At 42.9% G+C, this 144,179-nt stretch overlaps 3 long non-coding RNA genes and 18 other non-coding genes across 21 annotated transcripts; 9 read left to right on the top strand and 12 right to left on the bottom strand.

Annotated features, from left to right (window-relative positions):
• Nucleotides 1-33,907: 33,907 nt before the first annotated feature.
• LOC131723413 (uncharacterized) lies at nucleotides 33,908-37,011 on the bottom strand. The gene is made up of 4 exons (XR_009320265.1): nucleotides 36,900-37,011; nucleotides 35,675-35,718; nucleotides 34,944-35,193; nucleotides 33,908-34,192 (listed from the first exon to the last, which is right to left on the bottom strand). It is a non-coding gene; the product is annotated as an uncharacterized LOC131723413 (long non-coding RNA).
• Nucleotides 37,012-40,415: 3,404 nt separating this feature from the next.
• On the top strand, nucleotides 40,416-40,487 carry trnad-guc (transfer RNA aspartic acid (anticodon GUC)). Its single transcript has one exon. It is a non-coding gene; the product is annotated as a tRNA-Asp (tRNA).
• A 182-nt stretch (nucleotides 40,488-40,669) lies between these two features.
• Nucleotides 40,670-40,740, bottom strand: trnag-gcc (transfer RNA glycine (anticodon GCC)). The gene has a single exon. It is a non-coding gene; the product is annotated as a tRNA-Gly (tRNA).
• Nucleotides 40,741-51,709: 10,969 nt separating this feature from the next.
• On the top strand, nucleotides 51,710-51,781 carry trnad-guc (transfer RNA aspartic acid (anticodon GUC)). Its single transcript has one exon. It is a non-coding gene; the product is annotated as a tRNA-Asp (tRNA).
• A 76-nt stretch (nucleotides 51,782-51,857) lies between these two features.
• Nucleotides 51,858-51,928, bottom strand: trnag-gcc (transfer RNA glycine (anticodon GCC)). Its single transcript has one exon. It is a non-coding gene; the product is annotated as a tRNA-Gly (tRNA).
• Nucleotides 51,929-52,514: 586 nt separating this feature from the next.
• On the bottom strand, nucleotides 52,515-52,586 carry trnae-uuc (transfer RNA glutamic acid (anticodon UUC)). The gene has a single exon. It is a non-coding gene; the product is annotated as a tRNA-Glu (tRNA).
• A 2,064-nt stretch (nucleotides 52,587-54,650) lies between these two features.
• Nucleotides 54,651-54,721, top strand: trnag-gcc (transfer RNA glycine (anticodon GCC)). Its single transcript has one exon. It is a non-coding gene; the product is annotated as a tRNA-Gly (tRNA).
• Nucleotides 54,722-54,796: 75 nt separating this feature from the next.
• trnad-guc (transfer RNA aspartic acid (anticodon GUC)) lies at nucleotides 54,797-54,868 on the bottom strand. Its single transcript has one exon. It is a non-coding gene; the product is annotated as a tRNA-Asp (tRNA).
• Nucleotides 54,869-55,973: 1,105 nt separating this feature from the next.
• Nucleotides 55,974-56,047, bottom strand: trnan-guu (transfer RNA asparagine (anticodon GUU)). The gene has a single exon. It is a non-coding gene; the product is annotated as a tRNA-Asn (tRNA).
• Nucleotides 56,048-66,417: 10,370 nt separating this feature from the next.
• On the top strand, nucleotides 66,418-66,489 carry trnae-uuc (transfer RNA glutamic acid (anticodon UUC)). Its single transcript has one exon. It is a non-coding gene; the product is annotated as a tRNA-Glu (tRNA).
• A 518-nt stretch (nucleotides 66,490-67,007) lies between these two features.
• On the top strand, nucleotides 67,008-67,078 carry trnag-gcc (transfer RNA glycine (anticodon GCC)). The gene has a single exon. It is a non-coding gene; the product is annotated as a tRNA-Gly (tRNA).
• A 74-nt stretch (nucleotides 67,079-67,152) lies between these two features.
• trnad-guc (transfer RNA aspartic acid (anticodon GUC)) lies at nucleotides 67,153-67,224 on the bottom strand. The gene has a single exon. It is a non-coding gene; the product is annotated as a tRNA-Asp (tRNA).
• Nucleotides 67,225-69,789: 2,565 nt separating this feature from the next.
• On the bottom strand, nucleotides 69,790-69,863 carry trnan-guu (transfer RNA asparagine (anticodon GUU)). The gene has a single exon. It is a non-coding gene; the product is annotated as a tRNA-Asn (tRNA).
• Nucleotides 69,864-78,457: 8,594 nt separating this feature from the next.
• Nucleotides 78,458-78,528, top strand: trnag-gcc (transfer RNA glycine (anticodon GCC)). Its single transcript has one exon. It is a non-coding gene; the product is annotated as a tRNA-Gly (tRNA).
• A 74-nt stretch (nucleotides 78,529-78,602) lies between these two features.
• On the bottom strand, nucleotides 78,603-78,674 carry trnad-guc (transfer RNA aspartic acid (anticodon GUC)). The gene has a single exon. It is a non-coding gene; the product is annotated as a tRNA-Asp (tRNA).
• A 2,575-nt stretch (nucleotides 78,675-81,249) lies between these two features.
• On the bottom strand, nucleotides 81,250-81,323 carry trnan-guu (transfer RNA asparagine (anticodon GUU)). The gene has a single exon. It is a non-coding gene; the product is annotated as a tRNA-Asn (tRNA).
• A 2,060-nt stretch (nucleotides 81,324-83,383) lies between these two features.
• On the top strand, nucleotides 83,384-83,455 carry trnae-uuc (transfer RNA glutamic acid (anticodon UUC)). The gene has a single exon. It is a non-coding gene; the product is annotated as a tRNA-Glu (tRNA).
• Nucleotides 83,456-83,882: 427 nt separating this feature from the next.
• On the top strand, nucleotides 83,883-83,953 carry trnag-gcc (transfer RNA glycine (anticodon GCC)). Its single transcript has one exon. It is a non-coding gene; the product is annotated as a tRNA-Gly (tRNA).
• Nucleotides 83,954-84,027: 74 nt separating this feature from the next.
• On the bottom strand, nucleotides 84,028-84,099 carry trnad-guc (transfer RNA aspartic acid (anticodon GUC)). The gene has a single exon. It is a non-coding gene; the product is annotated as a tRNA-Asp (tRNA).
• Nucleotides 84,100-87,366: 3,267 nt separating this feature from the next.
• On the top strand, nucleotides 87,367-98,252 carry LOC131723419 (uncharacterized). The gene is made up of 5 exons (XR_009320271.1): nucleotides 87,367-87,388; nucleotides 90,649-90,692; nucleotides 91,192-91,441; nucleotides 92,188-92,317; nucleotides 98,023-98,252. It is a non-coding gene; the product is annotated as an uncharacterized LOC131723419 (long non-coding RNA).
• On the bottom strand, nucleotides 96,739-98,071 carry LOC131723418 (uncharacterized). The gene is made up of 3 exons (XR_009320270.1): nucleotides 97,970-98,071; nucleotides 97,266-97,441; nucleotides 96,739-96,842 (listed from the first exon to the last, which is right to left on the bottom strand). It is a non-coding gene; the product is annotated as an uncharacterized LOC131723418 (long non-coding RNA).
• Nucleotides 98,253-144,179: the final 45,927 nt, after the last annotated feature.

Below are 144,179 nucleotides of genomic sequence, written 5' to 3'. Positions count from 1 at the left end.
TAGAGAACTGTTTTTTGCATCTTTTTGATGATGTCAGGGTCCGACATTGGACCGGAACGGGAAAAATGCGATGTCGCACCAGGTCCGACATAGGACCACAAAGGGTTAATGCATTTTTATTGTAAGGCTGCTGTTGTTGGTGCCAATTAGAGGATGTCTGGGGCCAAACGACCGACCTCTTTCACTGCGAAAAGGAGGTAGGGAAGAAGCGATGCCCAATGTTTCTGCTCTTGTGTTACAAACCATTTCAGCATCGAATTCAAGGTCTGATTAATGCGTTCCACCAAACTGTCCATCTGTGGATGATAAACAGACGTCCTGATGGGACTTTTTTTTATATTTTATATACCTGCTGTAGCGTGTTAGACAGAAAGTTGGTTCCATGATCAGTCAAGATCTTCAAACCAAGTGTGGCAAAGTGGTAAGTAGTACGTGCACGTGCAGGGGTGATGCAGTAATGAAACACAGAGAGTTGTAATCCAGTTTGGAACAGTTTTTATTTATATCCAGGTCTGGTGACCAAATAATAATCCCCGGCAATACACAGCAATGTATAGTGCAATGAATGAATAACAACAGGGTTGCAGTCCCAAATAATAAATACAAATATCCATCCCACAATATACTAACATGGTCACCAGTCCTGGGTGCGTGCAGTAGTGCTCGTGGTGGGTGATACAGGTTTATTTGTTTATGCAGTGTTGTCCGTTTTCGTGCTGGCCCCTGGCGACAGCTCCGGAACTGTGTTAACTGTCTGGTAATGTACAAGACAAGACAATTTCAAACAAACAAAAACACAACACTCACGATGACTTTAAATTGGTGTACCGTCTTTCTGGCTCTTTACTCATTAAAAACCAATTCAAAGGACCCGATTACGATTCTCCATCCCCTTTATGCTGTCACGCATGACCCCTCAGTAAACGAATGCAGCTGCCTTTACAATCTGCGGCTGCTACATTGTTTCCCTTCCGGATCAATACGTTCTTGCAACGGAGTCTCGCCTTCTTCCAGACTGACCGACTTCCCGACCCTGGGAAAGAACTGGCAGGCCAGCCCGTCCAAAGGTTGGGAGGGAGATTTACAACCAAGATTCATTATATTTCTGTCACAGGGCCCTAAGATTATTGTAAGTTGGCCTAGATAAGGACTTAATAATCATAATAATACTAACAGTAAAAATAGGAAATGGCACACTGGTGGTTACGAGTAATTTATTGGTGGGTAAATTAGGTTGATCAAAGTACTGTACACTGGGCAATGTTAGGTGTAAAGGTAAATGATGTGTCTTCAACTCAATGATACCTGCCTATGAATAAGTTGTTCACAGTGCTTAAGACTTATAATTGTATTACACACTGTGACAGAAATTGAATGATTCTTGGTGTTAGATCTCCCTCTCGACCTGTGAGGGCATTGTGTAAAAGGACCAGAGTACCCTTAACTAAATGGCACGACAATTTATTCCGTAGGGTAGGTGGAAGTTGGTCATTTAGGAAAGGGGCAGAACTATGGTATCCAAACTCAATGACCCAGATGGTAAACAGTGTGGTATCTGAGGATTGGAGGAATGGATGTGCTCGTTAACCTAGGGGTCATGAGCGAGGACATAAATAGGGGATATAGCGTAAGTGATCTGTTCCTTTGTAAATGGTTAGAACAACCTATAAGGAGACCGCTGTGATAAGTAACACGTGAGTGTTGTGCTTGTTTGTTTTGTCTTAGTAAAAACTGTTTATTTTGTTTCTAAAGACTACTAACACTATCCAGAGCTGCAGACGCAGTCCAGCAACAACCCCGGACACCAGGTCTTCCCTGTTTCCCTGTGGATTTTCACCATGAGCACTCGTTTCACGCACTAAAATAACACTGTGTCTTTGTGTTCTGTGTTACGTGTGGGTGAGGAAAGAACTGGACTTTCTGTTATTGGTTTCGGATCAAACCTGAGGATTACAAACTATGTGATACACGCCGCCTTATCACTTCCAACATTTATTATTTACAGGTGTTTGCCTCTGGACATTGTAAAACAATAAACACCCTTGAACCTGTTAATCATTATCTGTGTATTTTGTATCCGTTCTGCACTGCACACATCTGTAACCATTCACCACTTTGCCACACACACACATATATGTATACACTTTGTGTGTGTGTATGTAATACAATTCTAAGTCTTCAGCACTGTGAACAACTTAATGCAATCTGTTTTATAACAGAGTGGTTCTGAATCCTGGTCCTGGGGTCTCCCTGTGTCTGCTGGTTTTTGTTCCAAATAAGCTCTTAAATACCTAATTGAACCCTCAATTGAATTGTTAGTTCAATTAAGGGTTTAACTAAGTAAAAATACAGTCCCCCAAAGCCAAAATGTCCTATTTATGATTATGTCAGGCGACAATACTCTAATTGTCTTGCATTTCTCATAAGAAACAGTCCCTGAATGCCATTTTTTTACAGTCCCCAAATTCCAAAACATACTGGGGGGGGGCATATCTCTGATTTTGTGGGTCCCAGATTCTTGAAATTTGGACCAAGGCCCCTCCTTGGGGCCCCAATACAACCCTGAGGCCCCTGTCTCCAAATTTGGTCCAATTCACCCCTGAAGATGCATGAAAAGGCTAAGATCCCTCATACCTACCCGTTGTGAAAACTGAATATTTGGTCAAATTCTGGGATCCAGATTTTTTGGGGTCCCCTCGATAGAGGGACGACTGGAATCCTCATCTGCACAGCCGTCATCCCCGACCTCCTGCTGTTGCAGCTTTCCTCTACCCCTTCTCTTCCTACTCCTTCTCCCCACCTTCTTCTCTTGGGCCAGTTCCTCCCCCTCACCTTGGAAGGGGCAGATCACCACCGTGTGTCCATAGACCCCGCAGGCAAGGCATAAGCCTTGGTCCTCGAAGCCCCTGAGATGGTCCTCCAGGTCCCGGCAGCCGTCTCTCCAGCCTTTCATTTCCTTATTTATTTATTTATTTATTTATTTTTCCCCCAAAAACAATATTTGTAATCCTTTTTTTTTTGTTCCCAAAAGGACACTTAAATGAAAAAAAAAAATAAAATAACGCACTTTCCCTGGTCTGATGCTTGGGGCAGATGTCATCCCGTTCTGACACCATATGTGACAGTCTGGCTGAGTGGTGACGTCAGACCCAGGAAAGGAAACACACAGTAAGTACTGCAAGGTGATGTGATGAATTGAATGTGCTGCTGCGCGGTTTATTATAAAACAGACAGAAAATAAATTGCTGAACAATAACACATTCTGGCACTTGTGGCCAAAATAAATAGACAAACAAAACGAACAGACACTAACAAACAGGGACAAACACTAAACAAACACGTACTGTGCTGGTCCTCCAGCACCACGTAGCAATTGCATATTTATTATTAATTTTTCTCTCCTCACTCTCCCATTCCTTCGCCCTGAACACACAACCCCAAGTGAATGAAATGTGCATCAATATATACATATATTGTACTGAGATTCAATTACCAATTAATTATTCACTTGAATCCCAGCACGTGAACTAATCTGTGCAACCCCGTGCTCACATATTATTAAATACTTTAAATGCACTCGTGCTCATTACCAACATTATATCCCGTGTACCAACTACAATACACCAACAATTAACACACGCAACATACAACATACAATACCAAAATACACACAGGGGTGGGGCACATTGCGCCAGGAGGTTATAGGTCTTTCCATCCCAAAGTTATTCCTGCAAATGTGTCATTTTTACACATAAATGTAAATACGACCCGGAAGACTCGTCAGTAACTACAGATACACTGTCAGACATCTTTACCAGTTGTACAATTTCCATCTTGTGCAACTCAGCAATTTGGGGTAGATATTCCCTTCACCTGCTGTAGGAATTGCTCCCGCATCTATTACATGTTTGTTCAGAAATGCACGTAGTTTGGGATTATCAGTTTTTTCCAGGGGAATGTTAGCACAAACAAATGCCTTCCGTCAAATCGAAAATAACACCTCGTCGGCATTCATAATTTTCGTTCCCCTTCAGTTTTTTACTGGAGGACACCGTCTCATAGCTGTCACTCAGCCTTTCGTTTTCTGTGTTTTTCTGATGTCGGTCTGTTGTTGACTTTCGAGTGTGTTCCAAAGATAAATTGCAAATTGTGCAAAATAGATTATACTCATCGGTGTACAGAACACCAGGTGGATATTGTTCCGTGCTTTCACTCAATGAAATGCTTTCTGATTGCGATATCTTTGACTCCATGTTTAGGTCTCTCGATGGCTGAAACATGTTGGTATATTCAATAAAGCTGTTCTGGTTTTTAAATGACCTCCTGAGGCTTTTTTTTTTTTTTTTTTTTTTTTGTAAATTTAATTTTCTATAACCACAGTCAAACAACCACAAACAAGAAAACATGGGCAGGTGAATTTATAATTCTGCTTAGTTTGGGTGTAGGAATTCCAGGGGTTCCCAGCTGTCTCTCCACATCTTCCCACTGAAACAAACAAACCAACAATATATGACCAATAAACATCTGTAATAGATACATGTATACATACATATACACACATACATACACTATTGTGACAATATACAACATCAGTATCAAAAATACTCCATGTATCTTAATCTGATTTAGATTAGTTGAATCTATGAGAAATTGAGACATCATTTCTATAGCTATGTGTCTGGGGAAAAAAATGGGTACAAATGCATTAAGTAATGGAAAACAAAAAGGGAAAAAGCAGGAACTACTGTCATAAAGAATACATACCCCGAAGAGCAATCCATCTTACTAGGACCTCCTTATTCCCCTTATTAAAAAGAAAAAGCACATTAACTTCAGAACAAATTGTGTGCATACACATGGCAATCACTTTTAACTTATTTTTAAATTAATTAATAAGAAAAGCTAAAGCTGAGAAGAATCTGAATATAATTACATCTACAGCAGGTAATGTGTAATCCCATAGTAAATTAAAAAACTAAATACGCGTCCACATAATAAGACAGACAGTGACTGGCGTAGGCAGTCCAAGTAAGACATAATTAGTGGGGCTTGAGAAGCAAGAGTCCCCACTTTAAATCTTTGACATACTTCTTATTATTCTTTGGCACGCTACTCCTCTTACACCGTTTAAGCTAGAAACACCGTTCAAGCTTTAAAACTTGTAGACTGGTCTGGAATAGTGTGCTTGTATACAACTTTTTGATATCTTTTATACTTTCTTAAGCTATTAAGCTTTTGGTCCTTTTTTGTCCATCTTCATTCACTTTAATGGGAGTTTTTTCAACATCCTAAAACTCCCAGACTTCCAACATTATTTACTTTAAATGATTTAACTTTTGACACAAATCAGCTACTTTGACCACTTTCCCAACAAGCTAGACAAAAAGTTAGAGGGCATGACATCTTCATCTACTTCTCTGCTATTGAAATCTGAAATCAAAACAGAAATAATTTATACCAATCAAGAGGTACACCTGTTTTAGTAACCGCACCAACTACGTTTTCTGTGAACTTTTAGAAATAACTGCCATTTTGACCACTTTCCCAACAAGTTAGACAAATACTTAACCCTTTGCGGTCCATTTATTAATCGCGCGTCAGGCACGCCAGGTCTAATTAATTTTCACATGCGCAGTTAATTTTATACGCTCTGTTTAAAAGTATTTTTTTTCACAGTCAAACGGGTTTAAATGGCCCTGCATATCAACAAAGCACACACTAGGCATCTCCAGCCCCTCCCCAGCCTTTTGTTTGCTATAGCGTTCAGCTGTGTAAGAAATAAATAATAATAATAATAATAGTCGTACATACCGATCGATCATCTCCAGATCACTCGTTTTATCACCAAACTCCTCAATAATGTGATCCAAGTCATTATTTTATTACTATAACATCTGAAAAAAGCTCTGCAAATGTCCATGATAGTCTCAGTGCGCTGACGCACTCAGCCAGCTTGTTTATTATGGACGCCCATTATCTGATACCTGATACCATGTATGACTATTCATGAAATACGCCTTTTTTTTTTTTTTTTTTATTTTCCGACTTGTCTCGGCTCCTGTCGCTACCACTCGGCAATTGAATGGTTTTCTCGGCTTTTTCCGGAGAAAAAACGACTAAACACCCGTTTATTGCGTTGCTATAATGATGTCGGACCCAGTCCGACAAAGGACCTGTGAGGAATAATTGCAATGTCGGACCCAGTCCGACAATGGACCGCAAAGGGTTAATGCAAATGAAATCTTCCTCTACTTCTCAGCTATTCAAATCTGAAACCAGTTAAAAAAAAATCTTCTACCAATCAAACGGTACATGTCTGATGAAATGTGTGATCTAACTGCCCCACAGTCCAAAGTAATAAGGTTGATATAGGAGTCTATCAAAGTAATCAGACCCATTATTTTACTAAATTTAACTTTGACTGTATGTAACTGCTTTGCTTTAAAAAGTACAACTTTTTAAACTTCTTCCACTACCACAAAAATATTTTTATAGAACTAAAGCAAGCCCCACAACTTTACTTGTAAAGTTACCATCTAGTTAGTCATTGCAATTACAACAGTACATTGTATAATTTACTCCATAGTTTTATAACCTCAATTTGCTACTCTTAAGTGTGATGAAGTGTGTGTTAAAATGGCTGTCCGAGAGTAAAAAAAAAAAAAAAAAAAAAAAAAACTACATGTCCCAGGAGCCGCCGTGGCAGAGACAGGATGGGCGGGTACTCCTGGGTATATAAGGAGGCAAGCTGCGGGAGTCAGGGCAGTTCGTGGGAGGTTGCCGCAGGGAACAGACTCCAGACTCCAGTTTGCTTGGAATAAAACTGGAATACCACAGCCTGTTGCAAGCTTGAAAGGGGTATGTGATTCAGGACTGCTGCAGTTTATGCAATGTGTTTTTTTTAGTTAAATTGGTGGATGAATGAAATCGCCAATGTTAATTTGCTACAGTGTGGGAAAGTTAAACTAATATAGTCAGCCAAATAGGGATCCTGGGAGTGAGAGGTAAACCTGAAGGCATGTGACTTTGTGATTGAATATAAAAATAACCACACAGACATGTGAGAGACTTTAAAAAAGAAACTTTATTTTGTTGAACACTATTTCTGGAGGGGAAACCAGAAAGCCCGCCTTCTTCACATCTGGGAGGTCTGGAACGGTCATCTCGGCAACGCAGGAAGTGTTGGACCTTGTGGAGCAGTGTTTGTTGATTTCACTGTGTAGAGAGGGACAAAGAAGAAAGTCAGTTAGGCCCGAACAGGGCTAGGCATATTATTTTTTGTTTGTTTGTTTATTTTTGTGTAAATAATAAACTTACCTGGACCATACAGTCCATTCTTTGAGAAACTCCTGTCTGGATCTCCGGTTTTTGGGTCTCCCCCACTTACTTGTCTGTCACATATGGTGTCAGGGTGGGATATGGGATTTATCAGGAAACTCAACCCACCCACTTAAAACAAAAACAACAACAACATGGCAGACCTGAGTGAACTCTTGATGGCTCTGGTAACCGCCACCGCTGAACAGCGGGAGACCAACCGACTACAGGCACAGCAATTTGAGGCCGCAAGAGAAGAGCGGACCGCCATCTTTCAGCGTCTAGAGAAGATGGCCACCACCCCGACTCCCACCTACGCAATCAGGTCCACACATGTTCTCCAAAAAATTACAAAGGAGGACGACGTGGAAGCCTTTCTCCTGGCCTTTGAGCGAACCGCCACCCGGGAGGGCTGGCCCGCAGAGAAGTGGGCAGGAATGTTAGCGCCTTTCCTTCTAGGAGAAGCACAGAAGGCGTATCACGACCTGGCCGCTGACGTGGCAGATGACTATACCCACTTGAAAGCGGAAATTCTGGCCAGAGCTGGGGTAACAGCAGCTGTCCGGGCACAAAAGTACCAAGCTTGGGAGTACAAGGCTGGAACTCCACCTCGCTCCCAAATGTTTGACTTAATTCATCAGGCAACCTGGTGGTTGCGGCCCGATGTGAACCCTGCAGAGAAAGTAGTGGAGCTGTTGGTTATGGACCGGTATCTCCGGGCCCTACCAGCACCCCTGCGGAAGTGGGTGGGGCAAGGAAACCCCACCACAGTTAATGATTTCATAGACCTCGTGGAACGACAGCTGGCCGCGGAGGAACTAGCTCGTCCCACTCCCACCACAACAGCATCCTGGAGCCCCCCCCAGAATACGTGGAGACCACGACCGGCGCAACGAGTGGGTAAGAAACTGGCGATGCCGGGAGGGGGTGAAGAGCGGTCTCCGACCGTGAAGGGACAGTTTAAAGAATTTGTACCTAGTCCTGGGATTGGGGAACTAATAGGCTTTAGGTGTTATAAATGTAACAAAATAGGCCATATAGCCAAGTATTGTAAACAGCCCGAGGACATGGACTGTAGCCTGAGTGAAACATTTGTTGGCAGCATTATTGTTAAATAGTTGGGGAAGAATAAATACCCATACTTGATGCAGGTTAGGGTAAATGGGAAAAAATGCTGAGGCCCTTATGGATTCAGGTAGCGCATTAACACTGGTGACACCCAACTTTGTGCGGCCCAACCAATTGAACTATAGTCTCAAGACCGGGATTACCTGTATCCATGGGGATAATAAATATTACCCCACAGCGAGGGTTAAATTCACCCTTGATGCTCAGTCTATTACCCTCCGAGTAGGGGTGGTACCTAAACTACCCCATGAGGTAATCCAGGGTAGAGACTTCCCAGTGTTTAAAACCCTGGTACAAAACAAAACGGAGTTGAAAACCCCCGCAACAAAATTAAGGGCGAATATGGAGCCCACAGAGAGCCCAACCGAAGGTTTCCCATTCACTCATTTAGAGGCCTGTGAAACACCGTCTGAGAAAATACGGAAGTCAAGGAAACAAAAGAGGGTAGACAAACAGCGACGGGCTCCCATCCAGATAGCATTAAAAGGGGGATCGGCTAAACGACAAAGGAAAGGGGTTGCCACTCAGTGCTCAGAAGCATAAATGGGGAAACTGATGACACCCCCACCTCCATTGATCCTGTAGATAGATTGGAGGATTGGGCCACATCACTTAGTCCAGAGGGGACCCGATTTGCCACTGAACAGGCTAACGACCCCACCTTAGCTAATATCAAAACCCGAGTGACCGAGGTGAATGGGGTAGTGGTAGAAAATGTAGTAATAAAGCCCCTTGAACATTTTATAATAAAAAATGATTTGCTATACCGATGTGCACCGCTAGAGGGAACCCCAGTTGAACAACTTTTAGTACCCAGAGTATATCAAAATACGGTATTGCGACTGGCACATGCCCATCTGTTCGGAGCTCACCTAGGGGTAGAGAAAACCTTACAGAGAATATTAAGACGGTTTTATTGGGTAGGCATTCGAAAGGCTGTAGAGCGGTATTGCAGATCTTGTCCTGAGTGACAGCTTGCTAGCCCAAGGCCCTCCTTAAGAGCGCCCTTAATGCCCCTACCTATTATAGATATTCCATTTGAACGTATCGCCATGGATATAGTGGGGCCACTCACTAAGTCAGCGCAGGGTCATGAGTATATACTCGTAATTATGGACTACGCAACTAGGTACCCGGAAGCCATTCCCTTACGTAATATGGCCTCCAAAACCATAAGAAAAGAACTAATTCAGGTAATATCCCGAGTGGGTATCCCAAAAGAGGTCTTAACAGATCAAGGGACCCCGTTCGACAGCAAACTCATGAAAGACTTATGTAAAACTCAACGCATCACCGCATTACGCACCTCCATGTATCACCCTCAGACCGATGGACTAGTTGAGAGATTCAACAAAACCTTAAAGTCCATGTTGAGGAAGGTAGCTGACAAGGAAGGCAGGGATTGGGACCTGCCCTTTCTCATGTTTGCCATTCGTGAGGTCCCACAATCGTCTACGGGGTTCTCCCCGTTTGAATTATTATACGGGCGCCACCCCCGAGGCATTTTGGAACTCACGAAAGAAACGTGGGAAGACCAGGGACTTAGGGGCCATAATGTGGGCGAGCATATACTCCAGTTACAGGACCGAATCGATTCCGTCACGCCGATTGTCCGTGAGCATCTCGAACGTGCACAAGAGAACCAGGCATACCAATATAACAAAACCGCCAGGGTTAGAACCTTCAACCCAGGGGATCGCGTGATGGTCTTGGTCCCTACCCCAGAAAGTAAGGTTTTTGCCCATTGGCAGGGGCCGTATGAGATATTAGAACAGGTTGGGGAGGTTAATTATAAAGTACATCAGCCCAATCGGAGAAAGCCCGAGCAACTTTACCATATTAATTTATTAAAACCGTGGGTGGATCGGGAGGCTGAAAATGCTCTAGCAGAAATAGGGAGCGAGGTACATATGGTAAATATAGGACCTGAACTAAATGAACGTCAAGTTCAGGAAGTCTGTGATTTGGTCCATTCCAACCAAGACGTTTTTTCCGATGTGCCGGGGAGGACATCGGTCATTTGTCACGACATAATAACGGCCCCAGGGGAACGCGTTAGAGTACTACCGTATAGGATACCAGAAGCAAAAAAATCAGAGGTTCACAAAATGTTAAAATTAGGAGTAATAGAAGAGTCCAATAGTCCTTGGTGTAGCCCCATTGTTATGGTTACAAAACCGGACGGCACGTGGAGGTTTTGTAATGACTTCCGACAACTCAATAATATATCCAAGTTTGACGCCTACCCCATGCCCAGGGTAGATGAGTTAATTGAGCGGTTAGGACAGGCCAATTACATCACGACACTTGACCTCACAAAGGGATACTGGCAAATCCCTTTGACCAAAGAGGCTAAAGAAAAAACTGCGTTCTCCACCCCACGGGGCTTATTCCAATATAAGGTCATGCCGTTCGGGTTGCATGGTGCCCCGGCGACTTTCCAACATCTGATGGACCGGGTGTTGAAGCCACATGAAGCATACGCTGCCGCCTATATCGACGACATAGTGATTTTTACGCAAGGGTGGGAGAACCATTTACAAAAAGTTGAGGCGGTGGTACAAGCGTTGAGACAGGCGTCCCTCACAGCAAACCCTGATAAATGTTTTGTAGGCCTAAAAGAGGCTAAATATTTAGGGTTTATAGTAGGGGGGGAAGTAAAACCACAGATAGGCAAAGTAGAGGCCATTAACAATTGGCCAACCCCAAAGGAAAAAAAACAGGTACGATCTTTCTTGGGGTTGGCGGGATACTATAGGAGATTTGTTCCCGAGTTCTCAAGCATTACAGCCCTGCTTACAGACCTGTTAAAAAAGTCTGGTCCGAACAAAATAAAATGGACCGCAGAGTCTGAACTAGCTTTCCAAGGCATAAAGAACCTTCTTTGTAATGATCCTGTCCTAAGGGTTCTCTAGGCCATTTGTCCTGCAAACGGATGCATCAGAATTTGGCATAGGTGCAGTGTTATCTCAGGAAATAGAGGGAGAAGAACACCCCATAATGTACTTGAGCCGGAAATTAATGCCTCGGGAAAAAAATTATGCTGTAGTAGAAAAAGAATGCTTAGCCATAAAGTGGGCTATTGACACCCTAAAATACTACCTGTTAGGGAGAGAATTTGTCCTGGTTACTGACCATTCACCCTTGAGGTGGATGAAAGATAACAAGGAGACAAATGCACGGGTTACCAGGTGGTTCCTGACCTTACAACAATACAGCTTTAACATATAACACAGAAGCGGAGCTAAAAACGCAAACGCAGACGGCCTGTCAAGGGTACATGCGGGTTGTGAGTTGGCCGCTCCAAGCCGATGGCATTGAAGCTGGGGGGAAGGATATGTGATGAAGCTAGACTAGACTACCCCTTTGGTCCCATTGCCTATTATATCTACTCCCTTCGAAAGTGTTGCAATGGACATAGTTGGGCCAGTGCTGCCTTCTCATTCCGGGTACACGCACATATTAGTGATGGTGGATTATGCAACGCGGTACCCGGAAGCAGTTCTGTTGCGGTCCACTAGTACCACTGCGATTGCGAAAGAATTTAGTCAGATTATGACTAGAGTAGGGATTCCCAAAGAAATATTAACTGATCACGGAACAAACTTTTTGTCAAAAAAGCTATAGCAGGTGTACAAAATCCTAAAAATACGTCCCATCAGGACGTCTGTTTATCATCCCCAAACGGATGGATTGGTGGAACATTTTAACCAAACATTGAAGCAAATGTTGAGACGGTTTATGAGTCAGGAGCAGAAACATTGGGCTACTCTTCTTCCTTACCTTCTCTTCGCAGTGAGAGAGGTGCCTCAGAGTTCAACGGGATTTTCCCCCTTTGAGCTGTTGTATGGCCGGCAGCCACGGGGCATCCTCGACCTGTTGAGAGAGGGTTGGGAAGAACACAAAAGTTCCTCTAAAAATGTAGTGCAGCATGTGCTCCTACTGCGGGATCACCTTGATTTAATTGGTCGATTGGCTCAAGACAATCTTAGATCGGCTCAACATCGGCAACAGCAGCATTATAATACTAATGCGTGAATTCGAACCTTTCGGCCAGGAGATAAAGTAATGCTGCTTCTTCTGTCATTGGAGTCAAAACTGTGTGCTAAATGGCAGGGTCCATATGAAGTGATGTGGGCAGTAGGACTAGTAAATTATGAAATTAGACAGCCTGATCGCCGAAATAAAACAGAAATGTACCATGTCAATTTATTAAAGCCCTGGAAGGCAAGGGAGGTCTTATTCATAGCCCCAGGCGAGCTGGAGGATGACTTAGGACCCTGCATAGAGGCCCCTAGCCCCAGCCAGATTTCAATGGGGGAACAGTTGCTTCCGGATCAGCAGGTAGAATTGCGTGTGTTGATCGGGAAATTTGGGGATGTGTTTTCTGATGTGCCCGGCAAGACTAACCTTACATAATATGCTGTTATTACTCTGCCAGGGGTCACTGTTCGGGAGAGGTCCTACCGGATCCCAGAAAGCCGGCAGAGTGGTGTCCAGAACGAGGTGAGGGCGATGCTTGAACTTGGGATCATTGAGCCTTCCAGAAGCGAGTGGTGCAGTCCCATTGTTATCATGGCCAAGAAGGACGGCACTAATCGCTTCTGTGTCGACTTTCGAAAGGTCAATGCTATCGCCAAGTTCGACGCCTACCCCATGCCTCGGATCGACGAACTCCTCGACCGACTGGGGACGGCCAGGTTTATCTCAACTCTGGACCTGACGAAGGGATATTGGCAGATCCCTTTGACCCGCGATTCATGTGAAAAAACGGCATTTTCAACTCCGGATGGGCTGTTCCATTTTAAAACCATGCTGTTTGGGCTACATGGTGCGCCCGCCGCCTTTCAGAGACTGATGGACGAGGTGTTACATCCCCATCGTGAGTATGCAGCAGCGTATATTGACGATGTGGTTATATATAGCTCCACCTGGAGAGAGCATGTAAATCGACTTACAGCCGTCCTTCAGTCTCTAAGGGCTGCCCGGCTGACAGCCAACCTGAGGAAATTTGCAAAATTGCGTTTGCTAAATTAGAAACTCAGTACCTAGGATTTATCATGGGAAACAGACGGGTGAAACCTGTAGCCACCAAAGTCCAGGCTTTGGTGGACGCGGCTGTCCCCAAAACCATGTCCCAGGTGAGGTCACTATTGGGATTGGCTGGTTATTACTGCCGCTTTATCCCCGAGTATGCCACCGTGGTTGATCCCCTGGTAGACCTCACTAAGAAGTGTGCGCCAAATTTAGTCAAGTGGTCAGAAGAGTGTCAGGGGGCGTTTGAGACCATCAAGCAAAAACTGTGCCAGGCTCCTGCGTTAATATTACCAGACTTTAGCAAGAGATTCCTCCTCCATACCGACGCGTCAGAGGTTGGTTTGGGGACGGTCTTGTCCCAGAGGGTTAATGGGGTGGAGCACCCCATTCTCTACATTAGTAGAAAAATGCTTCCTCAGGAGCGCAATTACTCGGTTGTGGAGAAGGAGTGCCTGGCCATTAAATGGGTGACTCACTCCCTCAGGTATTACTTACTGGGACATTCATTTGATCTAGTCACGGACCACGCCCCACTCAGATGGTTAAGCACCATGAGGGATAGCAATGCCCGAATAACTCGGTGGTATTTGGCATTGCAACCTTACATGTATCGTATGGTACATCGTGCAGGGAAAGATCACCAAAATGCGGATTATTTTTCCCGGGAGGGGGGAGTAATGGGAATGGTAGATTTGGCCGAATGTTCCTTCGGCTCCACTCTGAGTGGTGGGATATGTTCCAAAGAGCGAGTGAACTCTTGTTTTAGATCTCCCTTCAGACAGGTGAGGACTCTGGGGAGGAGGAGCAGGTGGAGCCGCGATGCGCAACGTCACAGACCCGGACGGGAAGCGCGGTGGCAATCACGCATTGGTTGACGGTGGTTGCCCTCGCTGACCAATGGGGACAGGACGGGGCGTACAAAAGGGGGCGTGGTCTGGGGTTCTGTTCCTTCTGGCAAGGTACAGTGCGTGTGAGAGAGAGAGAGAGAAAAAACAAACAAACAGAGAAACAGAGGAAGGGTTTTTTGACGACGGGTTGTTTGGTTGTGTGGACTGTTGCTAACCCATCTGTTCTTTGTATTTTAGAGCACTAATGGGACGCTCCGGGATTACAACGGAGGAGCGACTACCCGGAAGTGCTGGTTCTGTTACTCCCCTGGGTTGCCCGTTCTTGGAAAACAGACTGTGTTTTTTTGTTGTTTGTTTATTTGGGATTGCAACCCCGTTTTCTCTTTATGTTGTGTCCCTATTGTTTATTTGCCCCTATTATTTTTGAGTGCGTTTGGTAACCGGAGTTCCAAAGGAAATAAAACCCAAGCGCTTGATTACAAAAGGACTGGAGTCTAGTTATTTTACACCACACTACGCCTATCCTGTCACAATCCTTTAATACCCTTTATCCTACATTATCAAAGACATTCATAATCTTTGTCTTTATAATCATATCATATAGCATACAAACAGTGGAAAACTACTGTTAGAATAAAGAGACATGATAAGTTGATATATTTTGCATAAAAATCAAATGCTATTTAGTGCAGTATTACATTAACTTGGTGTATGATTCGGAGCAGATCTAATACATCAAATATATAAGCTACAAAAAGAAGACTTAAAATATATTCACTATGGCAACATGAGTAATGCAATTTGGTTGTGGTTTCTATCATGCTATTTAAAGAAATATGTAGTTTTTTTCTTTTTTTCAGAAATGTGAATAGTATGCATCATATTACATCATATTACAAGTCACAACCAGAAATAGATGTCAAAGCCACCTATCAGCTCGTCTGCTCTGTAAGAAATCTTAACATCAGCTACACTATATTATTTGTAGACGACACTCCCAATCACACCAGGGATACTGCACTAGCTCATCTCCACTTCATGGCAGGTCAGTTAATTAGTCCTCACAAAAATCTTAACATGTACCTTATCATTTGCTATAACACCCACCCAGGGCATAACCCAGGAATCCAATAATACAGATGTCAATGTCATAGCATGTATGATACATGTTTATTACAATTTTTTAAACTTGATACATGCTCCACCTTCTCCCTATTGCGTCATTCTGCCCCCTCCGCTCCGCCCCAACCAGGAATGGTAGTGTTCAGGCCACCACGAGGGAAATGTCATTAATAAGTAAAAAGTAAAGGTGAGTTTAGATTTGTCAGATTGACTAAAATCCTGAGGCTGAATCTCATGCATTTCAACTGTATCTCACTCTCACGTTTAGTAAGACCCCCCAATCCCCCTCCCAATCCCACCTAGAAAGCAGACATGCAGAAACGTTCATCTGGTAAAGTTTCTCTCATGAGACTGAGTCTCTTGTGACTGGTTTGAATAAACACGTAAGCTAGACTTACCTCCCAAGTCGGACTTGAAATCCACCCCCAGGTCGGTCTTGAAATATAGCTCCGGTTGCAATGATTATATTTGCTTACTTTTCAAGCCTGGGTAGGGGGTGGCTTAACACTAGAAGGACCGGAGATATACTCATACCTAGAAGCCCCGCAGCAGTCTTTCTGACGACTGTATTCAAAACACTGTAAATAGTATAATGAAAGGAGAAACAGTCAGTTATTATTTTTACTGAGTGTCAAATAAACATCTGAACAATCGAATTATATGTATATCATATTTTAAAAGATTAAAAAAATATATTTTATTTTCAGGACATTTCGGGCAAAAGCCCATCTTCAGCTGTTTAAAAAGAAAAGTGTTTACTCAGGTTGTTTAAATCCTAAACATATTTAGAATTATAAATGCAGTGGCATGTTTGAAAAGTGTGACAAATTCATGTTTTAAAGTTAATGAAAGGCAGAATGTATGGAATAAAGAAAAAGGGGACGGATTTTTTTTATAAACGGGACAAAGTAAGGTTAGAATTAAGGATGGAATAGGAAAGAGAAGGTATATTTTCATGCCACCTTGAAAAGTCATTGGTATGGGATTGGAGATTAGCCTACTGTACTGACAAATACATTTCTCATTACTTTCTGGCGGTTTTTCGTTAAATTCCTGAAGGCGTCTATTTATTTATTTGTTTGTTATTATTGCTTAGTACAGATAGATACGTTTTATATTGACATTATTCTAAAACAAGAGATGGTCGCCTCTAACGCAGTATTACACAACTATCACTGCAGTAGAGTATTATTATTATTATTATTATTATTATTATTATTATTATTATTTATTTATTTATTTCTTAGCAGACACCCTTATCCAGGGTGACTTACAATTGTTACAAGATATCACATTATTTTTACAAAAGTTTTTTAGAGTTTAAACGTTATTTTTCAGGGGAAGCCTATAGGCTATGTTTTCTCGGCCGTTTCAAAACTCATCGGGACCGCATTTGAATTTGACACGCTTGGTATCAGTCTGACTTTGAAGAATGTGTTTTGTTAACTTTTGTCAACATTTATTCGGTAGTTAGAATAGAAGAAAAAAAATTAAGTGCCTTTGAACGGGGTATGGTAGTAGTTGCCAGGCGCACCGGTTTGAGTGTGTGAAGAACTGAAACGCTGCTGGGTTTTTCACGCTCAACAGTTTCCTGTGTGTATCAAGGATGGTCCACCACCCAAAGGACATCCAGCCAATGGCAGGCCAGTGGTCGAAAATGGCTCATTGATGAAAGAGGCCAAAGGAGGCTGACACGAACTGTGCAGAGCAACAGACGGGCTACAGTTAGTCAACTGACAGTCCAGTACAACATTGGTGCCGAAAGACCCATAAAAGAATGCACAACTCGTTGTACCTTGACACGAATGGTGTATGGCAGCCGACGACCTAACAGAGTTCCACTTCTTTCAGCAAAACACAAGAAACTGTGGTTGCAGTGGGGTAAGGAACAAAAACACTGACCACTGGAGGACTGGAAAAACATTGCCTGGTCTGATGAATCCCGGTTCCTGTTGTTTCACGCTGATGGGAGGACTAGGATATGGAGAAAACCACATGAATACATGCATCCATCATGCCGCGTGTCAACATTGCAGGCTGGTGGTGGTGGTGTGATGATGTGGGGTGTGATTTCATGGCACACATTGGGCCCCTTGATAAAAGTGGAGCAACGTTTGAATGTCACTGGATATCTGAACATCATTGCCAATCAGGTGCATCCCTGGCAGCAGTGTATCCATCTGCTAATGGATTTTTTCAGAAGGAATATGCCCCATGCCACAAGGCTAGGATTGTCCAAGAATGGTTCCACGAACATGACAGTGAATTCAGCTTACTGCAGTGGCCTGTCCAGTCACCAGATCTCAATCCAATTGAGCAACTGTGGGATGAGATGGAACGAGCTATTCGGAGTAGAGATCCACTACCAGCCAACTTGACACAACTGTGGGAAGCATTGGAGTCAACATGGGCCAGCATCCCTGTGGAACACTTTCGACACCTTGTAGAGTCCATGCCCCGATGAATTGAGGCTGTTCTGAGGGCAAAAGGGGGTGTAACTCAATATTAGGAAGGTGTTCCTAATGTTTTGTACAGTGTATATATATATACTGTGTGTGTATATTGTGAGACAGCAGGGAGAGGGTTAATCCTCCCTGCAGTAAAAAACATGTGAAAATGCACACTGGTTTTAATTTAATTGTATTTGTTAATTGTTCATTGATTGTTGTATTGTTTTGCTTATTGTTTAAATTGAATTGGTTAATTGTTCTATTGTTTAATTATCCCTTGCACCTGGTGGTTGCTATTAAATTAGGACCAGGTGCAGGGTATTTAAGGAGGGAAGCCAGTGTGCTCAAGGCTACTGAGTAGAAGGAAGCAGGAGAGGTGCTCTGCTTCCGAGCAGTCGGGAGAAAAAGAGGTACAGTTTAAACCTGTGTGGTTTTGAAAAGTTTTGGGGCAGGTAAATGGCTTGGCTGTCCTGTTAGTGAGTCAGGTTCCAGTGTGTATAGTAAGTGCTCCAAAAACGGAGTTAGGTGTTTGTTTGTGTTTTGTTTTGATTTCTGTGTTTATTATTAAAAAAAGCGAGAAAATAATCCATTTCTGTGTGCTGGGTCATAGTTTTTAAAGGGGCACGAACCCGAGTGAGATGCAACTCGTTCACAATATATATATATATATATATATATATTACAAACTATTCAAACATTTATTTGCTGGCTGCGTGTGTTCAAACAATATTTTGGCGGAGGGGAAGGGGGTGTGGGTGTGGGGCGGACAATAATAATAATAATAATAATAATAATGACTTCTCTGAGTAGTAAGGCCTTCCTCTCTCTGTATATACAAAACCTTATTTTATAGCTTTTATATGCTTGTAAGTAATATTTATGTTGTCGTTATTATTATTTATTTATTCATTATTTTTATTGAATAAATGCATGTGGCAGAGTGAGTGAGGCCCTGCCTATCAGTTTTGGTTTAGATCGGCAGGGACAGGGTTAAATCCCCTTTCATGCCTACAGATTGGTTTCCGGTCGCTGGGATTGAGCTCATTGCTACAATCAGTCCCAGCCACTGACATAAAAAAAGGCCTCAGCCTCCCATTAGGGGAAGAGTTCCAGAAGGAGAGGAAGGTTTGGGGTTTGCTGTTTGTTTTTATGTTTGAAGAGCCTTGGTGGCATTACTGTTTATTTGTAAGTTTGCTTTATCCATTTCTGTTTAAAACCCTTTGTTTGGCCCTCGTGCCGGTTTATTTTGTATTGTTTGTGTATTAAAAGCTTTATTTTGAACTCTTCACACTGTTTCTGAGCCTCAACCTCTGTCATCCTGCCACAATGTGGTGTGGTTTTGCAGAATAGTTTGCACACACTGTCTGTCTGTGTCTGAATCGGTAGGTACTCTCTCTGTATCTCTCTCCATGTCTGAAGTGTTTGTGTTTCTCTGTTCATCTCTTTGAAGAGAAGGAGCAGCAGCAGGATGGAGTTCAGGAGGAGGCGGGGCTTCCCTGTTGCCATGGTTACCGGGGTGCTGTCAGTCCTCATGCTGGTTGTCGTCAGTGAGTTTGTGAAAGTCCCGAGCTCTGTGAACTGCACTGTGGGGCAGGACTGCATCCTGAACTGCACTTTCAACGTCACAGCTGGAGGAGGCTGGGGTGAAAGGTCAGTTGTGATCTGGAGAAGAGTGGACACACAAGGAGGTCCACATCTATGCAAATGGTAAGCACTGGCTTGCCAATCAGCCCCCTCAGTATGTGAACAGGACCAGCCTGTCTGATTCTGAGCTGCAGCACGGGGATGCATCACTACTGCTGCTGAGGAGAGTCACAATGGAAGATGCCAGGATGTACTGCTGTGATGTTTATGCTCCTAAACAGCCTGGTTGGGGTCTGATTGAGTTAATCCTGGTTCCAGCTGAACCCATAACACCAGCACAACACCAACTCGTATGGCTTGTAGTTCTTCTACCTCTTCTTGGTGTGTTTGCAGGTCAGTGGCTGTGTAAGAAATATTCTGTTTGCTGGTAGAAGCCCAGCGATGGACTGACGGTAAAGGACAGTCCAGCACAGTTGCATGGGCCCTTCAAACAAATTTTTTCCAGTATGAAAATCTATTTTTATTATTATTATTATTTACCCCTTTAAAATACCTCTCTTGTTTTTGTGTTTTCCCGGATAACCTCCTTGGTTTGGATTGACATGGATTCCATGAATACACACACAGTACATTTGCAAGGCATAACCTGAAACCAGAAACGGCACTTAACTAAGATCAGTTGTGCAACTATATATGCTACCTCTATATAACCTGGCAAACCTCAGCGAGTCACTTATCTACCTCCAATTGCCTTGCTGCTGTGCATCATTTTTCTCTCCGACAGCCTTTGAAAGGCTTTTTTTCTCCTCCTAATGGGGCTTTTTTCTACCTATTTTGTCTTCACTTATTTTAATTATTTATTTTTAAGTTTTGAATCAGCAATTGTTTGTACCTCTGTTTTGGCCCAATTTGTAATATTTAAGACCTTGTCTCAGCGTTGCTGCAACTCCCCTATTGACTTGGGAGAAAAGAACACAAGCACACATGTTTCTTTTCATTGACTTTGATGAGATCACACTGTAACACACAGCTCAGCCACCAGACCTATCGTACTGGAGGACAACACAGATCAGGTGACAGGAGTCGCTGGTGCGCTGTCAGACCAGGACCAGCCAACTAGACTACTGGCCAATTGTGCACCGCCCCCTGAGAACTCCCATCCACAGCCAACAGTGGAATAGCCCAGATTCAAACCAGTAATAACTGGGCTACAGGGCGCATCCTGCACTTTTACTGGATGTGTCATTAGCCATCTGTCACTAACTTGTTTTATTTCTACGGAATAATAGCTTATCAGAGGTAACTAGTCAGAGTTGGGTGCGTCTGTGAATACGTTTTGTTAATGATTTCTTGGACAGTGAAAATATTCATTTGCAATCGCTGAAATACATGCACTTTTGTATTTCTTTTTTTTGCAATTTTTATTGGTTTACACAGAACAAAAAAAAAAAAATATTACATAACATATTACATTCTCCCTCCCTCCCTCCTCACTCCTTCCCCTAGCGGCTACCCTCATCCCCCCCCCCCCTCTGGACACAGAATTTAGCTGATGGATAATGCATCGCAACAGTCACATAGTTTATCCAATGCAATGACAATCTTCAGACAGTAGTTTAGTTTTTTGCTCTATTTATTCTGGCGGTAGATAGTTCTAACATGGCTGTCGGTATGACAACCATTGCCGAATAGGTAGTCTATGAGGAGGGAGCCAGCGCTGTACTATCAGTTTCTCTGCCGCTGTTAAACCAGCAAGCCAAATTTACCACTGGCGCTCCAGTAACTGAAGTTTTGTATCATCATTAGGTAATAGTACAACTGGATCTAATGGTATGTCTCTCTCAATTGTCCCAGACAGTATAGATATCACCTGGCTCCAAAAGGAGTTAACGTCTGGCCATTTCCAGATGCTGTGCATTAGAGTGCCAGGTGTGTTAAGAGTACAGAGTTTACATGGCGGGTCTGAGGGGATTGTCAGGTGTGTTAGCCTTTGTATTTCTAATGTAAATTACCTTCTCAACCTCTGCATCCGTTTTAATGGATATCACATTTTTTGTAGACAATAAATGAGTGACGCTTATCTCTAACCTCATGCAAGAGATAAAAATGAAAACTATACATTGGGATTAACCTACATAAAGGCTTATAAGATAATAGTGAGCATTCGTTGAATTGGATTTTAGAATGAAAATCACATAACAGGGTTTCGTATATAGTACTGTATACGAGTCAGCTTACCCATGAATTCAATTGTGGTATTTTTCAAATACAGCACAAACCAAGTCCCTCCAACAAGTTTCTGACATATCTAAAAAAAAAAAAATGTGTTAAAAATCCAGCCAAAAAATAAACTTGAAATTTCAGTACAAATGTAGTGAGAAAAACGTGTTGTGCTGTGCTTTATTTTTTAGATATCAGAAAGAATTGGAAAGAGTTCCTGAGTGGCACATCCAGCTAAGGCACTTAGCCAGGCTAAGCCAGGCTGTTTCTCTCTCATAGACCTCAATGTTAAAGCCAGGCTGTTTCTTTCCATAGACCTCAATGTTAAAGCCAGGCTGTTTCTTTCCCATAGACCTCAATGTTAAAGCCAGGCTGTTTCTTTCCCATAGACCTCATTGTTAAAGACAGGCTGTTTCTCTCCATAGACCCCAATGTTAAAGCAAGGCTGTTTCTCTCCATAGACCCCAATGTTAAAGCCAGGCTGTTTCTCTCTCATAGACCTCAATGTTAAAGCCAGGCTGTTTCTCTTTCATAGACCTCAATGTTAAAGTCAGGCTGTTTCTCTCTCATAAACTTCAATGTTAGAGAGGCTGTTTCTCTACATAGTCCTCAATGTTAAAGCCAGGCTGTTTCCCTCATATAGACCCCAATGTTAAAGCCAGACTGTTTCTCTCTCATAGTCCTCAATGTTAAAGCCAGGCTGTTTCTTTCTCATAGAAATCAAAGTTAAAGCCAGGCTGTTTCTCTCTTATAGACCTCAATGTTAAAGCCAGGCTGTTTCTCTATCATATACCCCAATGTTAAAGCCAGGCTGTTTCTCTCATAGACCCCAATGTTAAAGCCAGGCTGTTTCTCTCATAGACCCCAATGTTAAAGACAGGCTGTTTCTCTCCTTAGACCTCAAAGTTAAAGCCAATTAAAGCCAGGTTGTTTCTCTCTCATAGACCTCAATGTTAAAGACAGGCTGTTTCTCTCTCATAGACCCCAATGTTAAAGCCAGGCTGTTTCTCTCCCATAGACCTCAATGTTAAAGCCAGGCTGTTTCTCTCTCATAGACCTCAATGTTGAAACCAGACTGTTTCTCTCTTAGACCTCAATGTTAAAGCCAGGCTGTTTCTCTCCATAGACCTCAATGTTAAAACCACGCTGTTTCACCCTAATAGACCCAATGTTAAAGCCAGGCTCTTTCTCTCTCATAGACCTCAATGTTAAAGCCAGACTGTTTCTCTCCATAGATCTCAATGTTAAAACCACGCTGTTTCACCCTAATAGACCCCAATGTTAAAGCCAGGCTGTTTCTTTCCAATAGACTTCAATGTTGAAGCCAGGCTGTTTATCTCTCATAGACCTCAATGTTAAAGCCAGGCTGTTTCTCTCTCATACACCTCAATGTTAAAGCCAGGCTGTTTCTCTCTCATAGACCTCAATGTTAAAGCCAGGCTGTTTCTCTCTCATAGACCTCAATGTTAAAGACAGGCTGTTTCTCTCCTTAGACCTCAATGTTAAAGCCAGGCTGTTTCTCTCCATAGACCTCAATGTTAAAGCCAGGCTGTTTATCTCTCATAGACCTCAATGTTAAAGCCAAGGTGTTTCACCATCATACACTTTCAAGTCTCATACACTTTTTTTTTTTTCCAAACCACATAAGAACAAAAGCTGTTCATGAAGTGGTATAGGAGATTAGCCACCTCTTTGAAAATCAAAGGCATTGACAGCATTCGGATAAACCCGTCACTGAAACAGCTTGAAGAATCCTGCCTTTAAATAAAGGAGTGACGTTTCACAGAGCAGAGAGGTAAGGGAAGAGGTTACATTCATGTTGTTTGCATTTAATAACGTTTGTTAAGTTAAAGCAGTAAAAAATATCCCAAAATATAATTTTATAAACTGCTGCACATGTTACCATATTGATACACTGGTTTTAAAGTGAACCTGCATATCAGTCCAGTTATGATTCTTCTGCCATGTTGCTGATCTCTGCCAGTCCTACACGTATGGGTAACACCTGTGTCTGTTCATATGTAGGCCTAATTCATCATGAATTCCAGACACTTATTTTAAGTGTCCTTTTCTGAAACATCACTGACAGATCATGTATAAACTGAATTGTTTATTTTGTATTAAATTATGTAGAGCTTGTGGTGTTATGCTGCCATCTAGAGGTTGTGACTGGAATTGAAACTTTTGGCTTCAGTGAAGCAGGGTAGCATATATTTGGTTATTGCGATTAAAATCCTCGTCTATGAATAAAACATTTGCTTTAGAACAGTTAGTGATGATATAAGTAAGTTAACGTAGGTCTAGAAGAGGAGCCTGCAGTATTTAGATGTCACAATTCGGCGAGTTGAAGCTCTCATGTTGCAAAAGCGCAGCAGCCAGAAGATTGCAATAGTGAGGCACAGGCTCGCATTGCCTGTTAAAGCTGCCTGGTCGCCATGGCAACTTACCACTCCCAGGAGTCACTCGATGAGGCGTTGCCGTGGTAACCATGGTCTGTGAGGCGCCGGTGTGAAAGAGTTGCAGTGCAGCGGTGACGTCGGAACAGTCTTTCTGATGAAAACGCAGAGCAAGCTGAGAATGACGCTGCGCTTTGAACGGCGCTGACTGAGCAGGTAGGAAAACAGCAGATACCATCTTGCGAGCGCTGAGCAGAGAAACGACCTGCAGTGAAAGAAACGAACAACAAAAACAAAAACAGACAAGGAAGCGGAAACAGTGCTGGGGTAAAGTAGAAAAAGAGAGAGAGAGAGAGACAGGAGGGGCAGCCAATTACATACGTGGAGCAGCGCTGGCCATGCCCTAGTAAATGACGAGAGAGCGCTTGTATTGTGTGATTGGCTGGAAATACTAAATGAGGCTGAACTGAGATCCGCTTCCACCCAGAAGAGATTGGCGACGCTACCGGCACAGGGGAGAAGTTTGAACCTCGACTGGCAGGCAGGTCTGCCTATTAGGCAGGTAATAAAACACCTCTCTGCGAAAACCCGCCTCCTCATTTACATCACAAAGGAAACACGCCTTCTAAGGGCAAAAGCTGCCTGTTTCCACGCCCTCGCATTCAAACTGAAAACTGCGCGCCAAGGTTTTGCTGCAGAACAGATTTGGAATGAAAAAGGTAGGATGTTTTATTCATCTTCTCAAAATACACCGTTTTTAGCACAACGTATGCACACAAAGGCATTAAAATATGTTGAGTTATGCCTTAAATATGAATATCTTCTTCTGATAAGTTGTATTATATAAGGTTTTCTTTTTTAAGTGTAGCTATCATTTCAAATATTAGTGATGCTTAATCTCTACCTTTGTCTCGTTTTGTTGTTCAAACGTATATTTTAATAATTCACTTTATGAGCAGCATAGTATTTGTGCTGTACTGTGTGTGCAAGTTGTTCACAGTGATCCACAACATTCAATTACACCATGTATAATTGATATGCAGTTAAAAATGAAATGATAATACAAAATATAATAAACTTACCAGGCATGTCAGCTGAAGTTATGCTAATATCTTAAGCAAATATTGGTAATGGAATAACAAGGTTGGTTACTCTAAACTAAATTATTAATTTACCAGCTGGTAAGACTACTGTAGTTAAAACACAGAGGCCTGGAAGGCAGGTTTACATTGGGTGTTAATAATGGACACTTGCCTGGCAGGCTGGTTTATAATGGGCACATGTCTGGCAGGCTGGTTTATATTGGGCACATGCCTGGCAGTCTGGTTTATAATGGGCACATGCCTGGCAGGCTGGTTTATATTGGGTGTTTAAATTGGGCACATGCCTGGCAGGCTGGTTTATATTGGGTGTTTAAATTGGGCACATGCCTGGCAGGCTGGTTGATAATGGGCACATATGTCTGGTGGCATTTGATGGGCACTGTGTTAATGTTTGCATAAGGCTATTCTCCATGTTTTATTCTTAGGAGGTGAATTGATGATGTACCTCAGAAGGTTCCTTTAAATGTGGGTCGAAATCCAACTTTTCCGAGTGATTTGTTGCGGAATGACACACATCACTGGGAAATTGTTTAACTTTTTTTTTTCTTCCTTTTAGTGAGATAATGGAACGTTTCTGGATCTCATCACTTGAAGACTCTCTGCGCAAGGAGTCTGATGCACGTGTGCTGAGAATGATACATATTGTAAAACGAGATTCAAGAGAGGATTTTATGCAAAATCACTTGCCAATGTCTTAAGGAGAATGGAACTGGCACATTTGTAGCTATCAAAAAAAGAGGGGAAAATCACTTTCAGTGGCGATGTGAAAAGTCCAATAAACCAAAAGGTAAATCCTCAGGAGCACCTTCAATAACTCGTGCCAATAGATGTGGAGCGTACGTTTTTTACATTTGTGAGCAACAATTCTACACATGGGTGCATTGTGCGTTTAATGCAAGAGCACTCTGGCCATGATCTAGAAGACCCTAAGGAGAATGCAGTGAATCGTATTGATGAAGAACTAATGGGTTACATTCATATGTGCATATCCCAGGGGCTACCAAATGGAGAGATCATGCTCAAATGCAAAGATTGGTCACAGAGTTTACAATAAAGTGACACCAGAGGACATTAAAGTAATAAAGAAGAGCTTTTATGCACACACACGAATGGATGGAAATGACTGCATAAGTGTTGACAAACTGATTAAGTCCAATTTGCAGGATAATGTTGTGTACTATCAGCCCCTCTCTCACAATGAAAAGCAACCCTTGATAATAGTATTTAGTTCTCAGTGGCAAATTGAACAGTTGAAAAAGCAAGGTCCAACAATGATTTCCCTTGATGCAACATACAAAGGCATAACTCAGTATGGTTTTGCATTTTATGCTGTGCTAGTGAAGAGCAACTAAGGCCGAGGAATACCTGTAGCATTTTTTATTGTGAGTGAGGAATCCAGTGACATCTTGTCACTGTGTCTGAAAAAAGTTCAGGAAGCTGTTGGAGAGTTTCAGCCAAGGTATGTTTTAAAATTCATAGTTGAAGTTTATGTATGAAATGCAAAGGATAAACTTACATGGCAATGGTATTTCATGATTGCATAATTTACAGCTTATACTGTAGAATGTTTGGGGTGGTAATGTGTCGTTTGATATAAAAATTATTATGAACATAAAATGTGATATTTGAAACAACATAATGGCAATATAGGGTTTAATTTAAAACCTAAGTTTAGTCTGGTTTATATAGTTATCTTATGTAGAATTTTATTTAAAAAAATAAAAAATAAAAAAAATTAGCAGCCCATCCAGTAAAACTACAGGTATGGCAGCAATCAACCACTCCCCCCCATCTCACGCTACCCGATTTGGCAGCCTTGTAGGGGTACAATCAGCTTTGTATGCAGCTCTGGCGCAGATGTGGAGCGTACGTTTTTTACATTTGTGAGCAACAATTCTACACATGGGTGCATTGTGCGTTTAATGCAAGAGCACTCTGGCCATGATCTAGAAGACCCTAAGGAGAATGCAGTGAATCGTATTGATGAAGAACTAATGGGTTACATTCATATGTGCATATCCCAGGGGCTACCAAATGGAGAGATCATGCTCAAATGCAAAGATTGGTCACAGAGTTTACAATAAAGTGACACCAGAGGACATTAAAGTAATAAAGAAGAGCTTTTATGCACACACACGAATGGATGGAAATGACTGCATAAGTGTTGACAAACTGATTAAGTCCAATTTGCAGGATAATGTTGTGTACTATCAGCCCCTCTCTCACAATGAAAAGCAACCCTTGATAATAGTATTTAGTTCTCAGTGGCAAATTGAACAGTTGAAAAAGCAAGGTCCAACAATGATTTCCCTTGATGCAACATACAAAGGCATAACTCAGTATGGTTTTGCATTTTATGCTGTGCTAGTGAAGAGCAACTAAGGCCGAGGAATACCTGTAGCATTTTTTATTGTGAGTGAGGAATCCAGTGACATCTTGTCACTGTGTCTGAAAAAAGTTCAGGAAGCTGTTGGAGAGTTTCAGCCAAGGTATGTTTTAAAATTCATAGTTGAAGTTTATGTATGAAATGCAAAGGATAAACTTACATGGCAATGGTATTTCATGATTGCATAATTTACAGCTTATACTGTAGAATGTTTGGGGTGGTAATGTGTCGTTTGATATAAAAATTATTATGAACATAAAATGTGATATTTGAAACAACATAATGGCAATATAGGGTTTAATTTAAAACCTAAGTTTAGTCTGGTTTATATAGTTATCTTATGTAGAATTTTATTTAAAAAAATAAAAAATAAAAAAAATTAGCAGCCCATCCAGTAAAACTACAGGTATGGCAGCAATCAACCACTCCCCCCCATCTCACGCTACCCGATTTGGCAGCCTTGTAGGGGTACAATCAGCTTTGTATGCAGCTCTCTTAATTTACGAAGTGATAGACAGATTAAGTACTACTTCCTTTTTATATTTCTCTTTGCAGATGTGTCATGGTAGATAGGGACATGAAAGAAATCAACGCAGTACACACAGTGTTTCCTTATGCAAAGGTGTTGCTGTGCTGGTTCCATGTACTTCAGGTAAAAAACCAAAACCACTTTCGGTTAGGGGTCATTCCGGGTTGATTGCAGTGTAGCAATGACTTTGGTCCATACCAAGTGGACTAAAATGCAGTCTAGCAAATGCTGCAAATTAGACCTGATTGCACCGTACCAAAACCAAATAGTTAATCATGTGAATTGGTTCAGCTGATGTGAACATGCAGAACACGTTAGACCGCCCATGTGGACCAATATCAGAAGCAATGCAGAAGATAAGTCACATCAAACTTTTAACAGTTTAAAAACCCTTCAGTAGAATAAATGTCATCTAAAAGGGTTCCAAAATTTTCAATAGAGGAAAAGATGTATTTAGTACACCTAATTAAAAACTACATTAACGAAATTGACAGCACCAGCAAAGAAGACGAGAATGTTGTATTACGTACAATGGCATGGAAAAATATTGAACAGAATTTCAATGCTAACCTTTTGGGGCGGCCGCAAATTTTTCAGGATAGAGGTGTACAGTACTAACTGTAGTCCAAGCACATGGACTAAACCTCATCATTCCACTAGTTCAGGGGTGGCCAACCCTGGTACTGGAGAGCCACAATCCTGCAGGTTTTATAGGTCTCTCTAAGTCATCAAACACTAATCAACTGGCACCCATGGGGATTTTGACCAATTAAGACCAATTAATAATGGCAATTAAGTTATCAAGGGCTCAGTTAAAACAAAAACCGGAAGACCCTGTGGCTCTCAAGGACCAGGGTTAGCCAGTCCTGCACAAGTTAGATGAATCAAGTGGACTAACTGGTACAGTGCAATCGACCCTCAATGTCTAATTACTTAAATATATCTACAGATAACCTACTGATTTCAATTGCACTTAGTATAAAAGTACTTGAGTGGGTATTTATATCCATAATGTAGAATTCACATACAAGGTCTTAAAGCCTTATATCAGGGGTAGGCGACCCTGGTCCTGGAGTGCCACAATCCTGCAGAGTTTGTAGGTATCTCTTAATCATCAATTATTAAATCCCTGGAACAAATGGTAATTCTGATAAATTAAGCTAATCAATGAGTCAATGAATTGATTAAGGGTCTTGGGGTAAGCAAAAAACTGAAAAAACTGAAGTGTTTGTGGCAGTGCTTCCCAACCCTGGTCCTGGAGGATCACCTACCCTGCTGGTTTTTGTTCCAACACGCTCTCAATTACTTAATTGAACCCTTAATTTAAGTAATAGTTTAAACTGGACTTTTTAAATCATGTAACTTATAAAACGTTGGAGAATTCAAGTTCCTTATACAATTTTATTCCTAACTTGGAACCCCAACTGTTTAAAAGAATTAAAAGGCTCTGATTAGGCAAATTATTAGTTCAATTAAGTAATTGCAAGCTTGGTTGGAACAAAAACCAGCAGGTTAGGGGGTCCTCCAGGACCAGGGTTGGGAATCACTGGTCTGTGGCACTCCAGGACCAGGGGAGCCTACCCCTGCCTTATATATTCAGAAAAATATTTGCCTCCTCCCAGACCAGCTTTTGGCAAAATGACAGAATGCAAACTTGTGTGCATTATAAAATAAAATAAAAAGATTTTATGGTAGAAATTTGGTATCTCCTAAGTCTGAAGGTTACAGGAAGGGAATTGAATGACAATCTGATTGATAAAAAATGAAAACATTGTTCCTTAATGTGATCTAACAAAAGTGAAACAAAGTAGCAGAGTCAGAAAACTGTTCATTCCAATTGCATTTTACATGTGTCTTCATACTTAGATTTGATTATACTTGATTTATTATAACGATTATTATTATTATGTAATTTACACAATCCATGATACATAGCAAATTCAAAACTAATTAAAAAACTAATATACAATAAGTTTTAAAAAATCAGTGTAAAATAGTTACAATTTTGAAAGCAAACAAAAAACAGACCATGTGCTATAGTACTTTCTAACACAGACTTAGACAGTGATAATTATCAACGTTTAGTTTTTTGTTTTTTAAAGGCGGTACACAGATGGATTGTCCGACGTGATGGAGGATGCAGTCAGAATCTGTCTGCAAAAAATGAAGTGATTAGGTCTATGATTGCCTTAAAACAATGCAGTAAAGTAAGTTTCTTTTTCTTTCTTTCTTCCATGTTAGCAAATGTCATAAGGTGCTGATCTTTACTGATGAGTTCAAAGTTTGTTTTTTAATTTCCTTCTCACCACAATAATGACATACTGTTGCTCATTCATGGATAATCCATTTACCATAATTAAACTACCTATCTTTTTAATAGAATTTGTATATTGACAAACGTGTATTTTTTGAAAAATATATTTGGTATGCATGTCTTTCTGTTAACATTCTTTTTATTTATTTTCATTCATTTTAGGCTGCCGAGTTTGAAAAGATGTCAAAGGAAGTGATTGTCAAAATAGACAGAGAAACTGGCAGTTCAGTAATTTCACAGTATCTGCAGGACCATTGGTTTCGAAATGCAGACATGTGGGCCAATTTTGGACGGAGAGTTTACCACCAAGACAGTGAAACGAACAACCTTGTTGAGAGGTATGCATTATGTAAAAATAGTGATTAAAACAAAAACATAAGTTGCAGCACTATAGGCAAGAGAAAGACTTGTCTCGAATCCTGCCTATGCCATTGCCAGCTTTAGCCAGGAGTTCTGAGAGGGCAGCGCACAATTGACCTGGCGCCTGCAGGTTCAGGGCGTTGGCATTTCCAGCTGCATCGACTCCTCCAAACGATGTGTACGCTAGGGGGTGGGAGCTCTGGGCTTGTAGTGGGAAAAATAGCATATGGCTTTGACAGTGCTCGTATCGGAGGGCGCATGCTTTGTCTCATCCCTCCTGAGGAGGCGGGGAGTTGTTGCGGTCAGCCAAGTTGAATTGCTGATAAAGGGAAAAAAATTGGTGATACTAAATAAAAAAAATAAATAAATTGCTTTTGCTTTTCTTTTTTTCCCCCATAGATTTTTTTTTAGCATGAAGTATCAGTTTCTTCATGGCTATGCAAACAGACGAGTTGATGAACTACTTCTACTAGTTAATACCAAGGTGGTCACTTACTACAGGTTTGTGTAACATTTCCAATACTAGCATTTTTATGTGGTCTAGTGTTGCAAATGAGTGCTGGATTTCAAAAAATAAATACATTATACTTTATATTTGTAATTTTCTAGAACATAAAGGTGTTGTGTACATTTATTTCAGTATCTGTACAAATAAGGAGATGGTGTACCACAGGACATGTATATAATCATGTATGTTTTAATTTCATCACTTTTCAGGAGGAATGAAGCATTATTTCAATGACCTGTAAGGGTACCAACAAATTTGAGCATGTTTGTATATGGTGTAGGTATCTGGAAGATCTTCATGGTGCTCAGAGGATTTCTGATTCCAAAACACAGGATACTGCAGAATCTGCTTTACGTATGAAGAACAAAGGCCTTCAAAATAATTCTGTTTACAAATCAGGTGGCCATTGCACAGTGCCTTCAGAAGCAGATCAATCAAAATGTTATGCTGTGGATTTAATTAGCATGAAATGTGAATGCGCCATTTCTGAAAGGGGTAATTTGTGCAAGCATATTGAGTTTGCAAAAAATGATGTGCAAAGAACAGGGGATTGATATTGATGGAATTCGAAAAGAATTAGCTAGTTCACTAACTGAACAGCATTGCTATGAGTGGGATGGAAAACATTTAATTGTACATTGTGTTGGTAGTTTTTGGAGTAGTACATTTGCAAAACCAACAGTGTACCTGTCTTGCCAATAGTCTTGGAGAAATATGTGTCTGTCTAAGACTTTGAGTTAATTGGTACACAGAACCCTAACCAAGAGGTAACTGACTGCTTTGCGAATACCACAGCAAATTGTCAATCACACAATAAACAGCTGTGTGTAAAGAAGATGATTTCAGACTTAAAGGAGTGGTGGGACAGCAGTGATTATAAGGAATCTCCAGTTGAATGCTGTAGTAAAACGTGCACACCAACTAGCATTTGGACAGTATAACATGGCCAGCAATAAAATAAAAATTATAAGGCTGCATGCTTACAGAAAATGCATTGAAAGAGCAAGAAGCCATGCTATAGACATGCATTCATATCAGCTTAAAGAACCCCTTAATCGAGCTTTATATACCCATAGACCTGATTCCAAATTCAAAGTCTGTTCCTTTAGAAAAAGAATAATTGGTAGCAAAGAATCAGATACTAAAATCGAGCTGAACGTGTGCTGTTATGAGCCCATGCCTTTATTTTTGAATTACAGAGTACGGACAAAGTATAGAGGTTAATTACAACCGTTAAGGACCTCAAAGGTCTCTTCAAGTAAGAGTGAAATAGCTATTTATATGTATAGTGGCAGCATGTTATCAAAAATAAAATATATATGTTGCATAGTTCTAATTGCTGATGATTGTATTCTGGCCAAGTTGGTCGATATTTGATATGGTATGTCTCTCTTAATCAGATTACTTAAATAACACTTAAAATGTGTATTATTGTAACACTTTGTAAATAGAAGTTGTAAAACTATGATTTGTAGTAAATAGAAAGTGCAATCTTTAAGTAGCGAGTAGTGTAAAAGCAAATTGTTAACATAAAAATCTAAGCCTAAACTGAATTTCTTTCAAAGGGGGAACATGTCAGGGTGTCATTAGAGCCGAGAAGTGGGGAGGAGGGTTCTTCTGTACAGCACTTTTTTCCACAATTGGGTCCAGTACTTTGTATTGCTCTGTATCAGTCTGCTGAAGCATGTATGTGCAGTTTTACATTTTAATACTGCTATTATTTAAACCATAAACAAATAAAAAAAGAATCTATAAAATCTGAGATGTTGTACAGCACCTTTATTTATGTATGTTTATGGTCAATTTTTAAATATATATTTAAGAGGTTGTATAGAAAAGAAAATGCCTTACATAAAATGCCATTTTAGGATTTCTTTGCTTAGAAATGTTCTTAATGTTTTGAACAAGCCCTTTTTTAAAATAAAAAACATATATGCAAAGGATGCCTTATTTTCAGTGTCATCTAAAACTACACATTCTGCAGTTTTTCTATCTGGGAATCGGAACATTTTTGAAGTACAGAACTGTAAACATCAAGCATTTGAAAGCCCAGTCCATGAGTAGCCATGTCAAAGTCCTTAGCACTTCCTTTAATTTGGTCTGTTGTATTTTTGATGCCATCGAGAAAAAAAAAATATATATATATATATTTTTTTTTAAATTTAAATAATGAATACAATTCGTACGGCAATACTCAATAAACCAGTCATGTGGTTTTATGTAAGCTGCTTTTAGCCTTAGACACTGATTTTACCCAATATTTAATGAGGATTGTTTTTAGCTTCTAACATTTTCTTGTAATGGTATGTAAATAAAAACAAAAAATAGAGATGCCCAGCGGAAAGAATCACCCTGAGAAAATCTGCAAGTCTATTTAGAAGTTTTAATGTGTACCTTTACACTTTCAAAATAATAATTTTGGGCTCACTAGTGGCATAGCAGGTAAAGGCAGAGTGCAAATCCTGCCTTCTATATTTAATATGATATAATTGTGCTTCCACAAAATGAGTGCCATGCATAAAAAACTGGAGAGGTAAAATATATAGTTCAAGTCTTCTGTTGACTTTATTTTTACAATTTCACACATTTGATTGCAATCATATCTTTCTGTGGTTGACCACTCTTTCTAACTTTGTTTTGTACATGGGAAATATTTTGGTCTGATTTTACTTTCTATATTTCATATTCATAGTGTATTTTTTGTTACAGATTTGATGTAATTTAACGTTTTGGTTACATTACACCTGCATTTTTCATCACTAGTGTAAAACTAGCTTTCCAATGGCAACATCTTTGGTTGTGATCGAGCCCTCCAAAACTGCGATCCTGTCAAAAGGAATCATCCTCACTGCCAGCTTGCCGATGCCCACCCCTAAACCGCAGGCTTCTCCTGAAGACAGAAGTGTGTTACTATTATTGTAACAATCAACTTTTAACGTACAATAAGACTGACATTACATTTTTCTATATTCACAAATAATGGATTTATTTAATGATAAATATAACGTTTACTGTTTGCATGTTACATTTGACTTAAGCTGGTGCCTGAATGCAAGACAACTTAGAATGGAAACATATAATTAGATTGTTAGGTTTTAAAAACAAGGCTACCCACACTACACTATTGAGAAGCTATTTTGAAGCTGTTGAATGCAGTGGTCTGTATATTGCACCATGTGTTATAATACTGATTGATATGTTTTAGTGTGTTGACATTGCCCTGGACATTTACTAATGTACCCTCAGTCAGTTTGGAACACAGGGAAGTTACAGTGGTTGTTGGGCCAGGACTAATGCCAACTGTCTCTTCAATCTCCAAGCTCACTCTTAATTTTTATCTACCCTTAGATATGCAACCAGGGAATTGGCTGACATATTCTCAGGTGGACCTATCCTTCTCCTGATCTCCTCTGCTGTCACATTGTATCTTTGGGGGAAAGGTATAAGAATTAATAAGATACAAAATATGGCCAACATTGCAAAATTGATACACAAATGTAAATTTAATGAAACCATAAAAAGGTATTTACTTAATTCAGAATTAATTTAATTCTGCATCAAGCCTTTGGAATGAACTTGAGAATACTTAAATTATGGAATGTTGCAATATCACATGAATCTGTTTATTTATGTTATATTACCTTTTCTTTCTCTTGTTGAAAGAAAGAGGGAGAAGGCTCTCAACTTCAGCAAATACTTGTGGTGTCTCCATGCTTTCGGGTATTACAGCTGGGCGAGGCAAAGCCAGTGATACAGGTGGATGCTGAAGTGACACAGCGACTGTGCTGGAGGAAGGAGGGCATGCCTGCGGCAGTGGAGAAGCAGTGTCGCTTTCTCAACAAGCAGCAGGGGTTGCTGATGTAGCATGAGCTTTTTCAGCATGATTTTTCACTGAAGGAAAAAAATACAACACCTTACTTGTAAATAACACTACGTTACTTGCTTTAAAGAGCCACTATCGTAGGTTTTAGAAAATGTTGGTATGTGGTCTAATGTGTTAGTCCAACTGCATCAGTAAAGTATCTGATATTTTCTCTTTTATTGTTAACATCCTGACACACATCCTAATGTGTTGGTATGACTCAGTAAAGTATCAGATTTTTTTTTTTTTTCTAACAACTTATAACACTTTAAAATGTATGCGCCAAAGTGCTGTCCATGAGCAGCAATACTGAAGACATATTATTGTGGAGTTTACATTTTAAAGTGTTATAAGTTGTTAGAAAAAAAAAAAATCAGATACTTTACTGATAGTCATACACATTAGGCCATATAACATTTTCTACAAACTACGATAGTGGCTCTAAACATAAACTATTCAGTAATTTGATCAAATATAATTATTTATTCACAAACAATAATTCATACTTACCAGTGACCGAAGTACACTTCCTACGCTTTCTGGGAGGCATTTCTCTGAGAATTTTATTCTGATATTTTTATGATAATGGCAAGCTACAGCATTTTTTTTTTTTCAATCACAACTTTTTTTAAATCAGCCTGCCAGCCATGTGCCACTTATAAACCAGCCTGCCAGGCACGTGCCCATTATAAACCAGCCTGCCAGGCATGTGCCCATTATAAACCAGCCTGCCAGGCATGTGCCAAATATTAAACACCCAATATAAACCAGCCAAGTCCCCAATATAAACCAGCCTGCCAGGCATGTGCCCATTATAAGCCAGCCTGCCAGGCAAGTGCCCAATATAAACCAGCCTGCCAGGCATGTGCCCATTGTAAACCAGCCTGCCAGGCAAGTGCCCATTGTAAACCAGCCTGCCAGGCAAGTGCCCATTGTAAACCAGCCTGCCAGGCAAGTGCCCATTGTAAACCAGCCTGCCAGGCAAGTGCCCATTGTAAACCAGCCTGCCAGGCAAGTGCCCATTGTAAACCAGCCTGCCAGGAATGTGACCATTGTAAACCAGCCTGCCAGGCAAGTGCCCATTGTAAACCAGCCTGCCAGGCAAGTGCCCATTGTAAACCAGCCTGCCAGGCAAGTGCCCATTGTAAACCAGCCTGCCAGGCAAGTGCCCATTGTAAACCAGCCTGCCAGGCATGTGCCCATTATAAACACCTAATGTAAACCTGCCTTCCAGGCCTCTGTGTTTTAACTACAGTAGTCTTACCAGCTGGTAAATTAATAATTTAGTTTAGAGTAACCAACCTTGTTATTCCATTACCAATATTTGCTCAAGACACATGACAGTAGCATAACTTCAGCTGACATGCCTGGTAAGTTTATTATATTTTGTATTATCATTTCATTTTTAACTGCATATCAATTATACATGATGTGTAATTGAATGTTGTGGATCACTGTGAACAACTTGCACACACAGTACAGCACAAATACTATGCTGCACATAAAGTGAATAATTAAAATATACGTTTGAACAACAAAACGAGACAAAAGGTAGAGATTAAGCATCACTAATATTTGAAATGATAGCTACACTTAAAAAAAAAACCTTATATAATACAACTTAACAGAAGAAGATATTCATATTTAAGGCGTAACTCAACATATTTTAATGCCTTTGTGTGCATACGTTGTGCTAAAAACGGTGTATTTTGAGAAGATGAATAAAACATCCTACCTTTTTCATTCCAAATCTGTTCTGCTGCAAAACCTTGGCGCGCAGTTTTCAGTTTGAATGCGAGGGCGTGGAAACAGGCAGCTTTTGCCCTTAGAAGGCGTGTTTCCTTTGTGATGTAAATGAGGAGGCGGGTTTTCGCAGAGAGGTGTTTTTTTTACCTGCCTAATAGGCAGACCTGCCTGCCAGTCGAAGTTCGGGGCAAACTTCTCCCCTGTGCACGCTACCGGGCAGGACGCCACGGAGGGAAGGAAAGACAGGTTAAAGAAAAGGATAAAAGAAAAGGATAATAAAAAAGCAGAGCAAAGCGGGAGAGAGCCCTCTACGTCACCCCCCGAATTACACCTAAACGGCCCTTAGTAGCAGTGTGATAACACGGCAAAACAAAAATCAATATCAAAAGTGGTGCTTAACACAATCCAAACATTCAAGTGAAAAAATAAATAAAGAAACAACAAAACGAGTCTCAAATACAACTTGTCCCAACAGGGAAATAACACAAAGCAAAATACATGAAGTGCACTTCTAGTAAAGTAATTGACTGCTATCAAGCTCTGGTACTTTAAACTATAGACTATCACGACTACCCGTGGTCTGTTAATCAAAGGCATAATCAAACAATCGCCTTCGAATTACTAGTTTAAAACACACACGTCATTGTGGTTAGAACAACCATAACAATAGTTAATAGATAAACAAAAGCACAAACACAATACACCTTCCCTAATACGGAGCGTGGAGGCTAGAGTTGTTAATAATAATTTGAATTTGGTACTTATCTCTACAGAATGCTTCAGCTGTAGATCTCAAGATCACCAATAACACAACCAGCAAAAACAGAGAGAACGTCTCAATGCAATCACACGGAAGCGAGTTTTCAAACACTCACGACAAAACCACCCAATAATCCCAGCGTCTCCTGTTGCCACCACACTCTGTTCACACAAAAACAACTCCTCTCAGCATAATGATTGATTTGGTTTAAATATGTTTGGTACAAAGGGGAGACAATTAACACTTAACAAGCTGCCGGTATGTTCTCAATTGGCACTTGTGTTCTTAAAGTCATAGCGTGCATTTAAATTAAATAGGTTCTACAATGCAAAAGCAAGTTTTGGCATTTTTGCATTGCCTGCCTCGTCAAACAAGCTCGAGCCACAGCACAGTGCTGATGCATATACAGCTCTGGAAAAAAATTAAGAGACCACTGCATAATTATCAGTTTCTCTGGTTTTACTATTTATAGGTATGTGTTTGGGTAAAATGAACATTTTTGTTTTATTCTATAAACTACTGACAACATTTCTCCCAAATTCCAAAAAAAAATATTGTCATTTAGAGCATTTATTTGCAGAAAATGACAACTGGTCAAAATAACAAAAAAGATGCAGTGTTGTCAGACCTCGAATAATGCAAAGAAAATAAGTTCATATTCATTTTTAAAAAAACACAATACTAATGTTTTAACTTAGGAAGAGTTCAGAAATCAATACTTGGTGGAATAACCCTGATTTTCAAGCACAGCTTTCATGCGTCTTGGCATGCTCTCCACCAGTCTTTCACATTGATGTTGGGTGGCTTTATGCCACTCCTGGCACAAAAATTCAAGCAGCTCGGCTTTGTTTGATAGCTTGTGACCATCCATCTTCCTCTTGATCACATTCCAGAGGTTTTCAATGGGGTTCAGGTCTGGAGATTGGGCTGCCCATGACAGGGTCTTGATCTGGTGGTCCTCCATCCACACCTTGATTGACCTGGCTGTGTGGCATGGAGCACTGTCCTGCTGGAAAAAAACAATCCTCAGAGTTGGGGAACATTGTCAGAGCAGAAGGAAGCAAGTTTTCTTCCAGGACAACCTTGTACTTGGCTTGATTCATGCGTCCTTCACAAAGACAAATCTGCCCGATTCCAGCCTTGCTGAAGCACCCCCAGATGAGTCCAATTTTCAGCTTTCCCCTAACACCTGGTCGTCTAATGGTTAGACGGAGACCTGGAGAGGCCTACAAGCCACAGTGTCTCGCACCCACTGTGAAATGTGGTGGAGGATCGGTGATGATCTGGGGGTGCTTCAGCAAGGCTGGAATCGGGCAGCTTTGGCATGAATCAAGCCAAGTACAAGGTTGTCCTGGAAGAAAACTTGCTTCCTTCTGCTCTGTCACGTTAATTTCCAGCTTCCCAGCATCAGGCCATTCCTGCAACTTTCTTGTTCGCGGATTTGCACTTCTTCATTTGCCCCCTTCATCAAGGCACTTAATACAACTTTCAAAGTCCATTTCATTCAATTTGAGCTTCCAGGCACAAATAATAATGTCCTACGATTAGCAACATTTCAGTCAAAGCGTCCTCCCACAACGCAATAGACAATACACTCTTAGACTGCTCCTGATCAAATCAATAGGATGGCTTGAAGTTTGCATGCAGTGGAAATTGGTATTTGAGAGTTAAGGCGTTTAAGATGATGTCGCGATGGGAATGTGAATAGAGTCAGTTATATTTGCATCATTCTGTATATATACCCCATACCCCTAGACCAACGAGTCAGCTGCCGGTTTTATCCGGCGGCCGACGCGTGATACAGTACTTCAAAAAATAAATAGAAAAAAAGGAGGCTGGGTTTCGTTGTTTTACAAAGGATGCACTGCAACGTCCGCTCACAGGAGCAGTCCCACTACTGCTGCGACACGGGGGTTTTGACCTGCTCCGTTCCCGACCTGGGCCGGTTCACCCCTCCTTAGACGACCTGGCATTCACGAGCTCCCCCAGAAATGCCATGTCGATGCCGTGCTAAGTGCGGACTCCCAATCGGCACAGTCAGTTGCAACACAGAGCTTCCGTGCTCAAGCGATCCGCCAGCCTCAACCTGCCCCTGTAGCTGGGATTACAGACACACGCCACGGCACCTGGCGTGAGCGAGAACGGCTAGAAGGCAATTCAAATCCCCTTGTCTGAAATGAGAGCGAGAGTACTCGAGCAGTTCTCCACTGACGTGGCAGCTTTTAATGCCGATTCCATTAAAAGCATTGCCGGGTCCTGCTGTAGCTAGCGGTAACACACTGTGACCAGATGAATGAATTGAAAAAGTGTTACGTGAAACACATGTGAATCCTAGTTTTCGTGCTGCGAATTTAAAAAAAAAAAAAAAAAAAAAGCAGCACTATAAGAATGCAAAAAATAATGAAGGTTGTGTTGGCGAGTATTAAGCCGCCCTCCTCTGAGGTGTCAGCAGCATTCCGGAACGGGACTCTGGTCATGCTGCACTTATTTTGCTGCCAGAGACTGTATCACGCGTCGGCCGCCGGATAAAAAAGGCAGCTGGCTCGTTGCTCTAGGGGTATGATTCTCGCTTTGGGTGCGAGAGGTCCCGGGTTCAAATCCCCGACGAGCCCGAATTTCTTTTTTTTGTTTTGTTTTGTACTATACTGTTTTCGATCCGTAAACCGACATTAAGCTCAGCAGGCAGTTTTGACTTATACGCTTTGCAACTAAATGCGTTGCCATATTTGCAGATAGCGTGTGCCTTCCTCGTTAGTATAGTGGTCAGTATCCCCGCCTGTCACGCGGGAGACAGGGGTTCAATTCCCCGACGGGGAGATTTGTTTTTTTACTGATTGAAGGCAGGTGCGAGCTGCTGTAATTGTATATATAAAGTAAAACATATTGTATTACTTGTATTGTAACACTTGAATGTATTTGTATTTGCTTGCGATTGTAAGTCGCCCTGGATAAGGACGTCTGCTAAGAAATAAATAATAATAAAAAAAGAAAAAGAAGGTTGCATTGGCCGGGAATCGAACCCGGGCCTCCCACGTGGCAGGCGAGAATTCTACCACTGAACCACCAATGCTGGCGTGATGTTTTAATTACTCCTTATTGGCTGGGTGTTACACAAGCAGACAATTCGGTTTCAATATATTACATATTACAAGGCGTGTCACAGCAACAGCTTTGCAGACTCAACAAAGACTGCAGTCCTCGTTTAACCATTGTGCAATCAGCCCTCAGCCCACGCCTCCATTCGGAGACCAAACCACACAATTCTTTGGAAAGACAGAGTTTTGCTCTATTAAACGCCCGGGAGCGAGAGGATGCTGCCTGACCCGTCGGGAGCGAGTGTCAGATTGTTGTATGTTATGTGTCTAAAATGCTCTTTCTCTCACTTTTATGTCACCCCTCTCAAGCCCTCGTAGGCAACCAGTGAAATGTGAGGTGATGTGAATAGAGTCAAATACATTGCATCATTCTGTGTGTGTGTGTGTGTGTGTATATATATATATATATATATATATATATATATATATATATATATATATATATTTCAAGTAACTAACTTTATTATTATAATGAAAACACATTACACACGACCACAGTTCTGTAACAAAATGCCAATAACAAAGACGTTCTCATACCGGGAGTCGAACACGGGCCGCCTGGGTGAAAACCAGGAATCCTAACCGCTAGACCATATGGGAAGCGGAGGATGCAACCTCCTGGACATGCATCAGTAGCTAGTATACAGAACAATGATTGGTAAAAAAACACATTTCATTACAAACACGTTACAAATTAAAGCAAACTTCAAGCCATTTATATTTATTCTCAATTAACAGAAACTCTTCCATTGCTAAAAAATATTAAAAAAAAATCCCTTTGTGCTTCTCGGAAGGCATACGATGGAGGGCGCACTGCAGTTTTTTCAGTCTGGGGAATATTACAAATTAGGAGACACTGCTTTAAAATACACATGTAGGGCTGGCGAATCTGTTTCAAAGAATTGCCACACTTTGTATTTATCTCCATAATGCGTTGGGACTAAATACACAGATACATTAAAACTTTTTGGAGAATGCGGGCATCGATCCCGCTACTTCTCGCATGCTAAGCGAGCGCTCTACCATTTGAGATAATTCCCCTTGATTTATGCCAGCGATTCTCATAGGCTCCATCGCAGCTTGATACGAGCAATTCAGATTGTCGGCAATGTAGTCTGCCAATTGCAAATTCAAAAAATAAATTAATTAACTAAATAGCAAATATTTCGACGAGAGGTATGTTTTCAATTTCTTCAAAAAGTAGTCTCAGCTCGTTGATTCAGTCGCTTTAAAATCCTCCTCTGTGTCCCGATGCAGCAGCGCTGTGTGCTGTGGCTCGAGCTTGTTTGACGAGGCAGGCAATGCAAAAATGCCAAAACTTGCTTTTGTATCACACGACAAACTTAAGGTCTGCTTTAACGGCTTGGCTGTCTCAAGTTAGTTTGTATTGTTAATGTAACACCTCATTGTTGCATTGTATCCCTTTCAAGTCGAAAATAACCATCAAGGTATGGGACATTGCCGTCAGGCAGTAGGGATTGGCTGAGCTTTATGTCAAAGCTGCCGATAAGCCATCCGCGCAAGCTGCCGTGTAAGCCCGCCCCCCTGGGAGCTTACTATACGCAGCGCGCGGAGAGTCACTTCCTCTTTTGCCTTCAGCATCAGTAGCGGTAGGACTTAGAGCTATTTAACTGACTGTACTCACTAAGCTTAGGCTTGAGAAGCTGGTTTATCCCCTTCTCCGAGTTTATTTCAGTTATACTCTCCGGAGTTATTATTGTTTATTATTGTATATTTGTATTATTATTTAGGATTATATATTGTTTACATTATATATTCCTTTTCGCTTTGCTTCGGCATCACGTTCTTCATGGTCCCTGTCTTTCCTCTGTTCCTTTAATTATTATTGTGTGGGTTTTTTGTATATATATATTGTATATATATTATATTTATTGTGTATATATATATTGGTATATATTGTACATTGTGTGTCGGACGCGTGTTGCGTTGGCCTTGGCCATGCGCATTTGCATCCTCGGTCTAGCTTAGGTTAAACCGTGTTTGTGTGTTTGTCTGCTTTGTTCGTGTTTGTCTGCTCTGCAGTGCCCCCCCCGCGGCGCGTTCCCGCCACGTGGTATTGCACTACACTCCCTTTTCCTTCTGCAGCGTCCACATAAAAAAAAAAAAAAAGAATTTTCCCTTCACTATACAGAGGAAGACAACCACCAACGTGCAAAATCCCCAGCACCTTTCAGGTAGGTATTGCACAGCATCAGACACTGTACCAGCACTTAGCGTCTCCGCTTGGCTGGTCAGCTGGTGCTTAGGCGTCTGTGCTAGCGTTCCACGCTCGGTACTCGCGCTTCGACACTCGCACTCCGGCACTTTTGGTGTCAGCGCTTGTGCGCTTTGTGCAGCGCTTCGGCGCTTTGTGCAGCGCTTCTGCGCTTGGTGCTTAGTGCTTCTGCACTTGGGGCTCAGTGCTCGACGCTTGACGCTTCGGCGCTCGGTGCTCGACGCTCGGTGCACGTTCCATCAACGCTTGGTGCTCGGTGCTCGACGCTCGGTGCTCGACGCTCGGTGCACGTTCCATCAACGCTTGGTGCTCGGTGCTCGACGCTCGGTGCTCGACGCTCGGTGCACGTTCCATCAACGCTTGGTGCTCGGTGCTCGACGCTCGGTGCTCGACGCTCGGTGCTCGACGCTCGACGCTTCGGTGCTCGACGCTCGGTGTTCGGCGCTTGGCGCCTCGACGCACGCACCCTCGACGCTCGACGCACGCGCCTCTGCGCTCGACGCTCGACGCTCGACGCTCGGCGCTCGACGCTCGGTGCTCGGCGCTTGGCGCCTCGACGCACGCACCCTCGGCGCTCGACGCTCGGTGCTCGACGCTCGGTGCTCGACGCTCAGTGCTCGACGCTTCGGCGCTCGACGCTCGGTGCTCGGCGCTTGGCGCCTCGACGCACGCACCCTCGACGCTCGACGCTCGACGCTCGGTGCTCGACGCCTCTGCGCTCGACGCTTCGACGCCTCAACGCGCGCACCCTTGACGTCGACGCACGCACCTCGGTGCTCGACGCTTCGGCGCTCGGTGCTCGACGCACGCACCCTCGACGCCGCGGCGCTCGACGCACGCACTTCAGGTGCTTGACGCTTGGTGCCCGGCGCTTCGGCGTTCGACGCGCGCACCTCTGCTTTTAACGTCTCTTGGTGATTGACGTCAATACTAGACGCTTCGGCATTCTACAATGTCTGGGTTCCACCGTTGCGTGACCTGTCAGGCCAAGTTGCCTGCCAGCGACCCTCACGAGGACTGCGTCGCATGCTTAGGGCCGGACCATGCTGCATCTGCCATGGCAGACAGGGCATACTGCCAGCTATGTGTGGGGTTTCAAACACGCACCCTGCACCAGAGAGCTAGGAAGGCGGTTGGAGGTCGTTCCCCATCCTCGGGCTCGTCCCACACCGTCTCGGCCCCACCATCATCTATCGTGTCGCTGCCGGCGACGTCTCAGCTCCCTCTGAGCCCATCTTCCCAGCTTACAGCTGGTCAGAGGTCTCCAATTAGACGTGCTCGGGAACGTTCCCGCAGCCCCTCCTCTCGCGGGGCTCGCCCCCATCGGGAGTCTCGATCCAGATCTCGATCGCGTCACCGGAGAAGGCACTCTCGCTCCACTCGAAGGGGTAGACGGCATCAGGACACATCTGGGGTGGATGAGCTCACCTCCAAGATGTCGCAGTTTATGGAGCAATCCCTCCTCATGACCCTAGCGAATGTGGCGCCTCGGGCCCCAGAGATGGTAACCGGACCCAGCGCTAGTCAGCCGATGGTTCCACCACCAGTGCCCCAGGAAGTAGAGTGGGACGCCGATGCTGTCTCAAGGGACGCATCTGACGCAGACCCGCTCTTTGAAGACACAGAGCCTGAGGTGGCATCCCAGCACTTTGGGCAGGACGACCCTGAAGTGCTGGATACTAATGACCCTATCTGGTCAGTGGTGGAGAGGGCAGCCCGTCACCTAGGCGTGGACTGGCCTGCATCAGAGCCAACACGACGCTCTCTATTTGAGTTGCCATCGGCTCCGCCCCTTCAGTCCAGGATGCTCCCAGCATTCCCGGATTTTATTAAGGAGGTGCAGTCCACCTGGGGAGCACCGACTTCTCGCAAGGCTTCGGCCTTCAACATGCAAGGGGCGAGTGAAGCTGGGCTAGCGTTGTTTCCGTCAGTGGGCGCTGCGTTCGCCGCGCTAGTAAAGACGCCGACACTATCGGGGCTGGCTAAGGACCCTTCCTGCCCTAACAGGCAGTGTAGGATTACGGAGGCCCACCTAAAAAAGGGTTATGCCGCGGCTACAGAGGCAGTTAGACTGTCTAACGTGGCCAGCCTCCTGACAGTCTACCAGGCGGCGCTGATTCGCGACCTGCCTGAGTCCCCATCCGTCGGACTTAGAACCGAGCTGGGTGCAGTTGCACAGCTTTTGGTTAAGCTGGCTCAGCTGAATGCGCGAGCACAGGGCAGGAGCATTGCTTCCCTTGTAGTGGCAAGGAGGCAGCTATGGCTCTCACAGGCCAGGGTACAGGATCCTGATAAGGCCCCGTTGCTAGATGCTCCTATATCCCCGGGGCACATGTTTGGCCCAGCGGTGGAGGAGATGCTGCAACGCTCCGTCAAGGCGCGTGAGGCGTCGCAGCAGTTGGCTAAGATGTGGCCAAGCAAGCCTTTCCAGCCAAGGCGGCCGCAGGAGCGCCAATGGCGCAGGGCGCCGCCGCAGCAGCAAGCGCACCCACAGGGCAGTAAAACCGCCCCTTTGGGGGTTGCAGCACGCAGCCAACCCGTGTTTGCAAGACCGCAGCGCGGAGGGTGGTGCCCCAGAGGAGGTAGCAGACCACGCCCTTGTGGCTTGGTCAGGCCCCTCGTGAGCGAGCGCAGCCTAAGCAGTCCTGAGAAACCCCGGAAGCCATTAACCCACACCTACACTGTTCCACAGCTTCTGTTCTGGCAACAATGCACCAACGACATCTGGGTGCGCAAGACTATACTCACCGGGTACACCCTTCAATTCCGGTTAAACCCCCCCCCCCCCCTTCAGGGGAGTGGTGGTAACTGCAGTGAAGGACTCGGTTCAGTCCTCAGCTCTAAATGCAGAAATACAGGCATTGCTCAAGAAGCGTGCCATTCAACTAGTAGACCCTGCTCTGACCGACCAGGGGTTCTACTCCAAGTACTTCCTGGTGCCAAAAAAGGACGGCGGGTTCCGCCCTATTTTAGAACTGCGACTACTGAACAAATACCTACGGGTGTTGTCGTTCAAGATGCTTACGCACAGGCACATTGTCCAGTCTGTCCAGCAGGGCGACTGGTTTACCACCGTAGACCTCACAGATGCATGCTTTCACGTTCCCATCTGTCCGGGTCACAGGAAGTACCTACGTTTCGCATTTCAGAGCAGGGTCTACGAGTTTTGTGTCCTGCCATTCGGCCTGTCTCTAGCTCCTCGAACCTTTTCGAAGTGTATGGACGCCATTTTAGCCCCCTTGCGGGTTCAAGGCGTTCGACTGCTGAACTATCTGGACCACTGGCTCGTCTGCGCGCAGTCAAAGGAGCAGCTGGCACAGCACACAGTGATGGTTACAGACCATCTTCAGCGGCTAGGTCTGAAGGTCAATCCAGACAAGAGCCGCCTCGTGCCCAGCCAACAGACCGAGTTTTTGGGTCTGCATCTGGACTCAGTGTCCATGGAAGCGACCCTATCAACACAAAGAGTTGCCTCATTAGAGCGGTGTCTCTCCCTATTCAGGTTGAGAGAAACAGTCAGAATGGAGCTCTGTCAGCGCATGCTGGGGTTGATGGCTGCCGCCTCGCAAGCCCTTCCTTTGGGCTTACTACACCAGAGACCTCTGCAGGCCTGGTTCAATGCCTTCGCGTTGCACCCGCAGAGAGACAAGCACCGCAGGTTGAGGGTATCCCGAACCTGCTGGGAAACATTACGCTGGTGGAAAGTTCAGTCGAACATCCGTGGAGTGTGGTCAGGACCCTGGAGGTCAGCCCACATCAACGCTCTGGAACTCAGAGCAGTGGACCTCGCCCTTCGGCACTTCTTGCCAGTGCTTCTAGACAAGCACGTGTTAGTGCGGTCAGACAACACCACAGTAGTGGCGTATATCAATCGCCAGGGCGGATTGCGGTCCCCCGGTCTTCACCGGATGGTAACGCGGCTGTTGCTCTGGGCTCAACCGCGTTTAGCCTCTCTGCGTGCAGTTCATCTGCCGGGCAGAGTCAATTACGCAGCGGATCTCCTGTCCAGAGGAGGTCCTCTTGCGGGCGAATGGCGTCTTCACCCTCGGGTGGTAGAGCGCATTTGGGACTGGTTCGGCACAGCGCAAGTCGATCTCTTCGCTTCGCGAGAGACCACGCACTGCCCCCTATGGTTCTCGGTGAAGGACCTCGACAGCCCCCTAGGAGTCGATGCACTGGCTCACGAATGGCCGCCAGGGCTCCTGTAAACATTTCCACCGATTTCGATGCTCCCCGCCTTCTTGGAGAAGGTCAGGGTAGAGCAAGCGACAGTGATCCTGATCGCTCCTCGGTGGCCTCGGAGGATATGGTTCCCAAGTCTAGTGCAGTTGTTGCACGGTCGCCCAAGGGAGCTCCCTCTGCGAGCGGACCTGTTGTCCCAAGCCCAAGGAGGGCTATGGCATCCGAACCCCAAGCTCATGCAGCTATGGGCTTGGCCCCTGAGCGGGAGCGCCTGTCAGCCTTAGGGCTTTCGACGGTGGTTATATCCACCATTCAGAGTGCGAGAGTGCCCTCTACTCGGTCGCAATATGCGTATAAGTGGCAATTATTTCAGAGTTGGTGTCTGGCTGAGGGCCATGACCCGGTCTCCTGCCCTATGGCAGTGATATTACAGTTTCTGCAGAAGCTGTTAGATGAGGGTAAGTCTCCCTCTACACTTAAAGTGTATTTAGCCGCTATTTCGGCTTGCCATGTACGCATTGACGGGTTATCACCTGGTTGCCATTTTTTGGCATCTCAGTTTCTGAAAGGCGCAAGACGCTTGCGGCCTCCAAGAACGACCAGTTTACAGTCGTGGAGCCTTGATGTGGTGCTAGAAGCCCTTGAAAAGGCACCGTTTGAGCCTCTCCACAGCGTGGATATGAAGCTCATATCTATTAAGACTGCATTTTTGCTGGCTGTGGTATCAGCAAAACGCGTGAGCGAGTTACATGCACTTTCAGTGCATCCTTCTTGTACTCGTTTTGCAGGAGACGGTTCTAAGGACTCCATGCGCCCTAATCCGGCCTTTTTACCAAAGGTTATATCCCCGTTCCACATGAACCAGTCAGTCGAGTTGATGGCGTTCCATCCTCCTCCTTTTTCTTCCCCAGAGGAAGAGCGGTTACACATGCTCTGCCCCGTGAGGGCATTGAGGTGTTATATTGACCGTACAAAGACTGGGAGGCAGACAGAACAGTTGTTCATATGCCATGGTTCTAGATCTTTGGGTCAGCCGCTGTCTAAACAGCGCCTTTCCCACTGGATAGTGGATGCTATTAAATTAGCGTATGAATCTGCAGGCCTTCCACCACCAGGGCAGTTGAAGGCGCATTCTACCAGGGGTATGGCGACATCCTGGGCCCTCTTTCGAGGGGTGCCGGTGTCTGATATTTGCGCGGCAGCCAGTTGGGCTACGCCGCATACTTTCATGAGGTTTTACAGGTTAAATGTACTGGAATGCTCTGCTCCGTCATTTGGAGCATCTGTGTTGCACTCTATGACGCCTCAGGTTGCGGACGTCTAGAGTGGTTGACAATATGGTGTGACTATTCCACCTTGGGACAGGTGTCATTGCGAGCATAGACGCTGAGGCGCAGCTCCGCAAATGTGTAGATGTACTGCCTACGCAGTTGCGTTATGACGTAAGGCTGTCCTACTGCCGAGAATCCTCCCTTGCGACGGCTTGGGAACACTGTTCCCATACCTTGATGGTTATTTTCGACTTGAAAGGGAACGATAGGTTGCGGATGCAACCCCGGTTCCCTGAAAGAGAAAATAACCATCAAGCCGCAAGGCCGCTCTGGAGGCCTTCACGGCCTGAAGGGCAAAAGAGGAAGTGACTCTCCGCGCGCTGCGTATAGTAAGCTCCCAGGGGGTCGGGCTTACACGGCAGCTTGCGCGGAGGCCTATCGGCAGCTTTGACATAAAGCTCAGCCAATCCCTACTGCCTGACGGCAATGTCCCATACCTTGATGGTTATTTTCTCTTTCAGGGAACCGGGGTTGCATCCGCAACCTGTTATGTTTCTGCTGCCTCGATCACGTTGTGCAGTATCTCCCGTATGCTCTGGCGGTTTAACAGTTTGGTCTCTGTGGCGCAATCGGTTAGCGCGTTTGGCTGTTAACCGAAAGGTTGGTGGTTCAAGCCCACCCAGGGTCGGTGCTTTTTGCATTTCTTAATCACATTAGAAAATGGCACTGTAATACATTACTATTTCCTTTGGTTTAAATATGTTTGGTACAAAGGGGAGACAATTAACACTTAACAAGCTGCCGGTATGTTCTCAATTGGCACTTGTGTTCTCAAAGGCATAGCGTGCATTTAAATTAAATAGGTTCTACAATGCAAAAGCAAGTTTTGGCATTTTTGCATTGCCTGCCTCGTCAAACAAGCTCGAGCCACAGCACAGTGCTGATGCATATAAAGCTCTGGAAAAAATTAAGAGACCACTGCATAATTATCAGTTTCTCTGGTTTTACTATTTATAGGTATGTGTTTGGGTAAAATGAACATTTTTGTTTTATTCTATAAACTACTGACAACATTTCTCCCAAATTCCAAATAAAAATATTGTCATTTAGAGCATTTATTTGCAGAAAATGACAACTGGTCAAAATAACAAAAAAGATGCAGTGTTGTCAGACCTCGAATAATGCAAAGAAAATAAGTTCATATTCATTTTTAAAAAACACAATACTAATGTTTTAACTTAGGAAGAGTTCAGAAATCAATACTTGGTGGAATAACCCTGATTTTCAAGCACAGCTTTCATGCGTCTTGGCATGCTCTCCACCAGTCTTTCACATTGATGTTGGGTGGCTTTATGCCACTCCTGGCACAAAAATTCAAGCAGCTCGGCTTTGTTTGATAGCTTGTGACCATCCATCTTCCTCTTGATCACATTCCAGAGGTTTTCAATGGGGTTCAGGTCTGGAGATTGGGCTGCCCATCACAGGGTCTTGATCTGGTGGTCCTCCATCCACACCTTGATTGACCTGGCTGTGTGGCATGGAGCACTGTCCTGCTGGAAAAAACAATCCTCAGAGTTGGGGAACATTGTCAGAGCAGAAGGAAGCAAGTTTTCTTCCAGGACAACCTTGTACTTGGCTTGATTCATGCGTCCTTCACAAAGACAAATCTGCCCGATTACAGCCTTGTTGAAGCACCCCAAGATGAGTCCAATTTTCAGCTTTGCCCAACACCTGGTCGTCTAATGGTTAGACGGAGACCTGGAGAGGCCTACAAGCCACAGTGTCTCGCACCCACTGTGAAATGTGGTGGAGGATCGGTGATGATCTGGGGGTGCTTCAGCAAGGCTGGAATCGGACAGCTTTGGCATGAATCAAGCCAAGTACAAGGTTGTCCTGGAAGAAAACTTGCTTCCTTCTGCTCTGTCACGTTAATTTCCAGCTTCCCAGCATCAGGCCATTCCTGCAACCTTCTTGTTCCCGGATTTGCACTTCTTCATTTGCCCCCTTCATCAAGGCACTTAATACAACTTTCAAAGTCCATATCATTCAATTTGAGCTTCCAGGCACAAATAATAATGTCCTACGATTAGCAACATTTCAGTCAAAGCGTCCTCCCACAACGCAATAGACAATACACTCTTAGACTGCTCCTGATCAAATCAATAGGATGGCTTGAAGTTTGCATGCAGTGGAAATTGGTATTTGAGAGTTAAGGCGTTTAAGATGATGTCGCGATGGGAATGTGAATAGAGTCAGTTATATTTGCATCATTCTGTATATATACCCCATACCCCTAGACCAACGAGCCAGCTGCCGGTTTTATCCGGCGGCCGACGCGTGATACAGTACTTAAAAAAATAAATAGAAAAAAGGAGGCTGGGTTTCGTTGTTTTGCAAAGGATGCACTGCAACGTCAGCTCACAGGAGCAGTCCCACTACTGGTGCGACACGGGGGTTTTGACCTGCTCCGTTCCCGACCTGGGCCGGTTCACCCCTCCTTAGACGACCTGGCATTCACGAGCTCCCCCAGAAATGCCATGTCGATGCCGTGCTAAGTGCGGACTCCCGATCGGCACAGCCAGTTGCAGCACAGAGCTCCCGTGCTCAAGCGATCCGCCAGCCTCAACCTGCCCCTGTAGCTGGGATTACAGACACACGCCACGGCGCCCGGCGTGAGCGAGAACGGCTAGAAGGCAATTCAAATCCCCTTGTCGGAAATGAGAGCGAGAGTAATCGGGTAGGTCTCCACTGACGTGGCAGCTTTTAATGCCGATTCCATTAAAAGCATTGCCGGGTCCTGCTGTAGCGGTAAAACACTGTGACCAGATGAATGAATTGAAAAAGTGTTACGTGAAACACATGTGAATCCTAGTTTTTGTGCTGCGAATTTAAAAAAAAAAAAAAAAAAAGCAGCACTATAAGAATGCCAAAAATTAATGAAGGTTGCGTTGGCGAGTATTAAGCCCCCCTCCTCTGAGGTGCCAGCAGCATTCCGGAACGGGACTCTGGTCATGCTGCACTTATTTTGCTGCCAGAGACTGTATCACGCGTCGGCCGCCGGATAAAACCGGCAGCTGGCTCGTTGGTCTAGGGGTATGATTCTCGCTTTGGGTGCGAGAGGTCCTGGGTTTTTTTTGGTTTTGGTTTGTACTATACTGTTTTCGATCCATAAACCGACATTAAGCTCAGCAGTCAGTTTTGACTTATACGCTTTGCAACTAAATGTGTTGCCATATTGGCAGGTTGCATGTGCCTTCCTCGTTAGTATAGTGGTCAGTATCCCCGCCTGTCACGCGGGAGACCGGGGTTCAATTCCCCGACGGGGAGATTTTTTTTTTTACTGATTGAAGGCAGGTGCGTGCTGCTGTAATTGTATACATAAATTAAAAAAGAAAAATAAGGTTGCATTGGCTGGGAATCGAACCCGGGCCTCCCGCATGGCAGGCGAGAATTCTACCACTGAACCACCAATGCTCGCGTGACGTTTTAATTACTCCTTATTGGCTAGGTGTTACACAAGCAGACAATTCGTTTCAATATATTCCATATTACAAGGCGTGTCACAGCAACAGCTTTGCAGACTCAACAAAGACTGCAGTCCTCGTTTAACCATTGTGCAATCAGCCCTCAGCCCACGCCTCCATTCGGAGACCAAACCACACAATTCTTTGGAAAGACAGAGTTTTGCTCTATTAAACGCCCGGGAGCGAGAGGATGCTGCCTGACCCGTCGGGAGCGAGTGTCAGATTTTTGTATGTTATGTGTCTAAACTGCTCTTTCTCTCACTTTTACGTCACCCCTCTCAAGCCCTCGTAGGCAACCAGTGAAATGTGAGGTGATGTGAATAGAGTCAAATACATTGCACCATTCTGTGTATGTGTGTGTGTGTATATACATATATATATATATATATATATATATATATATATATATATATATATATATATATATATATATATATATATATATATATACATTTCAAGTAACTAGCTTTATTATTATAATGAAAACACATTACACATGACCACAGTTCTGTAACAAAATGACAATAACAAAGACGTTCCCATACCGGGAGTCGAACCCGGGCCGCCTGGGTGAAAACCAGGAATCCTAACCGCTAGACCATATGGGAAGCGGAGGAGCATCCTCCTGGACATGCATCAGTCGCTAGTATACAGAACAATGATTGGTAAAAAACCATATATTTCATTACAAACACGTTACAAATTAAAGCAAACTTCAAGCCATTTATATTTATTCTCAATTAACAGAAACTCTTCCATTGCTAAAAAATATAAAAAAAAAATCCCTTTGTGCTTCTCGGAAGGCATACGATGGAGGGCGCACTGCAGTTTTTCAGTCTGGGGAATATTACAAATTAGGAGACACTGCTTTAAAATACACATGTAGGGCGGGCGAGTCTGTTACAAAGAATTGCCACACTGTATGTATCTCCATAATGCGTTGGGACTAAATACGCCGATACATTAAAACTACTTGGAGAATGCGGGCATCGATCCTGCTACTTCTCGCATGCTAAGCGAGCGCTCGGAAAGATTGTTTCAAGGAAATCAACAGCTGATACCAACTCTTGTCAGCACTCAATACTATTTTAATTTCCATTTTAGATCAGACTAAAATAGTGTTCCTAACACAGATTGTATTTTTGTTGTAAACAGACTAGTTGTTGAAAGCACTGAAAATACAATATTAATATTATTGGCAGACCGTCGCCCCCAACTGGCAATATCTTGGTAGCACAACAGAGACTTCATATGATACAATGACTGTGCAACAATGAGGTGTTACATTAACAATACAAACTAACTTGAGACAGCCAAGCCGTTAAAGCAGACCTTAAGTTTGTCGTGTGATACAAAAGCAAGTTTTGGCATTTTTGCATTGCCTGCCTCGTCAAACAAGCTCGAGCCACAGCACACAGCGCTGCTGCATCGGGACACAGAGGTGGATTTTAAAGCGACTGAATCAACGAGCTGAGACTACTTTTTGAAGAAATTGAAAACATAACTCTCGTCGATATATTTGCTATTTAGTTAATTAATTTATTTTTTGAATTTGCAATTGGCAGACTACATTGCCGAGACAATCTGAATTGCTCGTATCAAGCTGCGATGGAGCCTATGAGAATCGCTGGCATAAATCAAGGGGAATTAGCTCAAATGGTAGAGCGCTCGCTTAGCATGCGAGAAGTAGCGGGATCGATGCCCGCATTCTCCAAATAGTTTTAATGTATCTGTGTATTTATTCCCAACGCATTATGGAGATAAATACAAAGTGTGGCAATTCTTTGTAACAGATTCGCCCGCCCTACATGTGTATTTTAAAGCAGTGTCTCCTAATTTGTAATATTCCCCAGAATGAAAAACTGCAGTGCGCCCTCCATTGTATGCCTTCCGAGAAGCACAAACTGATTTTTTTTATATATATTTTTTTAGCAATGGAAGAGTTTCTGTTAATTGAGAATAAATATAAATGGCTTGAAGTTTGCTTTAATTTGTAACGTGTTTGTAATGAAATATGTGGTTTTTTACCAATCATTGTTCTGTATACTAGCTACTGATGCATGTCCAGGAGTTTGCTCCTCCGCTTCCCATATGGTCTAGCGGTTAGGATTCCTGGTTTTCACCGAGGCGGCCCGGGTGCGACTCCCGGTATGGGAACGTCTTTGTTATTGTCATTTTGTTACAGAACTGTGGTCATGTGTAATGTGTTTTCATTATAATAATAAAGCTAGTTTCTTGAAATGTATATATATATATATATATACACACACACACAGAATGGTGCAATGTATTTGACTCTATTCACATCACCTCACATTTCACTGGTTGCCTATGAGGGCTTGAGAGGGGTGACGTAAAAGTGAGAGAAAGAGCAGTTTAGACACATAACATACAACAATCTGACACTCGCTCCCGACGGGTCAGGCAGCATCCTCTCGCTCCCGGGCGTTTAATAGAGCAAAACTCTGTCTTTCCAAAGAATTGTGTGGTTTGGTCTCCGAATGGAGGCGTGGGCTGAGGGCTGATTGCTCAATGGTTAAACGAGGACTGCAGACTTTGTTGAGTCTGCAAAGCTGTTGCTGTGACATGCCTTGTAATATGGAATATATTGAAACCGAATTGTCTGCTTGTGTAACACCTAGCCAATAAGGAGTAATTAAAACGTCACGCGAGCATTGGTGGTTCAGTGGTAGAATCCTCGCCTGCCACGCGGGAGGCCCGGGTTCGATTCCCGGCCAATGCAACCTTCTTTTTCTTTTTTACTTTATGTATACAATTAAAGCAGCACGCACCTGCCTTCAATCAGTAAAAAAAAAATCTCCCCGTCGGGGAATTGAACCCCGATCTCCCGCTTGACAGGCGGGGATACTGACCACTATACTAACGAGGAAGGAACATGCTACCTGCCAATATGGCAATGCATTTAGTTGCAAAGCGTCTAAGTCAAAACTGCCTGCTGAGCTTAATGTCGGTTTATGGATCGAAAACAGTATAGTACAAACCAAAACAAAAAAAAAACCCGGAAGCTAACGCACCCAAAGCGAGAATCATACCCCTAGACCAACGAGCCAGCTGCCGGTTTTATCCGGCGGCCGACGCGTGATACAGTCTCTGGCAGCAAAATAAGTGCAGCATGACCAGAGTCCCGTTCCGGAATGCTGCTGACACCTCAGAGGAGGGGGGCTTAATACTCGCCAACGCAACCTTCATTATTTTTTGGCATTCTTATAGTGCTGCTTTTTTTTCTTTTTTTTTTTTAAATTCGCAGCACGAAAACTAGGATTCACATGTGTTTCACGTAACACTTTTTCAATTCATTCATTTGGTCACAGTGTTTTATCGCTACAGCAGGACCCGGCAATGCTTTTAATGGAATTGGCATTAAAAGCTGCCACGTCAGTGGCGAACTGCCCGAGTACTCTCGCTCTCATTTCAGACAAGGGGATTTGAATTGCCTTCTAGCCGTTCTCGCTCACGCCGGGCGCCGTGGCGTGTGTCTGTAATCCCAGCTAAAGGGACAGGTTGAGGTTGGCGGATCGCTTGAGCACGGAAGCTCTGTGCTGCAACTGGCTGTGCCGATCGGGAGTCCGCACTTAGCACGGCATCGACATGGCATTTCTGGGGGAGCTCGTGAATGCCAGGTCGTCTAAGGAGGGGTGAACCGGCCCAGGTCGGGAACGGAGCAGGTCAAAACCCCGTGTCGCACCAGTAGTGGGACTGCTCCTGTGAGCAGACGTTGCAGTGCCTCCTTTTTTTCTATTTATTTTTTGAAGTACTGTATCACGCGTCGGGCGCTGGATAAAACCGGCAGCTGGCTCGTTGGTCTAGGGGTATGGGGTATATATATACAGAATGATGCAAATATAACTGACTCTATTCACATTCCCAATGCGACATCATCTTAAATGCCTTAACTCTCAAATACCAATTTCCAAAGGAAATAGTAATGTATTACAGTGCCATTTTCTAATGTGATTAAGAAATGCAAAAAGCACCGTCCCTGGGTGGGCTTGAACCACCAACCTTTCGGTTAACAGCCGAACACGCTAACCGATTGCGCCACAGAGACCAAACTGTTAAACCGCCAGAGCATACGGGAGATACTGCACAACGTGATCGAGGCAGCAGAAACAAACTAATGTTAACAGAAAAGAAATATAAAAAGAGAATTTCGACAAAAGCTGCCGGGAAGCACTGCCGCTGCTGATTGCTTGTTTCTATGCGCTTTGAAAAGGGAGTCTCGTCTTCCAGAATATCACTTACAATGTGGGCCATCAAAAATAAAAAATAAAGTTTCTAAAGAAGATGATTTCAGCAAGCTAAAACACCACACAAACACTTGTCATGTGACACTTTCTATATTGGCTTGCTAGCTTGCAATTGGCTGCTGGTCCGCGGCGGTGCGGCACTGAGCGCTGGTTTATCATGTTACAGGTGTTACACACCAGCGCCAGTAGGCACTGAGCGCTTTTCACCTCCAGCGACAGTGTGTCACTGACGCTGGCATGCGTATCGGGTGCATAATGACGTTTTTATTAATGCCACTTTCTTACGGACAGTAGTCAGGGTGATGATACAAGACCAGAGCCAATAAACCTGTTATTTTCTTGTCCTTTCACTACCATATTCTATTGTGCTTGTTCAGAATACGCGTGAATCCTGAAAACATCTTGTTAATATTTAAACAAAGCCAGCAGCCACTTTATTGATCACTCTGTGGATTAACCGCTATTGGAATACAGATGCTTGTGTTAAAGATGTTAATAGACTTTCAATGTACACGTTTTAGAGCTAAGCGTTTGTTTAGGCAGTTCAAGCGCTGCACTTTCAGGCAGCCAGTTCCAGTGTTTGCCTTTTGGACTTACTCTGGAAGGAATACAAAAAAAAAAAGCATTTGTTGAGAACTGCATTTGGGAGAAAACTTAACAGTTTCGAAAACGCATTAGTAAAGGCATCGGATTCTATTATGGTGTTTCCGAGCTGTTGAACGTTTCGCTTGTTAGGGCGGGCGAGTCTGTTACAAAGAATTGCCACACTGTATGTATCTAAATAATACGTTGGGACTAAATACGCCGATACATTAAAACTACTTGGAGAATGCGGGCATCGATCCTGCTACTTCTCGCATGCTAAGCGAGCGCTCGGAAAGATTGTTTCAAGGAAATCAACAGCTTGTAACAGACTTCTTAAACTGAATTGCTAAAACACTTTGTTCCAAAGAATTAACAGAAGTTAAAAATCTCTCTTTACAAAAAAGATAAAACAACTCAGTCAGAAATCAGCCACAGCACAAAAAAAAGGGAATCCAGGGCAAGTAACAGATAGAAGCAAAATGCAAGATTTATTACTTATCCAGCCAATAGCAAAACTATACAATTAACCCTCAGGTCTTATGTAAATAGTAATTAATAAGTCTGGCAACCCCTGACAAAAGATAAACAAAATCCACTACAAAGAAAGGTAACTCATATTTTTCTGAGTTAGCTATATAAATATAAGTAACTCAGAAAATACTTTTTGTATAGGGATATATTAATCAAGACAATATCACAACCCAGGAGTATATTGACTAAATTGGCAAAGTTTAACAATTATATGCACCCTTTAGATATTAACACCACCGAGAGAAAAACAATCACTTATACAGATTTTAGAGATTTATATCCCTTCACCCAACAATAAGAGTAAATAACAATTACAGGTTAGAGACCCAATAATATAATCCACTCAAGGGATAGCACAGAGAAAAAAAAATAATGTTCAAAAACAAAAAACAAACAAACAGTCTTAATCCAAAGATCCATAAAACTCAAACAAGAGAAAAAAACAACAATGTCCCAAAAAACAAAACAAAAAATGGCCATTCAAAAAATTGTAATCCAATAGCAGCAGAAAAAAGAAAAAAAACAAAACCCCAAAAGGATTGATCTCACCCAATTCTACTGTTCAGGTCCACGGTGATGAAACTTCTTAATAGAGCTGCAATGTTCCTTTTAATCCATACTTGAGAAAAAAGAAACTCGCACCAGCGATTGAAAATAGTGCGTTCAAACCAAAACCAATGCAAATATAGAAAAAAGAACACGACTAGCAAACACGAAAGTATCAAAGCAAAACAAAACATTAAACTTACTATTAAAGAAAAAAACAAACGTTAGTAAAGCCGAGTAAAAGATAATGTCCATGAAAAGACTGAATATCTAATCCTAAACAAAGGAAACTACATCTTAAAAATCAATAGACATACTAAAACCCAGACTAACGAAATAGATAAAGAGGTAAATAAACTTAGCCAAAGGTTCCAAAAGAACGGCAAGTCCTGAGAGCACCAGCTGAGAACAAAGAACTCTCCAAAATAATTTTCTACCATCTTTTAAATTACCCGGCTACCAGTCAGGAAACGAGACCTGTGTAAAAAAAACTATGGCAAGCCGAAAGGGACAGAATTGAAAAAAGCGTAGCAGTAATTCCAAGTGAAAAAATTAAGCAAGGCAATCTTAGTCAAATAATTACTTCTAACCACATCATAAAATTAGAAAATCTGATCAAATAAAATACTTGACAGATATATATATATATATATTGTAAACGAGCCTTGCGGCTCGGGTTCGTTTGCCCTTTAAAATACCGACCAGACACAGATGGAGAGTTTGAAAGCGCTTTTGCGCTAATTTTTAATAACGAATCAATGAACAAAACAAATCACGAACACAAAACACCCAAACACAAAATAAATACCTAGCTCTGTACGAGCACTAACTAACACACCCAGGAACACCCTGACTACACGTGGGACAGCTAGGCTGTTTCCCCACTAAACATACACAGCAACCACACAGGTTGAATACAGCACTTTTTCTTTCTTTCTCTCACGACTGCCAGGACGCAGAGTACACCTTTCTGCTCCCTTCTTCTCAGCAGTCCTGAGCAAACTAACTGTTTCTCTTAAGTACCCTGCACCTGGTCCTAATTTACAATTGTTTCCAGGTGACAGGAATAACTAAGCAATAAAACCATTAACAAAACCAATTAAACAATACAGCACTACGATCAAACAAAACAAAACCACACATTTTACTGCGGGGATGACTCCAATCCCATCCCCACTGTGTTACAATATATATATTTTTTTTTAGCAATAGATGGTATTCAAAAGTATATTTAATTTGTTAGAATCACAGAATATAGAACATAGAAAGTAAAGAAGTAACACGTCAAGACCATCTGCAATTCAGGTACGAATTAAACAGGTGTTGTGCTTATTACAACACATTGTGCGACAGTCATCACATAGTCCCCCCCCCCCCCCAACCGGAGGTACCAGAGGTTTAGCTCCGAAATAGGCTTAAGATTTGCTATATTTACCGTGTCAATCCTTTTAGGCTGGTCAGACCACTGCACTCTATAATTAACAGGACCCAACTTTTTCAAAATGACTACAGGCCCAGACCACTTAGGGGCAAGCTTCGCAGAGAAATGGGTAGCAGCATCAGACAAAGGATGGGTCCTAACCCACACAAGATCACCTTCAGTGAACTGCACTTTTCTATGACGGATGTTATAATGCTTAGCCTGATGGGCCTGTGCCTTTTCTATCTGTTGTTGTACAGTTCGAGTCAATTCATGCTGACGCTCTAACACAGAGTACTGGGTAGAACTGGGAGAAGGGGCTACAGCAATTAACATTTCCAGGGGCCCTTTGAGCAAACGACCCACCGCTAATTCTGCTGGAGACAGTCCAGTGGTTTCTTGGGTGGCAGTGTTAATAGCAAACCTGAACTCAGGCAGCCAGTTGTCCCAACACTGATGATTATCCCCAACATAGGATGCTATCATCGTCTTGATAGTCCGGTTGGCCCTCTCTGTGAGGTTTGCCTGGGGATGATATGCGGTAGTCAGTTTCTGAGTTACCCCCCAGGACTGGCATATTTCTTTCAGTACCTGGCTGGTAAATTGTGGGCCCCTATCAGATACCAGATACCGCAGTGTTCCCCATCGAGTAAAGATTTCCTGTATCAGGATCCGAGCGATGGTTAGAGTTTTACTATTCCGAAGAGGAAATAACTCAACCCACTTGGAATAATAATCGATAACAACTAAGAGAAAGATGTTCCCTTTTTTGCTTCGTGGGAAAGGACCCATCAAATCCACGGCAAGTTTTTCGCCAGGTGCCTTTACTATGGTGGATTGCATCAAACCTGGGGTTTTCTGATTAGTAGGTTTGTATCTCTGACACGTACTACACTCCTTCACATACTTCCAGGTGTCTTTACGTATGTGAGGCCACCAAGCGACTTGCAAGACTCTGCGCAAAGTCTTCATTCGCCCAAGGTGTCCACCCAACGGGTTATCGTGGAAGTAGTGTAAAAAAGATGGTACCAATACAGTAGGAACTACCAATTGAAATTGATAACCATCACGATCAGGAACCCGTCGATACACCAAACCTTGCTGCTGGACAAAACTAATGTGCACTGCCTTTGCCAATGAGGGCGTCTTCTGGTCACCCAGCAACTCGCCAATTGTGGAATCTGTAGATTGGGCAACAGCTATTTCTTCCAGCGAAGCAGGTAAATCAGTACTGTAATTGTTCGTCTTAGCTACACAGGCAGCAACAGTAGCCACTGAGGAAACAGGAGCTCTGGACAACGCATCTGGGACCATATTCATACTGCCCTTCCTGTATAATACAGTGAAGGAAAAAGGCTGGAGCCTCAAAGTCCAACGAGTTAACCGGGAAGAGGTTTTAGGTGAATTAAAAACCCAGGTAAGAGCAGCATGGTCAGTCACTACATGAAATTGGACTCCTTCCAGGTAATGACGCCACTTCTCAATAGCCCAAACAACCGCTAAACATTCCTTTTCAGCGGTAGAATAGTTTTTCTCAGCACTGTTGAGTACCCTGGAAGCATAAGCAATAACATGCTCCTCTTCACCCTCTAGTTGGACGAGCACCGCTCCAAGCCCCACCTCACTAGCATCAGTGCACACGCGAAAAGTCTTGTTTAGATCAGGGTGAGCCAACACTGGTGCATCCTGAAGAGCTTGTTTTAGTTGTTCCAGGCTATTCTGGCAGGCTGCCGACCACTCCCACTTGACATCCTTTTTCTTAAGGTTGTTCAGAGGGGCGGCTATGTCAGCAAACCGGGCGATAAATTTATGATACCACCCTGCCAACCCTAGGAAACGTTGGACTTCCTTCAAGTTGGTTGGAGTGGGATAATCTTGAATAGCCTGTAACTTCTCTGGATTAACAGCAACTCCCTCTTTGGACACTATATGACCCAGAAACTTCAGGGTGGATTTAAAGAAATGACATTTAGGCATGTTCAGGGTTAAATGTGCTTGGTGTAATTTTTGAAACACTCTTTCCAAGTCATATAGATGTTGAGACTCGTTGGAAGAGTAGATGATAATATCATCAATATACACAAAGCAACACTGCCCTCTTAAACTTCCCAACACCTGCTCCATTAAACGCTGGAACGAGGCCGCCGCATTCTTAAGCCCAAAAGGCATCACCCTGAACTGGTATAAACCAAATGGAGTGGAAAACGCAGTTTTATCCTTTGATTTTTCATCCATGGTCACTTGCCAGTATCCAGAGCGAAGATCCAGAGTGGTAAACACCGCAGCTCCATTCAATGATTCCAGAATATCATGGACCTGTGGCATGGGATAAGCATCAAAAGGGGTCTTAAGGTTCAGCCGACGGTAGTCTACACAAAACCGGTAGCTTCCATCTGGTTTTTCTATTAACACCACTGTGGCAGCCCACGATGAAAAAGAAGGTTCCACCACCTCATCCTCCAACATCTGGTGCAAGTGCTTCTGTATTATAGCCTTCTTCATGGGAGATGCACGATAGGCCCTACATCTCACAGGTATCTCATCAACAGTAGAGATGGAATGAGTACACACAGTGGTTTTGCCTAGACGAGAAGTACATACTGAAGGCCAAGCTTCAATAAGCTGTGCTAAACGGGGGTGTTCACTCCATGGAGAAGGTTCTGGACTGCAAGATTCCTTCACTACTGGAATCAAACCAGCAGGGGGCAGACTTTTCACAGGGACAGCCCAATACAAGCTTACCGGAAGAAGCTCAGGTCCACAACGAACAGTCCAGGCATGTCCCCACTTCCTTCAGTAAGAAAGGATAATACTTATAGCCTAACTGTCCCTTGACCCCATATTGTCTTCTCTGTAGGTCAATCTGGGTATCAGTCTTAAACAGAAAATCCAAACCAAGAATCATTGGAAAGGCCAGCTGATGATCTTCCATGATGTATGTATCAAGCATCCATATCTCATTATGAAAATCAAAAGTAAGACAGGTCTTCCCTAGAGCTCGATGCGTTTGACCATCGGCTAAGACAAAAGTTTGGTCTTCACAAGGATAAACAAAGTCAATGATCTTTCTAACTTGTTGCCACAAGTGATTCTTTATAAGAGTAAAAGTACATCCAGTATCGAGTAATGCAGGAAAAGCTGTCCCTCTTACGCCTATCTGCACCACTAACAAAGTCAGCTTTGGAAGACTGGAGGGTGGCTCTTTAATCTGCTGCACATTCTGTATCACATAGACCTCAGCTGGCTTTCTTTGGGTCTTCTTACCTCCTTTGATGTCCAAGGAGGCTTTACTATTCACTTTGGCCCAGTATTCTTTTTGTTCACTCCAGTCCCTCTCAATCATGGTGCCTACACGGACTAAGTCATGTACAGTATGAACAGTGCCACGAAGACAACTGGCTAATTTAGGGTTACTGTTATTCAATATATGGCGTACTATCTCCGCCTCAGAACAATCAGGCTTCCCTTTTAAGCATAAGGCACGATAATCATAAGTAAAGTCCCGTATACTCTCTCCTGGGGTCTGTACTCGAGCTCGCAGCTTGTCCTCCATAGTTGTAAAAAAAATCTGCTGGGAGAAAAGCTTTTAGAAACTCCCTTTTAAACTGTTTCCAGTCTTGTATTCCCCGCTTCTCTGCACTCCACCAACTTTTTGCAGAACCTTTCAATACAGAGGATAAGGTAGCCAATATTTCACTGTCCCGTAGCGGTTGCAAAGCCAAGAACTCATCACAGAGATCAAGATAAGCCATCGGGTCAGAAGTCTCATTTTATCCTCCAAACTCTGGGAATTTAATTTTAATTGCTAGTTTTGGAGGTCTTGTATGACACTCATGTTCCTCCAAAATTACAGAGGCAGGTTTAGATACACGAGTCTGTTGATAAGAAGGGAAAAAGGTTGAATAAGGAGTACTAGATCTACTTTCCAGCCTGCGCAGTGAATCCTGCCACTGTTGGTCACGGCGTCGAAAACACTGCGTCACTGACTGCTCCAGCTGAAAAAGGGCAGATTCAACATAACTCTCAAACCCCTGGAGACGATCATCAATATGCTGCCGCAAAGATTCTTCTCTGTTAATGTTACTATGAAGCGACTGGCTAAAGTTTTGTTCCACTAATTTAACCCGCTCTGAGATTTCATATAACTCCTTCCTTACATCATCCCAGGCTAGATATATTTCCGCCTGAGCTCCCGCAACTGCAGTCTCACCCTCATCAGGACATCGTGTACTCACATATAGTTCACTCAACTGGGAACCCAATTCAAGTACAGGGTCTCTAGGTTTTCTCTTGTTCACAAAATTATCAGTAGGGATATCTGACAATGTATCTGAGAGCTCTGGATCTCTATACTGGCCTGGTTCTGTAGACATTATTACTACACACAATATTGAAAGCTACTTCAAACTCTACCACTAGAGGTCCCTGTTTGGGCGCCAAGTCTGTAACAGACTTCTTAAACTGAATTGCTAAAACACTTTGTTCCAAAGAATTAACAGAAGTTAAAAATCTCTCTTTACAAAAAAGATAAAACAACTCAGTCAGAAATCAGCCACAGCACAAAAAAAGGGAATCCAGGGCAAGTAAAAGATAGAAGCAAAATGTAAGATGTATTACTTATCCAGCCAATAGCAAAACTATACAATTAACCCTCAGGTCTTATGTAAATAGTAATTAATAAGTCTGGCAACCCCTGACAAAAAATAAACAAAATCCACTACAAAGAAAGGTAACTCATATTTTTCTGAGTTAGCTATATAAATATAAGTAACTCAGAAATACTATTTGTATAGGGATATATTAATCAAGGCAATATCACAACCCAAGAGTATATTGACTAAATTGGCAAAGTTTAACAATTATATGCACCCTTTAGATATTAACACCACCGAGAGAAAAACAATCACTTATACAGATTTTAGAGATTTATATCCTTTCACCCAACAATAAGAGTAACTAACAATTACAGGTTAGAGACCCAATAATATAATCCACTCAAGGGATAGCACAGAGAAAAAAAAATAATGTTCAAAAACAAAAAACAAACAAACAGTCTTAATCCAAAGATCCATAAAACTCAAACAAGAGAAAAAAACAACAATGTCCCAAAAAACAAAACAAAAAATGGCCATTCAAAAAATTGTAATCCAATAGCAGCAGAAAAAAGAAAAAAAACAAAACCCCAAAAGGATTGATCTCACCCAATTCTACTGTTCAGGTCCACGGTGATGAAACTTCTTAATAGAGCTGCAATGTTCCTTTTAATCCATACTTGAGAAAAAAGAAACTCGCACCAGCGATTGAAAATAGTGCGTTCAAACCAAAACCAACGCAACGATAGAAAAAAGAACACGACTAGCAAACACGAAAGTATCAAAGCAAAACAAAACATTAAACTTACTATTAAAGAAAAAACAAACGTTAGTAAAGCCGAGTAAAAGATAATGTCCATGAAAAGACTGAATATCTAATCCTAAACAAAGGAAACTACATCTTAAAAATCAATAGACATACTAAAACCCAGACTAACGAAATAGATAAAGAGGTAAATAAACTTAGCCAAAGGTTCCAAAACAACGGCAAGTCCTGAGAGCACCAGCTGAGAACAAAGAACTCTCCAAAATAATTTTCTACCATCTTTTAAATTACCCGGCTACCAGTCAGGAAACGAGACCTGTGTAAAAAAACTATGGCAAGCCAAAAGGGACAGAATTGAAAAAAGCGTAGCAGTAATTCCAAGTGAAAAATTAAGCAAGGCAATCTTAGTCAAATAACTACTGCTAACCACATCATATATATTAGAAGATCTGATCAAATAAAATACTTGACAGATATATATATATATATATATATATATATATATATATATATATATATATATATATATATATATATATATATATATATTAGCAATAGATGGTATTCAAAAATATATTTAATTTGTTAGAATCACAGAATATAGAACATAGAAAGTAAAGAAGTAACACGTCCAGACCATCTGCAATTCACAAATTAAACAGGTGTTGTGCTTATTACAACACATTGTGCGACAGTCGTCACAAGCTGATACCAACTCTTGTCAGCACTCAATACTATTTTAATTTCCATTTTAAATCAGACTAAAATAGTGTTCCTAACACAGATTGCATTTTTGTTGTAAACAGACTAGTTGTTGAAGACACTGAAAATACAATATTAATATTATTGGCAGACCGTCACCCCAAACTGGCAATATCTTGGTAGCACAACAGAGACTTCATATGATACAATGACTGTGCAACAATGAGGTGTTACATTAACAATACAAACTAACTTGAGACAGCCAAGCCGTTAAAGCAGACCTTAAGTTTGTCGTGTGATACAAAAGCAAGTTTTGGCATTTTTGCATTGCCTGCCTCGTCAAACAAGCTCGAGCCACAGCACACAGCGCTGCTGCATCGGGACACAGAGGTGGATTTTAAAGCGACTGAATCAACGAGCTGAGACTACTTTTTGAGAAATTGAAAACATAACTCTCGTCGAAATATTTGCTATTTAGTTAATTAATTTATTTTTTGAATTTGCAATTGGCAGACTACATTGCCGAGACAATCTGAATTGCTCGTATCAAGCTGCGATGGAGCCTATGAGAATCGCTGGCATAAATCAAGGGGAATTAGCTCAAATGGTAGAGCGCTCGCTTAGCATGCGAGAAGTAGCGGGATCGATGCCCACATTCTCCAAATAGTCTTAATGTATCTGTGTATTTAGTCCCAACGCATTATGGAGATAAATACAAAGTGTGGCAATTCTTTGTAAAAGATTCACCCACCCCACATGTGTATTTTAAAGCAGTGTCTCCTATTTTGTAATATTCCCCAGACTGAAAAACTGCAGTGCACCCTCCATCGTATGCCTTCCGAGAAGCACAAACAGATTTTTTCTTAAATATTTTTTACCAATGGAAGAGTTTCTGTTAATTGAGAATAAATATAAATGGCTTGAAGTTTGCTTTAATTTGTAACGTGTTTGTAATGAAATGTGGTTTTTTACCAATCATTGTTCTGTATACTAGCTACTGATGCATGTCCAGGAGGTTGCTCTTCCGCTTCCCGTATGGTCTAGCGGTTAGGATTCCTGGTTTTCACCCAGGCGGCCCGGGTTCGACTCCCGGTATGGGAACGTCTTTGTTATTGTCATTTTGTTACAGAACTGTGGTCATGTGTAATGTGTTTTCATTATAATAATAAAGCTAGTTACTTGAAATGTATATATATATATATATATATATATATATATATACACACACACAGAATGGTGCAATGTATTTGACTCTATTAACATCACCTCACATTTCACTGGTTGCCTACGAGGGCTGTGACGTAAAAGTGAGAGAAAGAGCAGTTTAGACAAATAACATACAACAATCTGACACTCGCTCCCGACGGGGCAGGCAGCATCCTCTCGCTCCCGGGCGTTTAATAGAGCAAAACTCTGTCTTTCCAAAGAATTGTGTGGTTTGGTCTCCGAATGGAGGCGTGGGCTGAGGGCTGATTGCACAATGGTTAAACGAGGACTGCAGTCTTTGTTGAGTCTGCAAAGCTGTTGCTATGACACGCCTTGTAATATGGCATATATTGAAAGGAATTGTCTGCTTGTGTAACACCTAGCCAATAAGGAGTAATTAAAACGTCACGCGAGTATTGGTGGTTTAGTGGTAGAATTCTCGCCTGCCATGCGGGAGGCCCGGGTTCAATTCCCGGCCAATGCAACCTTCTTTTTCATTTTTACTTTATGTATACAATTACAGCAGCACGCACCTGCCTTCAATCAGTAAAAAAAAATCTCCCCGTCGGGGAATTGAACCCCGGTCTCCCGTGTGACAGGCGGGGATACTGACCACTATACTAACGAGGAAGGCACACGCTACCTGCCAATATGGCAACGCATTTAGTTGCAAAGCGTCTAAGTCAAAACTGCCTGCTGAGCTTAATGTCGGATTACGGATCGAAAACAGTATAGTACAAACCAAAACCAAAAAAAACCCGGGACCTCTCGCACCCAAAGCGAGAATCATACCCCTAGACCAACGAGCCAGCTGCCGGTTTTGTCTGGCGACCGACCCGTGATACAGTCTCTGGCAGCAAAATAAGTGCAGCATGACCAGAGTCCCGTTCCGGAATGCTGCTGACACCTCAGAGGAGGGGTGCTTAATACTCGCCAACGCAACCTTCATTATTTTTTGGCATTCTTATAGTGCTGCTATTTTTTTTTTTTTTTAATTCGCAGCACGAAAACTAGGATTCACATGTGTTTCACGTAACACTTTTTCAATTCATTCATCTGGTCACAGTGTTTTACCGCTACAGCAGGACCCGGCAATGCTTTTAATGGAATCGGCATTAAAAGCTGCCAAGTCAGTGGAGAACTGCCCGAGTACTCTCGCTCTCATTTCAGACAAGGGGATTTGAATTGCCTTCTAGCCGCTCTCGCTCACGCCGGGCGCCGTGGCGTGTGTCTGTAATCCCAGCTACAGGGGCAGGTTGAGGCTGGCGGATCGCTTGAGCACGGAAGCTCTGTGCTGCAACTGGCTGTGCCGATCGGGAGTCCGCACTTAGCACGGCATCGACATGGCGTTTCTGGGGGAGCTCGTGAATGCCAGGTCGTCTAAGGAGGGGTGAACCGGCCCAGGTCGGGAACGGAGCAGGTCAAAACCCCCGTGTCGCACCAGTAGTGGGACTGCTCCTGTGAGCGGACGTTGCAGTGCATCCTTTGCAAAACAACGAAACCCAGCCTCCTTTTTTTCAATTTATTTTTTGAAGTACTGTATCACGCGTCGGCCGCCGGATAAAACCGGCAGCTGGCTCGTTGGTCTAAGGGTATGGGGTATATATACAGAATGATGCAAATATAACTGACTCTATTCACATTCCCATCGTGACATCATCTTAAACGCCTTAACTCTCAAATACCAATTTCCACTGCATGCAAACTTCAAGCCATCCTATTGATTTGATCAGGAGCAGTCTAAGAGTGTATTGTCTATTGCGTTGTGGGAGGACGCTTTGACTGAAATGTTGATAATCGTAGGACATTATTATTTGTGCCTGGAAGCTCAAATTGAATGAAATGGACTTTGAAAGTTGTATTAAGTGCCTTGATGAAGGGGGCAAATGAAGAAGTGCAAATCCGGGAACAAGAAGGTTGCAGGAATGGCCTGATGCTGGGAAGCTGGAAATTAACGTGACAGAGCAGAAGGAAGCAAGTTTTCTTCCAGGACAACCTTGTACTTGGCTTGATTCATGCCAAAGCTGCCCGATTCCAGCCTTGCTGAAGCACCCCCAGATCATCACCGATCCTCTACCACATTTCACAGTGGGTGCGAGACACTGTGGCTTGTAGGCCTCTCCAGGTCTCCGTCTAACCATTAGACGACCAGGTGTTGGGAAAAGCTGAAAATTGGACTTATCTGGGGGTGCTTCAGCAAGGCTGGAATCGGGCAGATTTGTCTTTGTGAAGGACGCATGAATCAAGCCAAGTACAAGGTTGTCCTGGAAGAAAACTTGCTTCCTTCTGCTCTGACAATGTTCCCCAACTCTGAGGATTGGTTTTTCCAGCAGGACAGTGCTCCATGCCACACAGCCAGGTCAATCAAGGTGTGGATGGAGGACCACCAGATCAAGACCCTGTCATGGGCAGCCCAATCTCCAGACCTGAACCCCATTGAAAACCTCTGGAATGTGATCAAGAGGAAGATGGATGGTCACAAGCTATCAAACAAAGCCGAGCTGCTTGAATTTTTGCGCCAGGAGTGGCATAAAGCCACCCAACATCAATGTGAAAGACTGGTGGAGAGCATGCCAAGACGCATGAAAGCTGTACTTGAAAATCAGGGTTATTCCACCAAGTATTGATTTCTGAACTCTTCCTAAGTTAAAACATTAGTATTGTGTTTTTTAAAAATGAATATGAACTTATTTTCTTTGCATTATTCGAGGTCTGACAACACTGCATCTTTTTTGTTATTTTGACCAGTTGTCATTTTCTGCAAATAAATGCTCTAAATGACAATATTTTTATTTGGAATTTGGGAGAAATGTTGTAAGTAGTTTATAGAATAAAACAAAAATGTTCATTTTACCCAAACACATACCTATAAGTAGTAAAACCAGAGAAACTGATAATTATGCAGTGGTCTCTTAATTTTTTCCAGAGCTGTATATGCATCAGCACTGTGCTGTGGCTCGAGCTTCTTTGACGAGGCAGGCAATGCAAAAATGCCAAAACTTGCTTTTGCATTGTAGAACCTATTTAATTTAAATGCACGCTATGCCTTTAAGAACACAAGTGCCAATTGAGAACATACCGGCAGCTTGTTAAGTGTTAATTGTCTCCCCTTTGTACCAAACATATTTAAACCAAAGGAAATAGTAATGTATTACAGTGCCATTTTCTAATGTGATTAAGAAATGCAAAAAGCACCGTCCCTGGATGGGCTTGAACCACCGACCTTTCGGTTAACAGCCGAACACGCTAACCGATTGCGCCACAGAGACCAAACTGTTAAACTGCCAGAGCATACAGGAGATACTGCACAACGTGATCGAGGCAGCAGAAACATAAACTAATGTTAACAGAAAAGAAATATAAAAAGAGAATTTCGACAAAAGCTGCCGGGAAGCACTGCCGCTGCTGATTGCTTGTTTCTACGCGCTTTGAAAAGGGAGTCTCGTCTTCCAGAATATCACTTACAATGTGGGCCATCAAAAATAAAAAATAAAGTTTCTAAAGAAGATGATTTCAGCAAGCTAAAACACCACACGAACACTTGTCATGTGACACTTTCTATATTGGCTTGCTAGCTTGCAATTGGCTGCTGGTCCGCGGCGGTGCGGCACTCAGCGCTGGTTTATCATGTTACAGGTGTTATACACTGAGCGCTGGTTTATCATGTTACAGGTGTTACACACCAGCGCCAGTAGGCACTGAGCGCTTTTCACCTCCAGCGACAGTGTGTCACTGACGCTGGCATGCGTATCGGGTGCATAATGACGTTTTTATTAATGCCACTTTCTTACGGACAGTAGTCAGGGTGATGATACAAGACCAGAGCCAATAAACCTGTTATTTTCTTGTCCTTTCACTACCATATTCTATTGTGCTTGTTCAGAATACGCGTGAATCCTGAAAACATCTTGTTAATATTTAAACAAAGCCAGCAGCCACTTTATTGATCACTCTGTGGATTAACCGCTATTGGAATACAGATGCTTGTGTTAAAGATGTTAATAGACTTTCAATGTACACGTTTTAGAGCTAAGCGTTTGTTGAGGCAGTTCAAGCGCTGCACTTTCAGGCATCCAGTTCCAGTGTTTGCCTTTTGGACTTACTCTGGAAGGAATACAAAAAAAAAAAACATTTGTTGAGAACCGCATTTGGGAGAAAACTTAACAGTTTCGAAACGCATTAGTAAAGGCATCGGATTCTATTATGGTGTTTCCGAGCTGTTGAACGTTTCGCTTGTTAGGGCGGGCGAGTCTGTTACAAAGAATTGCCACACTGTATGTATCTCCATAATGCGTTGGGACATTAAAACTACTTGGAGAATGCGGGCATCGATCCTGCTACTTCTCACATGCTAAGCGAGCGCTCGGAAAGATTGTTTCAAAGAAATCAACAGCTGATACCAACTCTTGTCAGCACTCAATACTATTTTAGTTTCCATTTTAAATCAGACTAAAATAGTGTTCCTAACACAGATTGCATTTTTGTTGTAAACAGACTAGTTGTTGAAGACACTGAAAATGCAATATTAATGTTATTGGCAGACCGTCGCCGCCAACTGGCAATATCTTGGTAGCACAACAGAGACTTCATATGATACAATGACTGTGCAATAATGAGGTGTTACATTAACAATACAAACTAACTTGAGACAGCCAAGCCGTTAAAGCAGACCTTAAGTTTGTCGTGTGATACAAAAGCAAGTTTTGGCATTTTTGCATTGCCTGCCTCGTCAAACAAGCTCGAGCCACAGCACACAGCGCTGCTGCATCGGGACACAGAGGTGGACTTTAAAGCGACTGAATCAACGAGCTGAGACTACTTTTTGAAGAAATTGAAAACATACCTCTCGTCGAAATATTTGCTATTTAGTTAATTAATTTATTTTTTGAATTTGCAATTGGCAGACTACATTGCCGAGACAATCTGAATTGCTCGTATCAAGCTGCGATGGAGCCTATGAGAATCGCTGGCATAAATCAAGGGGAATTAGCTCAAATGGTAGAGCGCTCGCTTAGCATGCGAGAAGTAGCGGGATCGATGCCCGCATTCTCCAAATAGTTTTAATGTATCTGTGTATTTAGTCCCAACGCATTATGGAGATAAATACAAAGTGTGGCAATTCTTTGTAACAGATTCGCCCGCCCTACATGTGTATTTTAAAGCAGTGTCTCCTAATTTGTAATATTCCCCAGACTGAAAAACTGCAGTGCGCCCTCCATCGTATGTATTCCGAGAAGCACAAACGGATTTTTTTAATTTATATTTTTTAGCAATGGAAGAGTTTCTGTTAATTGAGAATAAATATAAATGGCTTGAAGTTTGCTTTAATTTGTAACGTGTTTGTAATGAAATCGATAGGTTGCGGATGCAACCCCGGTTCCCTGAAAGAGAAAATAACGATCAAGGTATGGGACATTGCCGTCAGGCAGTAGGGATTGGCTGAGCTTTATGTCAAAGATGCCGATAGTCACTTCCTCTTTTGCCCTTCAGGCCATGAAGGCCTCCAGAGCGACCTCGCGGCTTGATGGTTATTTTCTCTTTCAGGGAACCGGGGTTGCATCCGCAACCTATCGTTCCCTTTCAAGTCGAAAATAACCATCAAGGTATGGGAACAGTGTACCCAAGCCGTCGCGAGGGAGGATTCTCGGCAGTAGGACAGACTTACGTCATAACGCAACTGCGTAGGCAGTACATCTACACATATGCGGAGCTGCGCCTCAGCGTCTATGCTCGCAATGACACCTGTCTCAAGGTGGAATAGTCACACCATATTGTCACCTACTCTAGACGTCTGCAACCTGAGGCGTCATAGAGTGCAACACAGATGCTCCAAATGACGGAGCAGAGGATTCCAGTACATTTAGCCTGTAAAACCTCATGAAAGTATGCGGCGTAGCCCAACTGGCTGCCACGCAAATATCAGACACCGGCACCCCTCGAAAGAGGGCCCAGGATGTCGCCATACCCCTGGCAAGCCGAAATAGCGGCCAAATACACTTTAAGTGTAGAGGGAGACTTACCCTCGTCCAACAGCTTCTGCAGAAACTGTAATATCACTGCCATCGGGCAGGAGACCGGGTCATGGCCCTCAGCCAGACACCACCTCTGAAATAAGTTCCACTTATACATATATTGCGACCGAGTAGAGGGCGCTCTCGCACTCTGAATAGTGGATATAACCGCCGTCGAAAGCCCTAAGGCTGACAGGCGCTCCCGCTCAGGGGCCAAGCCCATAGCTGCATGAGCTTGGGGTTCGGATGCCATAGCCCTCCTTGGGCTTGGGACAACAGGTCCGCTCGCAGAGGGAGCTCCCTCGGGCGACCGTGCAACAACTGCACTAGACTCGGGAACCATATCCTCCGAGGCCACCGAGGAGCGATCAGAATCACTGTCGCTTGCTCTACCCTGACCTTCTCCAAGAAGGCGGGGAGCATCGAAATCGGTGGAAATGCGTACAGGAGCCCTGGCGGCCATTCGTGAGCCAGTGCATCGACTCCTAGGGGGCTGTCGAGGTCCTTCACCGAGAACCATAGGGGGCAGTGCGTGGTCTCTCGCAAAGCGAAGAGATCGACTTGCGCTGTGCCGAACCAGTCCCAAATGCGCTCTACCACCCGAGGGTGAAGACGCCATTCGCCCGCAAGAGGACCTCCTCTGGACAGGAGATCTGCTGCGTAATTGACTCTGCCCGGCAGATGAACTGCACGCAGAGAGGCTAACCGCGGTTGAGCCCAGAGCAACAGCCGCGTTACCATCCGGTGAAGACCTGGGGACTGTAATCCGCCCTGGCGATTGATATACGCCACTACTGTGGTGTTGTCTGACCGCACTAACAAGTGCTTGTCTAGAAGCACTGGCAAGAAGTGCCGAAGGGCGAGGTCCACTGCTCTGAGTTCCAGAGCGTTGATGTGGGCTGACCTCCAGGGTCCTGACCACACTCCACGGGTCCCTGTCCCGTTCCAGACTGCTCCCCAACCTTGGTTGGAAGCGTCGGTTGTGATAACTTCCCTTCGGAAGATGGGACCCAAGCGCACGCCCTGGCGGATGTTCGACTGAACTTTCCACCAGCGTAATGCTTCCCAGCAGGTTCGGGATACCCTCAGCCTGCGGTGCTTGTCTCTCCGCGGGTGCAACGCGAAGGCATTGAACCAGGCCTGCAGAGGTCTCTGGTGTAGTAAGCCCAAAGGAAGGGCTTGCGAGGCGGCAGCCATCAACCCCAGCATGCGCTGACAAAGCTCCATGCTGACTGTTTCTCTCAACCTGAATAGGGAGAGACACTGCTCTAATGAGGCAACTCTTTGTGTCAATAGGGTCGCTTCCATGGACACTGAGTCCAGATGCAGACCCAAAAACTCGGTCTGTTGGCTGGGCACGAGGCGGCTCTTGTCTGGATTGACCTTCAGACCTAGCCGCTGAAGATGGTCTGTAACCATCACTGTGTGCTGTGCCAACTGCTCCTTTGACTGCGCGCAGACGAGCCAGTCGTCCAGATAGTTCAGCAGTCGAACGCCTTGAACCCGCAAGGGGGCTAAAATGGCGTCCATACACTTCGAAAAGGTTCGAGGAGCTAGAGACAGGCCGAATGGCAGGACACAAAACTCGTAGACCCTGCTCTGAAATGCAAAACGTAGGTACTTCCTGTGACCCGGACAGATGGGAACGTGAAAGTACGCATCTGTGAGGTCTACGGTGGTAAACCAGTCGCCCTGCCGGACAGACTGGACAATGTGCCTGTGCGTAAGCATCTTGAACGACAACACCCGTAGGTATTTGTTCAGTACACGCAGGTCTAGAATAGGGCGGAGCCCGCCGTCCTTCTTTGGCACAAGGAAGTATTTGGAGTAGAACCCCTGGTCGGTCAGAGCAGGGTCTACTAGTTGAATGGCACGCTTCTTGAGCAATGCCTGTATTTCTGCATTTAGAGCTGAGGACTGAACGGAGTCCTTCACTGCAGTTACCACCACTCCCCTGAAGGGGGGGGGGGTTTAACCGGAATTGAAGGGTGTACCCGGTGAGTATAGTTTTGCGCACCCAAATGTCGTTGGTGCATTGTTGCCAGAACAGGAGCTGTGGAACAGTGTAGGGGTGGGTTAACGGCTGCCGGGGTTTCTCAGGGCTGCTTAGGATGCGCTCGCTCACGAGGGGCCTGACCAGAGCCACGAGGGCGTGGTCTGCTACCTCCTCTGGGGCGCCACCCTCTGCGCTGCGGTCTTGCAAACGCGGGTTGGCTGCGTGCTGCAACCCCCGAAGGGGCGGCTTTACTGCCCTGTGGGTGCGCCTGCTGCTGCGGCGGCGCCCTGCGACATTGGCGCTCCTGCGGCCGCCTTGGCTGGAAAGGCTTGCTTGGCCACATCTTAGCCAACTGCTGCGATGCCTCACGCGCCTTGACGGAGTGTTGCAGCATCTCCTCCACCGCTGGGCCAAACGTGTGCCCCGGGGATATAGGAGCATCTAACAACGGGGCCTTATCAGGCTCCTGTACCCTGGCCTGTGAGAGCCATAGCTGCCTCCTTGCTACTACGAGGGAAGCAATGCTCCTGCCCTGTGCTCGCGCATTTAGCTGAGCCAGCCTGACCAAAAGCTGTGCAACTGCACCCAGCTCGGTTCTGAGCCCGACAGATGGGGACTCAGGCAGGTCGCGAATCAGCGCCGCCTGGTAGACTGTCAGGAGGCTGGCCGCGTTGGACAGTCTAACTGCCTCTGTAGCCGCGGCATAACCCTTTTTTAGGTGGGCCTCTGTAATCCTACACTGCCTGTTAGGGCTGGAAGGGTCCTTAGCCAGCCCCGAAAGTGTCGGCGTCTTTACTAGCATGGCAAACGCGGCGCCCACTGGCGGAAACAACGCCAGCCCAGCTTCGCTCGCCCCGTGCATGGTGAAGGCCAAAGCCTTGCGAGAAGTCACAGGGGCGGAGGCCGGTGCTCCCCAGGTGGACTGCACCTCCTTAATAAAATCCGGGAATGCCGGGAGCATCCTGGACTGAAGGGGCGGAGCCGATGGCAATTCAAATAGAGAGCGACGTGTTGGCTCTGATGCAGGCCAGTCCACACCTAGATGACGGGCTGCCCTCTCCACCACTGACCAGATAGGGTCATTAGTATCCAGCACTTCAGGGTCGTCCTGCCCAGAGTGCTGGGATGCCACCTCAGGCTCTGTGTCTTCAAAGAGCGGGTCTGCATCAGATGCGTCCCTTGAGACAGCATCGGCGTCCCACTCTACTTCCTGGGGAACTGGTGGATGTTCCATCGGCTGACTAGCGCTGGGTCCGGTAACCATCTCTGGGGCCCGAGGCGCCACATTCGCTAGAGTCAAGAGGAGGGATTGTTGTCCCATCATGAGCTCCATAAACTGCGACATCTTGGAGGTGAGCTCAGCCACCCCAGATGTGTCCTGATGCCGCGAGCCCCGCGAGAGGAGGGGCTGCGGGAACGTTCCCGTGCACGCCTAATTGGAGACCTTTGACCAGCTGTAAGCTGGGAAGATGGGCTCATAGGCTGAGACGTTGCCGGCAGCGACACGATAGACGATGGTGGGGCCGAGACGGTGTGGGACGAGCCCGAGGATGGGGAACGACCTCCCACCGCCTTCCTAGCTCTCTGGCGCAGGGTGCGTATTTGAAACCCCGCACATAGCTGGCAGTATGCCCTGTCTGCCAGGGCAGATGCCGCATGGTCCGGCCCTAAACATGCGACGCAGTCCTCGTGAGGGTCGCTGGCAGGCAACTTGGCCTGACAGGTCACACAACGGTGGAACCCAGACATTGTAAAATGCCGAAGCGTCTAGTATTGACGTCAATCACGAAGAGCCGAGGTGCGCGCGTCGAGCGCCGAAGCGCTGGGCACCAAGCGTCAAGCACCTGAAGTGCGTGCGTCGAGAGCCGCCGCGTCGAGCTCCGAGGCGTTGAGGGTGCGTGCGTCGAGCACCGAGCGCCGAAGCGTCGAGCACCAAGGTCCGTGCGTCGACGTCAAGGGTGCGCGCGTTGAGGCGTCGAGCGCCGAAGCGTCGAGCACCAAGCGCCGAGCATCGAGCGTCGAGCGCCGAAGCGTCGAGCGCCGAGCGTCGAGCGCCAAGGCGCATGCGTCGAGCGTCGAGGGTGCGTGCGTCGTGGCGCCAAGCGCCGAGCACCGAGCGTCGAGTGCCGAAGCGTCGAGCGTCGAGCACCGAGCGTCGAGCACCGAGCGCCGAAGCGTCGAGCGTCGAGCACTGAGCCCCAAGTGCAGAAGCACTAAGCACCAAGCGCAGAAGCGCTGCACAAAGCGCCGAAGCGCTGCGTCAAGCGCACAAGCGCTGACACCAAAAGCGCCGGAGCGCGAGCGCCGAAGCGCGAGTACCGAGCGTGGAACGCTAGCACAGACGCCTAAGCGTCAGCTGACCCGCCAAGTGGAGACGCAAAGTGCTGGTACAGTGTCTGATGCTGTGCAATACCTACCTGAAGGTGCTGGGGATTTTGCACGTTGGTGGTTGTCTTCCTCTGTATAGTGAAGGGAAAAACTTTTTTTTTTTGTGGACGCTGCAGAAGGAAAGGGAGTGTAGTGCAATACCACGTGGCGGGAACGCACCGCGGGGGGGGACACTGCAGAGCAGACTACCCGCACACACACACGGTTTAGCCTAAGCTAGACCGAGGATGCAATTGCGCGTGGCCAAGGCCAACGCAACACGCGTCTAACACAATGTAAATATATATAACAATATAATTACACAAAATATAATATATATAGAATATATATATACAAAAAACCCACACAGTAATAATAAAGGAACAGAGGAAAGACGGGGAGACCACGAAGAACGCAATGCCGAAGCAAAGCGAAAAGGAATATATAATGTAAAAACAAAATATATCCTAAAATAATACAAATACACAATAATAATAATAATAATAATAACTGAAATAAACTCGGAGAAGGGGATAAACCAGCTTCTCAAGCCTAAGCTTAGTGAGTACAATCAGTTAAAATAGCTCTAAGTCCTACCGCTACTGATGATGAAGGCAAAAGAGGAAGTGACTCTCCGCGCGCTGCGTATAGTAAGCTCACAAGGGGGCGGGCTTACACGGCAGCTTGCGCGGAGGCCTATCGGCAGCTTTGACATAAAGCTCAGCCAATCCCTACTGCCTGACGGCAATGTTATTTTCGATGGTTATTTTCGACTTGAAAGGGAACTGTTTTTTTACCAATCATTGTTCTGTATACTAGCTACTGCTGCATGTCCAGGAGGTTGCTCCTCCGCTTCCCATATGGTCTAGCGGTTAGGATTCCTGGTTTTCACCGAGGCGGCCCGGGTTCGACTCACGGTATGAGAACGTCTTTGTTATTGTCATTTTGTTACAGAACTGTGGTCATGTGTAATGTGTTTTCATTATAATAATAAAGCTAGTTACTTGAAATTTATATATATATATATATATATATATATATATATATATATATATATATATATATATATATATATATACACACACACACAGAGAATGGTGCAATGTATTTGACTCTATTCACATCACCTCACATTTCACTGGTTGCCTACGAGGGCTTGAGAGGGGTGACGTAAAAGTGAGAGAAAGAGCAGTTTAGACACATAACATACAACAATCTGACACTCGCTCCCGACGGGTCAGGCAGCATCCTCTCGCTCCAGGGCGTTTAATAGAGCAAAACTCTGTCTTTCCAAAGAATTGTGTTGTTTGGTCTCCGAATGGAGGCGTGGGCTGAGGGCTGATTGCACAATGGTTAAACGAGGACTGCAGTCTTTGTTGAGTCTGCAAAGCTGTTGCTGTGACACGCCTTGTAATATGTAATATATTGAAACCGAATTGTCTGCTTGTGTAACACCTAGCCAATAAGGAGTAATTATAACGTCACGCGAGCATTGGTGGTTCAGTGGTAGAATTCTCGCCTGCCACGCGGGAGGCCCGGGTTCGATTCCCGGCCAATGCAACCTTCTTTTTCTTTTTTACTTTATGTATACAATTACAGCAGCACACACCTGCCTTCAATCAGTAAAAAAAAAACTCCCCGTCGGGGAATTGAACCCCGGTCTCCCGCGTGACAGGCGGGGATACTGACCACTATACTAACGAGGAAGGCACACGCTACCTGCCAATATGGCAACGCATTTAGTTGCAAAGTGTCTAAGTCAAAACTGCCTGCTGAGCTTAATGTCGGTTTACGGATCGAAAACAGTATAGTACAAACCAAAACAAAAAAAAATTCGGGCTCATCCGGGATTTGAACCCGGGATCTCTTGCACCCAAAGCGAAAATCATACCCCTAGACCAACGAGCAAGCTGCCGGTTTTATCCGGCGGCCGACGCGTGATACAGTCTCTGGCAGCAAAATAAGTGCAGCGTGACTAGTGTCCCGTTCCGTCTGCCGGTGCGGAATGCTGCTGGCACCTCAGAGGAGGGGGGCTTAATACTCGCCAATGCAACCTTCATTATTTTTTGGCATTCTTATAGTGCTGCTTTTTTTTTTTTTTTTTTAAATTCGCAGCACAAAAACTAGGATTCACATGTGTTTCACGTAACACTTTTTCAATTCATTTATCTGGTCACAGTGTTTTACCGCTACAGCAGGACCCGGCAATGCTTTTAATGGAATCGGCATTAAAAGCTGCCATGTCAGTGGAGAACTGCCCGAGTACTCTCGCTCTCATTTCAGACAAGGGGATTTGAATTGCCTTCTAGCCGTTCTCGCTCACGCCGGGCGCCTTGGCGTGTGTCTGTAATCCCAGCTACAGGGGCAGGTTGAGGCTGGCGGATCGCTTGAGCACGGGAGATCTGTGCTGCAACTGGCTGTGCCGATCGGGAGTCCGCACTTAGCACGGCATCGACATGGCATTTCTGAGGGAGCTCGTGAATGCCAGGTCGTCTAAGGAGGGGTGAACCGGCCCAGGTCGGGAACGGAGCAGGTCAAAAACCCTGTGTCGCACCAGTAGTGGGACTGCTCCTGTGAGCGGACGTTGCAGTGCCTCCTTTTTTTCTATTTATTTTTTGAAGTACTGTATCACGCGTCGGCCGCCGCATAAAACCGGCAGCTGGCTCGTTGGTCTAGGGGTATGGGGTATATATACAGAATGATGCAAATATAACTGACTCTATTCACATTCCCAATGCGACATCATCTTAAATGCCTTAACTCTCAAATACCAATTTCCACGGCATGCAAACTTCAAGCCATCCTATTGATTTGATCAGGAGCAGTCTAAGAGTGTATTGTCTATTGCGTTGTGGGAGGACGCTTTGACTGAAATGTTGATAATCGTAGGACATTATTATTTGTGCCTGGAAGCTCAAATTGAATGAAATGGACTTTGAAAGTTGTATTAAGTGCCTTGATGAAGGGGGCAAATGAAGAAGTGCAAATCCGTGAACAAGAAGGTTGCAGGAATGGCCTGATGCTGGGTAGCTGGAAATTAACGTGACAGAGCAGAAGGAAGCAAGTTTTCTTCCAGGACAACCTTGTACTTGGCTTGATTCATGCCAAAGCTGCCCGATTCCAGCCTTGCTGAAGCACCCCCAGATCATCACCGATCCTCCACCACATTTCACAGTGGGTGCGAGACATTGTGGCTTGTAGGCCTCTCCAGGTCTCCGTCTAACCATTAGACGACCAGGTGTTGGGCAAAGCTGAAAATTGGACTCATCTGGGGGTGCTTCAGCAAGGCTGGAATCGGGCAGATTTGTCTTTGTGAAGGACGCATGAATCAAGCCAAGTACAAGGTTGTCCTGGAAGAAAACTTGCTTCCTTCTGCTCTGAAAATGTTCCCCAACTCTGAGGATTGGTTTTTCCAGCAGGACAGTGCTCCATGCCACACAGCCAGGTCAATCAAGGTGTGGATGGAGGACCACCAGATCAAGACCCTGTCATGGGCAGCCCAATCTCCAGACCTGAACCCCATTGAAAACCTCTGCAATGTGATCAAGAGGAAGATGGATGGTCACAAGCTATCAAACAAAGCCGAGCTGCTTGAATTTTTGCGCCAGGAGTGGCATAAAGCCACCCAACATCAATGTGAAAGACTGGTGGAGAGCATGCCAAGACGCATGAAAGCTGTGCTTGAAAATCAGGGTTATTCCACCAAGTATTGATTTCTGAACTCTTCCTAGGTTAAAACATTAGTATTGTGTTTTTAAAAAATGAATATGAACTTATTTTCTTTGCATTATTCGAGGTCTGACAACACTGCATCTTTTTTTTTATTTTGACCAGTTGTCATTTTCTGCAAATAAATGCTCTAAATGACAATATTTTTATTTGGAATTTGGGAGAAATGTTGTCAGTAGTTTATAGAATAAAACAAAAATGTTCATTTTACCCAAACACATACCTATAAATAGTAAAACCAGAGAAACTGATAATTATGCAGTGGTGTATTAATTTTTTCCAAAGCTGTATATGCATCAGCACTGTGCTGTGGCTCGAGCTTGTTTGACGAGGCAGGCAATGCAAAAATGCCAAAACTTGCTTTTGCATTGTAGAACCTATTTAATTTAAATGCACGCTATGCCTTTAAGAACACATGTGCCAATTGAGAACATACCGGCAGCTTGTTAAGTGTTAATTGTCTCCCCTTTGTACCAAACATATTTAAACCAAAGGAAATAGTATTGTATTACAGTGCCATTTTCTAATGTGATTAAGAAATGCAAAAAGCACCGTCCCTGGGTGGGCTTGAACCACCAACCTTTCGGTTAACAGCCGAACGCGCTAACCGATTGCGCCACAGAGACCAAACTGTTAAACCACCAGCATATACGGGAGATACTGCACAACGTGATCGAGGGAGCAGAAACAAAAACTAATGTTAACAGAAAAGAAATATTTAACATGTTACAGGTTTTATACACTGAGCGCTGGTTTATCATGTTACAGGTGTTATACACTGAGCACTGGTTTAACATGTTACAGGTGTTATACACTGAGCGCTGGTTTAACATGTTACAGGTGTTATACACTGAGCGCTGGTTTATCATGTTACAGGTGTTATACACTGAGCGCTGGTTTATCATGTTACAGGTGTTATACACTGAGCGCTGGTTTATCATGTTACAGGTGTTACACACCAGCGCCAGAAGGCACTGAGCGCTTTTCACCTCCAGCGACAGTGTGTCACTGACGCTGGCATGCGTATCGGGTGCATAATGACGTTTTTATTAATGCCACTTTCTTACGGACACTAGTCAGGGTGATGATACAAGACCAGAGCCAATAAACCTGTTATTTTCTTGTCCTTTCACTACCATATTCTATTGTGCTTGTTCAGAATATGCGTGAATCCTGAAAACATCTTGTTAATATTTAAACAAAGCCAGCAGCCACTTTATTGATCACTCTGTGGATTAACCGTTATTGGAATACAGATGCTTGTGTTAAAGATGTTAATAGACTTTCAATGTACACGTTTTAGAGCTAAGCGTTTGTTGAGGCAGTTCCAGTGTTTGCCTTTTGGACTTACTCTGGAAGGAATACAAAAAAAAAAAAAACATTTGTTGAGAACCGCATTTGGGAGAAAACTTAACAGTTTTGAAACGCATTAGTAAAGGCATCGGATTCTATTATGGTGTTTCCGAGCTGTTGAACGTTTCGCTTGTTAGGGCGGGCGAGTCTGTTACAAAGAATTGCCACACTGTATGTATCTCCATAATGCGTTGGGACTAAATACGCCGATACATTAAAACTACTTGGAGAATGCGGGCATCGATCCTGCTACTTCTCGCATGCTAAGCGAGCGCTCGGAAAGATTGTTTCAAGGAAATCAACAGCTGATACCAACTCTTGTCAGCACTCAATACTATTTTAATTTCCATTTTAAATCAGACTAAAATAGTGTTCCTAACACAGATTGCATTTTTGTTGTAAACAGACTAGTTGTTGAAGACACTGAAAATACAATATTAATATTATTGGCAGACCGTCGCCCCCAACTGGCAATATCTTGGTAGCACAACAGAGACTTCATATGATACAATGACTGTGCAACAATGAGGTGTTACATTAACAATACAAACTAACTTGAGACAGCCAAGCCGTTAAAGCAGACCTTAAGTTTGTCGTGTGATACAAAAGCAAGTTTTGGCATTTTTGCATTGCCTGCCTCTTCAAACAAGCTCGAGCCACAGCACACAGCGCTGCTGCATCGGGACACTGAGGTGGATTTTAAAGCGACTGAATCAACGAGCTGAGACTACTTTTTGAAGAAATTGAAAACATACCTCTCGTCGAAATATTTGCTATTTAGTTAATTAATTTATTTTTTGAATTTGCAATTAGCAGACTACATTGCCGAGACAATCTGAATTGCTCGTATCAAGCTGCGATGGAGCCTATGAGAATCGCAGGCATAAATCAATGGGAATTAGCTCAAATGGTAGAGCGCTCGCTTAGCATGCGAGAAGTAGCGGGATCGATGCCCGCATTCTCCAAATAGTTTTAATGTATCTGTGTATTTAGTCCCAACGCATTATGGAGATAAATACAAAGTGTGGCAATTCTTTGTAACAGATTCGCCCGCCCTACATGTGTATTTTAAAGCAGTGTCTCCTAATTTGTAATATTCCCCAGACTGAAAAACTGCAGTGCGCCCTCCATCGTATGCCTTCCGAGAAGCACAAAGGGATTTTTTTTTAATATTTTTTAGCAATGGAAGAGTTTCTGTTAATTGAGAATAAATATAAATGGCTTGTAGTTTGCTTTAATTTGTAACGTGTTTGTAATGAAATATATGGTTTTTTACCAATCATTGTTCTGTATACTAGCTACTGATGCATGTCCAGGAGGTTGCTCCTCAGCTTCCCATATGGTCTAGCGGTTAGGATTCCCGGTTTTCACCCAGGCGGCCCGGGTTCGACTCCCGGTATGGGAACGTCTTTGTTATTGTCATTTTGTTACAGAACTGTGGTCATGTGTAATGTGTTTTCATTATAATAATAAAGCTAGTTACTTGAAATTTATATATATTGAGAAGGGTGACGTAAAAGTTAGAGAAAGAGCAGTTTAGACACATAACATACAACAATCTGACACTCGCTCCCAACGGGTCAGGCAGCATCCTCTCGCTCCCGGGCGTTTAACAGAGCAAAACTCTGTCTTTCCATAGAATTGTGTGGTTTGGTCTCCGAATGGAGGCGTGGGCTGAGGGCTGATTGCACAATGGTTAAACGAGGACTGCAGTCTTTGTTGAGTCTGCAAAGCTGTTGCTGTGACACGCCTTGTAATATGGAATATATTGAAACCGAATTGTCTGCTTGTGTAACACCTAGCCAATAAGGAGTAATTAAAACGTCATGCGAGCATTGGTGGTTCAGTGGTAGAATTCTCGCCTGCCACGCGGGAGGCCCGGGTTCGATTCCCGGCTAATGCAACGTTCTTTTTCTTTTATACTTTATGTATACAATTACAGCAGCACGCACCTGCCTTCAATCAGTAAAAAAAAAACTCCCCGTCGGGGAATTGAACCCCGGTCTCCCGCGTGACAGGCGGGGATACTGACCACTATACTAACGAGGAAGGCACACGCTACCTGCCAATATGGCAACGCATTTAGTTGCAAAGCGTCTAAGTCAAAACTGCCTGCTGAGCTTAATGTCGGTTTATGGATCGAAAACAGTATAGTACAAACCAAAACAAAAAAAAATTCGGGCTCGTCCGGGATTTGAAACCAGGACCTCTCGCACCCAAAGCGTGAATCATACCCCTAGACCAACGAGCCAGCTTTCGGTTTTATCCGGCGGCCGACGCGTGATACAGTCTCTGGCAGCAAAATAAGTGCAGCATGACCAGAGTCCCGTTCCGGAATGCTGCTGAATACTCACGAATGCAACCCTCATTATTTTTTGGCATTCTTATAGTGCTGCTTTTTTTTTTTTTTTTAAATTCGCAGCACGAAAACTAGGATTCACATGTGTTTCACGTAACACTTTTTCAATTCATTCATTCGGTCACAGTGTTTTATCGCTACAGCAGGACCGGCAATGCTTTTAATGGAATCGGCATTAAAAGCTGCCACGTCAGTGGAGAACTGCCCGAGTACTCTCGCTCTCATTTCAGACAAGGGGATTTGAATTGCCTTCTAGCCATTCTCGCTCATGCCGGCCGCCGTGGCGTGTGTCTGTAATCCCAGCTACAGGGGCAGGTTGAGGCTGGCGGATCGCTTGAGCACGGAAGCTCTGTGCTGCAACTGGCTGTGCCGATCGGGAGTCCGCACTTAGCACGGCATCGACATGGCATTTCTGGGGGAGCTCGTGAATGCCAGGTCGTCTAAGGAGGGGTGAACCGGCCCAGGTCGGGAACGGAGCAGGTCAAAACCCCCGTGTCGCACCAGTAGTGGGACTGCTCCTGTGAGCGGACGTTGCAGTGCATCCTTTGCAAAACAACGAAACCCAGCCTCCTTTTTTTCTATTTATTTTTTGAAGTACTGTATCACGCGTCGGCCGCCGGTTAAAACCGGCAGCTGGCTCGTTGGTCTAGGGGTATGGGGTATATATACAGAATGATGCAAATATAACTGACTCTATTCACATTCCCATCGCCACATCATCTTAAACGCCTTAACTCTCAAATACCAATTTCCACTGCATGCAAACTTCAAGCCATCCTATTGATTTGATCAGGAGCAGTCTAAGAGTGTATTGTCTATTGCGTTGTGGGAGGACGCTTTGACTGAAATGTTGATAATCGTAGGACATTATTATTTGTGCCTGGAAGCTCAAATTGAATGAAATGGACTTTGAAAGTTGTATTAAGTGCCTTGATGATGGGGGCAAATGAAGAAGTGCAAATCCGGGACCAAGAAGGTTGCAGGAATGGCCTGATGCTGGGAAGCTGGAAATTAACGTGACAGAGCAGAAGGAAGCAAGTTTTCTTCCAGGACAACCTTGTACTTGGCTTGATTCATGCCAAAGCTGCCCGATTCCAGCCTTGCTGAAGCACCCCCAGATCATCACCGATCCTCCACCACATTTCACAGAAAAGGCCTCTCCAGGTCTCCGTCTAACCATTAGACGACCAGGTGTTGGGCAAAGCTGAAAATTGGACTCATCTGGGGGTGCTTCAGCAAGGCTGGAATCGGGCAGATTTGTCTTTGTGAAGGACGCATGAATCAAGCCAAGTACAAGGTTGTCCTGGAAGAAAACTTGCTTCCTTCTGCTCTGACAATGTTCCCCAACTCTGAGGATTGGTTTTTCCAGCAGGACAATGCTCCATGCCACACAGCCAGGTCAATCAAGATGTGAATGGAGGAACACCAGATCAAGAGAGCATGCCAAGACGCATGAAAGCTGTGCTTGAAAATCAGGGTTATTCCACCAAGTATTGATTTCTGAACTCTTCCTAAGTTAAAACATTAGTCTTGTGTTTTATAAAAATGAATATGAACTTATTTTCTTTGCATTATTCGAGGTCTGACAACACTGCATCTTTTTTGTTATTTTGACCAGTTGTCATTTTCTGCAAATAAATGCTCTAAATGACAATATTTTTATTTGGAATTTGGGAGAAATGTTGTCAGTAGTTTATAGAATAAAACAAAAATGTTCATTTTACCCAAACACATACCTATAAATAGTAAAACCAGAGAAACTGATAATTATGCAGTGGTCTCTTAATTTTTTCCAGAGCTGTATATGCACCAGCACTGTGCTGTGGCTCGAGCTTGTTTGACGAGGCAGGCAATGCAAAAATGCCAAAACTTGCTTTTGCATTGTAGAACCTATTTAATTTAAATGCACGCTATGCCTTAAAGAACACAAGTGCCAATTGAGAACATACCGGCAGCTTGTTAAGTGTTAATTGTCTCCCCTTTGTACCAAACATATTTAAACCAAATCAATCATTATGCTAGAGAGGAGTTGTTTTTGTGTGAACAGAGTGTGGTGGCAACAGGAGACGCTAGGATTATTGGGTGGTTTTGTCGTGAGTGTTTGAAAACTCGCTTCCGTGTGATTGCATTGAGACGTTGTCTCTGTTTTTGCCGGTTGTGTTATTGGTGATCTTGAGATCTACAGCTGAAGCATTCTGTAGAGATAAGTACCAAATTCAAATTAATACTAACAACTCTAGCCTCCACGCTCCGTATTAGGGAAGGTGTATTGTGTTTGTGCTTTTGTTTATCTATTAACTATTGTTATGGTTGTTATAACCACAATGACGTGTGTGTTTTAAACTTGTAATTCGAAGGCGATTGTTTGATTATGCCTTTGATTAACAGACCACGGGTAGTCGTGATAGTCTATAGTTTAAAGTACCAAAGCTTGATAGCAGTTAATTACTTTATTAGAAGTGCACTTCATGTATTTTGCTTTGTGTTATTTCCCTGTTGGGACAAGTTGTATTTGAGACTCGTTTTGTTGTTTCTTTATTTATTTTTTCACTTGAATGTTTGGATTGTGTTAAGCACCACTTTTGATATTGATTTTTGTTTTGCCGTGTTATCACACTGCTACTAAGGGCCGTTTAGGTGTAATTCGGGGGGTGACGTAGAGGGCTCTCTCCCGCTTTGCGCTGCTTTTTTATTATCCTTTTCTTTTATCCTTTTCTTTAACCTGTCTTTCCTTCCGTCCGTGGCGTCCTGCCCGGTAGCGTGCACAGGGGAGAAGTTTGCCCCGAACTTCGACTGGCAGGCAGGTCTGCCTATTAGGCAGGTAAAAAAAACACCTCTCTGTGAAAACCCGCCTCCTCATTTACATCACAAAGGAAACACGCCTTCTAAGGGCAAAAGCTGCCTGTTTCCACGCCCTCACATTCAAACTGAAAACTGCGCGCCAAGGTTTTGCTGCAGAACAGATTTGGAATGAAAAAGGTAGGATGTTTTATTCATCTTCTCAAAATACACCGTTTTTAGCACAACGGATGCACACAAAGGCATTAAAATATGTTGAGTTACGCCTTAAATATGAATATCTTCTGTTAAGTTGTATTATATAAGGTTTTTTTTTTTAAGTGTAGTTATCATTTCAAATACTAGTGATGCTTAATCTCTACCTTTGTCTCGTTTTGTTGTTCAAACGTATATTTTAATTATTCACTTTATGTGCAGCATAGTATTTGTGCTGTACTGTGTGTGCAAGTTGTTCACAGTGATCCACAACATTCAATTACACATCATGTATAATTGATATGCAGTTAAAAATGAAATGATAATACAAAATATAATAAACTTACCAGGCATGTCAGCTGAAGTTATGCTAATATCTTAAGCAAATATTGGTAACGGAATAACAAGGTTGGTTACTCTAAACTAAATTATTAATTTACCAGCTGGTAAGACTACTGTAGTTAAAACACAGAGGCCTGGAAGGCAGGTTTACATTAGGTGTTTATAATGGGCACTGGCAGGCTGGTTTATATTGGGGACTTGGCTGGTTTATATTGGGTGTTTATATTTGGCACATGCCTGGCAGGCTGGTTTATATTGGGCACATGCCTGGCAGGCTGGTTTATAATGGGTACATGCCTGGCAGGCTGGTTTACAAAGGGCACATGCCTGGCAGGCTGGTTTATAATGGGCACATGCCTGGCAGGCTGGTTTATAATGGGCACATGCCTGGCAGGCTGGTTTATAATGGGCACATGTCTGGCAGGCTGGTTTACAATGGGCACATGCCTGGCAGGCTGGTTTATATTGGGCACATGCCTGGCAGGCTGGTTTATAATGGGCACATGTCTGGCAGGCTGGTTTATATTGGGCACATGCCTGGCAGGCTGGTTTATATTGGGCACATGCCTGGCAGGCTGGTTTATAATGGGCACATGCCTGGCAGGCTGGTTTATATTGGGCACTTGCCTGGCAGGCTGGTTTACAATGGGCACATGCCTGGCAGGCTGGTTTATAATGGGCACATGCCTGGCAGGCTGGCTAATATCGGGCACTTGCCTGGCAGGCTGGCTAATATCGGGCACTTGCCTGGCAGGCTGGTTTATATTTGGGCACATGCCTGGCAGGCTGGTTTATAATGGGCACATGCCTGGCAGGCTGGTTTATATTGGGCAAATGCCTGGCAGGCTGGTTTATAATGGGCACATGTCTGGCAGGCTGGTTTACAATGGGCACTTGCCTGGCAGGCTGGTTTATAATGGGCACATGCCTGGCAGGCTGGTTTATAATGGGCACATGCCTGGCAGGCTGGTTTATAATGGGCACATGCCTGGCAGGCTGGTTTATAATGGGCACATGTCTGGCAGGCTGGTTTACAATGGGCACTTGCCTGGCAGGCTGGTTTATATTGGGTGTTTATTTGGCACATGCCTGGCAGGCTGGTTTATAATGGGCACATGCCTGGCAGGCTGGTTTATAATGGGCACATGCCTGGCAGGCTGGTTTACAATGGGCACTTGCTTGGCAGGCTGGTTTATAATGGGCACATTCCTGGCAGGCTGGTTTATATTGGGCACTTGCCTGGCAATCTGGTTTATATTTGGGCACATGCCTGGCAGGCTGGTTTATAATGGGCACATGCCTGGCAGGCTGGTTTATAATGGGCACATGCCTGGCAGGCTGGTTTATAATGGGCACATGTCTGGCAGGCTGGTTTACAATGGGCACTTGCCTGGCAGGCTGGTTATATATTGGGTGTTTATTTGGCACATGCCTGGCAGGCTGGTTTATAATGGGCACATGCCTGGCAGGCTGGTTTATAATGGGCACATGCCTGGCAGGCTGGTTAATATTGGGGACTTGGCTGGTTTATATTGGGTGTTTATATTTGGCACATGCCTGGCAGGCTGGTTTATAATGGGCACATGCCTGGCAGGCTGGTTTATAATGGGCACTTGCTTGGCAGGCTGGTTTATAATGGGCACATGCCTGGCAGGCTGGTTTATATTGGGCACTTGCCTGGCAGGCTGGTTTATATTGGGCACTTGCCTGGCAGGCTGGTTTATAATGGGCACATGCCTGGCAGGCTGGTTTATATTGGGGACTTGGCTGGTTTATATTGGGTGTTTATATTTGGCACATGCCTGGCAGGCTGGTTTATATTGGGCACATGCTTGGCAGGCTGGTTTATAATGGGCACATGCCTGGCAGGCTGGTTTATATTGGGCACTTGCCTGGCAGGCTGGTTTATAATGGGCACATGTCTGGCAGGCTGGTTTATAATGGGCACATGACTGGCAGGCTGGTTTATATTGGGGACTTGGCTGGTTTATATTGGGTGTTTATATTTGGCACATGCCTGGCAGGCTGGTTTATAATGGGCACATGCCTGGCAGGCTGGTTTATAATGGGCACATGCCTGGCAGGCTGGTTTATAATGGGCACATGCCTGGCAGGCTGGTTTATTGGGTACATGCCTGGCAGGCTGGTTTATAATGGGCACATGCCTGGCAGGCTGGTTTATATTGGGCACATGCCTGGCAGGCTGGTTTATAATGGGCACATGCCTGGCAGGCTGGTTTATAGTGGGCACATGCCTGGCAGGCTGGTTTATAATGGGCACATGCCTGGCAGTCTGGTTTATAATGGGCACATGCCTGGCAGGCTGGTTTATAATGGGCACATGTCTGGCAGGCTGGTTTATATTGGGGACTTGGCTGGTTTATATTGGGTGTTTATATTTGGCACATGCCTGGCAGGCTGGTTTATAATGGGCACATGCCTGGCAGGCTGGTTTATAATGGGCACATGCCTGGCAGGCTGGTTTATAATGGGCACATGCCTGGCAGGCTGGTTTATAATGGGCACATGCCTGGCAGGCTGGTTTATAATGGGCACATGCCTGGCAGGCTGGTTTATTGGGTACATGCCTGGCAGGCTGGTTTATATTGGGCACATGCCTGGCAGGCTGGTTTATAATGGGCACATGCCTGGCAGGCTGGTTTATTGGGTACATGCCTGGCAGGCTGGTTTACAATGGGCAGTTGCCTGGCAGGCTGGTTTATATTGGGTGTTTATATTTGGCACATGCCTGGCAGGCTGGTTTATAATGGGCACATGCCTGGCAGGCTGGTTTATAAGGGGCACGTGCCTGGCAGGCTGATTAAAAAAAGTTGTGATTGAAAAAAAAAAAATAAATGCTGTAGCTTGCCATTATCATAAAAATATCAGAATAAAATTCTCAGAGAAATGCCTCCCAGAAAGCGTAGGAAGTGTACTTCGGTCACTGGTAAGTATGAATTATTGTTTGTGAATAAATAATTATATTTGATCAAATTACTGAATAGTTTATGTATAGAGCCACTATCGTAGCTTGTAGAAAATGTTATATGGCCTAATGTGTATGACTATCAGTAAAGTATCTGATTTTTTTTTTTTCTAACAACTTATAACACTTTAAAATGTAAACTCGACAATAATATGTCTTCAGTATTGCTGCTCATGGACAGCACTTTGGCACATACATTTTAAAGTGTTATAAGTTGTTAGAAAAAAAAAAATCAGATACTTTACTGAGTCATACCAACACATTAGGATGTGTGTCAGGATGTTAACAATGAAAGAGAAAATATCAGATACTTTACTGATGCAGTTGGACTAACACATTAGACCACATACCAACACATTAGACCATATACCAACATTTTCTACAACCTACGATAGTGGCTCTTTAAAGCAAGTAACGTAGTGTTATTTACAAGTAAGTTGTTGTTTTTTTTTTCCTTCAGTGAAAAATCATGCTGAAAAAGCTCATGCTACATCAGCAACCCCTGCTGCTTGTTGAGAAAGCGACACTGCTTCCCCACTGCCACAGGCATGCCCTCCTTCCTCCAGCACAGTCGCTGTGTCACTTCAGCATCCACCTGTATCACTGGCTGTGCCTCGCCCAGCTGTAATACCCGAAAGCATGGATACACCACAAGTATTTGCTGAAGTCGAGAGCCTTCTCCCTCTTTCTTTCAACAAGAGAAAGAAAAGGTAATATAACATAAACAGATTCATGTGATATTGCAACATTCCATAATTTAAGTATTCTCAAGTTCATTCCAAAGGCTTGATGCAGAATTAAATTAATTCTGAATTAAGTAAATACCTTTTTATGGCTTCATTAAATTTACATTTGTGTATCAATTTTGCAATGTTGGCCATATTTTGTATCTTATTATTCTTATACCTTTCCCCCAAAGATACAATGTGACAGCAGAGGAGATCAGGAGAAGGATAGGTCCACCTGAGAATGTCAGCCAATTCCCTGGTTGCATATCGAAGGGTAGATACAAATTAAGAGTGAGCTTGGAGATTGAAGAGACAGTTGGCATTAGTCCTGGCCCAACAACCACTGTAACTTCCCTGTGTTCCAAACTGACTGAGGGTACATTAGTAAATGTCCAGTGCAATGTCAGCACACTAAAACATATCAATCAGTATTATAACACATGGTGCAATATACAGACCACTGCATTCAACAGCTTCAAAATACCTTATCTCAATAGTGTAGTGTGGGTAGCCTTGTTTTTAAAACCTAACAATCTAATTATATGTTTCCATTCTAAGTTGTCTTGCATTCAGGCACCAGCTTAAGTCAAATGTAACATGCAAACAGTAAACGTTATATTTATCATTAAATAAATCCATTATTTGTGAATATAGAAAAATGTAATGTCAGTCTTATTGTACGTTAAAAGTTGATTGTTACAATAATAGTAACACTTTTCTGTCTTCAGGAGAAGCCTGCGGTTTAGGGGTGGGCATCGGCAAGCTGGCAGTGAGGATGATTCCTTTTGACAGGATTGCAGTTTTGGAGGGCTCGATCACAACCAAAGATGTTGCCATTGGAAAGCTTCATGAATTTAAGTATGTTTCTTTACAGTTTTACACTAGTGATGAAAAATGCAGGTGTAGTGTAACCAAAACGTTAAATTACATCAAATCTGTAACATAAAAATATACACTATGAATATGAAATATAGAATGTAAAATCAGACCAAAATATTTCCCATGTACAAAACAATAAAGTTAGAAAGAGGGGTCAACCAGAGAAAGATATGATTGCAATCAAATGTGTGAAATTGTAAAAATAGTCAACAGAAGACTTCAACTATATATTTTACCCCTCCAGTTTTTTATGCATGGCACTCATTTTGTGGAAGCACAATTATATCATATTAAATAGAGAAGGCAGGATTTGCACTCTGTCTTTACCTGCTATGCCACTAGTGAGCCCAAAATTATTATTTTTAAAGTGTAAAGGTACACATTAAAACTTCTAAATAGACTTGCAGATTTTCTCAGGGTGATTTTTTCCGCTGGGCATCTCTATTTTTTGTTTTTTATTTACATACCATTACAAGAAAATGTTAGAAGCTAAAAACAATCCTCATTAAATATTGGGTAAAATCAGTGTCTAAGGCTAAAAGCAGCTTACATAAAACCACATGACTGGTTTATTGAGTATTGCCGTACGAATTGTATTCATTATTTAAATTAAAAAAAAAAAAAAAAAAATTTATATATATATAATATATTTTTTCTCTATGGCATCAAAAATACAACAGACCAAATTAAAGGAAGTGCTAAGGACTTTGACATGGCTACTCATGGACTGGGCTTTCAAATGCTTGATGTTTACAGTTCTGTACTTCAAAAATGTGCCGATTCCCAGATAGAAAAACTGCAGAATGTGTAGTTTTATATGACACTGAAAATAAAGCATCCTTTGCATGTATGTTCATTATTTTAAAAAAGGGCTTGTTCAAAACATTAAGAACATTTCTAAGCAAAGAAATCCTAAAATGGCATTTTATTTAAGGCATTTTCTTTTCTATACAACCTCTTAAATATATATTTAAAAATTGACCATAAACATACATAAAGGTACTGTACAACATCTCGTATCTGTAGTTTCTTTTTTTATTTGTTTATGGTTTAAATAATAGCAGTATTAAAATGTAAAACTGCACATACGTGCTTCAGCAGACTGATACAGAGCAATACAAAGTACTGGACCCAATTGTGGGAAAAAAGTGCTGTACAGAAGAACCCTCCTCCCCACTTCTCGGCTCTAATGACACCCTGACATGTTCCCCCTTTGAAAGAAATTCAGTTCAGGCTTAGATTTTTATGTTAACAATTTGCTTTTACACTACTCGCTACTTAAAGATTGCACTTTCTATTTACTACAAAACATATTTTTACAACTTCTATTTACAAAGTGTTACAATAATACACATTTTAAGTGTTATTTAAGTAATCTGATTAAGAGAGACATACCATATCAAATATCGACCAACTTGGCCAGAATACAATCATCAGCAATTAGAACTATGTAACATATATTTTATTTTTGATAACATGCTGCCACTATACATATAAATAGCTATTTCACTCTTACTTGAAGAGACCTTTGAGGTCCTTAACGGTTGTAATTAACCTCTATACTTTGTCCAGTTTTGTGTGCATTCTGTAATTCAAAAATAAAGGCATGGGCTCATAACAGCACACGTTCAGCTCGATTTTAGTATCTGATTCTTTGCTACCAATTATTCTTTTTCTAAAGGAACAGACTTTGAATTTGGAATCAGGTCTATGGGTATATAAAGCTCGATTAAGGGGTTATTTAAGCTGATATGAATGCATGTCTATAGCATGGCTTCTTGCTCTTTCAATGCGTTTTCTGTAAGCATGCAGCCTTATCATTTTTATTTTATTGCTGGCCATGCTATACTGTCCAAATGCTAGTTGGTGTGCACGTTTTACTACAGCATTCAACTCTGGAGATTCCTTATAATCACTGCTGTCACACCACTCCTTTAAGTCTGAAATCATCTTCTTTACACACAGCTGTTTATTGTGTGATTGACAATTTGCTGTGGTATTCGCAAAGCAGTCAGTTACCTCTTGGTTAGGGTTCTGTGTACCAATTAACTCAAAGTCTTAGACAGACACATATTTCTCCAAGACTATTGGCAAGACAGGTACACTGTTGGTTTTGCAAATGTACTACTCCAAAAACTACCAGCACAATGTACAATTAAATGTTTTCCATCCCACTCATAGCAATGCTGTTCAGTTAGTGAACTGGCTAATTCTTTTCGAATTCCATCAATATCAATCCCCTGTTCTTTGCACATCATTTTTGTAAACTCAATATGCTTGCACAAATTACCCCTTTCAGAAACGGCGCATTCACATTTCATGCTAATTAAATCCACAGCATAACATTTTTATTTATCTGCTTCTGAAGGCACTGTGCAATGGCCACCTGATTTGTAAACAGAATTATTTTGAAGGCCTTTGTTCTTCATATGTAAAGCAGATTCTGCAGTATCCTGTGTTTTGGAATCAGAAATCCTCTGAGCACCATGAAGATCTTCCAGATACCTACACCATATACAGACATGCTCAAATTTGTTGGTACCCTTACAGGTCATTGAAATAATGCTTCATTCCTCCTGAAAAGTGATGAAATTAAAAGCTATTTTATCATGTATACTTGCATGCCTTTGGTATGTCATAGAATAAAGCAAAGAAGCTGTGAAAAGAGATGAATTATTGCTTATTCTACAAAGATATTCTAAAATGGCCTGGACACATTTGTCGGTACCCCATAGAAAAGATAATAAATAATTGGATTATATTGCTATTTCAAACTAATTAGTTTCTTTAATTAGTATCACACATGTCTCCAATCTTGTAATCAGCCATTCAGCCTATTTAAATGGAGAAAAGTAGTCACTGTGCTGTTTGGTATCATTGTGTGCACCACACTGAACATGGACCAGAGAAAGCAAAGGAGAGAGTTGTCTGAGGAAAATAATAGACAAGCATGGTAAATGTAAAGGCTACAAGACCATCTCCAAGCAGCTTGATGTTCCTGTGACAACAGTTGCAAATATTAAGAAGTTTAAGGTCCATGGAACTGTAGCCAACCTCCCTGGGCGCGGCCGCAAGAGGAAAATCGACCCCAGAGTGAACAGAAGGATAGTGCGAATGGTAGAAAAAGAACCAAGGATAACTGCCAAAGAGATACAAGCTGAACTCCAAGGTGAAGGTAAGTCAGTTTCTGATCGCACCATCCGTCGCTTTTTGAGCGAAAGTGGGCTCCATGGAAGAAGACCCAGGAGGACTCCACTTTTGAAAGAAAAACATAAAGCCAGACTGGAATTTGCTAAAATGCATATTGACAAGCCACAATCCTTCTGGGAGAATGTCCTTTGGACAGATGAGTCAAAACTGGAGCTTTTTGGCAAGTCACAATAGCTCTATGTTCACAGACGAAAAAATGAAGCTTTCAAAGAAAAGAACACCATACCTACAGTGAAACATGGAGGAGGCTCGGTTATGTTTTGGGGCTGCTTTGCTGCGCCTGGCACAGGGTGCCTTGAATCTGTGCAGGGCACAATGAAATCTCAAGAATATCAAGGCATTCTGGAGCGAAATGTACTGCCCAGTGTCAGAAAGCTCTGTCTCAGTCACAGGTCATGGGTCCTCCAACAGGATATTGACCCAAAACACACAGCTAAAAGCACCCAAGAATGGATAAGAACAAAACATTGGACTATTCTGAAGTGGCCTCCTATGAGTCCTGATCTGAATCCTATCGAACATCTATGGAAAGAGCTGAAACTTGCAGTCTGGAGAAGGCACCCATCAAACCTGAGACAGCTGGAGCAGTTTGCTCAGGAAGAGTGGGCCAAACTACCTGTTAACAGGTGCAGAAGTCTCATTGAGAGCTACAGAAAACGTTTGACTGCAGTGATTGCCTCTAAAGGTTGTGCAACAAAATATTAGGTTAGCGGTCCCATCATTTTTGTCCATGCCATTTTCATTTGTTTTCTTATTTACAATATTATGTTGAATAAAAAATCAAAAGCAAAGTCTGATTTCTATTAAATATGGAATAAACAATGGTGGATGCCAATTACTTTTGTCAGTTTCAAGTTATTTCAGAGAAAATTGTGCATTCTTTGTTTTTTGTGGAGGGGTACCAACAAATTTGAGCACGTCTGTACAAGACAGAATACAATTAGTAGAGCAGTATTGTATTATTCACATGCTAAAAAAAGTTATGGGTTGTGTAAATTATATACATACATGATTATATACATGACCTGTGGTACACTATCTCCTTATTTGTACAGATACTGAAATAAATGTACACAACACCTTTATGTTCTAGAAAATTACAAATAAAGTATAATGTATTTTTTGAAATCCAACACTCATTTGCAACACTAGACCACATAAAAATGCTAGTATTGGAAATGTTACACAAACCTGTAGTAAGTGACCACCTTGGTATTAACTAGTAGAAGTAGTTCATCAACTCGTCTGTTTGCATAGCCATGAAGAAACTGATACTTCATGCTAAAAAAAAAATCTATGGGGAAAAAAAGAAAAGCAAAAGCAATTTTTTTTATTTTTTTTTTTATTTAGTATCACCAATTTTTTTCCTTTATCAGCAATTCAACTTGGCTGACCGCAACAACTCCCCGCCTCCTCAGGAGGGATGAGACAAAGCATGCGCCCTCCGATACGCGCACTGTCAAAGCCATATGCTATTTTTCCCACTACAAGCCCAGAGCTCCCACCCCCTAGCGTACACATCGTTTGGAGGAGTCGATGCAGCTGGAAATGCCAACACCCTGAACCTGCAGGCGCCAGGTCAATTGTGCGCCGCCCTCTCAGAACTCCTGGCTAAAGCTGGCAATGGCGTAGGCAGGATTCGAGACAAGTCTGTCTCTTGCCTATAGTGCTGCAACTTATGTTTTTGTTTTAATCACTATTTTTACAAAATGCATACCTCTCAACAAGGTTGTTCGTTTCACTGTCTTGGTGGTAAACTCTCCGTCCAAAATTGGACCACATGTCTGCATTTCGAAACCAATGGTCCTGCAGATACTGTGAAATTACTGAACTGCCAGTTTCTCTGTCTATTTTGACAATCACTTCCTTTGACATCTTTTCAAACTCGGCAGCCTAAAATGAATGAAAATAAATAAAAAAAATGTTAACAGAAAGACATGCATACCAAATAATTTTTTCAAAAAATACACGTTTGTCAATATACAAATTCTATTAAAAAGATGGGTAGTTTAATTATGGTAAATGGATTATCCATGAATGAGCAACAGTACAGCAGTGTGGAGTAGTGGTTAGGGTTCTGGACTCTTGACCGGAGGGTCATGGGTTCAATCCCCAGTGGGGGACACTGCTATTGTACCCTTGAGCAAGGTACTTTACCTAGATTGCTCCAGTAAAAACCCAACTGTATAAATGGGTAATTGTATGTAAAAATAATGTGATATTTGTATAATGTGATATATTGTAACAATTGTAAGTCGCCCTGGATAAGGGCGTCTGCTAAGAAATAAATAATAATAATAATAATAATATGTCATTATTGTGGTGAGAAGGAAATTAAAAAACAAACTTTGAACTCATCAGTAAAGATCAGCACCTTATGACATTTGCTAACGTGGAAGAAAGAAAGAAAAAGAAACTTACTGTACTGCATTGTTTTAAGGCAATCATAGACCTAATCACTTCATTTTTTGCAGACAGATTCTGACTGCATCCTCCATCACGTCGGACAATCCATCTGTGTACCGCCTTTAAAAAACAAAAAACTAAACGTTGATAATTATCACTGTCTAAGTCTGTGTTAGAAAGTACTATAGCACATGGTCTGTTTTTTGTTTGCTTTCAAAATTGTAACTATTGTACACTGATTTTTTAAAACTTATTGTATATTAGTTTTTTAATTAGTTTTGAATTTGCTATGTATCATGGATTGTGTAAATTACATAATAATAATGATCATTATAATAAATCAAGTATAATCAAATCTAAGTATGAAGACACATGTAAAATGCAATTGGAATGAACAGTTTTCTGAATCTGCTACTTTGTTTCACTTTTGTTAGATCACATTAAGGAACAATGTTTTCATTTTTTATCAATCAGATTGTCATTCAATTCCCTTCCTGTAACCTTCAGACTTAGGAGATACCACATTTCTACCATAAAATATTTATTTTATTTTATAATGCACACAAGTTTGCATTCTGTCATTTTGCCAAAAGCTGGTCTGGGAGGCAGATATTTTTCTGAATATATAAGGCAGGGGTAGGCTCCCCTGGTCCTGGAGTGCCACAGACCAGTGATTCCCAACCCTGGTCCTGGAGGACCCCCTAACCTGCTGGTTTTTGTTCCAACCAAGCTTGCAATTACTTAATTGAACTAATAGTTTTCCTAATCAGAGCCTTTTAATTATTTTAAACAGTTGGGGTTCCAAGTTAGGAATAAAATTGTATAAGGAACTTGAATTCTCCAACGTTTTATAAGTTACATGATTTAAAAAGTCCAGTTTAAACTATTACTTAAATTAAGGGTTCAATTAAGTAATTGAGAGCTTGTTGGAACAAAAACCAGCAGGGTAGGTGATCCTCCAGGACCAGGGTTGGGAAGCACTGCCACAAACACTTCAGTTTTTTCAGTTTTTTGTTTACCCCAAGACCCTTAATCAATTCATTGACTCATTGATTAGCTTAATTTATCAGAATTACCATTTGTTCCAGGGATTTAATAATTGATGATTAAGAGATACCTACAAACTCTGCAGGATTGTGGCACTCCAGGACCAGGGTCGCCTACCCCTGATATAAGGCTTTAAGACCTTGTATGTGAATTCTACATTATGGATATAAATACCCACTCAAGTACTTTTATACTAAGTGCAATTGAAATCAGTAGGTTATCTGTAGATATATTTAAGTAATTAGACATTGAGGGTCGATTGCACTGTACCAGTTAGTCCACTTGATTCATCTAACTTGTGCAGGACTGGCTAACCCTGGTCCTTGAGAGCCACAGGGTCTTCCGGTTTTTGTTTTAACTGAGCCCTTGATAACTTAATTGACATTATTAATTGGTCTTAATTGGTCAAAATCCCCATGGGTGCCAGTTGATTAGTGTTTGATGACTTAGAGAGACCTATAAAACCTGCAGGATTGTGGCTCTCCAGTACCAGGGTTGGCCACCCCTGAACTAGTGGAATGATGAGGTTTAGTCCATGTGCTTGGACTACAGTTAGTACTGTACACCTCTATCCTGAAAAATTTGCGGCCGCCCCAAAAGGTTAGCATTGAAATTCTGTTCAATATTTTTCCATGCCATTGTACGTAAGACAACATTCTCGTCTTCTTTGCTGGTGCTGTCAATTTCGTTAATGTAGTTTTTAATTAGGTGTACTAAATACATCTTTTCCTCTATTGAAAATTTTGGAACTCTTTTAGATGACATTTATTCTACTGAAGGGTTTTTAAACTGTTAAAAGTTTGATGTGACTTATCTTCTGCATTGCTTCAGATATTGGTCCACATGGGCGGTCTAACGTGTTCTGCATGTTCACATCAGCTGAACCAATTCACATGATTAACTATTTGGTTTTGGTACGGTGCAATCAGGTCTAATTTGCAGCATTTGCTAGACTGCATTTTAGTCCACTTGGTATGGACCAAAGTCATTGCTACACTGCAATCAACCCGGAATGACCCCTAACCGAAAGTGGTTTTGGTTTTTTACCTGAAGTACATGGAACCAGCACAGCAACACCTTTGCATAAGGAAACACTGTGTGTACTGCGTTGATTTCTTTCATGTCCCTATCTACCATGACACATCTGCAAAGAGAAATATAAAAAGGAAGTAGTACTTAATCTGTCTATCACTTTGTAAATTAAGAGAGCTGCATACAAAGCTGATTGTACCCCTACAAGGCTGCCAAATCGGGTAGCGTGAGATGGGGGGGAGTGGTTGATTGCTGCCATACCTGTAGTTTTACTGGATGGGCTGCTAATTTTTTTTATTTTTTATTTTTTTAAATAAAATTCTACATAAGATAACTATATAAACCAGATTAAACTTAGGTTTTAAATTAAACTCTATATTGCCATTATGTTGTTTCAAATATCACATTTTATGTTCATAATAATTTTTATATCAAACGACACATTACCACCCCAAACATTCTACAGTATAAGCTGTAAATTATGCAATCATGAAATACCATTGCCATGTAAGTTTATCCTTTGCATTTCATACATAAACTTCAACTATGAATTTTAAAACATACCTTGGCTGAAACTCCAACAGCTTCCTGAACTTTTTTCAGATACAGTGACAAGATGTCACTGGATTCCTCACTCACAATAAAAAATGCTACAGGTATTCCTCGGCCTTGGTTGCTCTTCACTAGCACAGCATAAAATGCAAAACCATACTGAGTTATGCCTTTGTATGTTGCATCAAGGGAAATCATTGTTGGACCTTACTTTTTCAACTGTTCAATTTGCCACTGAGAACTAAATACTATTATCAAGGGTTGCTTTTCATTGTGAGAGAGGGGCTGATAGTACACAACATTATCCTGCAAATTGGACTTAATCAGTTTGTCAACACTTATGCAGTCATTTCCATCCATTCGTGTGTGTGCATAAAAGCTCTTCTTTATTACTTTAATGTCCTCTGGTGTCACTTTATTGTAAACTCTGTGACCAATCTTTGCATTTGAGCATGATCTCTCCATTTGATAGCCCCTGGGATATGCACATATGAATGTAACCCATTAGTTCTTCATCAATACGATTCACTGCATTCTCCTTAGGGTCTTCTAGATCATGGCCAGAGTGCTCTTGCATTAAACGCACAATGCACCCATGTGTAGAATTGTTGCTCACAAATGTAAAAGAAACGTACGCTCCACATCTATTGGCACGAGTTATTGAAGGTGCTCCTGAGGATTTACCTTTTGGTTTATTGGACCTTTCACATCGCCACTGAAAGTGATTTTCCCCTCTTTTTTTGATAGCTACAAATGTGCCAGTTCCATTCTCCTTAAGACATTGGCAAGTGATTTTGCATAAAATCCTCTCTTGAATCTCGTTTTACAATATGTATCGTTCTCTGCACACGTGCATCAGACTCCTTGCGCAGAGAGTCTTCAAGTGATGAGATCCAGAAACGTTCCATTATCTCACTAAAAGGAAGAAAAAAAAACGTTAAACAATTTCTCAGTGATGTGTGTCATTCCGTAACAAATCACTCGGAAAAGTTGGATTTTGACTCACATTTAATGGAACCTTCTGACGTACATCATCAATTCACCTCCTAAGAATAAAACATGGAGAATAGCCTTATGCAAACATTAACACAGTGCCCATCAAATGCCACCAGACATATGTGCCCATTATCAACCAGCCTGCCAGGCATGTGCCCAATTTAAACACCCAATATAAACCAGCCTGCCAGGCATGTGCCCATTATAAACCAGCCTGCCAGGCATGTGCCCAATATAAACCAGCCTGCCAGACATGTGCCCATTATAAACCAGCCTGCCAGGCAAGTGTCCATTATTAACACCCAATGTAAACCTGCCTTCCAGGCCTCTGTGTTTTAACTACAGTAGTCTTACCAGCTGGTAAATTAATAATTTAGTTTAGAGTAACCAACCTTGTTATTCCGTTACCAATATTTGCTTAAGACATATGACATTAGCATAACTTCAGCTGACATGCCTGGTAAGTTTATTATATTTTGTATTATCATTTCATTTTTAACTGCATATCAATTATACATGATGTGTAATTGAATGTTGTGGATCACTGTGAACAACTTGCACACACAGTACAGCACAAATACTATGCTGCTCATAAAGTGAATAATTAAAATATACGTTTGAACAACAAAACGAGACAAAGGTAGAGATTAAGCATCACTAATATTTGAAATGATAGCTACACTTAAAAAAAAAACCTTATATAATACAACTTAACAGAAGATATTCATATTTAAGGCGTAACTCAACATATTTTAATGCCTTTGTGTGCATCCGTTGTGCTAAAAACTGTGTATTTTGAGAAGATGAATAAAACATCCTACCTTTTTCATTCCAAATCTGTTCTGCAGCAAAACCTTGGCGCGCAGTTTTCAGTTTGAATGCGAGGGCGTGGAAACAGGCAGCTTTTGCCCTTAGAAGGCGTGTTTCCTTTGTGATGTAAATGAGGAGGCGGGTTTTCGCAGAGAGGTGTTTTATTACCTGCCTAATAGGCAGCCCTGCCTGCCAGTCGAGGTTCGGGGCAAACTTCTCCCCTGTGCCGGTAGCGTCGCCAATCTCTTCCGGGTGGAAGCGGATCTCAGTTCAGCCTCATTTAGTATTTCCAGCCAATCACACAATGCAAGCGCTCTCTCGTCATTTACTAGGGCATGGCCAGCGCTGCTCCACGTATGTAATTGGCTGCCCCTCCTGTCTCTCTCTCTCTCTCTCTTTTTCTACTTTACCCCAGCACTATTTCCGCTTCCTTGTCTGTTTTTGTTTTTGTTGTTCGTTTCTTTCACTGCAGGTCGTTTCTCTGCTCAGCGCTCGCAAGATGGTATCTGCTGTTTTCCTACCTGCTCAGTCAGCGCCGTTCAAAGCGCAGCGTCATTCTCAGCTTGCTCTGCGTTTTCATCAGAAAGACTGTTCCGACGTCACCGCTGCACTGCAACTCTTTCACACCGGCGCCTCACAGACCATGGTTACCACGGCAACGCCTCATCGAGTGACTCCTGGGAGTGGTAAGTTGCCATGGCGACCAGGCAGCTTTAACAGGCAATGCGAGCCTGTGCCTCACTACTGCAATCTTCTGGCTCCTGCTGCTGCGCTTTTGCAACATGAGAGCTTCAACTCGCCGAATTGTGACATCTAAATACTGCAGGCTCCTCTTCTAGACCTACATTAACTTTAATATCATCACTAACTGTTCTAAAGCAAATGTTTTATTCATAGACGAGGATTTTAATCGCAATAACCAAATATATGCTACCCTGCTTCACTGAAGCCAAAAGTTTCAATTCCAGTCACAACCTCTAGATGGCAGCATAACACCACAAGCTCTACATAATTTAATACAAAATAAACAGTTTATACATGATCTGTCAGTGATGTTTCAGAAAAGGACACTTAAAATAAGTGTCTGGAATTCATGATGAATTAGGCCTACATATGAACAGACACAAGTGTTACCCATACGTGTAGGACTGGCAGAGATCAGCAACATGGCAGAAGAATCATAACTGGACTGATATGCAGGTTCACTTTAAAACCAGTGTATCAATATGGTAACATGTGCAGCAGTTTATAAAATTATATTTTGGTATATTTTTTACTGCTTTAACTTAAAAAACGTTATTAAATGCAAACAACATGAATGTAACCTCTTCCCTTACCTCTCTGCTCTGTGAAACGTCACTCCTTTATTTAAAGGCAGGATTCTTCAAGTTGTTTCAGTGACGGGTTTATCCAAATGCTGTCAATGCCTTTGATTTTCAAAGAGGTGGCTAATCTCGTATACCACTTCATGAACAGCTTTTGTTCTTATGTGGTTTGGAAAAAAAAAAAAAGTGTATGAGACTTGAAAGTGTATGATGGTGAAACACCTTGGCTTTAACATTGAGGTCTATGAGAGATAAACAGCCTGGCTTTAACATTGAGGTCTATGGAGAGAAACAGCCTGGCTTTAACATTGAGGTCTAAGGAGAGAATCAGCCTTGCTTTAACATTGAAGTCTATGAGAGCGAAACAGTCTGGCTTTAACACTGAAGTCTGTGAGAGAGAAGCAGCCTGTCTTTAACATTGAAGTCTATGAGAAAGAAACAGCCTGGCTTCAACATTGAAGTCTATTGGAAAGAAACAGCCTGGCTTTAACATTGGGGACTATGAGAGAGAAACAGCCTGTCTTTAACATTGAGGTCTAAGGAGAGAAACAGCCTTGCTTTAACATTGGGGTCTATTAGGGTGAAACAGCGTGGTTTTAACATTGAGGTCTATGAGAGAGAAACAGCCTGTCTTTAACATTGAGGTATATGGGAGAGAAACAGTCTGGCTTTAACATTGGGGTCTATGGAGAGAAACAACCTGGCTTTAACTGGTTTTAACATTGAGGTATATGGGAGAGAAACAGTCTGGCTTTAACATTGGGGTCTATGAGAGAAACAGCCTGGCTTTAACATTGAAGTCTATGAGAGAGAAACAGCCTGTCTTTAACATTGAGATCTATGTAGAGAAACAGTCTGGCTTTAACATTGAGGTCTATGAGAGAGAAAGAGCCTGGCTTTAACATTGGGGTCTGTTAGGGTGAAACAGCGTGGTTTTAACATTGAGGTCTTTGGAGAGAAACAGCCTGGCTTTAACATTGAGGTCTATGAGAGAGAAACAGCCTGGTTTTAACATTGAGGTCTTTGGAGAGAAACAGCCTGGTTTCAACATTGAGGTCTATGAGAGAGAAACAGCCTGGCTTTAACATTGGGGTCTATGGAGAGAAACAACCTGGCTTTAACTGGTTTTAACATTGAGGTATATGGGAGAGAAACAGTCTGGCTTTAACATTGGGGTCTATGAGAGAGAAACAGCCTGGCTTTAACATTGAAGTCTATGAGAGAGAAACAGCCTGTCTTTAACATTGAGGTCTATGAGAGAGAAACAACCTGGCTTTAATTGGCTTTAACTTTGAGGTCTAAGGAGAGAAACAGCCTGTCTTTAACATTGGGGTCTATGAGAGAAACAGCCTGGCTTTAACATTGGGGTATATGATAGAGAAACAGCCTGGCTTTAACATTGAGGTCTATAAGAGAGAAACAGCCTGGCTTTAACTTTGATTTCTATGAGAAAGAAACAGCCTGGCTTTAACATTGAGGACTATGAGAGAGAAACAGTCTGGCTTTAACATTGGGGTCTATATGAGGGAAACAGCCTGGCTTTAACATTGAGGACTATGTAGAGAAACAGCCTCTCTAACATTGAGGTCTATGAAAGAGAAACAGCCTGGCTTTAACATTGAGGTCTATGAGAGAGAAACAGTCTGGCTTTAACATTGAGGACTATGAGAGAGAAACAGTCTGGCTTTAACATTGGGGTATATGATAGAGAAACAGCCTGGCTTTAACATTGAGGACTATGTAGAGAAACAGCCTCTCTAACATTGAGGTCTATGAAAGAGAAACAGCCTGGCTTTAACATTGAGGTCTATGAGAGAGAAACAGTCTGGCTTTAACATTGGGGTCTATGGAGAGAAACAGCCTTGCTTTAACAATGAGGTCTATGGAAAGAAACAGCCTGGCTTTAATTGGTTTTAACATTGAGGTCTATGGGAAAGAAACAGCCTTGCTTTAACATTGAGGTCTATGAGAGAGAAACAGCCTGGCTTTAACATTGAGGTCTATGAGAGAGAAACAGCCTGGCTTTAACATTGAGGTCTATGAGAGAGAAACAGCCTGGCTTTAACATTGAGGTGTATGAGAGAGAAACAGCCTGGCTTTAACATTGAGGTCTATGAGAGATAAACAGCCTGGCTTTAACATTGAGGTCTTTGGAGAGAAACAGCCTGGCTTTAACATTGAGGTCTATGAGAAAGAAACAGCCTGGCTTTAACTGGTTTTAACATTGAGGTCTATGGGAAAGAAACAGCCTGGCTTTAACATTGAGGACTATGAGAGAGAAACAGTCTGGCTTTAACATTGGGGTCTATATGAGAGAAACAGCCTGGCTTTAACATTGAGGACTATGTAGAGAAACAGCCTCTCTAACATTGAAGTCTATGAGAGAGAAACAGTCTGTCTTTAACATTGAGGTCTATGAGAGAGAAACAGCCTGGCTTTAACATTTTTTTTAATCCGTAGAATTAAAACAAGTTAGTGACGGATGGCTAGTGACACATCCAGTAAAAGCGCAGTATGCGCCCTGTAGCCCAGTTATTACTGGTTTGAATCTGGGCTATTCCACTGTTGGCTGTGGATGGGAGTTCTCAGGGGGCGGTGCACAATTGGCCAGTAGTCTAGTTGGCTGGTCCTGGTCTGACAGCGCACCAGCGACTCCTGTCACCTGATCTGTGTTGTCCTCCAGTACGATAGGTCTGGTGGCTGAGCTGTGTGTTACAGTGTGATCTCATCAAAGTCAATGAAAAGAAACATGTGTGCTTGTCTTCTTTTCTCCCAAGTCAATAGGGGAGTTGCAGCAACGCTGAGACAAGGTCTTAAATATTACAAATTGGGCCAAAACAGAGGTACAAACAATTGCTGATTCAAAACTTAAAAATAAATAATTAAAATAAGTGAAGACAAAATAGGTAGAAAAAAAGCCCCATTAGGAGGAGAAAAAAGCCTTTCAAAGGCTGTCAGAGAGAAAAATGATGCACAGCAGCAAGGCAATTGGAGGTAGATAAGTGACTCGCTGAGGTTTGCCAGTTTATATAGAGGTAGCATATATAGTTGCACAACTGATCTTAGTTAAGTGCCGTTTCTGGTTTCAGGTTATGCCTTGCAAATGTACTGTGTGTGTAGCCATGGAATCCATGTCAATCCAAACCAAGGAGGTTATCCGGGAAAACACAAAAACAAGAGAGGTATTTTAAAGGGGTAAATAATAATAATTAGATTTTCATACTGGAAAAAATTTGTTTGAAAGGGCCCATGCAACTGTGCTGGACTGTCCTTTACCGTCAGTCCATCGCTGGGCTTCTACCAGCAAACAGAATATTTCTTACACAGCCACTGACCTGCAAACACACCAAGAAGAGGTAGAAGAACTACAAGCCATACGAGTTGGTGTTGTGCTGGTGTTATGGGTTCAGCTGGAACCAGGATTAACTCAATCAGACCCCAACCAGGCTGTTTAGGAGCATAAACATCACAGCAGTACATCCTGGCATCTTCCATTGTGATGCTCCTCAGCAGCAGTGATGCATCCCCGTGCTGCAGCTCAGAATAAGACAGGCTGGTCCTGTTCACATACTGAGGGGGCCGATTGGCAAGCCAGTGCTTACCATTTGCATAGATGCGGACCTCCTTGTGATCTGGAGAAGAGTGGACACACAACTGACCTCTCACCCCAGCCTCCTCCAGCTGTGACGTTGAAAGTGCAGTTCAGGATGCAGTCCTGCCCCACAGTGCAGTTCACAGAGCTCGGGACTTTCACAAACTCACTGACGACAACCAGCATGAGGACTGACAGCACCCCGGTAACCATGGTAACAGGGAAGCCCCGCCTCCTCCTGAACTCCATCCTGCTGCTGCTTCTCTTCAAAGAGATGAACAGAGAAACACAAACACTTCAGACATGGAGAGAGATACAGAGAGAGTACCTACCGATTCAGAGACAGACAGTGTGTGCAAACTATTCTGCAAAACCACACCACATTGTGGCAGGATGACAGAGGTTGAGGCGCAGAAACAGTGAAGAGTTCAAAATAAAGCTTTTATTACACAAAAAATACAAAATAAACCGGCACGAGGGCCAAACAAAAGGGTTTTAAACAGAAATAGATAAAGCAAACTTACAAATAAACAGTAATGCCACCAAGGCTCTTCAAACAAAAAAACAAACCCCAAACCTTCCTCTCCTTCTGGAACTCTTCCCCTAATGGGAGGCTGAGGCCTCCTTTTATGTCAGTGGCTGGGACTGATTGTAGCAATGAGCTCAATCCCAGCGACCGGAAACCAATCTGTAGGCATGAAAGGGGATTTAACCCTGTCCCTGCCGATCTAAACCAAAACTGATAGACAGGGCCTCACTCACCCTGCCACACGCATTTATTCAATAACAATAATGAATAAATAATAATAATGACAACATAAATATTACTTACAAACATATAAAAGCTATAAAATAAGGTTTTGTATATACAGAGAGAGGAAGGCCTTACTACTCAGAGAAGTCATTATTATTATTATTATTATTATTATTATTGTCCGCCCCACACCCACACCCACACCCACACCCACACCCCCACCCCCTTCCCCAAAATATTGTTTGAACACACGCAGCCAGCAAATAAATGTTTGAATAGTTTGTAATATATATATATATATATATATATATATATTTATATATTGTGAACGAGTTGTATCTCACTCGGGTTCGTGCCCCTTTAAAAACTATGACCCAGCACACAGAAATTGATTATTTTCGCACTATTTTTAATAAACACAGAAATCAAAACAAAACACAAACAAACACCTAACTCCGTTTTTGGAGCACTTACTATACACACTGGAACCTGACTCACTAACAGGACAGCTAAGCCATTTACCTGCCCCAAAACTTTTCAAAACCACACAGGTTTAAACTGTACCTCTTTTTCTCCCAACTGCTCGGAAGTAGAGCACCTCTCCTGCTTCCTTCTACTCAGCAGCCTTGAGCACACTGGCTTCCCTCCTTAAATACCCTGCACCTGGTCCTAATTTAATAGCAACCACCAGGTGCAAGGGATAATTAAACAATAAAACAATTAACCAATTCAATTTAAACAATAAGCAAAACAATACAACAATCAATGAACAATTAACAAATACAATTAAATTAAAACCAGTGTGCATTTTCACATGTTTTTTACTGCAGGGAGGATTAACCCTCTCCCTGCTGTCTCACAATATACACACACAGTATATATATATATATACACTGTACAAAACATTAGGAACACCTTCCTAATATTGAGTTACACCCCCTTTTGCCCTCAGAACAGCCTCAATTCATCGGGGCATGGACTCTACAAGGTGTCGAAAGTGTTCCACAGGGATGCTGGCCCATGTTGACTCCAATGCTTCCCACAGTTGTGTCAAGTTGGCTGGTAGTGAATCTCTACTCCGAATAGCTCGTTCCATCTCATCTCACAGTTGCTCAATTGGATAGAGATCTGGTGACTGGACAGGCCACTGCAGTAAGCTGAATTCACTGTCATGTTCGTGGAACCATTCTTGGACAATCCTAGCCTTGTGGCATGGGGCATATTCCTTCTGAAAAAATCCATTAGCAGATGGATACACTGCTGCCAGGGATGCACCTGATTGGCAATGATGTTCAGATATCCAGTGACATTCAAACGTTGCTCCACTTTTATCAAGGGGCCCAATGTGTGCCATGAAATCACACCCCACATCATCACACCACCACCACCAGCCTGCAATGTTGACACGCGGCATGATGGATGCATGTATTCATATGGTTTTCTCCATATCCTAGTCCTCCCATCAGCGTGAAACAACAGGAACCGGGATTCATCAGACCAGGCAATGTTTTTCCAGTCCTCCAGTGGTCAGTGTTTTTGTTCCTTACCCCACTGCAACCACAGTTTCTTGTGTTTTGCTGAAAGAAGTGGAACTCTGTTAGGTCGTCGGCTGCCATACCCCATTCGTGTCAAGGTACGACAAGTTGTGCATTCTTTTATGGGTCTTTCGGCACCAATGTTGTACTGGACTGTCAGTTGACTAACTGTAACCCGTCTGTTGCTCTGCACAATTCCTGTCAGCCTCCTTTGGCGTCTTTCATCAATGAGCTGTTTTCGACCACTGGCCTGCCGTTGGCTGGGTGTCCTTTGGGTGGTGGACCATCCTTGATACACACGGGAAACTGTTGAGCGTGAAAAACCCAGCAGCGTTGCAGTTCTTGACACATTCAAACCAGTAGGCTATACAGTTCGGAGTTCTGAGCTACTTGCCACTAAGATTCCATGATTTTAGAAGTTCTTATTCCGTTGGTCTCTTGGTCTTTCTCCGAGCAATTTTCACTCCCATTCCCCCCCCTCCCCCCTGTTCCTTTACATTCTAACTCTCTTCTTCTAACTTCTTTTTTTGAGTAATGGCTGCCAACTTTCTGTCGAAATTTAGGCATACTCTCGCCACCTGCTGTTCATATTATTATTTAAAATGACTATACAACAATTTCATTTCTAAATGTTACATATTATCGAATCTCCCTGTTTTTGTGATATATTTCCAAATTCCTTTTTAGAATGTACATTCCATACCAAACCTATTCTCATGCACTCCAATCCTATACCAATGACATTTCAAGGTGGTATGAAAATATACCTTCTCTTTCCTATTCCATCCTTAATTCTAACCTTACTTTGTCCCGTTTATAAAAAAAATCTGTCCCCTTTTTCTTTATTCCATACATTCTGCCTTTCATTAATTATCAATTTCTCAATTATTTTATAATAGGTCTATACTGATTCAAGCATAGCCTACTGCACATCAATATGCAGTCACTCTTTTTAACTGACATTGGGCCCTATTCATTATTAATAAGAGTTAATTATCGGGGTTTGCGAAATCACTTCGCAAATCTCTTTACTCGTGATTCATTAATTAAAATAGTAAATTAACGCCTATGCGAACCGTGTTTCATGAATCATGTTTCACCACATGGGAACGCCCAATCCACGGCTAATTAACATGGGAGCAGCTCTATTTAAAGAGCCCACACGCCTTAATTAACGGAAACACTCCCGAAAGAACCTGTTCATGATGGAGACGCACGAGTCTGACAGTGACCCAAAAACAACTAAAACTATGCACACAATGCACTTCGATCATAAATGAAGGCATCATGTGTAGATCGCGGAAAGCTGGCGATCACATTAGTAATTATATAGTCGTGTCGACACACTATCTATGTATTAATAGAATGCCAACCCTTTCTATTTATGAACACGTCACCATTATTAGACGGTGCCTTTATAGCTATATGCGAGCAATCGATTGTCCCTAAAGCATTAGGCATGCCTGCAATATCGTAGAACCCCTGCTTTATAGAATTGTGTTCCCTTGCATTAAGCGGGAAGGTGATACAAGTAGATATTCTAGATACTTATGCATTGGTAACTATTTTTACAATCCTACTCATTGTGGACTGACTGAATCCAAATGCATCACTGTTGTTTCTTTGGAATGATCCTGAACTGCAGCTAACAATCTATTAATCGGAGCGATGGAGTGGCTCAAGCGGAACCTCTTTTTTATTTCTTCATCTGTAAGTGTCATATAATACTGTAGCGATCTCGGGTACCCGCAGGCAGGCGCATCACACAGGGCGAGGCGATCCACATTGCCATGGTAAAAGCCAGTGGAGAAATGGTGCATCCTGCCATTATTCCAACTTCTAGGCATTGCCATGTAGTGCTGAATTCTGAAGTTGAAAAACTAAATCTCCAAAGTAGGCTTTCACTAAATTTGTTATTGTCATCGGTACACTGAAAAAATCAAAAGCTGCCCAAAGAAGTTCATATGGCACTGAACCATATGCATTAGCCAAATCCAGGAATGTCACATGGAGCGCCTTCCTCTCCTTTTTAGCTGATTGAATTTGTTGCCAGATCACACTGATGTGTTCTAAGCATCCTGGGAAACCTGGAATGCCCGCTTTTTGTACTGAAGTGTCAATGAAGCAGTTCTTTAATAGGTAAGTTGACAATCTCTGAGCAATAATGCTGAAGAAAATCTTGCCTTCTACGTTTAATAGGGAAATAGGGTGAAACTGAATGATGCTTGTAGAATCTTTTTCTTTAGGTATAAAGACTCCACCTGCCCGGCGCCATGCTCTTGTTTTTCCCATGCCACTTTCATCAATTTCCACAGGATTCGTAGAATTCCTGAAGCACTCTTGTACACTCTGTATGGAACTCTATTAGGCCCTGGAGATGATGAAGCCCTTGCTTTTTTCACAGCTTGCTCTACTTCTTTCCACTTAGATGCACAGTCCTCCATTTGGTATTCTGGTGGATTGATAGATGGGATGTCTGAAGGAATTGACATAGGCTCCTGCCTTTTTGAATCTGTGTGTGTTTCCTCCAAATATTTCTCCAGCTCAAACTTAGATGCTTTTAGTGTGCCATTCTTCTCACTGGTGAATAACTTCTTTACAAATTTGAATGGGTCTTTATAAAAGTTAGTTCTCGCATGCTCCTTCTTTTTGTAGCGTTTCCGTAGGTGCTCACCCCTGCGCAATGTTGCAAGCTTATCTTTTATGACCCTTTGTAAGAGATTGAGTCCCTCCTTTTGACTTTGTTCTGCTCTTCTCCATTGGTTCCTCAGCTGTCTCCTTTCTCTAACTAAGCGTTCAATCTCCTGCTGCCGTCTAGACTTTCCAGGAATAGTTTGTACTTTTTCCTTCCTTTTTTCAACTCCAAACCTCTCACTTCCATATGCGTAGATGATGTCCCCAAATTTATCCAGCTTCTTTTCAACTGTTCCACTTAATCTTTCCAATGCAACGCAGATATCTGTGTTTACTGTGTCCCACACAGTTTTCTCACAAGCTCTTAGCCATTTAACTCCAGGCTTGTGCCCGTTGAGGTTCTTTTCTCTCTTATGCTGGTTTGTCTGACTGGGTTCACAAGGATCATTAGGTTCATCACTAACTGTGTCCATGCAAGTCCTCCTCACATCTATGACAGGGGTGCTGATATCCTGCAAACTGTGGTTTGCTTCCTGTCGCTGGATTTCATTCGACTGACTTGACTGACTTCGTAAGAAGTACTGATCAATGCGAGGCCGTTGTCCCTTCTCCCTCAAGCATTTCATTCTCCCTTGATGAATCTTCAAACCCCTGACCATTGTCGCCTTGCTCCAGCCGCAGACACAAACCTGGAGTTCCATGTCTTTGCTAACTGCAGATCTTGAACTAGTCTTTTGTGAAGTACTCTCCATACTCATATCCATTTCCATTCCTAAGTCATTAACCGTGTTGTCCAACATTGAGTCATTTTCTGCCCCCACTCTCGCAGACTCTAGGGGTATTTTTCTCTTTCATTTCTTAGAAGCCTTGGGCGGGTGTCTCCAGCATCCTGTAAACACAGATCTGGATACTGCCGACAAGGGTAGCTAAACCTTGCCAGCTCCAATGGGGTCTCTTTCCTCCTGTCAGATGTCACTCCAGGCTGTCACGAGGTCTTTCCCTTGTTGCCAGCTGCACTATTCACAGCAGTCACTGGACATATCCAGATCTTCATGATTTCCATTACACGAGAGTAGATGTTAAAACTTCATGCTGATTTGAACTTGGCTCTCGGCAAGATAAGCACCAACTAAGACGTAGCTTTACAGTAAACTAATGTGATCCATCTGTGTCTCTATCCATTTGCGTTTCCTTCCATATGATGATGTAGATATCCTTCTGTCTGGTGTTGATGGCTGAAGTGTAATGCTGGCTCCAGGGATCAGCTTATTTGCCTCCCTGGCACATCAGCACACACAACGGCTGTGATGCTGGCTCCGGGGATCAACCACAGTGCGGTCTCCCCAGCGCATCAGCATGGCAACTGTCTGGATTGAGCGAAGTAGGGTACATCTCTGGGGTCTTCAAGTGGGCACCTTCCACCCTCGGTGTTTCGTCGACTAGCCCACGACACCTCAAGAGTGCTCGATGGTGATACTGGCGTCCCAGCATCACCTCCCTCCATCCCCCACTCAACTCAGCCCAGCTTACTTACCCGTACATCAGCGTTGCTTTCTTTCTATTGTGCTTGAGATCCCCAGCCAGAATCTTTCCGTCTCAACCACAGCAAGTTGCTGCTCCTCTCTGCTGCTTCAGATAAGTTCTTCACTGTGCAACGCAACTCTTGGCCACTGAATCCGACGTCTCTGAGAAACCGGGATGTGGAGTGTGCCATAAATCCTCGACAAACCACCTCCACTGGGTAAACCCGGACTCTCCATCCTCTCTGTTCCGCTTCAGAGGCTAGTTGAGCATACCACAGTTTCTTCTTCTCATACGCCTGATCTACAGCATCCTCCCATGGCACTGTTAACTATACCAGGTGAACAAGACGTGCTGATCCAGACCACAAGACAATATCTGGTCGAAGGTTAGTGGTGGCAATCTCAGGTGGAACAATATGCCATTGACCAACATCTGTCAGAATATTCCAGTCTCTAGCAGCTTCCAGTTGTCCTGGGCGAGGATTGGTTTTAACACCTTTTCTTGGTGGTTGCTCTCCTGGGCGGAGGAATGTTATCTTTTGTGTGTATTGTTTTGATGGATCTGGTGGCAACTTATTGGTCATGTTACGCTTGTCTTCCAATGCTAAGGCCAAACATCGCAGCACCTGGTCATGGCGCAAAGTAAACCATCCTTGGCTAAGAGCCACCTTACATCCTGTCAAAATATGCCTTAATGTTGCAGGTGATGAACACAAAGGACATGAGGGATCCTCTCCTACCCAGAGGTTTTGGTTCTGTGGTGATGGGAGAACATCATATGTTGATCTGATGAGGAAACTGATCCTGCTCTGTTCCATTGACCATAGGTCTTGCCAGCCAATCTTGCGTTGTTCCACACTCTCCCATCTCATCCATTCTCCCTGCTTGGCTTGGGAAATGGCCTTTATGCACCTCATACTCTCCTGCTTTTGCACCTCGTTGACTACCAGCTTCCTCCGTTGAGCTGGGGCTGCCTTGTGCCATGTAGGAGGAGCTGAACTGAGACCAAGACCCCCTCTTCCATGCTGAACTTGACCTATGATATCACCAATTCGAAGGGCAGCCTTTGCATCCTCCACAGCTTTCTTTGCTGCCCACTTTCTTCCAGTTTTCAACACAGGTGCTGCCTCCCTTACGCATTTGTCGCGTGACTCTACTAATGTCATTTCCAGTCGGACCTTGGCACACTTAAACTCCTCGGTTAGAGTGGAGACTGGTAGCTGCAGTATTCCTTTACCATAAAGTCCCACTCTGCTGAGGCAGCGTGGAACTCCCAACCATTTCCTGATGTATGAACTGATTAAAGCTTCCAGCTTCTCTACTGTTGTCAAAGACACTTCGTACACAGTCAGTGGCCACAGCAACCTCGGCAGTAGACCAAACTGAAAGCACCAGAGTTTTAGTTTGCCTGGTAAAGCGCTGCTGTCTATACTCTTCAACCCTTCCACTGCTTGTTCTCTAACTTCTCCCACACGAACTGTGTCCTTTAGATCCCCGTTGTACCATCTCCCAAGACTCTTCACTGGCTTCTCAGATACTGTTGGTATTGCCACACCATTAATGAAGAACGTTTTATCTACTACTTTACCTTTAATTATAAAAATGCTCCTTGATTTATTGGGCTTAAATTGCATTCGTGCCTGTAACAGGGCGAGCAACCCTGTACATTGTTTGTTTGTTTATTTTTAGATCAGGGTCTCCCCCTCCGCCCCTGTGCAGTGTATTTATTTTGTATTATTTTTATTGTATTGTTTTGTATTTGTCGGCGAGCGCCGTATGTTTTATTGTATTATATTTATGACGGTGCTCGTCCTCTGCCAGGTGTAATGAAAAAAAACTTGTGCAGAAGGTGGCCATCTCCCGAATTAATTAAGTGATTAATTTTGTTGCTGATTGGGAGATGGTCACCTGAATATAAAAAGCCTGCAGCTCTCCAGCTCGGGGTGGGTGTTTGGAGCGAGAGGACAGAACGGGAGGAGAGAAACAAAACTAAAGTAAAAGTAAAAGCATCAGCGACAGCTATTTGCCCAGCCTGACCTTTGTTTATATATTTTGGGTTCATGATTTGTTTTTGTTTACCCTTTTATTTTGCTCGGTGAGCACAGTGTTTTTTGTTTAAATATTTGTTTTATTTTTGGTTGCTTTAAATAAAACGGCGCCCGCGCCACTGCACCATACCTTTTTGTTTGTGTTGTGCCTTATTCGGCCGTGACGTCAGACCACTCAGCCATTCCTGCCACAGTGCCCATTCAATGTTATTGGTTAATTTGCCCAATAACCGGTTAGTGCAGGCTACTGTTGTAGTCATGGTTGTCATGTCATCCATGTATGCTTGAATTGGTGGTAGTCTCATTACAGAAGCCAAGTGCTCTCCTCTCACTACCCATTTTGATGCCCTAATGATTACTTCCATTGCCATGGTAAAAGCCAGTGGAGAAATGGTGCCTCTTGCCATTACCCCGCCTTAATTTAGCACTATACAGTGCCTTGCGAAAGTATTCGGCCCGCTTGAACTTTGCGACCTTTTGCCACATTTCAGGCTTCAAACATAAAGATATGAAACTGTAATTTTTTGTGAAGAATCAACAACAAGTGGGACACAATCATGAAGTGGAACGAAATTTATTGGATATTTCAAACTTTTTTAACAAATAAAAAACTGAAAAATTGGGCGTGCAAAATTATTCAGCCCCCTTAAGTTAATACTTTGTAGCGCCACCTTTTGCTGCGATTACAGCTGTAAGTCGCTTGGGGTATGTCTCTATCAGTTTTGCACATCGAGAGACTGAAATTTTTGCCCATTCCTCCTTGCAAAACAGCTCGAGCTCAGTGAGGTTGGATGGAGAGCATCTGTGAACAGCAGTTTTCAGTTCTTTCCACAGATTCTCGATTGGATTCAGGTCTGGACTTTGACTTGGCCATTCTAACACCTGGATATGTTTATTTGTGAACCATTCCATTGTAGATTTTGCTTTATGTTTTGGATCATTGTCTTGTTGGAAGACAAATCTCCGTCCCAGTCTCAGGTCTTTTGCAGACTCCATCAGGTTTTCTTCCAGAATGGTCCTGTATTTGGCTCCATCCATCTTCCCATCAATTTTAACCATCTTCCCTGTCCCTGCTGAAGAAAAGCAGGCCCAAACCATGATGCTGCCACCACCATGTTTGACAGTGGGGATGGTGTGTTCAGGGTGATGAGCTGTGTTGCTTTTACGCCAAACATAACGTTTTGCATTGTTGCCAAAAAGTTCGATTTTGGTTTCATCTGACCAGAGCACCTTCTTCCACATGTTTGGTGTGTCTCCCAGGTGGCTTGTGGCAAACTGTAAACGACACTTTTTTATGGATATCTTTAAGAAATGGCTTTCTTCTTGCCACTCTTCCATAAAGGCCAGATTTGTGCAGATTTGTTGTCCTATGGACAGAGTCTCCCACCTCAGCTGTAGATCTCTGCAGTTCATCCAGAGTGATCATGGGCCTCTTGGCTGCATCTCTGATCAGTCTTCTCCTTGTATGAGCTGAAAGTTTAGAGGGACGGCCAGGTCTTGGTAGATTTGCAGTGGTCTGATACTCCTTCCATTTCAATATTATCGCTTGCACAGTGCTCCTTGGGATGTTTAAAGCTTGGGAAATCTTTTTGTATCCAAATTCGGCTTTAAACTTCTCCACAACAGTATCTCGGACCTGCCTGGTGTGTTCCTTGTTCTTCATGATGCTCTCTGCGCTTTAAACGGACCTCTGAGACTATCACAGTGCAGGTGCATTTATACGGAGACTTGATTACACACAGGTGGATTCTATTTATCATCATTAGTCATTTAGGTCAACATTGGATCATTCAGAGATCCTCACTGAACTTCTGGAGAGAGTTTGCTGCACTGAAAGTAAAGGGGCTGAATAATTTTGCACGCCCAATTTTTCAGTTTTTTATTTGTTAAAAAAGTTTGAAATATCCAATAAATTTCGCTCCACTTCATGATTGTGTCCCACTTGTTGTTGATTCTTCACAAAAAATTACAGTTTCATATCTTTATGTTTGAAGCCTGAAATGTGGCAAAAGGTCGCAAAGTTCAACTTTCACAAGGCACTGTATATATCTTTGTACTTGCTCTTATTTAAACTTACTCTTAATTTAGCACTGAAGACAGTTCCTGTATATACAGTATATAATACAGGTAGTAAGTACTGTTGTGTGGGTGCAACGGCCCACATAATACACAGAGAGCTGCATGTATGGGCCACTATAGTAAATAGGTTGAGATCCACTCTTGTAGAAGAAAGTAAAGATTTGAAAATATTTAAATATAAATAGAATGGTTTTATATATTTTTACATATCTTCAATTTACAACTATGTAACTGTAACAAAGTCCAATAATAAATGTCTAATCATTCTCCTGAATTCTCAGGGAATGCCCGGCATCAATACTAAGCCCTGGAGAAAAAAATGTGAAGTGTTCCTGCTTTAACTAATAACATGAGCTGTGTTGATAAGGAACATTATTATTAAGGTGTGGTTGTTTTAATTTGCTGATTTGCTGTTTTTGCTGAGCACCATGTGAGTGTGGTAAATATCTTATGTGGAAACTAAATCTTTAAATATATGTAAAAAATAGATTTTGTAAATCTCTGAAACAACTTCAAGAACTATGTAACTGTAACAAAGTCCAGTCATTGATGTGTAAATTATTATTCTCTGCAGGTTACTCCCACCCCTGTACTTGTTCTTTCATCAATTATGTCAAACGTAGGGCTACCATGTACATAAAAAGGTCAGATGTTTTTAATTTCAGTTTACACACATATAAATATATTGCCTACATTTATACACACACATACCGTGCCCTCCAGTATTATTCATACCCTTCATAGTCTAGAATGGGTTTTAGCAAAATAAATGCAAGTGTACGGTCAGTATTTGTTGCATAAATGAATGAAAAGATTAATATTTTCAGACATTCAGTATTGGACTTCATAAACATATATTTGTCTAACATAGTTGCATGTTATTTCAAAAACTGAAGGTTCAAAATTATTCACACTTATTCATTAAAATGCAATAAATTTGGAAATGTTTTTGTGATATGTAACAACAAGAGGTACACTTTTTATTGTTGCTAAAACCAACTTTTTGTAACATTGAATCAAGGGTGTGAATAATTCTGGAGGGACCTGTACATTTATTAGTGTGTGTATAAACTGCAATTAAAACCATCTGACGTTAACATAAACACACAATAGTCATGCCAGCATAGGCCCTAAGCTTTTACTAGCATGCGATGCAATGCCAGTCTTCTGCCTATGTTGGCACGCTGTGCATGGCAAGCCATTGGGTCATAATGTTTAGACACAATGCGTCAGTGATTTTGGCAACGCGTTGCCAAAGTGACCAATGAAAGTGTAGCATTCTTATCATGTGACTGCTTCTCAACGCGTAATATAAGAATGATACGTGCAGTGATTTGTTGTTTACGCGTAGCGAACACATTTTTAGCCCGCGATGAAATGTCGATCTTCTGCCTACGTTGGCACAACGTGTGGGTGCTATCTGGGCCATTCCACTGCTGCTGCTGCTGCCAGTAACAGAGCAGCACTCAAAGAAAATTCATTCATGCAGTGATCAGACTCCTCACTGCTGCCAATAAGAGCAGCTCTCAAAAATAATTCATTCATCCAGTGATCAGACTCCTCACTGCTGCCATTAAGAGCAGCTCTCAAAGAGAATTCATTCATCCAGTGATCAGACTCCTCATTGCTGCCATTAAGAGCAGCTCTCAAAGTGAATTCATTCATCCAGTGATCAGACTCATCACTGCTGCCATTAAGAGAAACTTTCAAAGAGAATTCATTCATCCAGTGATCAGACTCCTCACTGCTGCCATTAAGAGAAGCTTTCAAAGAGAATTCATTCATCCAGTGATCAGACTCCTCACTGCTGCCATTAAGAGCAGCTCTCAAAGTGAATTCATTCATCCAGTGATCAGACTCATCACTGCTGCCATTAAGAGAAGCTTTCAAAGAGAATTCATTCATCCAGTGATCAGACTCCTCACTGCTGCCATTAAGAGCAGCTCTCAAAGAGAATTCATTCATCCAGTGATCAGACTCCTCACTACTGCCATTAAGAGCAGCTCTCAAAGTGAATTAATTCATCCAGTGATCAGACTCCTCTCTGCTGCCATTAAGAGCAGCACTCAAAGATAATTCATTCATCCAGTGATCAGACTCCTCACTGCTGCAATTAAGAGCAGCTCTCAAAGAGAATTCATTCATCCAGTGATCAGACTCCTCTCTGCTGCCATTAAGAGCAGCTCTCAAAGAGAATTCATTCATCCAGTGATCAGACTCCTCACTACTGCCATTAAGAGCAGCTCTCAAAGTGAATTAATTCATCCAGTGATCAGACTCCTCTCTGCTGCCATTAAGAGCAGCACTCAAAGATAATTCATTCATCCAGTGATCAGACTCCTCACTGCTGCAATTAAGAGCAGCTCTCAAAGAGAATTCATTCATCCAGTGATCAGACTCCTCCCTGCTGCAATTAAGAGTAGCTCTAAAAAGGCAATTCATTCATCCAGTGATCAGACTCCTCACTGCTGCAATTAAGAGCAGCACTCAAAGATAATTGATTCATCCAGTTATCAGACTCCTCACTGCTGCCATTAAGAGCAGCTCTCAAAGTGAATTCATTCATCCAGTGATCAGACTCCTCACTGCTGCCATTAAGAGCAGCTCTCAAAGTGAATTCATTCATCCAGTGATCAGACTCCTCACTGCTGCCATTAAGAGCAGCTCTCAAAGAGAATTCTTTCATCCAGTGATCAGACTCCTCACTGCTGCAATTAAGAGCAGCACTAAAATAGAATTCATTCATCCAGTGATCAGACTCCTCACTGCTGCAATTAAGAGCAGCACTCAAAGGAAAATCATCCAGTGATCAGACTCCTGACTGATAAGCTCTTTTCTCCTCAGTTGGTTTAAGCCGGGGGCCTCTTTTGAAGTTTGGAGGTGTTTGTTTATTTATTTATATATACAGTATATTTAGCAGTCTCCTCATTAGAAAATCTCATCAACCACCAAGAGTTAAGTGCAGGTTGCATTCATTAGTGATTGTTCAGTTATGAATTTGAAATAGTTTGATTTCATTATATTTACATTTCTTTTCAGCTTTACCCGTATTTACATAGTTTTAAATAGTATTGACCTTCAACAGTAGATATTTAAATGTGTTTATATAATGTAACTAAGTGTAAAGAAATGTATTTAAATATTTCAACTATTTGACGTAGCTGATATTTAAAAATAAGTAATCTAATGGAACTATTTTTGTCCCTAGATATGAAATCAGAAGTGTTAAAGGAAGTGTTAAAGGCAGAAGTGTTAAAGGGACTAGGAGCTCTTAAAATAAACAAATCCCCTGGGCAGGATGAGATCCTCCCAATAGTACTCAAAGAAATGAAAGAAGTTATTTACAAACCGCTAACCAAGATCATGCAACAGTCTCTTGACACAGGGGTTGTACCGACTGGAAAATTGCAAAGGTAATACCGATCCACAAAAAGGGAGACAAAACTGAACCAGGTAACTACAGACCAATAAGCCTGACTTCTATTATATGTAAACTTATGGAAACCATAATAAAATCCAAAATGGAAAATTACCTATATGGTAACAATGTCATGGGAGACAGTCAGCATGGTTTTAGGAAAGGGAGAGCGTGTCTAACTAACTTGCTTGATTTTTTTCAGGATGCAACATTGAAAATGGATAATTGCAAAACATACGACATGGTTTATTTAGATTTCCAGAAAGCTTTTGACGAAGTCCCGCATAAATGATTAATTCTCAAACTGAATGCAGTAGGCATTCAAGGAAATGCATGCACATGGATTAGGGAGTGGTTAACATGTAGAAAACAGAAAGTACTGATTAGAGGAGAAACCTCAAAATGGAGCGAGGTAACCAGTGGTCTATCACAGGGATCAGTATTAGGTCCTCTGCTATTCCTAATCTACATTAATGATTTAGATTCTGGTATAGTAAGCAAACTCGTTAAATTTGCAGATGACACAAAAATAGGAGTAGTGGCAAACACTGTTGAAGCAGCAAAGGTCATTCAAAATGATCTAGACAGCATTCAGAATTGGGCAGACACATGGCAAATGACATTTAATAGAGAAAAGTGTAAAGTATTGCATGCGGGCAATAAAAATGTGCATTATAAATATCATATGGGAGATAGTGAAATTGAAGAAGGGAACTATGAAAAAGACCTAGGAGTTTATGTTGACTCAGAAATGTCTTCATCTAGACAATGTGGGGAAGCTATAAAAAGGCTAACAAGATGCTCGGATATATTGTGAGAAGTGTTGAATTTAAATCAAGGGAAGTAATGTTAAAACTCTACAATGCATTAGTAAGACCACACCTAGAATATTGTGTTCAGTTCTGGTCACCTCGTTACAAAAAGGATATTGCTGCTCTAGAAAGAGTGCAAAGAAGAGCAAACAGAATTATCCCGGGTTTAAAAGGCATGTCGTATGGAGACAGGCTAAAAGAATTGAATCTATTCAGTCTTGAACAAAGAAGACTACGCGGCGATCTGATTCAAACATTCAAAATCCTAAAAGGTATAGACAATGTCAACCCGGGGGACTTCTTTGACTTGAAAAAAGAAACAAGGACCAGGGGTCATAAATGGAGATTAGATAAAGGGGCATTCAGAACAGAATATAGGAGGCACTTTTTTACACAGAGAATTGTGAGGGTCTGGAACCAACTCCCCAGTAATGTTTTTGAAGCTGACACCCTGGGATCCTTCAAGAAGCTGCTTGATGAGATTTTGGGATCAATAAGCTACTAACAACCAAACGAGCAAGATGGGCTGAATGGCCTCCTCTCGTTTGTAAACTTTCTTATGTTCTTATGTTCTTATGTAATTACTGTGTTTTAAGGTACATCACTTAGTGAAATGGTTCTTGACAGACACCACCCAAAAACATGGCTGCCTGTAAGATTTTTTTTTTTGCTCAATTGCCATGGTAAGCTGTCCCCAGTGGTGGGAATGTGTCATTTCAGGGTACAAAGTGGGCAAATTGGCATCAGTGCCCATATTGATTTGCTCATGGCGGTCATGTTTGTTGATGTAGGAACTTTTGCTGAGTAACTTTTTTAGAAGACAGTACAAAGATAACGTATACTCATGATTCAAGTCAATAAGCCAAAAGGCTCATTAGGAATTGTTGTTTAAGTGTTTTACACAAAATCCAACATAGCTGCCACACCATGTGACAGATACATTTTTCCTTTAGTAGAATCAATCGTGGACATGAGCGCACTATGTACAAATTTTATCACAGCTGTAATGTTCACCGTTGATGAGAACAAGACATTTGAAAATTGCACAAAAAATATCATTACATCTAAGGTGGCTGCCACACCATGTGACCTAAGGCCGCCATATTGACCATGGCACAACATCCCATAGTCCTCTACATCTGTGTGAAATTGCGTGCATTTTGGTGCAGCATAGGCGGTTTTATAGCCAGTTGCGTGTGTTGATGATGTCATGCAGCGTTGACGCCACGATTTTCACAGTAGCAACTTCCTTTGAACAAGCGGAATAGAGGACCATACTGAGATGCTTTATTCCAATTTTTGTTTCAATCAGAAAAGAGGTTTCAGAGAAGAAGATGTTTAAATTTTGAGAATTCGACATTTTTATGACATTAATCGTTGTGGTTGCCAAACCACATAACCAATCAGCTTCATATTAACAACAGTTCATCAAGGACTATCCCTCAACATGTATAGCAAATTTCAGAACTCTAGAGTAAGCGGTTTCTGAAGCATAGGCGTTTTAAAAAAAATTGCAAAATCCAATATGGCTGCCAAACCATGTGACTTGCGCAAGATTGGACGCCTAACCTGTTATCTGCACATAGCCACCTACCTACAAACCCGATTTTTTCTTTCTGCGATGAGGTTTTGGCAGAAAGAAAAATAATAATAATAATAATAATAATAATAATAATAATAATAATAACTAGAGTTGCGAGCAACTTTACGGCTTCCAAGCAGTCATCGTAAATTTTATGTGCATTGGTTAACGCACTATGGAGACATTTTTTCACGGCTGTGCTATTTACCGTTCATGATAAGAGCATGTTTGCAAATTGGGCAAAATTTTCATTAAATCTAAGATGGCTGCCACACCATGAGACCAATGGCTGCCATATTGACCATGGCACAACATCCCACAGTCCTCTACATCTGTGTGAAATTTCGTGTATTTTGGTGCAGCATAGGCGGTTTTATAGCCAGTTGCGTATGTTGATGATGTCATGCAGTTTGATTGGTTCATGGCAGTCATGTTTGTTCAAATGTGTGTGTCTCTGTGTGTGTGTCTGTTTCTGTGTCTGTGTCTGTGTGTGTGTCTCTGTGTGTGTGTGTCTGTGTCTGTGTGTGTGTCTGTGTGTGTGTGTGTCTCTGTGTGTGTGTCTGTGTGTGTGTCTCTGTGTGTGTCTGTTTCTGTGTCTGTGTGTGTGTGTCTCTGTCTGTGTGTGTGTGTCTGTGTGTCTGTCTGTTTCTGTGTGTGTGTGTCTCTGTGTTTGTGTGTCTCTGTGTTTGTGTGTCTCTGTGTGTGTCTGTGTGTGTATGTCTGTGTGGGTGTGTGTGTGTCTGTATGTGTGTGTCTCTGTGTGTGTGTCTGTTTCTGTGTCTGTGTCTGTTTGTGTGTCTCTGTGTGTGTGTGTCTGTGTGTGTGTCTGTGTGTGTCTCTGTGTGTGTGTCTGTGTGTGTGTCTCTGTGTGTGTCTGTTTCTGTGTGTGTGTGTGTGTCTGTGTGTCTGTGTGTGTGTCTCTGTCTGTGTGTGTCTGTGTCTGTGTCTGTGTGTGTGTGTCTGTGTGTCTGTCTGTTTCTGTGTGTGTGTGTCTCTGTGTTTGTGTGTCTCTGTGTTTGTGTGTCTCTGTGTGTGTCTGTGTGTGTATGTCTGTGTGGGTGTGTGTGTGTGTCTGTATGTGTGTGTCTCTGTTTGTGTCTGTGTCTGTGTGTGTGTGTGTCTGTGTGTGTGTGTGTGTCTGTCTGTGTTAAGATGTTTTGTTTTCAAGTACCTTCTGTGAAGTCGCGTTTTATAGATTAAATGAACACAGTCTTGTACTGCCCGAGCTCAGTGTTTTTTTGTAAGTTTTACTGTGTGTGAGTGAATAAGTAAGCGATCTTTACAGTTCCAGCGGTATTTTATAGAGCAAGCGATTGTGAAGCGTTTTGTCTAGGTGTTTGTTTAGCAAAAATACATATTTAAATGTAAACGAGGGCTCCAAAGTCGCGCCCCCTTTCTTACAAGCCTCTTTTAAATGGATTACAGACACGGTTTTGTTTACATAAGAACATAAGAACATAAGAAAGTTTACAAACGAGAGGAGGCCATTCAGCCCATCTTGCTCGTTTGGTTATTAGTAGCTTATTGATCCCAGAATCTCATCAAGCAGCTTCTTGAAGGATCCCAGGGTGTCAGCTTCAACAACATTACTGGGGAGTTGGTTCCAGACCCTCACAATTCTCTGTTTAAAAAAGTGCCTCCTATTTTCTGTTCTGAATGCCCCTTTATCTAATCTCCATTTATGACCCCTGGTCCTTTTTTCTTTTTTCAAGTCAAAGAAGTCTCCCGGGTTGACATTGTCTATACCTTTTAGGATTTTGAATGTTTGAATCAGATCGCCGCGTAGTCTTCTTTGTTCAAGACTGAATAGATTCAATTCTTTTAGCCTGTCTGCATACGACATGCCTTTTAAACCCGGGATAATTCTCGTTGCTCTTCTTTGCACTCTTTCTAGAGCAGCAATATCCTTTTTGTAACGAGGTGACCAGAACGGAACACAATATTATCCGAGCATCTTGTTAGACTTTGCCATATTGACCATGGCACAACATCCCATAGTCCTCTACATCTGTGTGAAATGTTGTGCATTTTGGTGCAGCATAGGCGGTTTGCGTGTGTTGATGATGTCATGCAGCATGGACGCCACGATTTTCACAGTAGCAACTTCCTTTGAACAAGCGGAATAGAGGACCATACTGAGATGCTTTATTCCAATTTTTGTTTCAATCAGAAAAGAGGTTTCAGAGAAGATGTTTAAATTTTGAGAATTCGACATTTTTATGACATTAATCGTTGTGGTTGCCAAACCACATAACCAATCAGCTTCATATTAACAACAGTTCATCAAGGACTATCCCTCAACATGTATAGCAATTTTCAGAACTCTAGAGTAAGCGGTTTCCGAAGCATAAGCGTTTTAAAGAATTTCGCAAAATCCAATATGGCTGCCAAACCATGTGACTTGCGCAAGATTGGACGCCTAACCTGTTATCTGCACATAGCCACCTACCTACAAACCCGATTTTTTGTTTCTGCAATGAGGTTTCGGCAGAAATAATAATAATAATAATAATAATAATAATAATAATAATAATAATAATCCTTACAGAAACAATAGGCTTCCCCAGCCTATGCCTTGGAAGCCTAATAATAATAATAATAATAATAATAATAATAATAATAATAATAATAATCCTTACAGAAACAATAGGCTTCCCCAGCCTATGGCTTGGAAGCCTAATTAAAACTTGGTCGTTCTAGGTATGTCTATAAACGTGGTCGTTCTAGTGTTAAATAGATCAATTGAACATAGGAGAGGAAGGAAGACGACACGAGATTGACAGACAGCATTCAGAGGGTGTGTACAAGAATGAAGTTTCCTTAATCAAACATGCTGCGTGGATTAAGGAAAATCTATCCATATTATAATTATATAAATTATATTGTGCAATCAACTATTTTGTTACAAGTTTTGAAGTGACATCAATAAGTAATTGTTAAATAAGTGTTGCTTAATAAACTTGTTTAATTTATTTTTTAATTACGTGCAGTCGATGCAAAATCTGTGTGTCGGTACTGCTGTTCTGCTGCTGCCTTTTTAAATACTTGGAATCGGCAATTATTTTTACCCCATTTTTCTCCCAATTTGGAATATCCAATTTTTTATTTTTTTTTTAAGACCTTGTCTCAACTCCCATATTGACTTGGGAGAGACGAATACATGCGCATGCGCGTCCTCCGAAATACACGTTGTCAGCCGACATCCTCTTTGCACACTGCAGCTAACAGCGAAGCCTACCGGACCTGTCGCGTCAGAGGAAACGCAGTCTCGCCAGCAACTTGGAGCCAACTCGGAGACGCCCGGCTGCCACAGGAGTCGCTGGTGCGCGGTGAGACAAGGATTACCCTGCCGACCTAAGCAGATGCAGAACATTTATAAACGGAACTGGCATATTCACTGCTTCTTTCACAAAATAATTTCTATGTAAACGCATTATCTATGAATGCAATTCAATTCCAGTGCTTCCTTTTGTTCATATTCCATCTTCCAGTCTTTTACAATGTATTTTAAACATGCATAATTACAGGAAGACGTGTCAGAGACAAATAGATAATGTATAAATCTATGACAACATGAAAAAAGCTGTGGTTTTAGACACAAAGGACAGCGACTCTTCCTAACGTCTAAAGCATTGGTTCATAACCACTGAGCTACTCAAACCCACTCCCTTCCACTCTGCAGCCCATACCCTACCCACTGAGCTACTCAAACCCACTGCCTCCCACACTGCAGCCCATACCCTACCCACTGAGCTACTCAAACCCACTGCCTTCCACACTGCAGCCCATACCCTACCCACTGAGCTACTCAAACCCACTGCCTCCCACACTGCAGCCCATACCCTACCCACTGAGCTACTCAAACCCACTGCCTTCCACACTGCAGCCCATACCCTACCCACTGAGCTACTCAAACCCACTGCCTTCCACACTGCAGCCCAGCATTCTAACCACTAACCATTAGAAACCCAACTGCATATGGATACTTGAATTTGTATGTTAAATAACTAATTATAAGTCACTTTGGAAAAAAAGACAAAATGTGAATGATATTGAATCTATTATAACAATGCCTGCGCAGCAGGGTATGTGATTAATGAACACAAGCCTGTTTTTTGTAGTTCAGCTTTGTTTGTTTACTTTGTTCTATGTTGGGTTTTTTCAGGCAGTGTAATTCATTCTTTATTATTAAACCTGAATTCCTGCAGCTTGCTGGAGAGTGTTACATCCACATAAACATTATAACATATCAAGGCTGTAAATATAAAGAAAGAAAACAAAGACCCAGAGCTCTTAACTTCAGATATGTTTATTCAGATTTTAACAGTCCCGCAACCCAAATATATAGAGAAGACCAGTGGCATGCCATCTATATATGCAACATTGCATTGCATGCCCTATAAAGTCACATCAAAGAAAAAAAAAAAAAATTAAACAGTAATATCATAATATTAATACTAGCATTATTTTTTAACATCATATAACTACATGATTAAGTATGTGTCAGCCTCGATGTAAGAAATCGTATCGCCCGTGTCCTTTCTGTTCACCATACGCAATGCCCTGAATTGCATACCGTTGCCTGGGCAACGCAATGCAGGGTGTGCTGACTTCCCTACAAGCCTTGCTTTGGAAAAGGTAGCGAAGGCATGCAACTGCAAAATTAATCTGCCGTGTTCATGAAACTTCACTGTGAAGGCATGCAACTGCAAAATTAATCTGCCGTGTTCATGAAACTTTAATTTCTGCAGTTGCATGCCTTCACAGTAATCTCCCGTGTTCATGATACTTTACTGTGAAGGCATGCAACTGCAGAAATTAATCTCCCGTGTTCATGATACTTTACTGTGAAGGCATGCAACTGCAGAAATTAATCTCCTGTGTTCATGATACTTTATTACCACCTTGTGTAATCTAAAATAGTAAAAAAGGATGCGTTTTAAGTCGAGTTGGATAGAGGCGCCTGCTAAATGTCTCTGCAATAATAAAAATTGTGTAGATTTATACACACACACAATCAGTAGATTTATTTTTTTGTTTACATCCTGTAAACGTAGTTGCCTTGCTAAATAAGTCATGGCATGCCACTGGAGAAGACGGACCTGTTTTGTTGAAAAACATTTAGTTCAATCTGCTCATTTTATCACTAGGGCTATGCTGATACCTGAACTCACGAGTGCCTAGAACAAAATGTATTGGTAGTCTTGGAGTCCCATTCATTCATTTCTTAATTTCAAAACAATGACCTTCCCTCACCTTTACAATGAAGTCCCCATCAACAGCAATCTATTTCATCAAATTTCAAAGTTTTTTTTTTTTTTTTAATTAAGAGTATTCACTTCTTTTATTCACAATTTGTTTTCCAGTTATATGTTTTGTCTTCTCACCGATTCAGGATACCCACATGCTCAGTGGGCGTCCTCCAATCCCACTGACCAGGTGTAATGACCTTGTCACCCTGAGCTCCTCATTGAGTGCCTGACCGACAAAGCGATGAGGAGAAGGAGGCGGTCCCTCTGACTTTTCCTCCCTGCCCACACTGCTTCTTACTAGCAAAGAACAGATTACTTCTTCACATAGCCTGGATTGGAATGTCTACTGCATGACTCACTCTGCACACCACACAGCAGCAGTACTGTTGCCAGGTGAGCCACTCTGAGATCACTCTTATCTGAGACTTTTAAAAATCACTCCATTAATTGTAAATGTGAGAGAATGACAGATATTCTTGTTTTGAAACCAACGCACTCAAATTAATGGATTTATTTATTTCTGGAAGGCAGTAATGAGTTCAGGTAGGTCATAGCTGGGTTTGCTTTTCACTCTGTCTTCAGGAACTTGATCACGGTCATCACCACGTACATCGCATACAGCACAGGTTCCTGTTCGCTGGAGATTTTAAACTTGAGGCTCGGCTTCTCGTCACACATGTTCAACCCACAGTCAGAGAGTAGCTCCCGAACCAAGCACAGGCTCTCCTTGGAATACCGAGCCGTCCAGTCAGGGTTTTTCAAACTCAGGCTCCCGTCTGCCTGTTGCAGGACCATGGCCAGCTTGAGAGGAATTGTAAAACACGATTCTTAAAGTAACAGCCAATGTGGTCTACATTTTATTTAATCATTTGGATTCATCCCCACACTAATGCATGTATCTGATTTACTGTCTGTACCACATACCTGTTTATGGAAGTGGTGTCCAATCCTGGTCCTGGAGGGCCGGTGTCCCTCTTGTCTATTGTTCTACCTGTACCCTAAATTACTTAAGTGGACAAATTATTGGTTCAGTTAAGTAATTTGGGGCACAGTTGCACAAACACCAGGAGGGACACCGACCCTCTCAGACCAGAATTGGACATCCCTGGTTTATACGAAGGGGACAAAAAATACACTTTTAGAGTTCTCCCCTGGCACTCACCAGTTCAATCTGCTGTCTGTTGGCCTCTTTGTCAAGTCCGGAGATCAGACTCAGAGCTCTGTCACTCAGCTCTGCAACATAAAGAGGTGAGAGTGCATTACATTTACGGGGTTCTGATTTACGGGTGAAATCTTTTTTTAAAAAAATTCGGGTGAATGTTTTTTAGCAAACAAATCGGGTAAAATTATTTAATGAAGAAATCCGGTAATTTTTTTTTTATATACAGTGCCTTGCAAAAGTATTCAGACCCTTCCTATGGTGTCCCATTTTGTGAAATGTCCACAGTCTGGCGCCCTCCTGGCGGGACCAAAACCTTGCGACCGGGGATCCAGGCGCAGTGGGTGGGGCAACGGGACAAGCCCTTCCACCATGGCCGTCCCCATGGACCACTGACTTCTCCTCGTCCCAGGACCTTGGGATGGAACTGGGGGATTTTAAGGGGGGAGGTGGCCCGTGGAGGACCAGGCCGTACGTTGGAGGGGAGGGATGTGGCAGGGTGAGTGAGGCCCTGCCTATCAGTTTTGGTTTAGATCGGCATGGACAGGGTTAAATCCCCTGTCATGCCTACAGATTGGTTTCCGTTGGCTGGGATTGAGCTCATTGCTACAATCAGTCCCAGCCACTGACATAAAAGGAGGCCTCAGCCTCCCATTAGGGGAAGAGTTCCAGAAGGAGAGGAAGGTTTTAGGTTTGCTGTTTGTTTGTTTTTTTGTTTGAAGAGCCTTGGTGGCATTACTGTTTATTTGTAAGTTTGCTTTATCTATTATTTCTGTTTAAAACCCTTTTGTTTGGCCCTCGTGCCAGTTTATATTGTATTTTTTGTGTAATAAAAGCTTTATTTTGAACTCTTCACACTGTCTCTGAGCCTCAACCTCTGTCATCCTGCCACAATGCATCATTTTGTAATTTCACAAAATGGGACAACATAGGAAGGGTCTGAATACTTTTGCAAGGCACTGTATATATATCTATATCTGTATCTATATCTATATCTATATATATATATATATATATCTATATCTATATATATATATATATATATATATATATATATATATATATATATCTATATATATATATATATATTTATATATATATCTATATATATATATATATATATATATATATATATATAGTTTGTTTTTTTTGTATGTCTGTTCTCCCTTAGGTTGTAGAATAGAGTTTAGAGGACGCATTGTTTTTGCAGCCTCGGGGTCGCCTGCGACTAGACCAAGTGTGGAGTCTGCTGCTGCATTCACCACAATAAATATCACCCGTGGCTTGTAACATCTCTTGCCGCGTGTAGCTGTAGGGCTTTAGCCTACTTTATAGCGACTGCGTCCGCACTAATTACAGCTGCAGCGCCTCTTAAAAATTAAATAAATATTCCCATACATATAAAAGGAAGATGACAACCAAGCGCACCTATACAGTTGTCTCATTGATACCAACAGGTAAGTATTGCACAGCACCACTGTCTTTTTAGACACAGACACTGTACTCCGCTCTGCGGGTCAGCTGATGCTTCAGCATCTTGTGTGCAGTGTCCCGACGCTCAGTACTTGCGCTCCGGCGCTCTCGGTGTCAGCGTTTCGGCGCTCGGTGCTAGCACCTAGGCGCTTGAGGTTCGCTGCTCGACGGTTCTGTACTCGACGCATGCACCTTCAGTGCTCGACGCTCGGTGCTCGACACTTCAGCGCTCGATGCACACACCTTCGGTGCTCGGCACTAGACGTTCGATGCTTGGTGCTCGACCCTCAGTGCTAGACACATGCACTTGGTGCACTGATGCTACACACACACGCACCTCGACATTCAACGCTCCATGCTCGGTGCATTATTATGTCCTTCCATCGCTGTGTCACTTGCCAGGTGAGGTTGCCTGCGAGTGACCCACATGATGATTGTGTGGCATGCCTGGGCCCAGAGCATACCACATCCGCCTTAGTGGACAGGACATACTGCGCATTCTGTGCTGGGTTCCAAACCCGCACCTTGCGCCAGAGGGCAAGGAAGGCGGTCGGTGGTCACTCGCCCTCCTCGGGGTAGTCCCACACCCTTTCTACCCCACTGATGAGCAATACAGTTATGTCAGAAGATGAACGCGAACAGGGAACTTGGAGTTAGTTACAGCGTGTTCACAGTTGTAAAATACAAGTTCAACCAACAGTTGCTAAATAATTCCTTTGGCTTAAGTTTGACAATGTTAATGTTAATGAAAATCCATGTTTTGCATGTTTTATCAGGATGCAGGGGAAATGATGGCAGGCAAGACTGCAGTTTTAACAGGGAGCCAGAAGTTCAAACATGAAAATATATTAAACACAGTGCTTCAAGTGACGATATTAAGTGACGGTCTAAAAGGTTCCAAAAGTTTAACATTAACTTGGTCACAACAAATATTGGTGCAATGTTTTCTGTGAATATAAACACTATTTTTAGTTACTCTTCTGAATAATGGGCAAAAATCCTAATGAAATCCTACATGTGTAAACCCTAACTCGAACACTAGTCTGTGATCCTATTCCTAACCCTGACGATAACCCTAACCTTAACACATGTGATCAACATCAGAACTCAAGGAAGTGCAGAAGGTATTCAGGTGCTCATCATTAGGTTGTTCTGTAGGCATTTGTGCACATTAAAAACTGTGATCCTTCCCACCGGTAGACGCTGCATTCGCCGCGTTGGTGAAGACGCCAACGCTGTCAGGGCTGACAAGGGATCCTGCATGTCTCAATAAGCAATGCAGGATCACAGAGGTATACCTCAAAAAGGGGTACTGTGCGGCCACAGAGGCGATCAGGCTATCTAATATAGCCAGCCTGCTTACTGTCTATCAGGCGGCACTCGTAAAGGACCTGCCTGAGTACCCATCAGTGGCCCTCAGGGCTGAATTGGGACTGGGCGCTCAGCTATTAGTCAAGCTGGCTCAGCTGAATGCGTGGGCTCAAGGCAGGATGCTTCAGTTACACTGGGGCACACATTTGGCCCAGCGGTGGAGGAGAGGCGTAGGATGTGGCCTAACAAGTCCTTCCAACCAAAGTGGCCACTGGAGCAGCAGGCGTGCCCACGGGGTAGAAAGACCTCCCCCTCAGGTGCACCGCAGCGCGAAGGGTGGTGCCCTAGAGGAGGTGGTAGACCGCGCCCTCATGGCTCTGGCCAGGCCCCTCATGAGAGAGCGCAGCCCAAACAGCCCTGAGAGACCAGCTGTTGACCCTCCCCTACACTGTCCCACAACTCCAGTTCTGGCAACATTGCACCGACGACATCTGGGTGCACAAAACTATACTCACCGGGTACACCCTTCAGTTCCAGTTACCCCCCCCCCCCCTTCAGGGAGTGGTGGTAACTGCAGTGAAGGACTCGGTTCAGTCCTCAGCTCTGAATGTGGAAATACAGGCATTGCTCAAAAAGCGTGCCATTCAACTAGTAAACACTGCTCTGACCGACCAGGGGTTCTATTACAAATACTTCCTAGTGCCCAAGAAGGACAGCGGGCTCCGTCCTATTTTAGATCTGCGAGTACTGAACAAATACCTGCAGGTGTTATTGTTCAAGATGCTTACGCACAGGCACATCATCCAGTCAGTCCGACAAGGTGACTGGTTCACCACCGTGGACCTGACAGATGCGTACTTTCACGTTCCCATCTGCCCGGCTCACAGGAAGTCTCTACGATTCGCATTTCAGAGCAGGGTCTACGAGTTTTGTGTCATGTCATTCGGCCTGTCTCTAGCTCCTCGAACCTTTTCGAAATGTATGGATGCCATTTTAGCTCCTTTGCGGGCTCAAGGCATCCGACTGCTGAACTATCTGGACGATTGGCTCGTCTGCGCGCAGTCGAAGGAGCAATGGCACAGCACATCCTCTGCTCCGCCATTTGGAGCATCCGTGTTACACTCTATGACGCCCTAGATGGCGGGCATATGGAGTATGATCACGAGATGGTGTTGAATATTCCACCTTAGGACAGGTGTCATTGCAAGCATAGACGCTACACAGCTGTGTTATGACGCAAGTCTGTCCTACTGGCGAGAATCCTCTCTCGTGATGGCTTGGGTACACTGTTCCCATACTTGATGGTTATTTTCGACTTGAAAGGGAACGATAGGTTGCGGATGCAACCCCGGTTCCCTGAAAGAGAAAATAACCATCAAGCTGTGAGGTCGCTCTAGAAGCCTTCACGGCCTGAAGGGCAAAAGAGGAAGTGGATCTCTGCGCGTTGCGTATAGTAAGCTCCCCGGGGGGCGGGCTTACACGGCTCATGCTCATGCAGAGGCCTGACGGCAATATCCCATACTTGATGGTTATTTTCTCTTTCAGGGAACCTAGTGTCTAGTGTTGTGTAATGCTTGGCAACAATCCTGTTATCCTCACTGCATAGTTCTGCATAGAGGGCAATATCTGTAAGTACGTTTATTATTTACACAGATATCATTGATATTAACATATTATTTCTGAATGAAGACATTTTTTTGACATGTTTTTAAGATGTTTATAATTGATGTTATTTAGCATGTAAGCTGCATCAGATAAGCAGCTATTTAGCTAGCTAGCTATTTAGTACTAGCTATTCGTAGCTACTGCAATACTTACCTTATACTCATCTGTTTTATGTGTAGCTTCATGCCGTTATTTTACTGCACTTAGGCAGAGTCATGTGAATATTACTTACATTGTTGTGAATATGTATGCTTATTTGAGTACACATTTGTGATTTGTATTTGCAGTTTCACACTTTTATCCAAGTAAAGCCTCTAAAGATACACTATTTGGATGAGTGTTTAGCTGACTGGATAGGAGATACAGTCAGGGAGGCCAGTACACTGTGCAAAGTTATTGCATTTTAATGTTTAGGGGTGTGAATAATTTTGAACCTTCAGTTTTTGAAATAACATGCAAATATGTAAGACAAATATATTTTTGTGAAGTCCAATACTGAATGTCTGAAAATGTTTTCATTCATTTGTGCAACAAATACTGACCGTACACTTGCATTTATTTTGCTAAAACCCATTCTAGTCTATGAAGGGTGTGAATAATACTGGAGGGCACTGTATGTATTTTGATGATACTTTCTGTGAAGCGCTTTGAGATGCCATGGCATAAAAGTGCTATAAAATAAATAACTATTTATATAATAATAATTATAAAAAATGAAGGGCTTTTATGAGCACAAGGAACCTACTTAGCAACCTATTCTGGATCTGTTCATATTAAAATCAGTAATATATAAAAAGTAATTAATAATTAAGGGAGTGCCATTTATTGATGTATACATTCAGTTTCATTTCTTTGTTGGCGAGGCATTGCAGCACTGAGTTGACTGTATGACAACTTTGCAGTATAGATCTTGTATACAGCATGAATAAATAGTGTCCCAGATTCTGAGGGAATTTGGCAAATATCAGTAATAGCTTAACCTAATTTATCACATGGATCAGAGGAGCCGATAAGAAACGTTTGTTGGTGGCTTGCTGTGAGAGAAAACTGATTATCTGAAACATTGTGAACATGGTCGACAGGTGTAAATACTCCTTTATGAGGAAGAGAATATTGTCAAGCATTAACAGAGTGATGTTACCATCCAGGACATGGATGAAGGTCATGACCGGTCTGAAGAGCTTGTGTTTGCAGTTGCCATCGGGAAGGAACCCCAAGTAGTCCAGCAGATCCTGAATGGGACGCCTCAGCTTCTCATCCACCCTGTCCAGAGACAGCTTCTCAGCATCACCCCGCAATGCATCATCCACCTGACAACAGAGACACCACAGAGCACAGGGGAGCTCACATTCAACACCTTTGGCTGGTATCATTATATTCAGGGATTACCTTACTGAAAATAACACAATAGTCACAAGTATTTTAACTTTAGGATACTCCCTCCACTCAGGGAATCTAAGAAGGTGAAGGTGTCTTATGTAACTGGATACTGGACTGTTAATTATGATTCCCCCCCACCCTCCACCCTGCCATGGAGCCAGTTGCAATAAAGTCAATCTTGAAGTCTGACTTAAAGCTGGACTTACACATCTGACTTTGTGCGAAGACTGACTAGGATAAGTCTGGCTGGAGAAATGGTTGCAATATTTAAGACTTAACCTAGTTGGACTTTAAATTAGATTTACACAGACAACTTTTGTAGACAGATTTAGAACATTCCATCCATTACATCATTTTTTTTTTATTTTTAGCTTGATCAAGTGGCACATCCAGCAAAGGTGCAGGATGCACCCTAAGCCCGGAGATCGTTGGTTCGAATCCAGGCTATGCCATTGACTGCTGTGGCCGAGAGATCCCAGGGGGCGGAGCACACTTGGCTGAGCGCCGCCCAGACGGGGAGGGCTCAAGTCAGCTAGGCAATCAGTCTCGCCTCATACCAGAGACTCCTGTGGATGGCCGGTTGTAGTCCTGCATTGCAACGTGAAAGAAAGCGGGCGGCTTGACAATGCACATTTCAGAGGATGCTTGCTCTTGCCTTCGCCTCTCCCTAGTCACTGCAGGGGTTACAGCAGTGAGACAGTGTCTTATAAGCAACTGGCCATTCCTAATTTAAGAGAAAATGGGGGTAAAATAATTGCAGTAAAATAAATGCTAAAAAAAAGATTTTCAAGCATATGCTCCAAGGTAGTCTTTTACTAAATTAGTTAAGGGGGAACAAAAACCAACAAAAAATATTCAACAAAGTTTTTCTTTTTGAATTGCTGTGATAACAATCCACATTGTACTGTACTTTAAACAAAAAATAAACATGTTATTCATTTTAACACTTGTTTTGAAATGACTAGTCCAGTTTTAAGCCACCTACCCAGGCTTGAAAAGCAAGTATGCTTGCGCATTGTTTCTCAAGCCCAGTTTCAACTACTGCAGTCTGACCTGTATTTCAATTCTGACTTGGCAGGCAAGTCTAACTTAATTGTTTATTGCAACCGGCCCCTGGTCCTGTCTGTTTTAATGGAGGACACTTACAAAGCTGTCCAGCGCAGTTAGGGCATCTCTGTCCAGCAGCAGTTCTGACAGGAGGGTCCAGAGCTCAGCACGAGCTGGCCGCTCCAGGTCAATGAACTCACTAAACGCACTCTGCGTGTAGCGGACCACGCTCTGGTTAATTTCGGAATATGCTACATTAAGAAAAAACAAAAAGAGGAAATGAGATGGGGAAGCTGATCTGGGCTCCACGAAGTGCAATGCTTCCCAACCAGGGTTTTAATTAGCTCTGCATTAACCTTTCTTCTTTTGTGGCAATATTTAATCAAGCCATAGGTTTACATTTGTATTATTTCATTGAAAGAAAGAAATCTGGGTAAACTCAAAGAGTCACAATTCTCTTATCTCTGATGTCTCTCCATAATCCCCACCACGGCGATTCTCCACACACAAGAAGACCTGACGGTTCAGTGGGTGTCAACTGATGCCACGGGCCAAGCCAGCTTCATTTACCACTTAGGAATTCAAGAGCAAAACCTCAGAAGGAACAGATTACTACCTGTGCGATTGAATGTGACCTCATCCTCTGCCAAGAAAAAACAAAAACAAAAAATACAACATGAATCCATCCATACATACAAATTATCAATAGTCACTTTATACTATAGAGAGTCTAACCCAGCAGACACACACAGGATGCAAATTGGGACTGAATCCATACAGTACATACAAATATATTTATAAAATGGGTTGGGAGCTGATTGGCTGATAATCATTCCAAGTCATTGAATTATTAAAACAATAATAAACAGGAAAAAGTTCCAGCAGCTAACAACATATACAGTGCCCTCCAAAATTTTTCAAACCGTTCACAGACTAGAATGGGTTTTAGCAAAATAAATTCCAGTGTACATTCAGTATTTGTTGCATAAATGAATGAAAACATTAATATTTTCAGACATTCAGTATTGGACTTCACAAAGAGAGGCGGGTGTATTGAGTTCGGCTGCGGCGATAAAGGAACAAGAAAAATAATAAAAGGTGGACAACCGAGTTTGATTTAAAATGGTAGTCAAATTGCTAACCACTGTATTTTCTCCATTTAAAAAAAAACTAAAACTAAACAGAAAAAGAATCACTTCCCTTAGCATTCAAGAGCTGCCATTCTCGCAGCGTCTACTTTCCTAACGCACCACCCACGAGAGAGAGACACGTACAAGCAGCTGAACTCGTCAAGCAACTCAACTCTAGTTCACTGAGACAGTAACTACTGTAGTTCATATATACATAACACGATTTGTATTATTATTAAAAAAAATAATACTAACGGGCCTGCTATTATTAAAAAATACTTAATCTTTGAAATTCATTAGAACTAATACATTAATTGAAACTGTTTTTCCTAGCGTAGTGATATATTTAATAAAAAAAAATGTATTCATTTTAAAATAATAAAAAAAAATGTCTATATCTTTATTTCTAAAAACTAGTAACCCATTTTATAAGTGCAATCAGACACTCCTGGGTCTTACTTCGCCTTGGGCGTACGGTTATTACAACACAACCAACACTCTGTCCTGGCTTATATACAAGACTGTAGAAGCGTAGGGAGTGTTTGGGAAGGGAGAAGAATTGTATTATTGTTATTCATTCATTTAGACTGTCCAATTATTTTTATCATTAATTTTTTCTCCCCTAATTTAGTATCCAGTAATTTCTCCTCACGATGGAAGTTTTGCACACACAGTTCAGGAAACTGGAAGGATCAGTGGACGTCCTCCTATTCCGCAACTAAACCAGCTTTCTGTTTTCACTCAAGATCTTAAGAGTGGATGTCAGCAGGCTGTCAGCCTATGAGGACTGAGGTGTCTGCCCTGTTTTCATTGAGCGGCCAGCCAGCAGGGGTCACTGCAGAGTAATAAGAAGCACTTCCCTCAAGCATTCCCTCCCTGCACATGGGAGTGCCAGGACTTTATGGGACATTAAAATGGCATGAGAAACATGGCTGGAAACGATATTAAACAGGGTTAAAGGAATCTATCAGCTCACTGTAAACACCTGGAGACAGAGGAACTGCTTCTGGTTAACCAAAGTTCAGATCACCAATTTCAAATGTATTTTCAAAGCATCTGCTTATCTGATAGGTGCAGTGTTCATTTAAGAATGACTTTGTACATTCAATTGCTTGTCTGTGCATTTAAATCCTGTCTATAGTAATAAGTGACTGGAAGCTTGGCTTGGACAAATCAGAGGCACACAGTTTAGGAAGAACACCATTACTGTGCAAACGCATGTCAGGTGTAAATTCAATGCTTCTTGCCGCTAAAGGAAATTGATAAAGAAGTCAGACACCATACCTGTAATAAAAGGAAAAGGGTAACATTCACTTGGAGGTGAAGCACAACCTACAATTAAAAAAACAAAAGAGCATGTTTTAAACATTTTACTGCAGTGTGTGCTGTTTACATATCACGATACAGAACTGCATGTTTTACCCACACTGTGTTCACCAGTTTTGAATTGTAAGAAAATAAATCAAAGTATCCACATGTTAAAAAACAGATTATGAGAATGCTGTATGCTGACTGGTCAATCAAGGTTCTAAGCCATGACAATATCCACAGTATAGTTACAGTTACAAACTACTTTGCTCAAAGGCAAATCACTAGACACGTGGCACTGTGCCACTTTCAGCAAATAAAAAAAAAAAAAGACAGGACACCAGAGCTTATTTGAAAGCGGTTTTCAAAGTGCTAATTACTGTTTATTTCAAACTTCAAGACGAAACTACCATTAACTGAATAATCTCTCTCTCTCTCTCTCTCTCTCTCTCTCTCTCTCTCTCTCTCTCTCTCTCTCTCTCTCTCTCTCTCTCTCTCTCTCTCTCTCTCGCTCCCCTCAGCATTCAACACCTGTCATTCCCGCCAGACCCACTTTCCAACCTCAACAGTCAAACTGGAGTTATGGAGAGAGAGCAAACACACAGCTAAACTCACCCCACACACAGACACACAGCTGCACTCACCACACACACAAACACACAGCTAAACTCACCACACACACAAACACACAGCTAAACTCACCACACACACAAACACACAGCTGCACTCACCCCACACACAGACACACAGCTAAACTCACCACACACACAAACACACAGCTGCACTCACCACACACACAGACACACAGCTAAACTCACCACACACACAAACACACAGCTACACTCACCACACACACAAACACACAGCTAAACTCACCACACACACAAACACACAGCTAAACTCACCCCACACACAGACACACAACTAAACTCACCACACACACAAACACACAGCTGCACTCACCACACACACAAACACACAGCTGCACTCACCCCACACACAGACACACAGCTGCACTCACCACACACACAAACACACAGCTGCACTCACCACACACACAAACACACAGCTAAACTCACCACACACACAAACACACAGCTAAACTCACCACACACAAACACACAGCTAAACTCACCACACACACAAACACACAGCTGCACTCAACACACACACAAACACACAGCTAAACTCACCACACACACAAACACACAGCTAAACTCACCACACACACAAACACGCAGCTGCACTCACCACACACACAGACACACAGCTAAACTCACCACACACACAAACACGCAGCTGCACTCACCACACACACAAACACACAGCTAAACTCACCACACACACAGACACACAGTTGCACTCACCCCACACACAGACACACAGCTAAACTCACCACACACACAAACACACAGCTGCACTCACCACACACACAAACACACAGCTAAACTCACCACACACACAAACACACAGCTAAACTCACCACACACACAAACACACAGCTGCACTCACCACACACACAAACACACAGCTGCACTCACCACACACACAGACACACAGCTAAACTCACCACACACAAAAACACACAGCTAAACTCACCACACACACAAACACACAGCTAAACTCACCACACACACAAACACACAGCTAAACTCACCACACACACAAACACACAGCTGCACTCACCACACACACAAACACACAGCTAAACTCACAACACACATAAACACACAGCTAAACTCACCACACACAAACACACAGCTAAACTAACCACACACACAAACACACAGCTGCACTCACCACACACACAAACACACAGCTGCACTCACCACACACACAAACACGCAGCTGCACTCACCACACACGCAAACACACAGCTAAACTCACCACACACACAAACACACAGCTAAACTCACCACACACACAAACACGCAGCTGCACTCACCACACACACAAACACACAGCTAAACTCACCACAAACACAAACACACAGCTGCACTCACCACACACACAAACACACAGCTGCACTCACACCACACAGAGACACACAGCTAAACTCACCACACACACAAACACACAGCTGCACTCACCACACACACAAACACACAGCTAAACTCACCACACACACAAACACACAGCTGCACTCACCACACACACAAACACACAACTACACTCACCACACACACAAACACACAGCTAAACTCACCACACACACAAACACACAGCTGCACTCACCCCACACACAGACACACAGCTAAACTCACCACACACACAAACACACAGCTGCACTCACCACACACATAAACACACAGCTAAACTCACCACACACACAAACACACAGCTAAACTCACCACACACACAAACACACAGCTGCACTCACCACACACACAAACACACAGCTGCACTCACCACACACACAAACACGCAGCTGCACTCACCACACACGCAAACACACAGCTAAACTCACCACACACACAAACACACAGCTAAACTCACCACACACACAAACACGCAGCTGCACTCACCACACACACAAACACACAGCTAAACTCACCACAAACACAAACACACAGCTGCACTCACCACACACACAAACAAACAGCTGCACTCACACCACACACAGACACACAGCTAAACTCACCACACACACAAACACACAGCTGCACTCACCACACACACAAACACACAGCTAAACTCACCACACACACAAACACACAGCTGCACTCACCACACACACAAACACACAACTACACTCACCACACACACAAACACACAGCTAAACTCACCACACACACAAACACACAGCTGCACTCACCCCACACACAGACACACAGCTAAACTCACCACACACACAAACACACAGCTAAACTCACAACACACATAAACACACAGCTAAACTCACCACAAACACAAACACACAGCTGCACTCACCACACACACAAACACACAGCTGCACTCACACCACACACAGACACACAGCTAAACTCACCACACACACAAACACACAGCTGCACTCACCACACACACAAACACACAGCTAAACTCACCACACACACAAACACACAGCTGCACTCACCACACACACAAACACACAACTACACTCACCACACACACAAACACACAGCTAAACTCACCACACACACAAACACACAGCTGCACTCACCCCACACACAGACACACAGCTAAACTCACCACACACACAAACACACAGCTGCACTCACCACACACATAAACACACAGCTAAACTCACCACACACACAAACACACAGCTGCACTCACCCCACACACAGACACACAGCTAAACTCACCACACACACAAACACACAGCTGCACTCACCACACACACAAACACACAGCTGCACTCACCACACACACAGACACACAGCTAAACTCACCACACACACAAACACACAGCTAAACTCACCATACACACAAACACACAGCTAAACTCACGCCACACACAAACACACAGCTAAACCCACCACACACACAAACACACAGCTGCACTCACCACACACACAAACACACAGCTAAACTCACCACACACAAACACACAGCTAAACTCACCACACACACAAACACACAGCTGCACTCAACACACACACAAACACACAGCTAAACTCACCACACACACAAACACACAGCTGCACTCACCACACACACAAACACACAGCTGCACTCACGCCACACACAGACACACAGCTAAACTCACCACACACACAATCACACAGCTGCACTCACCACACACACAAACACACAGCTAAACTCACCACACACACAAACACACAGCTAAACTCACCACACACAAACACACAGCTAAACTCACCACACACACAAACACACAGCTGCACTCAACACACACACAAACACACAGCTAAACTCACCACACACACAAACACACAGCTAAACTCACCACACACACAAACACGCAGCTGCACTCACCACACTCACAAACACACAGCTAAACTCACCACACACACAAACACACAGCTGCACTCACACCACACACAAACACACAGCTAAACTCACCACACACACATACACACAGCTGCACTCACCCCACACACAGACACACAGCTAAACTCACCACACACACAAACACACAGCTGCACTCACCACACACACAAACACACAGCTAAACTCACCACACAAACAAACACACAGCTAAACTCACCCCACACACAAACACACAGCTAATCTCACCACACACACAAACACACAGCTGCACTCACCACACACACAAACACACAGCTGCACTCACCACACACACAAACACACAGCTGCACTCACCCCACACACAGACACACAGCTAAACTCACCACACACACAAACACACAGCTGCACTCACCACACACACAAACACACAGCTAAACTCACAACACACACAAACACACAGCTAAACTCACCACACACAAACACACAGCTAAACTCACCACACAAACAAACACACAGCTGCACTCACCACACACACAAACACGCAGCTGCACTCACCCCACACACAGACACACAGCTAAACTCACCACACACACAAACACACAGCTGCACTCACCCCACACACAGACACACAGCTAATCTCACCACACTCACAAACACACAGCTAAACTCACCCCACACACAAACACACAGCTGCACTCACCACACACACAAACACACAGCTAAACTCACCACACACACACACACACAGCTAAACTCACCACACACACACACACAGCTAAACTCACCACACACACAGATACACAGCTAAACTCACCACACACACAA

The sequence above is a fragment of the Acipenser ruthenus genome, chromosome 55 (genome assembly GCF_902713425.1).
Source record: "Acipenser ruthenus chromosome 55, fAciRut3.2 maternal haplotype, whole genome shotgun sequence".
NCBI classification, from domain to species: Eukaryota; Metazoa; Chordata; class Actinopteri; order Acipenseriformes; family Acipenseridae; genus Acipenser; species Acipenser ruthenus.
The sequence above is the reverse complement of the archived record's forward strand: the minus strand, read 5'-3'. Positions and strand labels throughout refer to the sequence as shown.